Source organism: Paramormyrops kingsleyae, chromosome 12 (assembly GCF_048594095.1).
Source record: "Paramormyrops kingsleyae isolate MSU_618 chromosome 12, PKINGS_0.4, whole genome shotgun sequence".
Taxonomy (NCBI): domain Eukaryota; kingdom Metazoa; phylum Chordata; class Actinopteri; order Osteoglossiformes; family Mormyridae; genus Paramormyrops; species Paramormyrops kingsleyae.
Window position 1 is genome coordinate 11,752,589 of NC_132808.1, and position 108,917 is coordinate 11,861,505.

At 42.5% G+C, this 108,917-nt stretch overlaps 4 protein-coding genes, 2 long non-coding RNA genes and 1 other non-coding gene across 17 annotated transcripts; 4 read left to right on the forward strand and 3 right to left on the reverse strand.

Annotated features, from left to right (window-relative positions):
* Window positions 1-4,960: 4,960 nt before the first annotated feature.
* Window positions 4,961-84,048, reverse strand: LOC111859303 (uncharacterized). 3 transcript variants are annotated; one of them, XM_023841841.2, is made up of 21 exons: window positions 83,848-84,048; window positions 39,616-39,960; window positions 38,446-38,799; window positions 36,359-36,460; window positions 33,124-33,219; window positions 32,683-32,772; window positions 31,249-31,320; window positions 30,291-30,404; window positions 27,541-27,645; window positions 26,816-26,926; window positions 26,332-26,424; window positions 25,623-25,703; window positions 23,143-23,247; window positions 18,056-18,148; window positions 17,653-17,742; window positions 17,281-17,373; window positions 16,996-17,091; window positions 16,553-16,571; window positions 13,364-13,418; window positions 8,151-8,217; window positions 4,961-7,679 (listed from the first exon to the last, which is right to left on the reverse strand). In XM_023841841.2, exons 1-21 carry the CDS (start codon window positions 83,921-83,923, stop codon window positions 7,669-7,671), a joined length of 2,268 nt encoding a protein of 755 aa, XP_023697609.2. In that variant the 5' UTR covers window positions 83,924-84,048; the 3' UTR covers window positions 4,961-7,668. The 3 variants fall into 3 exon arrangements, 2 of the variants coding, with proteins under 2 accessions (XP_023697609.2, XP_072574801.1); XM_072718700.1 differs by lacking the exon at window positions 83,848-84,048 and adding an exon at window positions 40,178-40,469; XR_011994060.1 differs by lacking the exon at window positions 4,961-7,679 and having other exon boundaries at window positions 16,457-16,571.
* Window positions 35,490-38,759, forward strand: LOC111859317 (uncharacterized). The gene is made up of 3 exons (XR_002841800.2): window positions 35,490-35,646; window positions 37,784-37,851; window positions 38,641-38,759. It is a non-coding gene; the product is annotated as an uncharacterized lncRNA (long non-coding RNA).
* Window positions 40,581-41,440, forward strand: LOC140593504 (uncharacterized). The gene is made up of 2 exons (XR_011993903.1): window positions 40,581-41,174; window positions 41,333-41,440. It is a non-coding gene; the product is annotated as an uncharacterized lncRNA (long non-coding RNA).
* Window positions 46,124-81,343, reverse strand: LOC111859309 (uncharacterized). Of its 8 annotated transcripts, none has more exons than XM_072718696.1 (21): window positions 81,247-81,343; window positions 80,866-80,961; window positions 75,340-75,429; window positions 71,084-71,155; window positions 65,681-65,794; window positions 65,315-65,413; window positions 63,336-63,446; window positions 62,863-62,955; window positions 61,803-61,883; window positions 59,243-59,329; window positions 58,539-58,631; window positions 57,933-58,019; window positions 57,600-57,692; window positions 57,315-57,410; window positions 56,554-56,572; window positions 56,032-56,077; window positions 52,772-52,937; window positions 52,506-52,618; window positions 50,682-50,762; window positions 47,457-47,525; window positions 46,124-46,490 (listed from the first exon to the last, which is right to left on the reverse strand). In XM_072718696.1, the coding sequence occupies exons 1-21, from the start codon at window positions 81,251-81,253 to the stop codon at window positions 46,452-46,454; spliced, it is 1,752 nt and encodes a 583-aa protein (XP_072574797.1). In that variant the 5' UTR covers window positions 81,254-81,343; the 3' UTR covers window positions 46,124-46,451. The 8 variants fall into 8 exon arrangements, 5 of the variants coding, with proteins under 5 accessions (XP_072574797.1, XP_072574796.1, XP_072574799.1 ...); XM_072718695.1 differs by having other exon boundaries at window positions 52,772-52,940; XR_011994059.1 differs by lacking the exon at window positions 46,124-46,490 and adding an exon at window positions 51,070-51,141 and having other exon boundaries at window positions 47,471-47,525; window positions 52,772-52,940.
* On the forward strand, window positions 57,076-57,239 carry LOC111859319 (U1 spliceosomal RNA). The gene has a single exon (XR_002841802.1). It is a non-coding gene; the product is annotated as a U1 spliceosomal RNA (small nuclear RNA).
* Window positions 82,297-83,746, reverse strand: LOC140577722 (matrix remodeling-associated protein 8-like). Its single transcript, XM_072698010.1, has 3 exons — window positions 83,737-83,746; window positions 83,274-83,618; window positions 82,297-82,727 (listed from the first exon to the last, which is right to left on the reverse strand). The coding sequence occupies exons 1-3, from the start codon at window positions 83,744-83,746 to the stop codon at window positions 82,297-82,299; spliced, it is 786 nt and encodes a 261-aa protein (XP_072554111.1).
* Window positions 84,049-89,639: 5,591 nt separating the features above from the next.
* On the forward strand, window positions 89,640-98,499 carry LOC140593645 (polymeric immunoglobulin receptor-like). Of its 2 annotated transcripts, XM_072718701.1 has the most exons (7): window positions 89,640-89,752; window positions 91,442-91,774; window positions 92,396-92,707; window positions 93,040-93,357; window positions 93,759-93,885; window positions 97,154-97,248; window positions 97,886-98,499. In XM_072718701.1, the coding sequence occupies exons 1-7, from the start codon at window positions 89,710-89,712 to the stop codon at window positions 97,900-97,902; spliced, it is 1,245 nt and encodes a 414-aa protein (XP_072574802.1). In that variant the 5' UTR covers window positions 89,640-89,709; the 3' UTR covers window positions 97,903-98,499. The 2 variants fall into 2 exon arrangements, 1 of the variants encoding a protein (XP_072574802.1); XR_011994061.1 differs by lacking the exon at window positions 93,759-93,885.
* The last annotated feature ends 10,418 nt before the right edge of the window (window positions 98,500-108,917 follow it).

Genomic DNA, 108,917 nt, shown 5'->3' on the forward strand with positions numbered 1-108,917 from the left:
ATTATGTGCATCTGCTGTACTGACGCAGTGATCCAGTGAAACAGACCATTATCAGAGCAGCACTGCAACAAATGATTTGAAAATAAGGAGTTGCCATCGGATACATCCGCATTCATATCACCCACAATAAAAACACATGTGGAAGCATTGTCCTGAATAAAGGTCATAACATAAGCCAGTCTGTTGAGATATACATCTTCATTCTGGGGACAATCATAAGGAGTGTAGATATTGAGGATGATGACGTTTTTATCTTCGCCAAAAAATCCAATTCCTATAGCCCAGTCAACATTCAGTCTGACCACCTTAACCAGCTGATCATACTTTTTATGCCAAAAAACTGCAACACCACCAGGTATTCTGCCACTAACTATTCTGGAGCTCAGATCAGTGGTAGATTCACCTACTCCATGGAAGACTTTATGCGGAAAGTTCAGATTTTCTAGATCTTGTTTTGGTAAAAATGTCTCTTGACCACACAGAATATCACACGACTCCAAGAGTTTATTCACAATTAAACGGCGTGATTTATCAGCTCCACTCTGCCCTACAGGGAGTCCTCACACATTATACGAGCTAATTTTGATATTCAATTATTTTTGCTTGCCTCCAACAACCATCTGGTAGCTGCTCCCCTGCAGGGCGACAAGTGTGTGAGATTCCAAACACTGCCGTTACGTATCAGTCCTACCTCTAGGAGTGCCGACCCCGCTGCCACTGCCTTCTCTAGGCCCGTGGGCCTCAAAGTATCGGCGAAAATAGATCCCCGCTGGCCAGAGTTGAGGATTATACATATAAATTACTCCTTCACATTCCGCAGTGACGTGAAACGATCCATATTTTGCTGCTTGTGACAATCCTCCGACATGTCACTTATCCAGTTTCTCACTCAAGTATGAGCTTAAGATTTCCGCATCAAGATCAGGAGAAAATCTCGTTGCAAAAACACTCACCAACTTGGTTTTCACCACCGGAATATTGTTGTCAGAGCCGGTACCAATTACACCAAATTTCCTTTGTTGATCACATTGTAGACGGGATGGGAGAACTCCGTCACTGGGCTGAGCCGCTACATTATGAAGTTTCTGGGGTTTACGCTTTCCTTTCCTCTCTATAAGGTCTCCACACTGGGCACTGCGGCAAGTTATCCAAGCCCTGTTCGTGTGACTGATGAGCAGGTTCCATTGGCTCCCGAGCGTCCTCCTTCTGCAGCAGGTGTTCCGCAGAGCCTCTCCACTGCCGTGATCCAACGATCCTGGACACCTCTAAACTCAGCTGCTCCATTCTGCTGAGTAAGGCAGAGGCATTCATGTTGCCAAACTCCACAGGTGGAAGTTCATCCAGGTAATGCGACACAAATCTACGAATATTTTCGACGCACTCATTAAGCACCCTGAGACAGTCTTTGATGTTGTTCACATCCTTTTGAGGACCTTTATGTTTAACGCAACGTATGGAAGTCATGCACATCTCGAACAACAGCCGCTTGGACTCCTCAATCCATTCGGAAGAGAAATTGTTTGAGGCCAGTAAAACAACCTCGTCCTCAGACAGGGTTCTCATCTTCACAACAATAAAGTTCAAGAACTCATCCTTCACTATCACTTTGCCATCTGTCGTTTTGTAGCTAAAAATCGCAGATTTAGTTTGGGTATTTGCAGCACTTCCAGCACGCACTGCCGCACCCACGGCCATCTTAGTTATTTTAAATAAAACACCCTAAGCATTTCTACAACAAGAATCTTGTTTTGTTATTTTTGATTTACGCGATCACTGTTTTTTGTTATTGCTTGTCAAGACTCCACACAGTTGTACCAATGAAGAAGAACGTCTGCGGAGAAGAAGAATGCAGAGAAAAATAAACGTGGTTGCATAGGTGAGTCGGAAAGAGGAGGGAGAGGGAGATGGAAAAAAATCGAGACAGTGTGGGAGCACTACACCGAAAAAGAAAAAAAAGTTGAACGCAGATTATGCTTTCTTTTCACGGCAGCTCCACCATGACGCATCTGAGACTCAAGCATCCTGGAGCTGTGATGCCACCATCTCTTGAGAGGTAAGTTTTAGCGACTAAAGTTAGTGTCACGTGTTAACATCAATGTTTGTACTATAATGTGTATATCAAGGTTTCGACAATGATAATTAAGTGAATATAATTTCAGTTATGTATGCTAACGTGTTTGGAGCTATAGTAAACGAGTGAATAGGAGTATCTGAGCCGTCCTAGTTTTTTTTCCTTCTTTTTTCGTGTAATATTTGGGTTCATATGATCAGATGGATTCCATAAGAAATGTAACGTAATCTGAATACTTTGGGATTAATTCAAAATCATTTACTGAAAATGATGCACATCATACTAAAGAAATTAACTCAACCAAAAATATATATTTAACAAATACATAAAATTACACAAGAAAGTGTTTCAAAACATCTTTTAAATTAGACGTTGATGTCTTTGCGGTTGAAAGTTTGCTGTATTTTTGGTCTGCGCAAAATTGCAATTGACATTAATATTTTTGTCCTGTATGTTTATAAACTTGAAATGATGGTGATATTGCCAGGAATGGTAGGCTGTTTTTCCAACGGGCACTGAACTGCTGCGGCTGCTTGAGTTTTTCATCTTCATCTTCTATGTCCTCCAACCATTGCAGTTTGATTCATAAAAAAACAGTGAAATTGGCTGAAGATTTACCTCTAGTAGCTACTAGTTCGCTTCAAGTTGATAAAGTAAATATCATTGGAATATTGAAAAAATAACCATTTTTTAAATAATCAAAATGTAATCAAGTAATCCTTGACAATGTAACTGTAATCTGAATACACATTTTTGCCATGTAATCTGGTCTGATTATAGTTACATTACTCTTACATTTTGCAATCTGATTACATAATCCAGATTACAGTACATGTAGTCAGATACTACCGAACTCTGAATATAATATATATACAGTACTGTATATAAAATATATATATTTATAAATGTATATAATATATATCACATATGTAAAATGTATATACGCTCACCTAAAGGATTATTAGGAACACCTGTTCAATTTCTCATTAATGCAATTATCTAATCAACCAATCACATGGCAGTTGCTTCAATGCATTTAGGGGTGTGGTCCTGGTCAAGACAATCTCCTGAACTCCAAACTGAATGTCAGAATGGGAAAGAAAGGTGATTTAATCAATTTTGAGCGTGGCATGGTTGTTGGTGCCAGACGGGCCGGTCTTAGTATTTCACAATCTGCTCAGTTACTGGGATTTTCACGCACAACCATTTCTAGGGTTTACAAAGAATGGTGTGAAAAGGGAAAAACATCCAGTATGCGGCAGTCCTGTGGGCGAAAATGCCTTGTTGATGCTAGAGGTCAGAGGAGAATGGGCTGACTGATTCAAGCTGATAGAAGAGCAACTTTGACTGAAATAACCACTCGTTACAACCGAGGTTTAATAAAAAAGCAATAAAAAAGGCCAATAGGATGTTGGGGTATATCTCCAGGTGTGTGGAGTTTAAGTCAAGGGAGGTAATGCTAAGATTATACAATTCCTTGGTGAGACCTCACCTAGAATATTGTGTACAGGTTTGGTCACCATATCTTAAAAAGGACATAGCGGCCTTAGAAAAGGTGCAGCGTAGGGCCACAAGAATGATTCCAGGTCTTAGAGGAATGTCATACGAGGAAAGGTTATTTGAGCTAAATCTGTTCAGCCTCAAGCAAAGGAGACTGAGGGGGGACATGATCCAGGTCTATAAGATTCTAACAGGTTTGGATGCTGTTCAACCGAATAGTTACTTCAGCATTAGTTCAAATACAAGAACTCATGGCCATAGGTGGAAATTAGCGGGAGAACATTTCAAACTGGATTTAAGGAAGCACTTCTTTACACAGCATGTAGTCAGAGTATGGAATAGTCTTCCTGATAACGTAGTGCAAGCTGAATCCTTGGGTTCCTTTAAATCAGAGCTAGATAAGATTTTAACAACTCTGAGCTATTAGTTAAGTTCTCCCCAAGCGAGCTCGATGGGCCGAATGGCCTCCTCTCGTTTGTATAGTTCTTATGTTCTTATGTTCTTATGAGGTATGCAGCAAAGCATTTGTGAAGCCACAACACGCACAACCTTGAGGCGGATGGGCTACAACAACAGAAGACCCCACCGGGTACCACTCATCTCCACTACAAATAGGAAAAAGAGGCTACAATTTGCACGAGCTAACCAAAATTGGACAGTTGAAGACTGGAAAAATGTTGCCTGGTCTGATGAGTCTCGATTTCTGTTGAGACATTCAAATGGTAGAGTCAGAATTTGGCATAAACAGAATGAGAACATGGATCCATCATGCCTTGTTACCACTGTGCAGGCTGGTGGTGGTGGTGTAATGGTGTGGGGGATGTTTTCTTGGCACACTTTAGGCCCCTTAGTGCCAATTGGGCATCGTTTAAATGCCACGGCCTACCTGAGCATTGTTTCTGACCATGTCCATCCCTTTATGACCACCATGTACCCATCCTCTGATGGCTACTTCCAGCAGGATAATGCACCATGTCACAAAGCTCGAATCATTTCAAATTGGTTTCTTGAACATGACAATGAGTTCACTGTACTAAAATGGTCCCCACAGTCACCAGATCTCAACCCAATAGAGCATCTTTGGGATGTGGTGGAACGGGAGCTTCGTGCCCTGGATGTGCATCCCACAAATCTCCATCAACTGCAAGATGCTATCCTATCAATATGGGCCAACATTTCTAAAGAATGCTTTCAGCACCTTGTTGAATCAATGCCACGTAGAATTAAGGCAGTTCTGAAGGCGAAAAGGGGTCAAACACCGTATTAGTATGGTGTTCCTAATAATCCTTTAGGTGAGTGTATACTGTATACATACATACAAAAATACACATACACATTACAGACATGCGCGCACACACACACACGCACAGAAAGAGAGAGAAATACACATTATGCATTATGTATAATTTTTGAATTTTATTTTTAGTCAAAGAAATTAAAAAAAGAGCACCAACAGTAACTACAGTACAGTACAGTTACTCAGTAACAGTTTCAGAATCAAAAACCAAACCAGAAGACAAACTTCAGCTCAGGAGTCTGTATGCTTAATGTCTGTTGTATTAATTCATGCAAAGAAATTAATTGTGTATTAACAAATAAACAAAAATATCAAATTAAAAACAGCTAAAATTATATTAATTTAAATACACAATACCTTGTAACACAACAGGCACTTAAATTTGGAAACTGACCTAAGCAGGGCTTTACAGTGCAACATTTTTTAAAATAGAATTTGCCATTCTGTGCGAAGCTTAATAATAATGCTTTTGAGCGGTTGCGAGCCCTATACTGTAAATAACCATCTGAATGAATCTAAGGCAGGGTTCTTCAACTCTGGACCTCGATTCCAAATCCAAACCGTGTTTTCAGTTCTCCCAGGTAGTTGTTTAATAATTACTGATTCTGATTGGTCAGAGGCTTCACACCTGACTGACAGGTAAAGGAAGGCTGATAAACCAGCAGTACTCAGACCTTGAGGACCGTGAGTTGAATAACCCTGATCTAAGGAAATTCAACGTGTGGTAATAATATCTTATAGGCAAAAGCTTTTTTGCAATGGTGAGAGTCAGTACTTGCAGATCTGGGGACGCAGCCTCTCTCACAACTGGCTGATTGATACCGCTTTTACCATCAGTGGCCGAAAGAGTTACCATTTTGTTTCAAACGTTAAGCTCATGGAACCGACTTGAAATTGCAGTGGCCGCAAATTGCATTGATCTGTGGGAGGAGTCAAAGACAGACAATACTTCTTATAAAACTTAAACCGAAAGGCTAAACTAGCACCCCTATGAAAATACGGAAAAATTGATAGGCCTACTTTAAAAAACAAACTGAACACAATGATTTAACAACCGCTGCACACCAATGTGTACTGAGACGTACATTAACTAGCAATCTAATCTGATAACTTTCTGACAGGAAATTTTAAACTGTCAAGAATTTTTTACTGGTAAGATAAATAATATGTTAAAATACATGTAAATAGCAAATAACCAGCAACAGCAACAGGCAAATAACTAGCAAATAACCAGCAACAGGAGCATCAAAAAAAACATCAAAAAAAGAATTACCTTCTGACAATTCACGCCTGCCTGCCAAAACTCCCTCACAAATTCCCTCAAAAACTACCTCCATGGCGTGAGGTAAAAAAACATTATAGCATGGGATACATAAAGGCATATGCGCTTTTCGAAAACTATATTATATTAAATTAAAAAATAAAATAAGAAAAATAAAAAATATTTTAACTGAAATTAATTAATGAATTATAATTGTTTAATGCTCACTTTTAAAATCAGGGCAGTCATTACATTGGCCCAGAACTACCAATCTAACACTGGGCCAATGAGGGACCTCCTGACTTCTGACTGAAATCGGGCTGCCTTCAATTAACCCACTGTGGGCCACTGCTGTAATATTTATGTGGGCCCCTACTAGCAACTGCCACATGGGGCCACTGTGGTATCTAAATGGGTTGCCCAAGCCCACGTTGCCCTTAGTCTGCCCACATGGGGCCAATGTCTGCATGTTTGCTGGGTATGAAAACACATTAGAATTTAATAACTGTAGGCTGAGTTTTAACATTTTTTTTGACATTTTAGCTATATTTGAATCTGGGTGTTCACTGAGTATGAAGTGAGGATCTATTCTTACCCATTGTTTAAAATCATTATTAGGCCTATATGGTATGTATGGTATGTTTGGTATCTTTATTAAATTGATCAATTATAATGTTAATTCATGTATTGAAAGGAGTTTGCTGTAAGGTAAACACTGCCAGGTTACAAAATTTCACAATGGTTAACAGATGAGAATATTCATTCATAATTTAGAAAAGTAATCAAAAAGCAATCAAATGTAATTAGTTACATTACTTTCATATAGTAATTGAAATAGTTACACTACTATTACATTTTAAATAGAGTAACTTGTAATTGTAACGAATTACATTTCCAAAGTAATCTTCCCAACACTGGCCCTTGAGCAAGGCAATTAACCTGCAATCACTTCATCTTGGGTATGATGTTAATCCACATCCAGCCCTATGAGGAGGTCCTCCAACTTACAGGGAATTACTTGGGGGTTGGTGGCAGGATCGGCACTCCAGCCTCCAGAAAAACTCACATTGTTACATTTGGACTAGTGTGGTGCTGAGGTATCACCCGCCACATGGCTGCACTCAGGTTCTCATCCCTGAGGTGGTTTGTGGTGTGGTGGGTGCAGCAATGCACTGCTCTCCTCTCTTTCTGCAAAAGTGTTAGTTGCCACATTTTATATTCCTTTTCTGTCAAATAAGTAATGTAGTCACCATGAAATGGAATTTACCTATCAGGTTACAGGACTGGATTTAATGTGACTAAGCATTTAAAAATGGTTTACATTCCAACAATCATAGCAGCAAATGAAATACATCGACTCTCATACATATTTTAAGAAAATATCTTCCTTATTCCTTTAAAGTAAACTGCAAAATCAGGTAACAGTGTCCTTGGATCCGAAGTGGTATAAATGTCAGGAACCCTGAGAATCACAGAGTTCTTGTTCCTCTGTGTTTGGTCCATTGGGATCAGGGGAACAATGCTTCAGTCTCCTCATTGTCATGTGATCCCTGCAGAAGGTCCACATTAATGTGCTTCATCAAATACATGCAGTGGCCATGAAGCGATATTTACCGTTCAGATGACATTATATTAGTGTTAATGTAACCAAACATTGATGAAATGTTGGAATTACCAACAGTCTACAACCCAGCAGCTACAGCACCTACTTAAGAATTGAAACTTAAAACATTCACAGCGCTTATTATTGATACAGCTGGGGAGAAGCCAGCTTCCTACTTCAGAATTGAAACTTAAAACATTCACAGCGCTTATTATTGATACAGCTGGGGAGAAGCCAGCTTCCTACTTCAGAATTGAAACTTAAAACATTCACAGCGCTTATTATTGATACAGCTGGGGAGAAGCCAGCTTCCTACTTCAGAATCGCACTGACATGAAATGACAGGTATCAGCATGGGAAGATTCAGGGATTCTGTCCATTATAACAAATCACAGAATAACAGAGTCTTTTCTCTTACCTGCTGTGTTCAGTTCTTTGGGATCAGTGGGTGACAGGACTTCCATCTCATGACTGTCATGTAATCGCTACAAAAGTATTAAGAGAGTCAGTTAACACATTTCACACTGGCAGATTTCACCAACACCTAAGCCTATGACCCTGATAGTATGTACTATTACACTGACCACAAAGAACCACCTGTGCTTAACAACAAGGGCCCGTGACCATGGAGAATGTACTGACATGTTCCTATGTGCTGGAGTCATAATAAGGGCTCTTCCTCTACCTCAACAGACTCCATTCAAACTCTTTACCCAGACCAATCATGGATAATAATGTTGACATGCTGTTTCTCACCGAAACCCAGCAGCCATCCATGTGATTTTTATGCCCTGGATCAATCCACTCCCCCTAATTTTAGCTACACCTCACATGTAAACCTCATCCTACAATCTCAAAATCACTGAAGTTAATCTCACTACAGTTAAATCTTTTGAATATCTTGCATTTAAATTACCCTGCTCTGTTACAGCACTGCTGAATAACCGTACACCAAAACACTGCCCTACATTTCTCTCTGAACTCCTTACCACTTCATTCTCTCTCTCCTTGTGTCTGCTGCGTTGTGGTGAGGTTAATATTCATGCTAATCAACCTGACTATAAGACTTCAGATGATTTCCTTCCACTGCTTAACTGCCACCATATTACACAGCATGTGTCATTCCCTGCCCACTGTAAAGGCCACACATTTGACTTAGTGTGTCCATCTCCAACCTGCACTGCTCTGTTTTTTTCTTTCTCTGACCACATGTCCATCTGGATTTCTTTCACACTACTTTTTGCTCATCAGCCTGGTAAAGGGCGTATTTCATTCTGTAACACAAACTCTGTCGACTCTTCCATCTTGTCCCAAGTTATTTCTGCAGCTGTGTCCACCAAATACAACAGGAAAAATAAGTATTGAACGTGAAACATTTTTTCAATAAATATATTTCTTATGGGGTTATTGACATAAAATTTACACCAGATGTCAGTAACAACCCAAGTAATCCACAATTACAAAGTGCATAAATTAAGTTATGTGTAATAAAGTGAAAGGTCACAGGAAATAAGTATTGCATGCTTACTGAAATTTATTTAATACTTAGTAGAAAAGCCTTTGTTGGTAATGACAGCTTCAAGACGCCTCCTGTATGGAAACTAGTTGCATGCATTGCTCAGGTGTGATTTTGGCCCATTCTTCCACACAAACTGTCTTTAAATCTTGAAGGTTCCGGGGCCTCTCCTATGAACTCTGATCTTCAGTTCTTTCCATAGATTTTCAATTGGATTCAAGTGAGGTGATTGGCTGGGTCATTCTACCAGTTTTATTTTCTTTCTCTGAAACCAGCTGAGAGTTTCCTTGGCTGTGTGTTTGGGATCATTGTCTTGCTGAAATGTCCACCCTCATTTCATCTTCAGCACCCTGGTAGATGGCAGCAGATTCTCATAAAGAATGCCTCAGTATATTTCTCAATTCATCCTTCCTTGAATTATTTGAAGTCTGCCAGTGCTTTATGCTGAAAAGCAGCCCCACACCATGATGTTCCCACCCCCAAACTTCACTGTTGGTATGGTGTTTTTGGGGTGATGTGCAGTGCCGTTTCTCCTCCAAACATGGTGTGTGCTACGAGATCCAAAGAGTTCAATTTTGTTCTCATCTGAGCAGACTATATTTTGGACCTGAAATCTCCACCTCTGCTTTCCACTTCCGGACTACGGCCCCAACAGTGCTCACTGGAACATTCAGAAGTTTAGAAATACGTCTGTAACCAATGCCATCAGTATGTTTTGCAACAATCAGGTTGCGAAGGTCTTTGCTTTTACGTATCATGAAATGCTTCTTTTGTGACACCTTGGTAATGAGAAACCTTTTCATAAGCCGTCATTTAGGACTAAACCAGATGATATTAATTTGCACTGATAGGGGGCAGGATTGCTTTCTAAATACTGACAGATTTCAGCTGGTTTCTTGACTTTCCGTGCCTTTTGCACCCCCTTTTTCTTCATGTGTTAAATACTTATCCCCTGTGTCATTTCACTTTATTACACATAACTTCATTGTTTGGACTTATTTGTTTTGGTTTCTTTGTATGTATGGATTACTTGAGTTGTTACAGACATCTAGTGTAAATTTCATGTCAATAGCCCCATTAGAAATATATTTACTGTGAACAATGTTGACGCGTTCCATACTTATTTTCCCCACTGTAAACCCCTTCCTCCCCTGATGAATTCGCCTCCATTCTCAACACAGTGCTATCTGACTTGAGATTCTGTTGCCCCCTTGAAAACCAAACTGGTGCCATTTTCTGCCCCTGCCCCTTGGTATACTCCTGAGCTTTGTTCCATGAAACAGAAAGGCCATAGACTTGAGCAACTACTCAAGAAAACCCACCTTGCTGCCCATGTTGAGGACTATAAAGAACACAGGACTTGCTATAAGGATGCCTTACATACTGCTAAACCTGTCTACTACTCCAATCTCATAAACAGCAATTAAAGTAACCCACGTCGTCTGTTTCCTAATGTGAAGAGACTCTGCAAAGCCCTTGATAAATATTTCTGCTACCCTGGAAATCTGTAATGCTTTCCTTGAATTTTTCAACTTAAAAATTACTGCTATCTATGCCTCTCTTGACACAAACCACTCAAATGCTGACTCAGTTTTTTTAGTTTTCACTCAGTGTGATAGCTCCACCTAGCTGTCTAATCAACATATCTTCTGTTATTATCTCTGAGGTTTGTGACAACATAATCAATGTTGCAAATTTTGCCACTTGCTCTCTTGACCTTCCTCCTACACCCCTAATTAAGAAATGTCTCCCGGTGCTCGATCCCTTCCTCACCACCCTTTAATCTATCCCTAAACCCATGTAATGTCTGTCACCCATATCCATAAAAAGCCTGGTCTTGACCCAACTAACCTTGCCAACTACTGCCCCATTTCTAATCTCCCTTTCTTTTCAAAATCTTTGGAACATATAGCCTACTCACAGCTTCTTGCCTATCTTCAAAAAAATAGCCTCCTTGAACCACTTTAGTCCGGTTTCCGCCAGATTCACAGTACAGAAATTGCTTTAGTTAAAGTCTAAAATAACCTACTTGTTGCAACAGACATTTGTGCCATAAGCCTTCTACTTCTGCTTGACTTAAGCGTGGCTTTCGACACAGTCTCTCACCCTATTTTAACCCTCTGGGTAGGGAACACACTTTCACTGACTGGGGCATGGTCACACATTTCATTCAATATCATAAACTTAATTCATGACAAATAAATTATTTCTAATATATTTGTTTTAGCATTACACTCATCTTAATTTTAATGTATATTGTAAATATGTCAGATTCATGTTACGTTTGCAATCTGACATCAAAGTATACACATTGCAAAATGCAGTTTGGAACACTTGCAGAAACACTATAAAAAGTACATAGTAAGCAATGCTGGCAGTGTTTTGATCCCAGATATCTGATCAGCAAAGTCTTGGCTACATGAAGATGACTAAATGGTGTAGTTGCAACATTCAGTTAAATAGATAAATAAATAAGGAAAACCTAACTCATGTCACTATTTCTGGCCTCCTTCCATTGAATATTTAGGAGCTCTCATGTGTATGAATGAGCCATTCACTCCTGGTCACATCCCTCCCCCCTTTTATGGCGCTGATGGGGATGTATCTGGATCGCGTTTCACCGTTGCGCTGTTCATCAAATTACCATGTGAATTCTATATGAATACATGGTTATGCAGTTATTTAGAATGTGACCTTCAAAGTGAGGGCGCTACTACACGCCCCCGATGCAGGTAAAACAAAGTACGGTGACATGGTTTATTTTTTTTGCTGATTTAACCTAATTTAAAAAACTTTAATATTTCTGACAATGGACGTTTTGAAAAGAAGACAGATTACGGATTTAGTCAGCGTTTTTTCATGATTCTACATAAAGATTTCAACGAGATATAAACTGAAATAGACGTGAAAAATACGCTGCATTGCCGACAATGTGCTCATCCCCAGACGGTTAATACACAGACTCCACAAGCAAGGAGTTTGTGGGGCAGTGCTTGATTGATTTATCTCCAATCGCACTGACAGGAAACATTTACTTACCCTATCAGGTCATAAATCAGACACATGAGTGATCACACCTTGCGTCCCCCAGGGCTCTGTCCTGCTCTTCATTGTTTACATTCGACCCCTGGGTCAGATCATTCACTGCATTAACCTAAATTTCCATATCTATGCCGACGACACCCAGGTCTACTTCAGTACCAGCTCCACAAACAACCTGCCACTTGCACACATTGAATCATGTGTTTCTGAAATGAAACAATGGATGAGCCAAAATTTTCTAAAACTCAACAGTTATAAGACGGAATTGTCATTGGAACAAAATCCATACCTAAGAAAATCAGGCCGATTACCCTCCAATTGGACCACACCAGTTTCCCCCTCTCCTCTGGATCATAACCTTGGTGTTACCTTTGACCCAACCCTCTCATTTGATGCACACGTGTTCCATAGTAAAAACAGCTTACTTCCATCTTCACATCATCACCCAGCTTATGCCTTTCCTTTCCAACTCTCCGGCTGAGTCCCTTATTCATGCCTTTATCTCAAGTCATCTAGATTGCTGCTCATTACTCGCTGGTATTACTGGTAAATCAATCCGTAAACTCCAAATAGTTCAGAACTTTGCTGCCCGCCTCCTCACCCACATTCACTCCTACAAACACATCACTCCCATACTTCAGAGCTTTCAGTGGCTCCCTATGAAATAATGCATCCACTTCAAAATACTTTTGACATTCAAAGTTCTCAACAACCAAGCCCCATCTTATCTGTCTGAACTGCTTCTCCCCTATCAGCCTCCCTGCACTCTTAGATCCTCCTCCTCTGTCTCTCTCCTCATGCCCTCCTTCCAAACTCCATAGCTATGGTGACCACGCATTTTCCTGTCTAGCTCTCCAACGATGGAACTCCCTCCCTACTGCTATTAGTCTGTTGATCTTGGTCTCAGATTTCAAACACAAGTTAAAAACCTGTCTCTTTGCTCAAGCCTATGACGTTCCTTATCCATAATACGGTTTGCTGTTTTATCTGTTTCCTTTATTCTATGTAAGCATCTCTGAGATCCTGAAAAGCACTAGATAAATCAAATGTATTATTATTATTATTATTATTACCTGTTCTGGCTCAAGATCTTTGTGTATCTGAAGAAGGGCGAACACTTTTGTTAATCTAAGGAAAAGATAATATAGTTATTGCAGCAGAGATTTGTCAGTATTTCATATGTCAATATGTTTATCTTATGTATGCCCAATATCACCTTAAATTTAGGTAATTCTATCAAATATAATTAGTAACAGGATTTCAATTAAGGGTATGGTCCCCGTACAAAAGCTGGATAAAGGAGCTGAACTGTGATCAATGAAATATCTACAACATCAAATATGATGCAATAAGTATAACTAAACAAAACCCTGTAATATGGCACCCGGTAAGTCTGCCAAAAATGTAGCATGTTAACACATAAGGAGACGATGCAGTGGATGTCTTTGTAGTTTACGTGGTGACTCAGTGGGTAACACTGGCACCTCACACCCCCCGGCTTGAGCTCTGTGTAGTTTACGTGGTGACTCAGTGGGTAACACTGGCACCTCACACCTCCGGGCTTGGGCTCTGTGTAGTTTACGTGGTGACTCAGTGGGTAACACTGGCACCTCACACCCCCCGGCTTGGGCTCTGTGTAGTTTGCCTGGTGACTCAGTGGGTAACACTGGCACCTCACACCTCCCGGCTTGGGCTCTGTGTAGTTTACGTGGTGACTCAGTGGGTAACACTGGCACCTCACACCCCCCGGCTTGGGCTCTGTGTAGTTTACGTGGTGACTCAGTGGGTAACACTGGCACCTCACACCTCCCGGCTTGGGCTCTGTGTAGTTTACGTGGTGACTCAGTGGGTAACACTGGCACCTCACACCCCCCGGCTTGGGCTCTGTGTAGTTTACGTGGTGACTCAGCGGGTAACACTGGCACCTCACACCCCCCGGCTTGGGCTCTGTGTAGTTTGCGTGGTGACTCAGCGGGTAACACTGGCACCTCACACCCCCCGGCTTGGGCTCTGTGTAGTTTACGTGGTGACTCAGCGGGTAACACTGGCACCTCACACCCCCCGGCTTGGGCTCTGTGTAGTTTACGTGGTGACTCAGCGGGTAACACTGGCACCTCACACCCCCCGGCTTGGGCTCTGTGTAGTTTACGTGGTGACTCAGTGGGTAACACTGGCACCTCACACCCCCCGGCTTGGGCTCTGTGTAGTTTACGTGGTGACTCAGTGGGTAACACTGGCACCTCACACCCCCCGGCTTGGGCTCTGTGTAGTTTACGTGGTGACTCAGTGGGTAACACTGGCACCTCACACCCCCCGGCTTGGGCTCTGTGTAGTTTACGTGGTGACTCAGTGGGTAACACTGGCACCTCACACCCCCCGGCTTGAGCTCTGTGTAGTTTACGTGGTGACTCAGTGGGTAACACTGGCACCTCACACCTCCGGGCTTGGGCTCTGTGTAGTTTACGTGGTGACTCAGTGGGTAACACTGGCACCTCACACCCCCCGGCTTGGGCTCTGTGTAGTTTACGTGGTGACTCAGTGGGTAACACTGGCACCTCACACCCCCCGGCTTGGGCTCTGTGTAGTTTACGTGGTGACTCAGTGGGTAACACTGGCACCTCACACCCCCCGGCTTGGGCTCTGTGTAGTTTACGTGGTGACTCAGTGGGTAACACTGGCACCTCACACCCCCCGGCTTGGGCTCTGTGTAGTTTACGTGGTGACTCAGTGGGTAACACTGGCACCTCACACCCCCCGGCTTGGGCTCTGTGTAGTTTACGTGGTGACTCAGTGGGTAACACTGGCACCTCACACCCCCCGGCTTGGGCTCTGTGTAGTTTACGTGGTGACTCAGTGGGTAACACTGGCACCTCACACCCCCCGGCTTGGGCTCTGTGTAGTTTACGTGGTGACTCAGTGGGTAACACTGACACCTCACGCCCCCCGGCTTGGGCTCTGTGTAGTTTACGTGGTGACTCAGTGGGTAACAATGGCACCTCACACCCCCCGGCTTGGGCTCTGTGTAGTTTACGTGGTGACTCAGTGGGTAACACTGGCACTTCACGCCCCCAGGCTTGGGCTCTGTGTAGTTTGCGTGGTGACTCAGTGGGTAACACTGGCACTTCACGCCCCCAGGCTTGGGCTCTGTGTAGTTTGCGTGGTGACTCAGTGGGTAACACTGGCACTTCACGCCCCCAGGCTTGGGCTCTGTGTAGTTTGCGTGGTGACTCAGTGGGTAACACTGGCACTTCACGCCCCCAGGCTTGGGCTCTGTGTAGTTTGCGTGGTGACTCAGTGGGTAACACTGGCACCTCACGCCCCCCGGCTTGGGCTCTGTGTAGTTTACGTGGTGACTCAGTGGGTAACACTGGCACCTCACGCCCCCCGGCTTGGGCTCTGTGTAGTTTACGTGGTGACTCAGTGGGTAACACTGGCACCTCACTCCTCCCGGCTTGGGCTCTGTGTAGTTTACGTGGTGACTCAGTGGGTAACACTGACACCTCACGCCCCCCGGCTTGGGCTCTGTGTAGTTTACGTGGTGACTCAGTGGGTAACACTGGCACTTCACGCCCCCAGGCTTGGGCTCTGTGTAGTTTGCGTGGTGACTCAGTGGGTAACACTGGCACCTCACACCTCCCCACTTGGGCTCTGTGTAGTTTGCGTGGTGACTCAGTGGGTAACACTGGCACCTCACACCCCCCGGCTTGGGCTCTGTGTAGTTTACGTGGTGACTCAGTGGGTAACACTGGCACCTCACACCTCCCGGCTTGGGCTCTGTGTAGTTTGCGTGGTGACTCAGTGGGTAACACTGGCACCTCACACCTCCCGGCTTGGGCTCTGTGTAGTTTACGTGGTGACTCAGTGGGTCACACTGGCACCTCACACCTCCCGGCTTGGGCTCTGTGTAGTTTACGTGGTGACTCAGTGGGTCACACTGGCACCTCACGCCCCCCCGCTTGGGCTCTGTGTAGTTTACTTTCTCTCCCCATGTTTCCCCAGATACTCCGGTTTCCTCCCAGTCCCAAAACATGAGGTTAGGCCAACTGGCATCTCTAAATGTCCCATCATATGTGAATGTGTGTGTTTGCTCTGTGACGGACTGGCATCCTGCCCAGGGTGTCCCCTGCCTTGTGCCCTGTGCTTCCTGTGACAGGTGACAGGCTCACCATGATGGATGGATGAATGGATGAATGGAAGGATTGATTGATGGATGGATGGATGGATGGATGGATGGAGTGATTTAATCAAAAATGTCTACTCACTTTTTTTTTTGGGCCAAACCTGTAATTAAATTAAAAAAGAAACTATTAACTATGCAGGAGCTCAAAATAGTAAGACATCAATATGGAATTCTTTGATGCCACGCTTCTATGCCATACAGTGTGGCGAATAAATAATATAATGTGGTTACAAATTATATACAATTCATCCATGATAGATACAGGAAACACAGGTCAGATAAAGTGTCACTCTGAGTACTCATTTTTAAATTCAATATCGTTATTCATTAATTACTGAGTGATCACTCAGTTTTCTGTATGATTAGTGTTTATACTGGTTTACTGCCTTTCTTGCTCCTGTCTCTCTGACTTGAACATGGGGAGATGTAAACAATTAATGGAAAGCTGTCAACATGCTGGAAAAGTCCCAGTTCACATATTCAGCCTTTATGGTAAGTTATGCATCATATCTCTGTTATACTTACAGTATGCAGACATCTGAATAACAAGCCAGCCAAAGAGGAAGACAGACCCAGAAATCAGGACAATCAGCCGCAGGTCCAATGGCTGTTTTCCTGTGTCTGAAATGACATGATCACAAAAATCACTGAGAGCTGAGGTCAGTAAATCAGCAGTAAGTGACAGATATTAAAATATAGGAATCCACGTAGTATTTCCTAAAGGGTTTGTACAATTTAGTTGCATTGTTTAGAGGATGTTTACACAGTAAAAAGTAAATTATAAGGAGGAAAAATTTCTAGAGTATTTACCTGCTTTGAGTATTAATACTACAGCCAGGGCAACAGAATTCACGAGAGGGAGACCAAATGCCCCTGAGAAATATGCATATTTACGGGGTTTGGCTGAAAGGTAGAGAGAGAAGCATTAGTCATACAGCTACATATATACATTCAAACAGCCAAACATCTGTGAATGTATATTTAATAACAATATACAATCAGAAATAATTCAAACATTAATTCTCTTTTCAAAAAATAAAAAAAAACTGTTTGGTAGCTAATGTGAAGAAAATGCATAACTGATTTTACAAGCACATTCATGAAACACAAATGGATTTAAAAGTGTAACTAATAAAAATAGCAAAATATTAAAAAATTTAAAAATGAAAAAATTATTTGTACCAAGTGATTCATCCTGAAGCCAGTCTTTAAAACTTGATACGACAGTCAGGATGTAGATGAACACAAACTCACACATCTTTACAGGTAGACCTGTAGTCAAAATTAATTTCAATTTTTAATACAACAAAGGTTATTATTATACATCTATACATACAAACAAAATGTTTGCCTTAAAGCACAGTCAGAAACAGTTTCATATGGAATACATTATAATGAGCATTTTTATTTAAAGCAAAATGCAATTTAATAAGTATGCATACCAGAAATAACTACAATACTGTAATGTTTGCATCACATAGAAACAATTTTAATTTGCAGTTTTTACAAACACCATTTACTGAAAACGACTGATAGTTAAAGCTCTGTTACAGTGATATGGTTTGTATACAGCTAAAGCTTTTACCTTTGTCATTTTCCAGAATCACACTTAGATTCAGGAAACTTAATATTAGGTGAAGCATGAAGAAAATCCCCAGAAGTATTTTCTGAGCCAGATCTAAAAAAACATCAAAATGTGAACGACAACAGATTAAATAAACATAACATACAACAGACCTTCATAGTCCCTCTGTTTGCTTTTTGGCGTGATATTTTTGAAGGGTGGACACTTGAAGGGGGTGGGCAAAATAAAGCAAATATCAATATATGAATATTAAAGGCCTAATAAAGAGAACAGCTTCAATCTTCCTTGGACACCCCCTGACCTGTGTGCAGTGGGATACTGGGCCATTCATAAAGAAAAGCCCCCAGCTCTTTGGAGCATTAAGGAGGTGGGAATCGACTTCACACACTGTGCTCCAGAACCTCCCATAAAGCTTTAATGGTGTTTAGATCTGGTGGCTGGGAGGCCAAGGAAGGCATCTGACTTCATCCTGGTGCTCATGAAACCTCTCCTGAATCTGTTTAGCAGTGTGTATGGGGGCATTATCATCTTGGGATAAGGGAACATCATGAGGGAACAGTGTCTGAGCCACAGGAAGCAGCTGCTCTTGTGAAAAGCCCTCATGTTCCTTGGCTGTTATAGGACCATGCAGAGCATCATCAGACCTAATACCCTGTCTGTGAGCTTAGACTTGTGACCACTGTTCCTCTTTGCCAATACGATTTGTTTGTGTGTTTTTTCAGACTGTACCCCTTGATGTATTAATTTTCCTATTTTTGTGGCCGATGCACCAGCTATTTGGCCCCTTTGGAATTCTGCTAGTTGCCTCATTTTACTTTGAAAACTCACATATCTAGTGCTGATTGGGTCCTCTGGGGCTCAAACTGGTTCTTTTTCTGTTATTCTATCCACACCGTATATGTTATAACTGAAAATTTCAATAAAAATTGGGGAACATGAATCAAATCATTAAAATTTACTCAATCAACTGATACTCAAAGCTAATCAATTGGGCAGGCTAATACAGTAGTTGATACAACTACTAATTTTGACACCATTCTTATTATATATATTTCTTGTCCTCATTTTACTTTTTTGACATACAAAGAGAATGATTGCTTATGATATGAAGCTATTCCTACTACAATGCACCTAATGCGTTTCTGAAAAAACTCGCGTACACTAAAACTGTATACTAAAGTTCACATATCCAAGGGGAAAAATATGGTTAGGGAAATGTGACTCCAAAACTTAGTAACTTACGGCAAACAAAATTAACTAAATAATAAAAACAGTGAACAGTGTTGGGGAGTAGATAACTACAATTAGCGACACTACTAACTTAACTACTTTTTTCAGTAGCTTATTAGTAGCACAGTTACTTTTAAAACGCTGTAGCTTTTCCAGTAAATCACTTTTTTTTTAACAAATAAACTATATTGCCAAAAGTATTGGGACACCTGCCTTTACACACACATTAAATTTAATGACATCCCATTCTTAATACATAGGCTTTAATATGGAGTTGGCCCACTCTTTGCAGCTATAACAGCTTCAACTCTTCTGGGAAGGCTGTCCACAAGGTTTAGGAGTGTGATTATGGGAATTTTTGACCATTCTTCCAGGAGAGCATTTGTGAGGTCAGGCACTGATGTTGGATAAGAAGGCCTGGCTCTCAGTCTCCGCTCTAATACATCCCAAAGGTGTTCTACTGCCAGTTGTAGTTGTAGCCAGTCAAGTTCCACCACACCAGACTCGCTCATCTATGTCCTTGTGGACCTTGCTTTGTGCACAGGTGCACAGTCATGTTGGAACAGGAAGGATCCATCCCAAAATTGTTCCCACAAAGTTGGGAGCATGAAATTGTCCAAAATGGCTTCGAATGCTACAGCATTAAGAGTTCCTTTCACTGGAACTAAGGGGTCAAGCCCAACCCCTGAAAAACAACCCCACACCACAATCCCCCCTCCACCAAACTTTACATTTGGTACAATGCAGTCAGGCAAGTACTGATCTCCTGGCAACTGCCAAACCCAGACTCGTCCACCGGATTACCAGACAGAGAAGCGTGATTCGTCAATCCAGAGAACAAGTCTCCACTGCTCTAGAGTCCAGTGGTGGCATGCTTTACACCACTGCATCCGATGCCTTGATTTGCTCTTGGTGATGTAAGGCTTGGATGTATTTGCTTGGCCATGGAAACCCATCTCATGAAGTTCTCTATGCACTGTTCTTGAGCTAATCTGAAGGTCATACGAAGTTTGGAGATCTGTAGCTATTGACTCTGCAGACAGTTGGCGACTTCTGCACACTGTGCGCCTCAGCATGCACTGTCCCTGCTCTGTGATTTTACGTGACCTACCACTTTGTGGCTAAGTTGATGTTGCTTCCACTTTGTTATAATACCACTAACAGTTAACCGTAGAATATTTAGTAGCGAGGAAATTTCACAAATGGACTTATTGCACAGGTGACATCCTATCATGGTACCATGCTTCACTGAGCTCCTGAGAGTGACCCATTCTTTCGCAAATGTTTGTAGAAGTAGTCTGTATGCCTAGGTGCTTGATTTTATACATCTGTGGCTATGGATGTGATTGGAACAAATTGGAGGGGTGTCCCAATACTTTTGGCAAAACACTACATCGTTAAAAAAATATTACAGGTACTCATCGACTTATGACCTATGCAACTTACAACCAAATCAACTTACAACTCGTCAGTTGGAAGAGATCGCGGTCGTAAGTAAATTTTTGTTTTATAACGTCTTTCTGATTCATACTTTAATAATGTTCTCAATTTTCTCTCTTTACAAAGATGGGTATTTTCAGCTACCAGGTGTTTCTGATTGACGTTGTTTGCCTAAATATTCTGGGGATGGATGTTAAAGGGATGAAGAATACTTCACAGTAAACAATATTTAAGACACTTTCATTAAAATCCATAGGAGAACTCTGGTTCTTGGACAGATTATCAACATTTCTTTTTTGTTATAACCCTTCTAATTTTCACACAGCAATTGTGAAGCACTCTTGGTTTACATCAAAGAATTTTTTTTGAAACGTTGTTATGATTTGACATTACACTATTAAAAAATATTACTTTTAACAACATTTCACATTTTTTAATTTAATTTGCTTTAAGAGTATCCTACAGCACAAAAAATTAAGTATTATCAGATGAAATAGCTTTGATGTGATTAGCTACTTTTTCTCTGTAGTTAACTGCTATATTAAAACAGTAATTTGGCTGTAGCTTAACTACTTTTAATCATAATTAGCTTGAAGCTTGAATAGCTACCATTTAAAAGGAGCTTCCCCAACACTGGAAGCGAATAATGTAATTATATGTATTTTAAATAAAAAGAAATAGTACTACATCAATAAATGAGATCATAAACATTTCCTACGGGTCTTATGAGTCTCACAAAAATCAGCTAGTAACACCTTCAGCCAAACGTGCCGAACTTGCTAACTTGTTGATTGCCGAGTCAGGAGTAGTGAGCTGTAGCTGGGCATGCACACAGTACAAACACAATGGATTACACACACTGCACAAACACAATGGATTACGCACACAGTACAAACACAATGGATGACAGTATGTGGAGGGGCACTGAAGGCAATATAGGGAGTCTATGAAAAGCAAATGTAAATGAATTTTAAAAAGTTTCTGTCTGTTTTATATAATAATTTGCCAAATATTTTAAGATTTTTAGAATCCAAGGCTTTAACCTGTGCAATGTGTGGATGTACAAAAAGTTTGACTCTTTTAGAGCCTAGTTTAGAGCTTGGCCGATTCACTGATAAGAACTGGTTCAAAAGAACAATACATTCATGAACTGGACATCACTACCATTCACTTGGATATCTGTTTCTGCATGGAAGCAGTGTTTCTTGCTAAGACCACATCGTGTTGTAGTTCGCGAGGTGCTTTTCTCTCCGACTGTTGAGGTTTGCTGTTTTTATACTTGTAGTATATACCTTTTTTTGTCCAAAATACACACACGGGCTGCGTGAGCTAGAAATTTGAATGTATTTACTATTGTATTATCTTACATAGCTTATTGTTGTAAGGCAGTTGGCCACATAGGACTCTATGACCCTAGACTTCTTCTATATAAGATTGTAACAGGTCTGCATGCTGTTTAGCCAAATGGCTACTTCAATATTAGTTTAAATACTAGAACTCGTGGCCATAGGTAGAAGTTAGCGGGAGAACATTTTCAAATGGATTTGAGGAAGCACTTCTTTACACAGCGTGTAGTTTATAAATTACACATTAGTGTATTTAGTGTAGCGGAAGCTAAAACCTTGGGTTCCTTTAAATCAGAGCTAGATAAAAAAATTTAACAACTCAGAGCTATTAGTTAAGTTCTCCCCAAACAAGCTTGATGGGCCAAATATCCTCCTCTCATTTGTAAATTTCTTATGTTCTTGAGTCAGAAGTGTTATTTTGTTGCCAATTGAAATGTAATGGGACTAGTCCACTAGATTTTTTGCCGGCCCTTCCATGCAATTATTTCTGGCTCATAAATGTGTATCTGTACTTTCTAGGATGTAGCAGAATGACTGAGGCTCTGGCCTTTGTCAGGGTCACTCAGGAAGCCCGGCTCTGTGACCCCCAGAAGGTTTGGTGTATAATGTTATATGGTTTATCATTCAGAGCTGTACTTTCCCACCATTTTATACTGAATCTGACTAGAATGCTAACAATTAGCAATGGAATGATAACAATAGGACAGCCTATAGAAGAGTTTCCCAACCTTTAGATCTTGTTGGACTGGTTTACGCTGTACAAAAATTTCACAGATTATTTTTGGAAATTGACCAACCCCTCCGCAGAACCCCCAGCGTTCTGTAACCCCATGGGATACTGGCCAAGTTTTTAATAGTACTTTTAAATACTTAAATTATACATACTGCCATTAAATATTAGCATCATTATATAAACTACTGCAGTTTTAAACTACATACATAAACTACTACATACATTTTGTGAACTGTATGGATTTTAATTACACTCTGATAGCTCATTTTAAAGTGTGACATTTTAATTACGCACATGAAAAGTCCTGCTAATGGTTTAGTACAAAATTTCATACTTACAGTAAAATCCCTCCAAGGGCTTATCAAGATAATGCAATAAAAAATCCCTGACAAATAAGCAGGCACAGATTCCCACAGCAGCTACTGCAACTGCAATTGAATATCCTGAAAAGAGAAAGACCACATTAGTCTGTCAGGTATAATTATCAGTAGTCCCACATCCTATCACTAATATAACTATATTTAAGAACATGACTGTGTTTCATTAATAAAAGTTTTGTTCATTTAAACAATTGTTGTCTGCCCTTCTAGTCTCATTACAAAAGTATAATTCACACAATCGAACCCTTATCACTGGAGGTCTGAAGCTACAGCTGTGCCCACTGACTCGCCGTACCACAATACACAGAAGTTACTACAACCCGGTTTCCAAATGTTAAAGCTGATAAATCTTATTGTTTTATGACAAATATATGCCCAATTTGAATTTGATGTTAGCAACAAAAAAAAGCTGTGACAGGGGCATGTTTACCACTGTGTCGCAACACCTCTTCTTTTAACAACACTGTGAGCGTTTGGGAAGTTGCTGGAGTGTCGAAAGTGAAATGTTGTCGCGTCAAAGACAAGACGCGCAAATTAGTTTTCCAAAGGCCATGAATTTAACATAAGAAGATAAATATTTATAAATATAATAGTAAATCACTCAACTCATAACCCTTTTTGATCCAGACATATTTGTGTTGTAAACTGTTAAATTTAAAATGTCCCAATTAAAATTGTAATGACAGAAGTGTTTTTAAAATGTAAAAATTCTTACTAAATATATAAATAAACACTCACAGCTTAATTGTGCTAGTGATTGCAACAATATATAGAATAATGGGCCACAAACTGTATCTAAAAACATTTTGAAATGTGAATAACTTTTGTCCTAACTTTTGCCCTTCATCAATGTCATTCAGTATAACAAAGATAAAAAGTAATTTAAAGCAAATTGTCATGATGGTAATCATGTGGCATTTTAACTATTTTATGGTATTTTAAGGCATGTTATCTTCATACTGCAGATGCCATTGTCTAATAAGCAGAGGGCTGCATAGCACAGACAGAAGATCACCTCAGATCCAGCTGCTAGGCAGGAAAGACTAACCAGAAGAAGGGAAAGATGCAGTTGTCATGGTTTCATGTGGCTGTCAGCAACAGAATAGGATACAATAGGATAATACAATAGCTGGGTGGGTAACACTTCATATTAAGTTGCACAACTACACTGTAGTTAAAGTTTTATTGCACTGCATTTATGGTATAACTGACGGATTATATTATTATTATTATAATAAAATATTACAGGGGTGGCATGGTGGTGCAGTGCTTAGTGCTGCTGCCTCACAGCAAGAAGGTCTTGGGTTCGATCCCAGATCTGTTCAGCGTGGAGTTTGCAGACTGTTCATGTGGGTTTTCACTGGGGGCTCTGGTTTCCACCCACAGCCCAAAAGGGTGCAAGGTAGGCTGATTGGTGTGTCTAAATTGGCCCTGAAGTTGGGTGAGTGTTGGTTCCCACTTGCACCTGTTGTTCCTAGGATAGGTTCTGCCCTCCACAACCCCAGTGAGGTTTAAGCAGTTACAATAATGGATGGATAAAATATTACATAGTTCAACTATGTTGCACAGTAAAACCCATGTTTTTTAAGTTTAAGTTCAGCTAGTCTGCACATTTCAATTTTTTTTAAGTTTATGACTTAAACACCTAAAATAAAAATAATTTAATTGATAATATTTTCTGCGCTGGAATGATTTATGTTATTCAAGGCAACAAAATATTGTCATTCAGTATAACACCAGTATGTCATATAAATGCATTTTTTTCAGTGTAAAGTAGAAATGTTTTGATAAATATCTTCTACAGCATTTGAGATGTACCTGTGACACATCAAAGATGGTGCATTTAAAATAAAATAATGTATTTTTTTCTGGGTAGTAACATTTCTGCCAGTCTGAGCATGGATTAATAAAAACATTGCCAGTCTAACACCAGGACTCTTCTTTAAATGTGCTTCATATACAAAATACATTTTGTAATTGTATTTATTAAAATAATCAGCAGGGTGGCATGGTAGCGTGGTGGTTAGTGCTGCTGCCTCACAGCAAGAAGGTCCTGGGTTAGGTCCTGGGTTAGGTCCTGGGTTTGGTCCTGGGTTTGGTCCTGGGTTTGGTCCTGGGTTAGGTCCTGGGTCCTCTCTGTGCAGTGTTCGCACGCTCTCCCCGTGTTTGTGTGAGTTTTCACTGGGGCTCCGATTTCCTCCCAAAGTCAAGCATTCAGGGCAGGCTGATTGGTGAGTCTAAAGTGTGCATGTTGGCGACTGCCCATGGTTGGTTCCCGCCTGTGCCCCTTGTTCCCAGGATAGGCTCTGGGCCTCCCCACAACCCCAGTTGGGATGAAATGGTTATGGGGATGTATGGATGGAAAATAATCAGTGTAAATCTGCCTCAATTGACAAACACAAGACTGATACCAAGTATGAAAACTGCAGGAAACTCACCCAATATCAATGTGTTTTGCATCCAAGCAAAGAGTTGGGAGTAAATAGCAAGGAACAGGATGTTAGACAGTGTGGGATCATCTGTAAGGCAAACAGAGCAAATCAGACACCCTCATTCTCTCATCAGTCTGTACAGATATAACATGATATTAAATAACAAAGTGTCCTTGGGCTTTTCCTCCCCTGAGATAAATCCTGCCGTCCCCAGGGCCCGACTGCACTGTGATGTCCACTTGTTATTCAGTGTCAGGTGCTGGTATTCCTCTTGTTATTTAGGTCCCAAGTGTTGATACTCCCCTTGATATCCAATACCTTGTTATTCAGCACTAGGGCCGGTACTCCCCTTGTTAATCCGTACAAGGTGCCAGCGATCCGCTTGTTATTCAGTACCAGGTGCCGGGACTCCCCTTGTTATTTAGGTCCCAGGTATTGGTACTGCCTTTGTTTTTCAGTTCCTGGTCTAGGTACGCCCCTCATTATTTAGCACCAGGTGCCAGTACTGCCCTTGTTACTTAGATATCAGGCGCCGGTAGTCCTCTTGTTATTCAGCACCACAATTACAATGTTTTCCTTTTAGAGACGCCCACAGTTACTATCCCTGTTCCTGGGATATTTTTACCCAAATAAATGCAGTCTCTCCAGGATGCTGCTCATTCACCCACCACAGGCAGTATGTATTTGTCTAGCATAATTCTGCCACAGTACTTACACATGAAATACAGCCAGATTAAACAAATTTCTTCAAGATCTACTTTCCCAGTTGTCCTTCGGGAGTGTATTATCCAAAACACACTGAAGCCAACTGAAATAAGTAAAGAATAGAGTCAGTCACCATGAAATTCATGTCAGACAGAGTGAGTAACAGATGTCCTGTGTTAAAAAACCCTGAACTGCATAGCCCTGATACTTGGAGGGTTCTGGGTTTGAATCCCATGTTGGCACCTCCAGTTTAAAAGGCAGCTTTTACTGGGGTATGAAAGGTTAAATGGGGTGGTTCAGTTGGGTATTGCGTCATAGTACCCTAATTAGCTACACATTAATTATGGAAAATACACTTTCAGTGCATGAACATGCTCAAGTTCAATGTTTGTGTTTCCCACAATGTAGCAAATAAATATCTCTATACATAATTATGCTCCAATATCCCTGAAATTTAAAATCAACACATTTACAAAACCTGAAATCATACTTACCTGGGAATAAAATCAAGAGGACTGGAATCATTAGCATAGATAACATTGTTCCAAGTTGTTCTTTCCAAGCTGCATCTGAGTGATATTTTGCCAGATAAACACTGACAGCAACTGAAATAATGTAACAATAGAGTTCGTCACCATGAAATTCATGTCTATCAGAAAGTAAAAACAGACACACTCTGTGGCCCTGTGTTTAAATCCCTGCACAGCAAAGCCCTGTTGCCTGAGGGTTCTGAGTTTAAATCCCATGTTCGACACTGAGGTACTAAAAGCATCTAGATAGATGTAGACCGATAGAAAGATATGAAGCAGGTTAAGATGCATTATGGAAAAGGAACTGTCATTTGGACACTGTATCATCCATCCCATAATGTACCTATCGACAGCGAAATAAAGACACATTGTAACCATCCATGTTGCATATTTCTGAAATCTCAGTTCCCTAAACAAACATTGAAAATAACAAACACATTTATCCATCTGTACATCCTTATGAAGTACAGTGCCATGGTGGTCTATCCCAGTTAGCACCGGGCACGAGGCAGGGTACACCCTGGTGGGGTGCCAGTCCATAACAGGGCACATCCACTCACACACAATGGGCCGTTTTAGTCTCCATTTTACCTAAATGCGTGTTTCTAGGGTGTAGGGGGCAAATAGATAATAAACTGGGAGAACATGCAAACAGCACACATGTGAACTTATACTGTACATGGACTTACTTATGGATGAAACCATGATGAAGAGAAGTATAATCCCAGTTATTCCTGCTATGTAGGCAAGTAGTTTCACTGAGGAATATTTTACCCAAACCACAAACCGAAGAACTGAAAGGAGGTGAGAACAGAGTCAGTTACCACAAAATCCATGGCAGGCACATAGCAACTAAACAGATGTGTTCACAAGTCCTTTGTTTAAGACTGCACAGAACCCTGTCGCCTAGACATTCTGGGTTTGAATCCCATGTTGGACACAGCGGTACTAAAAGTATGTCCCATTTTAATTTGTTGATGGAATTATAAGGGTTATTAAAAGGTAACCAGGATGATTGGGGGAGAGGTTGTGTCACACATCCTATAATACACACATATCCATCTACCCATCCTGGACAGGATCACTGGGGGCCTGGAGCCTCTCCCAAGCAGCACAGGGCAGAGGTACAGCTTGGATGGGAGGCCATACACACACAGTCACATGCTATGGGCAACTTACAGACACCAATTACCCTGAGAGGGAGACTTTGGAGGAAGCAGGAGTAGCTGGTAGAAATTGACATGACATGGGGAGGACATGCAGACTGTACACAGACACAGAGGAGGGGGACTCAAACCCATATGACATGGGGAGCACATGCAGCCTGTACACAGACACAGGGGAGGGGGACTCAAACCCACATGACACGGGGAGCACATGCAGACTGTACACAGACACAGAGGAGGGGGACTCAAACCCATATGACATGGGGAGCACATGCAGACTGTACACAGACACAGAGGAGGGGGACTCAAACCCATATGACATGGGGAGCACATGCAGACTGTACACAGACACAGAGGATGGGGACTCAAACCCATATGACATGGGGAGCACATGCAGACTGTACACAGACACAGAGGAGGGGGACTCAAACCCATATGACATGGGGAGCACATGCAGCCTGTACACAGACACAGGGGAGGGGGACTCAAACCCACATGACACGGGGAGGACATGCAGACTGTACACAGACACAGAGGAGGGGGACTCAAACCCATATGACACGGGGAGCACATGCAGCCTGTACACAGATACAGGGGAGGGGGACTCAAACCCACATGTCACGGGGAGCACATGCAGACTGTACACAGACACAGAGGAGGGGGACTCAAACCCACGCGACATGGGGAGCACATGCAGACTGCACACAGACACAGAGGAGGGGGACTCAAACCCACATGACATGGGGAGCACCTGCAGACTGTACACAGACACAGAGGAGGGGGACTCAAACCCACGCGACATGGGGAGCACATGCAGACTGTACACAGACACAGGGGAGGGGGGACTCAAACCCACATGACATGGGGAGCACATGCAGACTGTACACAGACACAGAGGAGGGGGACTCAAACCCACGCGACATGGGGAGCACATGCAGACTGTACACAGACACAGGGGAGGGGGGACTCAAACCCACATGACACGGGGAGCACATGCAGACTGTACACAGACACAGGGGAGGGGGACTCAAACCCACATGACACGGGGAGCACATGCAGACTGTACACAGACACAGAGGAGGGGGACTCAAACCCACATGACATGGGGAGCACATGCAGACTGTACACAGACACAGAGGAGGGGGACTCAAACCCACATGACATGGGGAGCACCTGCAGACTGTACACAGACACAGAGGAGGGGGACTCAAACCCACATGACATGGGGAGCACATGCAGACTGTACACAGACACAGAGGAGGGGGACTCAAACCCACGCGACATGGGGAGCACATGCAGACTGTACACAGACACAGGGGAGGGGGGACTCAAACCCACGTGACATGGGGAGCACATGCAGACTGCACACAGACACAGGGGAGGGGGACTCAAACCCACATGACATGGGGAGCACATGCAGACTGTACACAGACACAGAGGAGGGGGACTCAAACCCATATGACATGGGGAGCACATGCAGACTGTACACAGACACAGAGGAGGGGGACTCAAACCCATATGACATGGGGAGCACATGCAGACTGTACACAGACACAGGGGAGGGGGACTCAAACCCACATGACACGGGGAGCACATGCAGACTGTACACAGACACAGAGGAGGGGGACTCAAACCCATATGACATGGGGAGCACATGCAGACTGTACACAGACACAGAGGAGGGGGACTCAAACCCACGCGACATGGGGAGCACATGCAGACTGTACACAGACACAGGGGAGGGGGGACTCAAACCCACATGACATGGGGAGCACATGCAGACTGTACACAGACACAGAGGAGGGGGACTCAAACCCACGCGACATGGGGAGCACATGCAGACTGTACACAGACACAGAGGATGGGGACTCAAACCCACATGATATGGGGAGCACATGCAGACTGTACACACACAGAGGAGAGGGACTCAAACCCACATGATATGGGGAGCACATGCAGACTGCACACAGACACAGGGGAGGGGGACTCAAACCCACATGATATGGGGAGCACATGCAGACTGCACACAGACACAGGGGAGGGGGACTCAAACCCACATGATATGGGGAGCACATGCAGACTGTACACACACAGAGGAGGGGGCCCACCATGCTGCCCCACATGGAAATAGACTAACAGTTAACAAAACAGATATTATACAAATTTAAATGGTGTAAATCATCATTCTGTGTTTAAATACAATATAGAAAAGAACTATGAAAATGACTAATTGTGGTCCAATATTCCTAAAATCCATGTATAAAGTTACTTACTTCGGAATATAGCAATACAGATGAACGTAAATGTGATTCCACCAAAAATGCCTCCATAGAGTGATTTCTCAGATTGAGTTGGGGAAAATTTTGCTGAAAATTCAATGAAAGAACCTGTGATGAGGAAAGAATAGTCAGTCATCATGTAATCAATGACAGACTGGAAAACAGACAAATGTGTTCAGTGCTTTTGTTCAGTAAAGTGAGGATCAAACAGCAGGTCAGCCTGCGGTTAAGGTGATCAGATCACTCTGCCAGCCACATAACTTAAACCAGCAACGTATGGACACATACTGTACATATCAGCCTGAAAGCACACACTCATGGCACGAGGGAAGTACTGGGTTAGAGAATTTTAATTTAGGAGGGATTATGTTTACATATTGGTTAATGTTGCTAGTTTTGCTGTGTTGGAGATATGTTACACTAAATTAGTGTAGTACCACTACTCTAGTTTAATTATTTAGTTATTTATTACTTTATTTAGTTAAATGTGGTCCTTGTCAGGTCCTTGTCAGGTCCTTGTCATACCCACCCTGCTAAGGACCGTCCCTCTTAGCTGGGTTACTGCATGGGGGAGTAAGCTGGGGATTCAGGGGGGAATCGAGCTCTGATTTAAAGATGTATTTTAAAACCTGCAACTCTGTGACTGACAGATGAAAAATTAATGGTACATAATAAAACACTGAAGATGTTTGGCATCTTCAAAGATGCACCACAGCGTGTTTAATATTTTACCAGGAGCTTTTGTCCAAAACATAATACAATTAGGCATCAGAGATGAGGATCAGCCAGTGTTCCTGAAGCAGCTGGGATTAAGGGTCTTGCTTAAAGGCCTAACACTGATAATGTTACTCTGCAAAGCAATAGGATTTGAACCCACAACCTTCCAGACATGGGCACAGAGCCTTAACCTGCTGAGATGCACACTTCCCCACATTGCTACACTTAAACTTACCTGTGCATACAACTGTGATAATGATGGTGCTTCCTAAGGACAGGGTCATGAATTTAATCTCACCCACTTTTCCTGTAAAAGTGAAAAGTGTTATTTTATCAAATACAACTCAACATAACTATAGCACATCTCAAATCACAACAGGTATCCCTAATAACTGGAACTGCAAAAAAGGCAACGGTAACTAATAATGCGACTCTCACTCAGCCATCCATTACAGACATTCTGAAAACACACGAACTGTACACACCAGACAGCAAGAAAGCTAAGGATATAACCGCGAAGATAATGGAATTTATATGCATTGACCACCAGCCTCTGTCAGTCACAGAAGACATTGGATTTAAAAATTAAATCATTTAAAAAATTATTTTAATGAAATTATCTTTTTGATTTCTAAAACTCTTCAATTCATTATATACATAATTATGAGAGTAGTTCCAATTATCACCAAAACAAATAAGTGGTTTATACTAGCAATGCACGGCATACCAGTATTGATAAAGTACCATGGCACCGCACTTTTGAAAGCTGTTCGGCATCATATTTCTCTAGAACTAGTACTATTTACAGTATTACAGACATTGCTAACGTCAACCATAGAATCAGAACCATGGTCCACCGCAGAAACTCCATTATACTCTATGTCAAAATTACACACATCATGCTTTAACCTCCTGAGACCCGACCTATTCATTTATGTCCATTGTAGTGGACATTGTATTTTTGCATTTATTTTTTCACTGATGTTGGGAAACGTATTTATTCTTGTTGTGCACTAAAGAGGACTTGCTGTGAAATTAAAATAAGAATAAGTTTGAAAAAATCTAAATTGTAAGATGTCTTATTTCCTCCAAAGACAAATAACCTACAATTGAAGGACACTTTTTTCCTTGGGTCTCAGGAGGATATGGCATATAGTTCTAGCAAACCAGCAAATTAGATTTATCAAGTCTAAGTGCTCCACATAAAAAGACTACTAAAATATCCATTTAAATTTGATCTCCATAGATTCAAGTCACTGATTTATGTAAGGGGTCTTATAATATAGCAAAAAGGCTATACAGTATAAACATCACCAAAATAGCATCTGTACCTACAGGTTATGCTACGCTGTGCTTTAAACAGCTAAATCATCAGGTGCACAACAATCGGAGGTGGATATACTTTTTATGAATTTAACAGATTCTGTGTGTGTGTGTGTGTGTGTGTGTGTGGCTTTTTGGCGATTTCTTTCCACTTTACAAAAACAAGCAACTTAAGTGAACTAGGGTGCCTAAATTGACCCCATGTGTGACTGAGTATGTACCCTGCAATGCTTGGTTGATTCCTGCCTTGCGCCAATTGCAATGTTTATATTATATTATATTATATAATTGATAGTGACAGCCCTATTGGAAACAGAAGGAATAATATGAAAATAGGGAAACATACCTCTGGAATCCACATATGGAGCCATATTAAATAAGAGCAGGATACTCAGCAGACTGATGACAGTACAAATAAAAGCCTCTCCTGCGGATCCTGAAAAACACCAGTCACACAAGATAACATTGAGGAAACATTTGGCAGTACAGTATTTAGATGTTCTGCAGATTGTTCCTATCACACTCTTCTACGGCTGTTAATCAGGGACTTTCATGCACAGCACCTTCAACATTTTTTTCTTATTTATACAGACATTACTCACACATATAAACATTTACTACTGAAATTCCTGATCTCACCTGGATCTTTAGCCAATAAACTTCATAAATCCACTTAATTTTCTACTACTGCTGTCCATAACACCTTTTTAAATCGTAAAACTCACAAGACGCAAGTAATGAAAATCTGTCAGCTTTCAAAGCACTCTTTAAAATTCAATGGGCTCACCTTCAGTTACACCCCACAGGATGAAGGCTGCGGACACCATGACTGATGGAATTGTGACATGTGACCAGTGACTCAACACAGCCTCTCTGCTTTTACCTATAGAAAAAAAAGCAGTACCAAATTTTGTGGTTAACATGTTCTCTATCATTAGATAATGGTTCATGCAATGTTTAACCATCTACAGCCATCCTCAGATGGTCATTCTGCTGCATGCTCACCTACATACACCCAGTACAGTGTCAGTAGATACAGTTCCCAGACATGTGCTCTTGTTTAAGGAGTTTTCACATGTTTTCTCGACCCAGTAACAACCAAGGGATTATCGTTTCCTTATCATATGAAAAGTGCTACTTGCAAATGGGTGGGTGAACAGTGCGGCTTCGAGACTCAACACTCGACTCAGTCACTTTCATTCTCCTTACAAAGCTCTAAAAATATAGTTTATTCCTAAATATATTTGAAAAGTAGACTGTGCAAAGTTTCTGGGGGTTTCTATGACAAAAACTCATGGAGTGTTTTAGATGAGGCGAGATTTCTTTATGATCCCACGGGGGGAATCACCGATTACAGAGGGTTAAGCTTAAATTACAGTTTTTAGATGCACCTGTAAAGCAAAGTGATATAGCTAATGTGAAATGCCCAAGTGCGGTTACACTGTGATAGCGGCATTCCAAGAACACTTCTTGTCCAGTCAGATTTCTTGGTCAGAACTCTTTAACCTTTTTGGACATAGTACTGCAGCAGTTGAAAAGTTGTTCACAGTGACAATTGTCACTACCTGATCTGTACCATCTGCCCAATTTGTACCTTGCAAATCTGCACATGTGCAGCATTTTAGAGCATGGGCATGTGCTTCACAATGCTTGTGTCTGAATTCAGGGGCTGCATTCATAACCTGAATGCGTCACAGCGATCCGACAAGGCTGTCCCATTTCGAAGGCTTCTTTCAAATGCGGTCTAGAAATGCATCCTTCTTTTCCCGCTCCATGAAGAATGCACCCAATGGAGCCCAACATTTCCCAAAATTCATTGTGCAGCAGTTCAGTGGGTGTGTCCCAGCTAGGCGATAGGAGAGCCACTTCGTAACTCCAGGGTAAGGGCAAGAACAGCTAGAGAAGCAAATAGGAAATTATCCGTAGATCAGGCCGTCCCTTTTGATGCTATCTGTTTGACATTCGAAGAATGCAGCCACGTCCTTTGAAATATGCAGCCCCTAAATTTGGACACAGCCATTTTCTTGCACTGCCTGATCTGTTCATCTTGTCACTTTAAAGCAAGGGTGCCCAACTCCAGTCCTGGGGGGCCGGAGCCCTGTGTAGCCCTGTGTAGCTTAGTTCTTTCCCTGTTCCACCATAAATGATTCAGCTCAAGAGCTGTGTGGTAATTAGCACAAGGAGTTGAATCAGTTGTGTTAAATGAAGGGAAACCCAAAAATGTGCAGGGCTCAGGCCTGGAGTTAGGCACCCCTGCTTTAAAGCAAACCATGTCGTCTACATTAACAGCAAACTACATTGGTCACTTGATTGTTTAGTAAGAACTTGTTTCAATTATTCCACTGAAAAAAATGTACTTTAACAAGAAACATAATCATGTTTAGTTTGCTAGGTCTTAGCTGTGTTATTAGATGGATATGCTTACTGCTGAACTGCAAGGAAAAAGGTTCTCGTGTGCGTTTTTTAATCTGTTAACAGAGTTCAACCCACAGAAAACAATGAAATAACCAACAATGAAAAATTTACACATATATTTTTCTAGGATAACGGGGAAATCTAATGCAGCCTCTGCTTGAAACATACACTTTGAAATCCTTTTTAGTTACTGACATGTGGCACTGCGCTTAAAGTGAAAAATGCCACACTTAGTCAGTTAGTAAGTACAGTGTACAAGCACTAGAAGTGAAACACATTGCAAAATCAGAATGCAGAAGAGAGTGTGCATATGGCAGATTATGGGTTGGTGGAAATTGCTCACAAGCAGTCCATAAAATAAACCTGATGTTGTGAAAAGCAGTATCAACAGGCTCAAAAGCAGAGTTACCCAAAATGATCATTCGAACTAAATGAGGTCATTAGCTTAAAGTAACGTACATCAGATTGGGTTGTAAAAATGGTGGTAAGAGCCCAAGACAACATTGGGGGGCACGAATAAGTTAGGAAACAGATCAACCGACAGGCAGTACCATTCACCCTGACCAACTGGGGAAATGAACAAAGGCAGGCACTTAAATACACTGATAATGATGACTAACAAAAGGCAGGTGTGAATCATCAAAAACAACCAATCAACAACAGCACAGGGTAACTAACAGCAATAAACACAGACCTAAGGAATTTACAAGACCTGAAACTAAGGAAACACAGGGAAAAACTACACTAAGAAGATAAAAAAGAAAACAGAAGTACTAAATAAAACTGGAACAGAAACTCAAATACAGCCTTGAACCCATGACTGGGGAATTTACTACTCTGAGCCACATGCTCAACTCAGTGTGGCAGTCCAGGAAACAAGCAGGACGCGCTACAGGTAAGGGACTACAAGACGGAGGCAGGAACAGGGTGGCCAGCTACACCTGTATCATTTAAATAATAAATAAATAAAAACATCAGAAACAATCGGAAAATAAGCGTAAAGTGTATTGAAGCACGTGCTCCTATGTGCAAGGTACAAATCAGGCAGCTGGCCCGGCTGATTTACTGACACATGACTTAACAAGCGAATGGCTTGCTGTGTAAAATGCTCTGCGGTGCATTTAACAGCTATTTACAACGTTACAGTATTTGTTTAATTCTATGAAAGGGACAAGAAAAAAAGGTATTTGTAAAGTACTCTGTAAATGAAATTCAATACTTTTAAGGCCTTTATTTTCAGAATATAAAATTCAATGTTTTTTTAAATACTTTTTAGACCCTACGGGTACCATGATCAGCTTTGGTTCATTGTTTAAGTTTCTTGTGGTTTAGTGATAAGACTGAAATGATTAATAAACATACATAAGTGTATGATACCGAAGGCACAGAATCAAAGTTAAGCCCTGCAATGGACAGGCACCCGGTGTGGATACAGTCCTGCCTGATGCCCCATGTCTGCTATGATGCCCTCTACAGGATAAGCGGGTTCAACCATAGATCAACTGAAATGACTAGAAATAACAGAGCAGATACGTCACAGTAATTCACATTAGCTTCAATAAACACAAAGGCTGGATTAAAACTGAAAATGCTTAAAAATTACTTACTTTCCTTGATAAAATGCCAGACAAAGAAAGCACCAATAATTAGGACTACAAGTGTGACAGTGATGCAGAGCCCCAGAATCAGCCAATGCAGGGATGAATAACCTAAAAAAAATTAAGAAATATGTTACAAAAATTTATTTTTCCAAACAGCCTTGATATACTAGAATAAAATCATCATCTCTAATCCACTAATTAGTCTTTAAAACTGGAGCACAAATTTGTTTATGTGCATGATTACTAATTGGTAACTAATTTATAATGTTATTAAGTGGAAAAAACATAGATTGTACTGCATTGTTTTAGTAGAATACATCTTATCTAGAGCTGAAAACTGCAATAAAGGGGAAGTCTGAAGAAAATCTACAGTACATTCGTTTAATTTGTATATAAAACTGACCAAACCCAGTTAGACTATGGATGTGCATAAAGATCAGTCTACAGCACAACCACTGACCCTGATGAGAATGAAAACTATGTTGAGATGCATGTTAAAAACCAGGCCTTCTAGTGACTCAACCGGTCTTATGTTAATCTGATTTTTAACACCATGCCAGCAAGTGGGGCTATATTCATGGTAAGAGTGTCAGGATATTAAAACAGACCGAACAACCAAAAAGATAAAAACTAAATAATTATAAAATGTTACAAACAATCTAAATAAGATGCTTAGGTAACAATTTATAATAATGTTCAGTTATATGACATATATAAACTCCTGCCTTTATATAAACATTAACTAATCATTTGCAAAACCTCAAGACATTTAGAAGCCTGCAGTTAATGATGAACTAATCATTTACAAATTCTTAAGACATTTACAAGCAATAAGCATGTAGTTAAGGGTTGCCTTATTTAAAACAAATCACTACTTAAAGCTGACAGCTAGTATGCATCACAGATACCTTCATAATTTCATGGTATTTCTCCTGCTGATAAGCCAGTTAAAAAGCTAGCTAACGCTAATGCTAGTGTTTCATTAGCTAGGTAACCCGGTGATTTATTCATGGTTTTTTATGCATATGAGCAGTACTGCTGCAGCTTCTGCTAGCAGTGAGGCATAGGTCTTTGCGCCCTTAAGAAGAGCGGGTATCGCACCGTGAACGCAAGGCCATGTAAGCGCCATATTTAGGCTGCGTTGAAGGGTGCGAGATTTGGTGTAACATGCATATCCATGTAATATTTGTATGCAGAGTGCTCAGAATAATTCCTGTGTTACATGGGTATGTTTGAACCAAAAGTATTGCTGTGGGTTAGCGTGTTTGTGTCGGTCATTGCACAAGGGTTCCTTGCTGGTCAATTTTCCCCATTGTATTTTAGGGCAGCCTTAAATCGGTAAAAAGGAGCAACACTGTTTAAAGCCAAATATTTTTTCTTTACTGCTATAAGCTGCTAAGGCAATTAATGTGCTTCTTTCCTTTGTTACAGTGTGGGTAAATGGAGTTCTATTTCTGTGAATTGCTCACGTCTTTTGCAGATTGATCTATGTATGTAAAGTGAGTAATAATATATTAATCCCATTTCATGCATTTGCTAACAAAGGGTTGGTGGTGTTCTGTTTGTTTCTATCTTATAGTATCCTATAGTGCTTTATAATTTTATTGTATGTTTGACTTTGTATTGTGCACACACTGAGGAGGGTAAAGCACAAGATTTATTGTAAAATTTATTTTGCTTTTGTATTGCATAAACATTGAAAAGCATGGATTCACTGGATTTGTTCCTTTCCTGGAAAAGCCTTTCATTTTGGCTATTTAAATATCTAACATAGATACAGGGAATAAAAGACCTGAATTTGTATTTGTGTCTGGAGTGTTAAAGTGTTACTGATGCTTACGATTAGCTTTCGATAAGAAATCTAAAAAAAGCCTCTGGCTTGACTTTACTGAAACCCTCTTTTAAACAGTCAGTAATATGGTAACCAAGCATGAGGGAGTTAAAATAAGGACAATACAATAAAGGTGTTTAACAGTTAAAGGAGTTTAACATGTAGATCATACAGGTGGATCTTCACCTGTAAGTAAAAACATGAGAGTCGGCCTGGTTTGTCCTACAGTGTGACACCTTGTGTAGGTGACCTGGTGACTCACCCAGTGCTGCTATCCTGGCTGTTGTACTGTTAGAATCAGTATCTGAGTGGACTTCACACATGAACTCTCCTTTGTCTTCAGTCCTGACTTTCTTCAGTTTCACTGAGAAGTTTCCTTTGGGAATTTCCTCAATGTAGAATTCAGCTCTTCCAGAGTATCTCTCATGTTGAGAATCTGGTCTGCTCTCTCCACCAGAGTAAAGAAGAACCAAGATGTCATCGTCATCATCTGTCTTTCTCCATTCCACCTGAAGCTCTCTCACATTAACATGGGTGTCCACAGAGCAGCTGAGAGTCACATCCTCTCCAGCATGTGCATAGACAGGCTCATCTGCACCCGTCACCACCAGCCGCTCTGGAATAAGAACAGGAAGATTCACACAACCTGGCAACCTGACATTTGTGTGTTTTCCCCTCCTGTTTAGGGATGAACTGAAGATAGTTTGGGCTATTTCCATTTTTACATTTCATTTCTCACTTTTTAAATTTTGCCACTTAGGAACCTGGAAGATGAAAAATTTTTGTTTAAAAATTACATGTAAGAAAGAACTCCAAAGGTAAATGGCACGTCCTGCCTGTAATGCCCATCGTGTATACCTTGCCCCGCCCATTTCCTCGCTGGCGTGGCCGTAACAAGCCACACCCTGGGTGGGTTTGCCTTATCTCTTGTTTCTGCCCCTCTGAGTAATTGCTCCAGCTGTCTCCTATTTTCCGCTTGTCTCCTTTGTATTTCAGTGCTTCATAATAGTCTAGTCCAAGGGTGGCCAATCTTATCCGCAAAGGGTCAATGTGTATGCAGGTTTTTGGGATAACCTGTAGGTCAGCTGTTCAAACCCAGATGTGAGGACTCTTCAGCCAGTCAGTCCTCTAATTAGTAATCTAATTAGGGAGTTGCAGCGAAAACCTGCATACACACCGGCCCTTTGCAGATAAGATTGGCCACCCCTGGTCTAGTCCTTAGATCTGTGATTGAGTCATTTACGTTCCTGTCTGCTTCCCTACATGTCGAATAAACACCCCACAAAGGAGTTTTCCACCACAAGCTGCATTCTGAGTCGTGCTTCTCCTCGCTGACATGACAAATGTACAATATTCAACATACACCAACGGCATAATCAACTCAAGAAATAATTGATAATAATTAGGCCATAAAACAGAAAGGCTCACTTGCCTAATTCCTGTATTTCCACCCGTGTTTCATGGTGCTCCTGCTCTGTATAAACCACACACTCGTACACTCCTGCATCTGCAGTCCTCACACCGTCAAGCAGCAGAGAGAAGTTGCCTTTGGGGATTTCCTGAGAGAAGAAGTGGGCTCTGTCCCTGTAGGCATCCCCCTGTGATTCAGGTCTGCTCTGACCATCCTGGAATAGGTGCACGATGGTGTCTGAATCAGTCCTTCTCCAGTCCACCTGTAGTTCCTTCAAAGGCAGGGGTCTGTCCACAAAACAGGGCAGTAGTACAGCTCCTCCCAGCCAGGCTGTTAGAGGACCAGCAGAGCCGTGTAGCAGGAAACCTACCACAGGGATAAGAGATAAAAAATCACTTTATGCCTTAAAATGATTAAATAAGAAATGCAAAACATAGATAGGAATTACTTATGGATATATTATGAAAATATTGCTTTAGCAGTTAGTACACCAAAACTCCTGTTCTTAGGCTCATCTTAATATTTAAAAGAGTTGCACATAAAACTGCCTTCGAAATGTAGGACTTTTTGTTGGGATACATACCATCAGAGTTAATGACGAACTCGAACAAAATCAAAACAACGCTGAAACTTTTGATCAGCATTTCCACCTATTAAGTCCTGATCGCCCCTTTTCTTACACAATGAACCATTTGTATAAGAAAGCAAAATTTCTCTACGTACTATATATACGTATATATATATAGTATATATACACTCGCTTTGATTAATACGGTTATACCTCTACGCTAAACGTCTTCCTGACCATACTTTCACTTTCGGTTTAGCTAAAACGGGGTCTGGGTAAAACGCGGAATTCCGTCGGACGTAACTAAGGAGATTTCGAGGAACTCAGCAAGGCGTAGCAAATGCGTAGTCAGCCAGCGCAATAGGTCGCTTCCGCGTGACGTCACCTTGCAACGTCGCCAAGGCGCGAAATTCAGATGGAGATCAGGAAGTGAAGTAGTAGTGAGGATCTATGCCGTCTGAAAAAATGCTCATGTTTTGTGTAGTTTACGGTTGCTCCAATCGTTATAACCGAGAAAAGGAAAAGCGGTATTTTAGAGTACCAAAGACTGTAGTTCACAAAGGTGAGAAATGTAAAAAACACAGAACAACGCCGTAAAAAGTGGATTTAAAACCTACGTCTGCGGTCGGGAGGAGCAGAGTCTGCTAACAGGCTGAACAAGCTGATTAAAAAGGCTGGTTCGGTCCTGGGTGTCAGACTGGAGAACCTGGCGGAGGTGTCTGAGAGGAGAATGCTGAAAAAGCTATCATGGACAACCCCTCTCACCCCATGCACGCCTCCATGATGATGATGGGTCATCAGGGCACACACAGCAAAAGACTCGTTGCCTGCAAATGCAGAACCGAACGCCACAGGAAATCCTTTCTACCTGTGGCAATAAGAGCATATAACTCTTCCCCCTTCTGTAGGTGATCTTTTTCACCTTTTTCAACATTTATGTCATTAGGTTCTAATTCGGGTTGTACAATATTACTCGTCTGCTTTTTATTTACTCATCGGTATGCTACTGAGGGTGAGTACAATACGGTTGTCCGAAATCGTATTGTTCTTAATGTTAACATTAATTTCATTGTTGATTTGTTAAACATGTGAAAATGTTCTATATATTATCTGTTGAGCGTTCTCTGGTCGAGGATAATCTGCATTTTTTCCTCTCTGTTGTCCCGACAGAAGACAGATGTGGATGTCCAGCTACCAACGTTACTGTTTATGGATGCCTGTTTCTGACGAATAAAATAAATCATAATAAATCAATAAATAAAAATGTTTTTCACCAAACATGTTAGTATTTTATTGTAATTCTGAAGTATTTCTGTAGATCTCATATCCAAGCACTATTGAACTGTTTTTGTGTTATCTAATTAAATTTTCTCATATAAGTAAAGCTACTGTACACCTTGCAAGCACTCCTGTGAAATATCTACACTATTGTAGAAACATGGTTGCCACTCTACAAGCCATTTTATCAGAATTAATGCACGAAAGAAATAAAAGAAAAAGGATATTGCAATTAAGCATCTGTTACATTGAAACATATGGAAGTGGCATGTAGAAATCCTGCCCCAGGACATGTGATATACTGCCAGAAAGCTCGCAATTTGTACTTTACGAAAATGCATGAAAGTGCCTGGGGCAGGATTTCTAATTATGCATTTCGCCCTGTACACTGTAACAATGGGGAAGCTGCGCTACATAATCTATTAGTTAAAGTCCACGGAAGTGGCATGTAGAAATGAGTCCCCAGGACATGTCATATATTGCTAGAAAGGGAAGAATTTGTACTTAATGAAAATGCATCAATGTGTCTGGGGCAGGATTTCTAAATATCCATTTTGCCCTGAATACTGTAACCATGCATATCAAAACTGCGCTATATCATCTAAAACTAAAAGTCCATGGAAATGACATGTAGAAATGAGTCCCCAGGGTAAGTCATATATCATTTTAAAGGGCAGAATTTCTTCTTAAGAAACTATAAGGCAATGTCTGGGGAATAATTTAAAATATTAATTTTGGCCAATATACTGTAAAAAATACCTATTCTTGGCTACATAGTATAAATATAAAAGTCCATGGATGTGACATATAGAAATGAGTCCCCAGGGTGAGTCATATATTGTTAGAAAGGGCTGAATTTCTTCTTTAAGATACTATAGTACACATGTAGCCGATCCTTTAATATGCAGCCCTTTAATAACGTACAATCTCTGAACGAGAGTAAACAAAAATAACGTGAGTGCTTGCTGGTTTAAACTGGCCAACTTTATGTTCTTTTCTAACTTTCCTGAATCAATTACCATTTTATTATTAATGGGTATTTTCAAAGGAAAACTCAAAGTAGAAGTGTACCATGGCGCCGCCCGCCACCCATCCAGTTTGTTCCCGGTTGGATATTGAGATAAAATAATTCCCTGTCAATCCAATAAATTCTATAGAACTTGTTGTTCTCTGTGAGGCTGGGTTTGAGCAGGCTACTTTGTGATTACAGGCACACAGGTTTAGCCCACTGAGCCACACACTGCCCCATATCCTCAATATGAGAAAATATAAATATTAATTATTTCAACCATTTTCCCAGTAGCATGTCTGTTGACGCTGAAAATGGAGGCTATATACATGTGTAATATAAAGTCAGAGCAGTAAGCACAGTGTAGCCTGTAATTAAGTTGACAGAACGTTAAGTGAAGCGTAGTAGTTCTTAAATGCAATCTTCCTCTGAACGAGGGCAGAAAAAATCACGAAAAAGATAGAGATTGCTATATATTATTTATAATAATTTTATTTTTATTATTACAATTACTACTACTACTACAATTGAGCACACACTTCGTAACCTTTCTCTAAACTAAACATAACTTTAAAATGAACTGAAATCAGGCATTGTGTTATTCATGACAATTATCAAAGGTAAACTCAATGTAGAAACACAGGGCTTGTAGTAAAAGCGCAGTAGCAGCAACGAGGTCGGACTGGATAAACATGCGGATCCACACCGTAGCAGTTCTGCGACGTCATGGATCCAGTGTGTTCCACAGTAGAATCCAGGTGAAGTGGGACACTTTTGATTTCTATTGCACATTGAAATGTTAACTCAGTGTAATTAGCCTACATATGATACCTTTCTGCTATCCCTAAGATGTCTGCTTATGACATCACAAGAATAAAAATAAAATTTCTTGCTTATAGAAGACGTGACACAGGACTATAGGGGAGACCAGGGACAGTTGCAACACTTCTGGGCATTTTTCGATTATTTCAAAATCCATTTACACTGGAATTGCCAATTTACTATATTACAAGCATTAGCATGTCAGGTACTTGAACAATATATTTAAGTGGTTTTATAAAATATGTACAGGTTGCAAAATTAATTTAAATTTAGTTACTCCACTGTTACAACTGTCCCTGGGCACAGGGACATTTGTAGCACATGCCTGGGACAGTTGTAACATGTCTAAAACAGCCTCCCTAATTAATGTATCAAATCCTCAAAATTGATAAAGCCTATTTGTCATTCATATTATGGATAGTGAGTATCCATTTTTTTAAATAATTAAGAGGGTGAGCCAAGAAGACAGTCTAACTGAGCATGTGCAGGTTGAGTGTAGTCACTCTAGCTTGTTTCTGATTGGAGGAATTCATCGTTTTACAGCTGTCCCATGTTACCCCTGTCCCTGGTCTCTCTCATGGGAAACCCCCTTTTTGCCAAGGTTTTGATTGCATTTGCCAGCTTCTCCTCTTCCTCCTTTGTACATACAGGATTTCCCCCTTTTGAATGCCCATGACCCTGAACCTTGCCCTTCACTCTGCGCTGAAGTGTAGATTTTGGCACATTCCTTGCTAAAAGTCTCAGCTTTGGTGTCTGTTTTTCCTGCCCCAGTTGCCTGAACTCACTTATTACTCCTGCCATCCCTCCTTCCCTCTCTCCATGTACTAAGCCGTCTCCATCCCTTCACCTTTCTAGCTTTCTTTCTGCCTCTCTCACCCTTGGCGCCAATGTACACTAAAATAATTGAATAAATTTCAATTAGGAGAAACCAATTTTTTCCTGATTGATAAATAAATAAATATTATTATTTATATATTATATATTATGCATATGGGGCGACAGAGTGGTACAGTGGTTAGCACTGTTGTCTCACACCTCTAGAACCCGGGTTTGAGTCTCTGCCATGGCTCCATGTGTGTGGAGTTTGCATGTTCTCCCCATGTTGTCGTGGAGTTCTCTGGTTCCTCCTAAAGCCCGAAACACGTTGAGGTTAATTGGAGTTATCAAATGGTGAATGGTATGTAACTGTGCCCTGGGATGGGCTGCCCCCCCCCCCCCATCCTGGGTTGTTCCCTGCCGTGTACCTGTAGCTTTTGCGATAGGCTCCAGGCCCCCCACAGCCCTGAATAGCACAAGCTGGTACAGAAAATGGATGGATTCTTCGGGGGGGAGTCTGAAAAGCTTCGTAGCGGATTATGTGTTTTAAATTGTGGGTTCTAGTTGGAGCAGGGGGTGTTATTAGATTGATTAGGAAACATCTGCAATTCAAATTTCTCAAACAAATTAAAGTTAACTTGGGAAGAGTTATAACTGTGTTGGCTGAAGTACAGGGGCAAAGGCTTATTCTGTTTAATATTTATGCTCCAAACAGGGATGTTCAGACGTTCGATACAGACCTTGAAGAGATGTTACAAGCTGCCTGCAGCCATATTGTGTTGGGGGAGTGATTTGTTGATGGGTCCAGTTCTTGACTGTAGTCTCAAACACGCAAGCTCATCCAAAGTACATCATACTCACAATTAACTAAAAACAAGGTTCCGTCGTACATGAAAATACATACTAATTATATCACATACAATACAACAATTACCCTGTGCGCCTCTTGGGCCACATGCAGAATCAGATTCTTTTCAGTGCTGCCCAACTTCTTCTTCAACAATGTTGGCCTTTTCCCACAGTGCAACAGCACCAAACCGTGTCAAACTTTTAGTCATGTGACCCATTACGCTTTGCATCAGACAAATTTACATAAAATTGTAAATTATTCAATAAACATTATTTTATCACAGTGTATTTTAAACAGTTTTGCATTTTATCAGCATTAACCCTTTTGATATTTTAATGAATACATTTCAAATCAATTTTAAAGAATCCAATGAACTTAGGTAAATTCAATTTATAACTAAAATGAACTTTTAGAATACACTGTCATTGGGACAGTTACAGCACCTGTTGTTCACAAACATGCACATGTTGCCACAGCTTGATTTACCCCAAAGCAATCTGCATGGAGTAGTTGGCATTCAGCCATCTGCACAACACTGTCCTGTATGTCTGGTTTAAGCCACATTTCCACAAAGCAGAATACAGGTAGGAGGCAGTGCCCCCTGCAGGCTGGTTATCCTCCCTTTTCCACCTGCATGTGCACTTCCTTGTCCATGTCCCTTTCTGCATAAGATTGCCCACCCCTGTCCTTCCCTCATTCTCCTCCAGCTTCCTCCCAGCCTAACCTCTAAGCCCGGCCAGGGACGCTGTTCCAGCTCCTGACTGGAGTCCTAATGACTGTGTCCCCTTAGCACCGATGGAGGCCAGCGGTGAGGAATCCATGGTTACAGTGGGGCTGGGTGGCATGGAGTAGCATCACACCAATTACAGAGAAGACATTCAGGTCAAGAGTCAACAGCCTTACAGAAATACTCAGTGTGGCAGCACCAAATACATTAAGGTGCTTTTAAACACAATATAACAGTGAACGCCCTGAATTTCTTTGGATGTATCACTTCCCAGATTTATATAGTTACTTAGGGTTCATAAAACCCAAAAAAAACAATGCAGGACCCACAAAGTGATGCCCCCTCCTTGTTTGCTTGCTCCACTTTCTGAGTGAAGATCTGCTATCAATATTCAGAGAGAAAAACAGAGTAATTAAAGGAATCAAGTGTCAGAATGAGAATAATGGAGCCACAGGCAAATACAAAACAGTGAGGATTTATTCAGAATAATTACAGATAGCTATAATGTACATTTTAACACTGTAAACACAGCAAAGGTGAGATAATGACATACACATATTTACAAAAGCCTGTTCCTGGAAGGTTATCCTGGGTTACTGGTCCTTCCCAGTATGTCTGCTACATGCAAATGTTTCTGCTACCCAGAAAAATCTTTCAAGTTCATTAAAAAAAAAAAAGAACTGTAACAGATCACTGATAATCCAGTGACTGATTATCTGTCCAGTTTGTTTATGCAACAGACGTGGAAGCTTGAGACTGTAGACAATCTAAAAACTGCAAACTCTGATTAGGATCCTTCAGATTTCAGTGCTTCTTTCCCTGTAACCTGTGAACAGCAGAAGGCAAAGCTGAATTACAAGGGAATGTGTGTCCATCCATCCAATTTCTGAAACCACTTATCCTGTTCAGGGTCACAGGGGGTCCAGAACCTATTCCAGAAGCTACAAGTGCCAAACAGGGAACAACCCTGGACGGGGCACCAACCCATCCCAAGGCACACTCACACACCAGTCACTGACACATGCATACTTACGGGCAATTCAATAACTCCAATTAACCTCTGAGGAACCCAGAGGAAACCCCACAACAACATGGGAAAAACATGCAAACTCCACACATGGAATCCCGGTCCCATAGGTGTGAAGCAACAGTGCTAACCACTGCACCACCATGCCACCCCTGGTGATGTTTGTGACACCTCAAGATGTATTAAGTCAGTAAAAGTGTGGCCCAGGTGTGGATTCAAGGGTGTAAGGACTGGAAGTCACCATGAGAGAGTCTGGGTACTTTATCTAAAGCCCTGGATGCAAGTTCAAAACCTCACATATGAATTACTTTTCTTTACACAAAAACACTACAATATCCCTACTGAAGCTCAGGCCAAAACTGGCTAATTAACAATATAGTTGTGTTAAACTGACATATGTTCAGGGATTGACATAACTGGTACGCAAGTACGCATTCACCTTTAAAAACAATACGTGCGGCAATCAGTTGTAACAGCGTGAATGCGTATGTATTTTATGTGCATTTGCACCGAAATTATCATGCATTTTAACCTTTATATGCTAATTCGTACTTAATTTGGTAGAGGTTAAAATGCACAGTAATTTCTTGCCATTTTGGCGAAAATGCCCATAAAATGTATACGTACGTATTTGCGCTGTTGCATTAATCGATTGCTGCACGTACTGCTTTTAAAGGTGAATGCCTACTTGCGTACCAGTTATGTCAATTTCTGCATATGTTCTTATAATTAAACATGTGTAACTGCCTTATAGTGCATATTTACCTCCTCAGTCTTTGGTTCATTGTGATCAGCAGGTGATGATGCCTCCATCTCCTGATTGTCATGTGATCCCTGCAAGTGCAACTGTCAGCTGATACATTTTATATTAACAGGTTTTGTCAAAGTAGTAAAGTAGGAGCTATTAAGTGGTATTTACCTTTATGTTTGCAAAACTAGTTTTAATTAAACAAGTAACTAAACAATAAAGAACTGTTTACATCCCAACAAATATATCATCTTTGATACTTAACCTTACTTAATCTCCATTGCATGGAGACATTTCTAAGAAGCCAGCCTCCTTGTTCAGTAGAAATACTATGGAGTTAATTTAGTGCCAAAAGTATCAATCAAAATTTTGAAAACCACAAGCAAATCATTAAGTATCAGAATGAAAATTTGTATTCCAAATATCAAAAAAGTCAAATAAAATAATTTTATCCTTCTTCTTCTCTAATTTGTTTTGCTTTTGGAATTTTTTTTTTGCTTTTGGAATATATTTCTTTGCTTTTGGATTTTTTTTTTGCTTTTGGATTTTTTTTTTGCTTTTGACTTTTGGCACTGTTTTAACGGGTGGGCGGGCCTTAGCAGCTTCACGTCTATTGGTCAGCTGGAATTTGGAGTGAACACGCCTTTAACCATCTGAGCACGCCCACTCCATGACGCATCAGAACATCGCAACATAGCGGGAAGCTCCGGAGTCAGTTTACAGCATGGAATTGCATCTTTGTAGTTGTATAATAGTGTACTTTTATTAGGAATCGGTGTATGCAACACATATTTCGCGTTCATAAAATGTCACCAACCCATCCAATTCAGTAACTTTCGCTATTCCACCAACGCGCTGACCAGGGAAGTTTCTAGCTATTGAAAAGATGAGAGGCTAAGTCAAGTTTACGTGGGGCACCGCAGTTAAGTTAGCTTCATATTCGAAATTCAGTTTTCAGGCTTTAATAACATTTAACGGAAGTAAGGTGGGGTATTTTTAATGTCAGAATCTTGATGTCCAGTACACAGACAACGATGCACACCGATTATTTTTGCGCTTCAAACCATTTCGTGATTTGTGCAAAATCGTGTTAATAGCTAATATAATAGGCCCTGTCAGCTATAATGACATGGTGGTTTAGCATTTTGGGCTCATGGTGACTGTTGCACACCCCTTTCTTTCCCAGATTGCTTTACATACGATTTTTAATTAATTTTTGAATGTTCGAAGGTATCCGTATAATGTGCAATGGGATAATACATGAATGGGTTAATAACTTTAAAACTAGATAAGACAGGCACACATCTAGTGAAGTGTGCTTTGATCAGTGGACTACAGGGAACAATGCACACCCCTTGGATTTTCAGATTATTTTTGTCTGTAATAGTTACTAATTATTATATTGCATCCATTTAAAGTGCAATGGAGCAACACACTATAAGGGGTTAACAGCTCTGAAACAATTTTAAAATGGGACAGCCATGTCCTATGAAGTGTGCCTTGATCAGTGTACTCTGGTGGACAATGCACACCTCTTGCATTTTCAGAATAACTTTCTAAGTTATTAATTAGTACGCTGTATCCATATTATATATGGTCGATACCCGATATAATCATGGGCGTCGCCGCCATTAAATCTCAAGGGGACGTGTCCCCCTCACATTCCATAATTATTCGTTTGGACCCCCCCCACATTTAACATAAAATATTAGTTTTATGCCAGTGCGTCCCCCTCCCCCCCTCACATTCAAAATGCTTCTGACGCCCATGGATATAATAGAGATAACACATATTAATCAATAAATAAGTTGTAAAGTGTGATTAAGGCAGTGCACCGTGGGACAAAGCAAATGTACCGCAGCTGAATTGCTTGTTTATGTGTTTCGTCACATTTAATACATTAGCATTAAGCTTTAGTGTGTTGCCTCAATGACATGTAATATGGATACAGCGCACTAATTAATACCTGTTAGAGAGAAAGTTATTCTGAAAATGTAAGGGGTGTGCATTGTCCCCCAGGTTCACCTGATCAAGGCAAACTTCAGCTGGAAGCTAGAAGCTTTAGCTAGAAACTTCCCTGGTCAGCGCGTTGGTGGAATAGCGAAAGTTACTGAATTGGATGGGTTGGTGACATTTTATGAACGCGAAATATGTGTTGCATACACCGATTCCTAATAAAAGTACACTATTATACAACTACAAAGATGCAATTCCATGCTGTAAACTGACTCCGGAGCTTCCCGCTATGTTGCGATGTTCTGATGCGTCATGGAGTGGGCGTGCTCAGATGGTTAAAGGCGTGTTCACTCCAAATTCCAGCTGACCAATAGACGTGAAGCTGCTAAGGCCCGCCCACCCGTTAAAACAGTGCCAAAAGTCAAAAGCAAAAAAAAAATCCAAAAGCAAAAAAAAAATCCAAAAGCAAAGAAATATATTCCAAAAGCAAAAAAAAAATTCCAAAAGCAAAACAAATTAGAGAAGAAGAAGGATAAAATTATTTTATTTGACTTTTTTGATATTTGGAATACAAATTTTCATTCTGATACTTAATGATTTGCTTGTGGTTTTCAAAATTTTGATTGATACTTTTGGCACTAAATTAACTCCATAAAATACACTGTTAAAAACGTACAAGTAACAGTGTCCATGGATCCAGAGTGAGGATCCGTTAGGGGTGCAACGGCATTGCGGTATTTTATGATAAAAATAAAACCTAGTTATATTATTAGTGCTCTTCTATATCGAGGTTTAAATGATGACATCACTGCACATTAATATCCGTGACACACACAAACACGCTATTATTATTACATGAAATATCTATTTAATGTTCCCAATTCACATTAATTCAGATTTTATTCCTGAATCTGTGACAATTTGCTATAATCCTCATAATGCTTGTTCAGTGGCACTTCCTATTTAAAAATAATAGCCGGAATTCCCATCACTAAACTAGACGGTTGTTCATTCACTGTAGGCCTATACATTCATTCCCAGATTTACTTTGCAGCCAATCGGATGCTCGCTTACAGCGCGCCCTTACATGCCTTGCTGGCCATAATTGAGAAGGGAAGCAGCACCCACATCATATTTCTGAGGACTAGCGTAAGAACAAAGGGAATAAATCTTTGCAGGGAACCTTGTGAGACACACTATTTAAAAATGACCGCTGCCAGTGTTTAAAGATGAAGGGCATGGTGTACAGTAAAACCATCCTGGATTATAGGAAGACCTTTGCTTACCTCCACTGGGATTGATTCAAATAAAGATGACCATTCTGCCATCTCCTGATTACCATGTGATCCCCAAAACGGTGAAAACATCTGTTGATAAATTTCGACATGTTCAGTCAAACAAGTAATTTCATTACCATGACCATGGTATTTACCATTCAGCTTATGAATAGTTTTAATGTAACAAAATAAAATTAAGGCCAATCAAAATATATGTAAAATACAACTTTCCTGCATGTACAATGTAAGACATTAGCTTGCTTTGACAGATATAACGACCATGACAATGTAACACATGGGAAAGATCACATTCCTTAATAGTGCTCCTGCCAATCGCAGGAAGGCACGTGTATTGGGCTGTGTGTTGCCAGGGTTTGAGCAGGAGGAAGGGGCTGACCTGGATGCAAAGAGGGGCGATTTTGGCTTTGGTTCGGGGTTATGAATGATATGCGTTAGTCCTACCCGGCCCCTAGATGGATAGATAACAAGCTTCAGTTGCAGAGTTTTGGAAAGTTTTCCCAGTGGTGCTGCTGTTCATGGAGCATGGAGAGCATTTGCGAGACAAGGGTGTGGGAGAGGAAGAGCTGCGGCAGGAGCTGTAGCGTGTTCTCCATATGCGAGGTCTCACATGGGGGAGGGCATGACCCCCCCTCACAAAGCCTCCCACATTGCCTCAGCTGCAGCGTCTATGAAAACTCACTTTTACCTCATGGGGGGTCATGGTAGGAGCTGGTCATGTGCCTCTCAGCCCTGGGGACAGACACAGCTATGCTGCACTAGTGGGGGCGCCGAGGAGCCAGTTTGGTTGATCAACCGGACCTCCTGAAAAGTGACCTGGGGGGTCGCCGTAGACAACTGGGTGAGCCTCTTTGGGCAGCTAACGATACAGAGAACCTGGTGCGGCGGCCTATGTACACATGCCCCCCCACTGTACAGAGCGAGCTGCTAAGGACCAGCTCATCAGGACTCTCTCCCCTAAGCAGCTGGTCCATGTTCAGCCAGAGCCACCCTGGGGCTGGCAGTGGAGGGCGAGAGAGTGGGCTGCCCCCCCCCCCCCCCATGCTGTACCCATTCTAAGGATAGGCAAGCAAAGGTGCCAGGGTGATGACAGCCCTCCCCAGAAGCTCAGAGTCCTGCACTATCCAGCAGCTTGTAGTCCAGAGGGAGTCTAACCCCAGGATGCAGGGGACCCGCACTGCTGCTATCCACACTGGGTGATGCAACCTGCCACCTTGGCCGGGCTGATGGACATGGTGCTGGTGGGTTTCTCCAGGCAGGAGTGTCTGGTCTACATTCTGGTATACGGTGCCTCTTTGGACTCCTGCGACTCGTGCTGGAGAGGGTGGTGGCAGCAGGCCTGAAGCTCCACCCGGAGAAGTGCCACTTCATGCAGTGAGAGGTGGTGCTCCTGGGGCACCTTGGGAGAGGGAGGGGCATCGATACCATGCAGGACAAAGTGCAGGTGATACCTGGGGGGGTTTGCCTGCATGACCGCCCCCCTGTTCCAGTTGTTACTGAGGGACAGGGAGTTTGTCTGCTCACCACAGTGCCAGGAGGGGCTGCTTAGAGAGAACTACTGCGTCCCCTGTAGGGAGCTTATGGCAGGGCTGCCTTCCATCAGGCACTGGAAGTCCTGCCTGTGTGACCAAATGTCCCCACAATGTGATAAAAACCTGTTTTTTGTGGGGAGCATTTTGTTGTTCACCACAAGGGGAAATTCAATTTTATAATAATCTGTGACTGCAATCAAAAAACTAAAAATGCCAGAAGACTTGTATTTTGTTTGGTTACTTATGGTCACTTACTAAGGTTATGGCTGCGTAGGGGACTTACGTTGTAGCGCCACAAGTAGCCCTCGTTTTGCAGTGGCAAGCAAATGGGACAATCATCCTGCGTGCAGTTCTCCCAGTGTGAGATGATCTGGCAGGAGGAAGCGCAGTGCTTCACTGCAAGTGTAGAAAGATTGATTCAGGCTGTTAGGTGACAGAAACCGACCAGGCACTGGAGCGAAGGTGAATGCGAGAGCCAAAGGAAAATGAATCCTCCCCCATCCTGAATCCACCCAGAATAGTGTAACAGAAGTGCGGTCCTGCACTCACCCTGGCAGGATGTGCCGGCCTGGCAGTTATCCATGTGCTTCACGACCCTCCTCATGGTGCGGCACTGGGGCCTGGAGCACAACCACGATTCCCTGTAGCCCTGCTTGAGCTGCTGGCACTCGTCAGCGTGTTGCAGGAGCCACAGCCGATCCTGTATCAGCTCGGCCTTCTCCGGGTCGGTCAAGGAGCCCAATAGTGGGGGGGGGGCAAAACAATGATCTCATCAGCAGGGGTCACTGTATGTTTGTTACAGTCACCAAAACAGCCTTCATGCTCTCTATGCTGTGCAATGTGGGCTTGGGCCTGTAAACCTCAGCTGTGTTTCTCCATCATAATCAGACCGGTTTCTGTGCGGCTGGAAAAGCTCGATATCTGAAGCGCCACTCAAAGCCCTTTCCCTCGAGTCCCCATCTGAACGTGGTCTGGGGCCCCTGCTGGTTTGGGGGGGCAGCTCTCACCAGGTTTGCCACCTTGGCGGCACCCAGGAGGTCAGCTGGGAGGGGGGACAATCTGTTAGGGAGGGGGGACTTGGTCTGGAGCTGGGTGCCAACCCCTCCCACACCAGTGACCCCTGTACCCCCAAGCTGCTGTCCTGTGCCCTGTACATAGGGCTGCCTAAAGGGGGCACTGTTCCTTGTTGCTTTTCTTTAGAAAGACACAAAGACTCCCATTACTGGATGTTCCTGGGGGGTTTTGTCTGCACGGCCACCCCTCTGTTCCAGCTTCTGCCAAGGGACAGGGAGTATGTCTGGTCACTGCAGTGCCAGGAGGCCTTCTGCAGCATGTCTTGTGGTACAGATGGGGGCCTCTACTGTGAGTGCAGAGACACTCCAGATCCAGGACTGGGAGCTCCTCCTAGAGGGGGAGGCCTGTGTAGCATCATGCCAGGGAGAGGTGCTCACCCGCCCTAAGCTGCAGGCTGTCTTGGTGTCGGACTGGAGGCAGCGACAGGAGCAGGACACTGACCTGGCATCAGTGCTACAGGAGGTGGGGGTCCAGGATGGGGCAGCTTCCTCCCAGGAGACCGAGGGGGTGTGGTCCAAAGTCGAGACCCTGTGTCTGCTATGATGTGCTGCAGAGGGGTCTACAGGGGGCAGCACAGGGACGCCAAGGACTTCTGCCATTGCTGTGACCTCTGCACAGCACAGAAGGTCCCTACGGGCAGGTCACTCGTCCAGCTGCAGTAGCTCCCAGTGGGGCCATAATGGAATGAATGGCAGTGGACGTTTTGGGCCCATTTCCCTGTTCTGACAGGGGTAACGTTCATGGGGATGGATTACTTTACCTGGTGGCCGGAAACCTATGCCATCCCTGACCAGGAGGGGGAGACAGTCACAGATGCCCTGGTGGACGGCATATTTAACCAATTCGGGGAGCCAGAGACCAGTGACCAGGGGAGGAATTCTAAGTCTACTGTGTTCCTCTCCCTGTGCAGCCGGCTGCGCATACACAAGACCCGCACCTCCCCCCTGCGGCCTCAGAGTGACGGCCTGGTGGAGAGACACACAGCTGCCCCTAGTGCTCATGGCCTGTCGCTCCTCAGGGCAGGACTCCACATCCTGCACTCTGCTCTCCTCATATTAGGGAGAGAGCTCTGTACCCCAGCTCAGTTGGCCTTTGATCGCCCCCCTGACTCCCCAACTGAACCTTCCCCTGAGCCCTGGTCCCCAGTTGTCACACCCCCAGAGACAGAGGTCTCTGAGCATGCTCAGGAATTTGTTGCGGGGATGTGCTGTGCTTGCCTTAGCTAGAGAGGGGCTTTTCTTGGGGCAGAATAATCCCAGCCCACTCGAGGTTGGGGGAAATCCACTCCCCTGCATTAGTTCTTTTTGTTTGACGATTGTCCTTCTCTTGGGGATGAGGAACTTTGTAGTGGGTAGGTAGGGTAGCGTCGTCATACACGGAATGCAGTTGCCAATGACGCTGCTGCTGCTGGAAATGTTTTATTTTCTTAATATCTTGGAATACCCTTTCAAGGAAATAGTTTGTTTATTAAGGAGGTATCACACAGTTTTGTTTTAAATATATTTTATAAATGTGCGTGAATAATGATGGCACCCGCTGTCACGATCGCTGGGCGAGTGGGGAACGGGGAATCAGGGTGCAGGAAATGGAGAGTTGGGAACGAGGGGATTATTCCATAGAACAAGCAGAACGAGGTACAAACCGGGCAAAAGACCTCAATGACGGAACTGGGGATACATACTCTGATGTGGACTTAAATACAGCGGACTTAATGAAACAAGAAACAGCTGGTAACATCGGGGTTTCACATGAGGTTAACAAGGGGGGTGTGGCACACGGAAGGATCAGACGATCGGGAGAGACACCTGCTGTTCAGATCATTGAATCGGCTGATGCAAGGTTGTCAGGTGATCAAAGTAACTTCGACAAATGTGCACATGTGTTGGGGGGCCAGAAGGAGCTGTGTTTGGAGTGAAGCAGTTTCACTAAGAAGAGTGTTTGTGAAATATTAAACAGCGTACCATCTCCCAAATATCTGGGCAGAAGGCGCATGAGGTATGTTGTTTTTGTTGTGCATTCTAACTGTATGTAATATATTTATTGCTTCGACATTAATGTAAATATGATAATGGACCTCTGAAGATTTATGTGTACGGATAATATTATTATTTTTTTTTAAATCACAATATTTATTTAATTCCAGTTTTTTATGGTCTCAGAGGTAAGAAGGAAGATAATAAATACTCTATGAAAATTAGCTGAAGTGTGGAACCAGCTGAAAAATCTTGGGAGCATTTACACCGGCGCCCTGCCAGTCACGGGATGGCATGTGTATTAGGCTGTGTTACCTTGATTGGTGTGTTGGGGGGAGGGGGTGTAACTGACCTGGATGTGATGAGGGTCTGTTCAGTTCTAGCTTTGGGTTCAGGTTTCTGGATGGCATGTGTACCGGAGTGTATTTCCAGATTATTCAAGCTGGTCATTGCCAGTAAATATTTCTTTTGTTAAATCAACATTTGTCAGTCTTATGGTATTATATGACGGCCTTCCATACCGTGTTTAACAACAGGGACCCATGACCATGGAGAATTTACTGACATGTACCTGTGTGCTGGAGTCATAATAAGGGCTCTTCCTCTACCTCAGACTCCATACTTACAGGGAAGGAGGAAGAGCACAAGGGCCACAGATTTGCTACAGACACAATTATATATAATAATCTGAGGGAAGGACTGATGTAGAGAAACAGGTCCCAGGACAGCAGCCAGAGGGGCAGATGTATCTTGGACACCTACCTCGTTTGGCTCAAGATCTTTGATCTGGGTGAACGCTTCTTTTATTCTAAGGAAAAGATAATACAGTTGAGAGCTGTCACCATTTCTCGATCATACTCGATTACTCAATTATTAAAAAGCATTGATTCAAACTTTCCTTCTTGATTACTCTGCAATATGGAGGAAGGAAGATGCCATATAGCAGATGGGGATACAAATAAAGAGCAAAAGCATCAACTGTACGGAAGCCCTTCAGATTAAAAGTGAATGAAAATGCAGCGTCTGTCAGTATTGCAAAGCAGAACGCAAATATCTTAATTTTCTTTGCATGACCAGTTCTTGTTCACTTTCCCCCTCTACATTCACACATAACAATATATATAATTTAATTTCTGACAAACGCACCCAGAGGCGGATTTTTACTTTCTGGACCTGAAATGTCCGCCTCTGAACGTGCCACACAGTCTATCAGTGAATCCAACAAGCAGGCAACACAGTGGGTAACAATGGCACCTCATACCCCCTGGCTTGGGCTCTACTCACATTCCTTTTCTGGACAAATCTGTAATTAAAAAGAAGAACAGTGATACAATTAACTGTTCTCTAAATGGTAAGACATCAATGTGTTTGTTAATGTAATAATATCGAATAATGATTACTAGTATTTATGTAATTATCATACAATGATGAGAGCTTCAGCCTTTTGTATTACATAGACACATGTGCTGTATCACTGAGGATGTGTTTATATCATCTCCCTTTGTAATAATCAAGGCTCCTCATTACAGCATCAGTGCCCCCTACTGGCCAGGAGGCCATTACAGTCCTACACCACTGAAACAGCATCATAAAGGCACACCAAAAAAGCTCAAAAGAATTTAAGCAGCAGTGTTATCCTGAGCCATACAATGTGGTGATTAAACAGCATAATTCAGTTACAAATGATGTATTCATCTAGGTTAAATCTAGGTTAAAATATATATTGTACAGTAGACAATGACTTGAAAGCTGCCAGCACATTTGAAAAGTCCTAGTACAAATATATACAGTAAGTACTTCAGGTACTTACTGACCTGGCAGGGCAGATACCATGATCACAAAGGTGGTTCACCCAGGGTGAGGCCCAGCCATTGCCCTGTGGCTGTGCTGACCCCTGCAAATTCCCCAAATGTGGGAATCTACACCGCATAATTTCTGGTGGTGGGGGACTGCGTTCACGCTCTCCCCGATTGATTTTTTTTTGTGTCAACACTGATCACTTAATTCTAAAGGTAAGTTATGCATAATTTGGCTGTTATACTTACAGTATGCAGACATCTGTGCAACAAACCAGCCAAAGAGGAAGACAGACCCAGAAATCAGGACCATCAGCCGTAGATCCAGTGGCTGTTTTCCTGTGTCTGAAATGACATCATCACAACAATCACTGAAAACGGAGGTCAGTAAATGAGCAATAAGTGAAAGAGATTAAACCATGAGGACCCATATAGTCTTTCCTAAAGGGTTTGTGTAATTTAGCTGCATTGTTAAGTCTACTTAGGAAAAAGTAAAATTGCAGAAGAAACATCTCAAATTTATAGTGTATTTACCTGCTTTGAGTTTTAATGCTACAGCCAGAACAACAGAATTCAGGAGAGGGAGACCAAAAGCCCCAGAGAAATATACATATTTACGGGGTTTAGCTGAAAGGTAGAGAGAAAAGCATTAGTCATACAGCTACATATACATTCAAATAACCATACATTTTTATTTGGTTTTTCATTATTTAAACATTAAAATGCTCATTTTATTCAATTAAAAAATTCATATAAATACAAAACTTCATTAAATACAAAAAAATACATTTATTTTACAAGAGCATTTCAGACATTTCAGATCTGTGAATTTAAGCTTAAAAAAAGTGTCAAAAAAATGTTTTGTACCACAGTGTTCATCCCGATTCCAGTCATCATTGTTTGTGACAGTCAGTATATAGAGGAATACAAACTCGCACATTTTTTCAGGTCGTCCTGTGGTCAGGGTTACAGAACAACAGAGGTTATTAATGATGGCAACAAATTGCTGTTCCTGTAACATCAGTAAACACATGAAGAAGCATTCATAACAAAACCACTTCATCATTGGAATCATATGTGCTTTTTACAACTTGACAAAAGGTATGACTTTAAAGAACATTTTTACTGTCTGTTCCTTAACCATTAATAAACTAATCATTACTAATCATTTGATAACATAATAATGCATAGAAAAATTAATTCACAAATTTAGAAATGCATTGCAATCATATCTTGCTCCTGGTTGTAACAAAACAGCTAGTAAATCACAAATATGAAACAGTGACACAGAGCAGGGAGCTGCACTTGTAGAGTGTCACCATGAGAGGGCGCCGTCTTCAGAGATATAATACATTTCTGAATCTGATTGTAAGTGAATCTTCTTATTTACTAGCATATTATCAAATGATTAGCAACAGTTTATTAATGTTTAAGGAGCAGACCTTAAACTAAATTGATACCAGTTTTTCTTACCTTTGTCATGTTCCAGAATCACACTTAGATACAGGAAACTTAATATTAGGTGAAGTGTGATAAAAATCCCCAAAAGGATTTTCTGGGCCAAATCTAAAATACATCAAAATGTTAAAAACAAGAGATTAAATACATATAAAAACAGGGCCTTTATTAAATATTTTTTTGCTATTTTTTTGCTAAAAATCCTAGAGTTGGGATTTTAGAGCAGGTGGACAAAATAATGGAAATATCAACATATTAATATTAAGGTCCTAATAAGCAGCGTAACCCAATGTTATCTAATGTAACCCAAACGATTTCTTTCGAATGTGGACCAACCAAAATGCCAAGCAGATACTCAGGATAAAACTGGATGAAAAGCTGGCTGACACCACAGCTTGTGTTTGTGTTACTGGGTACAATAGAATTCTTTTACTGTGATTAAAATACATAACAAGCACAGTGATTGTGACAGAAATGATCAGCTCATGTTACTTTTATTTAGGCTGCTTCCTAAAAGAACAAATTGTTAAAAAAAAACACTTGAAAAACCAAAATGATAAAATCATATGATTAACAAGATATAATAAATCTCCACTGAAAGCCAGTTAAAGGCAGACAAGCAGATAAGCATAAGACTGATGGGAATATAATGAATTCTGATCATTTTTAGTGTTTGTGCAGAATTACTGCATTATTGCATTTCAATATGAAATACTTACAGAAATGTCTGAATGAGCGCAGAAATACTTTGGCAAAAATACATGCACACATTCCCAAAGAAGCTACTGTAATCGGGATGAAATATCCTGAAATCAGGAAGGAAATGTTACTATACATTAGTTGTGCACAAATTCCCCACCCTGATTCTACATTCACACATTCAGTTATAGCTATGAATATAAACTTAAACATGGTCAATGTCTAAGTTTCATGTGTTTGGTCTTATGCATTTAAACACTCCACACATCATATGTCCACACAATCCCAGTCACATGACCCTCACAATTACATACACTAGTAACAATAAAGGAAATACTGTCAGACAGCCGTTTCTACTATGAACACAAGCATTTATTATTCATCCATCCTCCTGCAGGACCCACACATAAATGAGATTTAAAGGGTTTGGGCCAATCAGGGATCAGTTCCCATCCTCCACAGGTGCCACATACATAAACAGGGAAGAATCCTCAGATAAACAGTCATTCAATGAGCTCCACCTGCACAAAGCGCGACACAAATTGGCTTCGCTAGTTTCCTACCGGCTCATTTTCACGGCATGCACGCACGTACTCAAAATAGCTAATGATTTTGCCCGCATTTTCCACTTGTAGGAGTGGTGTTTTTTAAATGAGGCGTGGCTGGGTGCATTGTTGGCGTGCTGCTTTTTTAAGGCAGCAAAATGGCATAGCCCTTTTAACCAAAAAAACCACGTCTAAAGGCAGTGGCGCACAGTATTTAAGCAATGCTTCGTTACGGACACAGGTTACATCCTCGAGGTGCACTATTTTATTTAATGTTTTAATTTATTATAGAGTACAATATTCATATTAATTTAATGAATCATATTATTTAATGAAACGCCAAAAGGAAAACAATATATATTGAGTATCATAACTGTATCATTAAACAATCTTTCGAGTTCATTATCAGAATTAAGCACATACTGAAACTGAAAGGGCATTTGGATTGCCAAAAATGCGTTTCAGATACAGTATTTAGATACATCAGGTGGAACATTACAGCCCCCAAAAGGTCACGGCATTCTTTGTGGCATGTTGTGTGTTGCATAACATTGCATGCTTGATGGATGGCTGCTGAACATAAATGAGGTCACATTATAAGATTTTAGAAAGTGTGCTGCTGAACCTAAGGCGCCCATGCCAACAAAGGAGTGCATGTCTACAGCAGCTGGGCAAGGAGGGATCCGCTGGTAGGAAAGCTGAATCTTCTTTAGCCTGATAAAGAATCTAAATTGTGATATTTAGAAAAACAGCCCTATTGCCTTTTATTTGAACATTTTAAAATAATGTTCAATGTTCAAAATAATTTGAAATAAGGCTGTAACATTACAAAATGTGGAAAAAGTGATGCGCTGTGAATACTTTCCGGATGCACTGTATGGGTGCAATGATGTTAATGGTACTGCAGGCGGATCAAGGGATTATGGTTAGGATTAGGGTTAGGATTATGGTTAGGATTAGGGTTAGGATTATGGTTAGGATTAGGGTTAGGATTATGGTTAAGATTAGGGTTATGGTTACAATATGTTTGTAGACATTCTGTTACTTAGACTAGTAAACACTAAGATCCTTCAGCTCTTAATTACCCTGACACGACAGACTAAACCACAAATGCACATCCGGCATCTTTACACCTTGTATCCTTATATGGTAATTGTGTGGCATCGTACTCCGCCCATAACTTGCTCCACCCCTGGCTGCAGCGAGGCAAGCATGCCTTTGTAATAGCAATCCGCAGCTGCGATTTACACTTTGTGTCAGAGCCTTAAAATATAGCCCACTGGTTTTCCTTTTCCTTCTTTCTTTTTGTTCTTCCATCCAAAAATAATTTGAAATAAGGCTGTAACATTACAAAATGTGGAAAAAGTGATGCGCTGTGAATACTTTCTGGATGCACTGTATGGGTGCAATGATGTTAATGGTACTGCAGGCGGATCAAGGGATTATGGTTAGGATTAGGGTTAGGATTATGGTTAGGATTAGGGTTAGGATTATGGTTAAGATTAGGGTTATGGTTACAATATGTTTGTAGACATTCTGTTACTTAGACTAGTAAACACTAAGATCCTTCAGCTCTTAATTACCCTGACACGACAGACTAAACCACAAATGCACATCCGGCATCTTTACACCTTGTATCCTTATATGGTAATTGTGTGGCATCGTACTCCGCCCATAACTTGCTCCACCCCTGGCTGCAGCGAGGCAAGCATGCCTTTGTAATAGCAATCCGCAGCTGCGCTTTACACTTTGTGTTAGAGCCTTAAAATATAGCCCACTGGTTTTCCTTTTCCTTCTTTCTTTTTGTTCTTCCATCTGGCACATTATGTATTCTGGTTGCTTAGAAATAAAAGCATATACAGTATATGTTCCATGTACTGTACTACGATCTTTTTACCAATTGTAAATGTATAAGTATTATAGAATATTAAGAATTAATTACATATATTTACTGAAAGTATCACAAAACCTTTAATTTAATTATAAAACATTTAATTATACATTTATAACTATAACATTTAATTAGAAAACTCACCCAGTAAAAATGTGCGTTGCATCGAGGCATTAAGATGGACATAAAGAGTAAGTATCAGTATGTTAAACATCACGTTTAAACCTGTAAGTGTAAAACAAACCAAATTAGACACAGCACAGAGCTCCTGGGCTAATCAGAATTGAATGGCTCAAGTCCAAAGAAAATCTGGCTGTTGGTCCTGAACCACTTCAATAAAAACATCCTACTGACTCAATGGGCAAATTTGTATTAGTTCAAGATTAACAAAAATCTACTAGGGATTCAAAATTCCTATGATGTAATTAAACGAAATATACATATTTAAAGAATTGAATTTTTTTGTGCCTTTATATGTCATTCTGTCATGTCCTGCCCTGCCTGACCCTCCTGTTTCCTCCCTGGTGTGGCTCTAACAAGCCACGCCTGGTGCTCAGTAGCCTCCCCTCTCGTTCCTGCCCTGCTGCTGATCACACCCAGCTGTCTGTCTGCTCGGATTTTACTGCAGTGTTAAGGTATTCCCAGTCTAGTGATCTCCAGTTCTGTCATTGAAGTCATATTGTTCTGTTGTCTATGCCCTTGCCTCTCCATTTGATCCCCTATGAGGCAGCATTGCTTATGGTTAGGTTCAGTTTGTTTAACTGCCTTTGTTTGCCTTGATTCCTGCTCCCATGTCCTCCATTCCACCCACTCACAACAGATATGTAAGGGCTGTGTAACAGATATGTAAGGGCTGTGTAACAGATATGTAAGGGCTGTGTAACAGATATGTAAGGGCTGTTTCACTAGGCCAACATTTCCTTCTAATGCAAAACCAATAAACCAAGAACTAATGTTAAGAAAATCCATGCGATTCACTGGGATTCCCCTGGCTGTGCTTCCCGGCGGAGGCTCCAAGAATCTCGATTGGATAAGCCAAAAGATTATGGGATGTTAGGAAAATGATCGGGGCTCAGACATTTGATTTAATACATTTTAAAAAGAAATACCTGTATAACTAATTCTGGTTCAGCGTTCCAGAAATAACTGGGATGTAAACAGCAAAAGAAGTACAGTATGTGTAGTACCAAAAGAACATACTTACTTCGGAATAAATTAAAGAAGCTAAAAAATTTTCGCATTCTTGCTTCTTCAGCGCTCCTTAAGTAATGAATCAGCAATATCCCGAACCCAACAACTGAAATGAGATAAAAACATAGTCACGAAATTTGTCAGAGGCATAAATAAGATGTGCTCAGTGGTCCTGTGTTTAAAGCCCTGCACAGTACTGTCTTCTGGTGGATGTGGGTTTGAATCACATTGGGGTACTGAAAGAATGTGATGTGTATGGGCAAAACATCATGTAATACATCCCATAAAATTTATTCATCAGTAATGAGAAATATTTATAAAATGGTCAAGCTTCTCACCAGGTGCCATTTAATTACTTACAACATGAAATGAACTGGCTCTATACTGAGTTCTGACCCTCTATCAATACATCAATGCCCAAAGTAACTAAATAAAACTAAAATAAACCAAAAAAAGTACATTATAAAAATATGCTAATATACTTACATGGGATTAAGAACACGATCGTCGGAACTATAAAGATAGTTAGAAAAGCTCCAATTTCTGCTACTCCTTCTCTTCCAGAGAAATATATTGCAAGAAACACACCAAGACCAACTGAAATGAGGTAAGAATACTGAGTCATTATGAAATTCATGACAGACACACTCAGCGATCCTGTGATTAAAAGAGCACAGCCCTGTCACCTGGGGGTTCTGGGGTTGAGTCCCATGTTGGACACTGAGGTACTGAAAGTACATCCCAGGTTAAGAACACTGTTTAACACTGTTTATGCAAAGATAACGATGGTTCAGTGGGACATTATGCCATAATATACAATCATGGCCAAACGTTTTGAGAATGACACAAGTATTGATTTTTACAAAGTCTGCTGTCTCAGTTTTTATGATGGCAATTTGCATATACTCCTGAATCTTATGAAGAGTGATCAGATGAATTGCAATTAATTGCAAAGTCCCTTTTTGCCATGAAAATGAACTTAATCCCAAAAAACCCATTTCAGTGCATTTCAACCCTGCCACAAAAGGACCTGCTGACATCATTTCAGTGATTCTCTCATTAACATAGGTGAGAGTATTGATGAGGACAAGGCTGGAGATCACTCTGATTGAGTTAGAATAGCAGACTGGATGCTTTAAAATGAGGGTGGTGCTTGAAATCATTGTTCTTCCTCTGTTAACCATGGTCACCTGCAAGGAAACATGAGCAGTCATCATTGCGTTGCACAAAAAAGGACTTTAAAGGATATTGCGGCTAGTAAAATTGCCTCTAAATCAACCATTTATCGGATCATCAAGAACTTCAAGGAGAGACGTTATATTGTTGTGAAGAAGGCTTCAGGGTGCCTAAGAAAGTCCAGCAAACACCAGGACCATCTCCTAAAAGTTGATTCAGCTGCGTGATCAGGGCACCACCAGTGCAGAGCTCTCTCAGGAATGGTAGCAGGCAGGTGTGAGTGCATCTGCACACACAGTGAGGCGAAGACTTTTGGAGGATGGCCTGGTGTCAAGAAGGGCAGCAAAGAAGCCACTTCTCTCCAAGAAAAACATCGGGACAGGCTGATATTCTGCAAAAGCTACAGGGATTGGACTGCTGAGGACTGGGGTAAAGTCATTTTCTCTGATGAATCCCCTTTCAGATTGTTTGGGGCATCTGGAAAAAAGATTGTCAGGAGAAGAAAAGGTGAGCGCTACCATCAGCCCTGTGTCATGCCAACAGTAAAGCACCCTGAGACTACTCATGTGTGGAGTTGCTTCTCAAATAAGGGAGTGGGCTCACTCACAATTTTGCCTAAGAACACAAACATGAATAAAGAATGACCTCCGAGAGCAACTTCTCCCAACCATCCAAGAACAGTTTGGTGATGAACATGCCGTTTCCAGCATGATGGAGCACCGTGCCATAAGGCAAAAGTGATAACTAAGTGGCTCAGTGAACAAAACATTGACATTTTGGGTCCATGGCCAGGAAACTCCCAAGACCTTAATCCCATTGAGAACTTGTTATCAATCCTCTATAGTGGCGAGTGGACAAACAAAAACCCACAAATTCTGACAAACTGCAAGCACTGATTATGCAAGAATGGGCTGCTGTCAGTCAGGATTTGGCCCAGAAGTTGATTGACAGCATGCCGGGGCGAATTGCAGAGGTCTTGAAAAAGGGCCAACACTGCATATATTGACTGTTTGCATAAGAGTATACCATTGAAACATCTGACGAAAAGATCTACAAACACTGAAGCAGCAAACTTTGTGAAAACCAATACTTGTGTCATTCTCAAAACTTTTGGCCACTGTATACATAATGGTGGGTTGTGTTTTTAATTCATGTAAAGCAAAATATTAAGATTCAAGCTCTGATTCATACATGTATTTTGTGCATGAAAAATGTACAAAATAAATACCCCGACACATAAACCTGGCCCAGAATTCCCAAAACATAAGGTAAAATACATACAGACTTACTTGCGACTAAAATCATGATTATCAGAAATAAAGATGCGGCCCATAGTATTTTCTTCAGTCTCTCTAGTGTTAAGTGAAACCAAAACCAAAACTCAAAAACTGAAAAGAGGTAAGAACAGGGTCAGTCTGCGTCACATTCATGTCAGGAACATCACAGGTAACAAGAGTCAAACATCCTATAATGTACTAAACATCCTATCATGTTAAAGATTTAAGAATACATTAAATCAAATTTAAAGGTTCCTGTAAATCTTCATAATGTAAAAAACACTTCAGTAGCTAATTATGGTCCAGTATTCCTGAAATCACCAATTACTAAAAATGTATAAATATACTAGATTATTTTACACTTGTGAAAGTACTTACATTGCATAGAAGCCATAAAGATCATCATAAGTACAAATCCACCTACAAAGACTCCTAGTGTTACTTTGCCAGTTGTGCTTGCAGAATATTTTGCCAAAAATTTAATGACAGGAACTGAAATGAGGTAAAAGCAGAGGTAGTCATCATAGGATTCATGTCAGACACACAGGACATAAACAGATGGGCTCAGTGCTCCTGTTTAAAATAGGTTATGAAAAGGTACCAAGGCTGCTGGAGGGACACTATCCTAATGCAGGCCCCAAATCATACTTCCACACAGCTACAGAGCGACCATAAGCAGGAACAAATGCCACTCAGCCAAAATAAAAGCAGTTTCCTCTCTCACTTCAGCCTCCTTCCCTCCATCACTGCCTTTTATTTGGTTCTGGTCCAGGGGTCGGAAACTCGAGTCCTGCAGAGCTGTAGGTGATGCTAGTTTCTGCTCTACCGCAGATGGAGGTATTTTAATAGCAGGTGATACTTCACTGCTTATAATTGTACCTTTTATACAGTAACCTGGTAATTCAGATGTGAATCAGATGCTGATTTGAAGGTATTTTATAACCTGCAGCCCTGAGAGTGAGAAAATCATCTGTACAGAAATTAAATGAAAAATGAGCAGTACATGTTAAAACACTGAAGTGTGTTTGGCATCTTTAAAGATGCACCACATTGCAAGGCTGCCAGCTCTCCCACACTGACCGTCAGACTCCCACAATTGGGTCCAATCTCACAGTCTCATGCTAAGCTTGTAATTTCTCCTGCAAATTTCACAATTCTACTCATCTGTAACATTAACCTCCTTGAAATGCTGGTTATGCTGGTTTAGAGTGTTGTGTGTCTTACCATGCGACTAGGGCTGCCCACATGATGTTGTTGTTGGGTGTCTTCAGCCTAGACCACTAGAACCTGTCATTACTCCAAAGATGCAGGATACAGTTCGGAGGTGAAGAGGTATGTGGTACAATAAGCAAAACTCTAACAAGGTAATGTCAGCTAACAAGATACAGCAGCTAACTAAGATTAGCAAAGGAATAGTTCCAGTGAGTGATGTGTGTGCCCTGTGATGCGTTGGTGCCCCATCCTGGGTTGTTCCTTGCCCTGTGCCCATAGGCTTCAGACCCCATAGAACCCTGAATAGGATTAAGCGACTACAGAGTAGGTGAAAAATATAAAGGCTATTTTTAATCTTACAAAACATGAAATTGATTCATCTGTCACTCTTCAAGTCCATCAGGTACAGCCCTGTTGGTCCCCAAGCTGATGTCGCAGTCCCACCTATCCCATTTGAGCCATTCTAGACTCCAGAAGGCGTTGGGAGCAGCTCCAGTATTTAATGGATTGGGAGGGCTACAGCCCCGATGATTCTGGAGTCTTGGATTCCTGCCAGGGGCATGACCCGAACCTAGTCTCAGCATTCCATCGGGACCACCCATCGAAGCCTGATCCCCAGCCTTGAGGAGGGCCCCCACATCCCGTTCGGCCTCCAGGAGGCAGCCGTCAGAGAGGGGGTTCTGTCACGCTCATATGAAGCCCAAACACGTCCACATTACCAGTCCAAAGTTTTGTTGCCATATGTGCCTTGCTGAGTGGCTGATTAACCTTGTTTTCTATTCTGCCCTGCCTGATCCTGCCCTGCCCAAACCTGCAACCCTCGTACCCATGCCACCTGTTCCTGTCCCACTCGCCTGCTTCTCATGCCCTGGACTCCTGCCCCCAGTTTTCTGTGTGCGTGTAGGACTGATCTCCCCAGTCTTCAACTCCTTCTGCACCATGACCTTGACATCGCCCCTAGCCTGCTGATGGTTTTGGGCCTGGAACCCTCAATAAATCCTCAGTCTCCTGAACCAGGGTCTCCTATCACCTTTACCTTTGAAGTCCTGACAACCATGGTGTGGTATATTGTACTTATGTCCCTGAAATGAGCAGGTTCCCCAGATCATCAGCAACAGTCAAACTTGCTCACACCCTACCACACTCCTACGCAGGTGCTGAGCACATTTTTTTCACTCAATGGTGTAAGTTAAACCAAAATAAGAAACAATCTGCATCCATTATGACAGTCAAAGTGGGTGACAGTAAACCTGTTTGTCACAGGTGGGAGCCACCAAATGAGTGTCATTAGGGCAGCAAAAAGTGCAGCGACCTGACACTTAAAATGTACTGAACCATGTAAGCATGTAATGTACAGAGAACCAGCATTTAAAGACAAACAAGGGCTGTAATATAGACCATTTTTGGTTGATAAATCTAAGTGGTTAATTTTCCTCCCAAACATCAAATTTATCATTTAAGTTAATTTTACATTGAGCACAACAAACTGTATATCATTGCAGGGCACTATACAGACATTACTGTATTTTCATCCAGAATTCAATAAGCTGATTAGTATTATGTCTAAAATATTAATGAGATGCGTATTGTGATACCCAAAAGTTAGTAATCTGTATAAATTCAGCATATCTTTATGGCTATTAAATTCAGTAAGGGGAGCGCCACATAGTACTGTTTTAGTAAATCATGGAAGCAAAAAGCAATGAAGTGGTGTTGAAGAAAGCGACGGCACAGCAGCCACTACGTCTTTTAAAAGAGGAGCTGTTATGGATAAATAAAGTAAAAAGACGGTGTTGGTGTTATAGTACTTTTGCTGATTAAAGTCCAACACATTTTTTTGGTAAATATAGTTTTCATTTTTATTTCAGTTTAATAATTATTTTCTTTTATTTAGTTTTTGTTTCAATTTTAGTTTATAATAATACCACTGGTCCCAACAACCCCAGCTTGCACAAACACACATTTGCACCGTCAACCAACATAGAATAAGCTCAGATTCTAGCCTAAATGTTTTCTCAAAAATTTATTCAATGGAGATTCTAAGGTAACAGGCAGACAACTTCATGGCTTTAATAATGTGTTAGGGTCAGCACCCGTCTGTCCGAGTCTTTCGTATCTTTTTGTATTTTCTCCCCTTTTGGCCAGCAGGTGTCGCTGGCCATCCTGTCCTCCCCATTGTCAAAGTCCTTAGTGTGTTTCCCCTGTTCCCCTAACCGCTGAGTGTGTAGCTGCTAAACCTCTCTGCTGTGTGTTCAACAGAGCATGTGAGCGGAGCGGAGCGTGAGCGAGGAGCGGAGCGGGCGGAATTTGGTCAGAGCGCGGAGCGGGTTTTCTAATTAAGGCTGGAGCGGTCGCTTTGTCTCGCTCCAATTTCGTTCCGATACCGCTCACACTACAATTCTGAGGCGTGCCCAAATCTACCCAGAATTCATCTGTACAATTATCAAGACTTTTACACAGATTGGCCAAGATGGAATTCGCAAAGTATTTCACAAAGAAAACTGATAAATCATACAAGTGTACTATTCTTATCAAACGTATAGATGACAAGAATGTACAGCAAGAACAACAATGTGGTGAAACTGTTTCAGTGAGTAAAGATTCACTTTGGAATCACTTTTCTCAGAAACATGAGTGTGCTACGCGAACAAGCGGAAGCCAGAGCAAAACGCGTGCAAGTTTTATATGGTTGTAGCATATCAAGTCTATAGTAAATTAAAGTATAAAAGCCTATAAAGTAAATATTGGTAATCAAATAAATTCGTTTTGTCATTCAAAGTAGGTCTAATAAGATTTTTTTTAATTTCATGTAACGTAAAATTTTATTTTAGAGACGTGCTGCATCAACAGAAAAAAATTGAGGAATTTAAAATGTGTCTGTATATTCTTTAGGCTATTAAACCCACTGATTCCTTTATTTTTAAGCCTATTTTTGTGTGGAATGCCATTGCCAAACGTGTCCGTTGTTGCCGATAGGTTGCTTAAAAATAAATATTTTCTGTTCTGACTGGCAATGTTGCCTTTGCTCATATTTCTTTATGACATAAGGCTTCTGTTTAAGGTGACATTTGTTAGGCATGCAGATTATTTGTCCCTCTTTTAAATTGGAGCGAGCGTGGAGCGATTTGACTGGAGCGGGAGGACATTTTAGTGGAGCGAGGAGCGGTGTTGAGCGGAGCGGCATAGTGCGAATTAGAGCGGAGGAGCGGGCGGAGCCAACAGCCTCGTGAGCGAGGAGCGGAAATTCTCACCGCTCCGCTCCGCTCACATGCTCTGGTGTTCAAATTCCACCTCCTCTTTTTTTTGTATTTTTGTAGATTTTGATCCCTAGTGTTTAATTTGTGTCAGTTTTCTAGTTCCTGTGTTTTGTAACTTGTATTTGGTTTTGGTTTTTTGCTTTGTGGTCATGGTTGTGTTTTACCTGTCTTTGTTATTCCTCTAGTGTTAGATTCTGTTTCTTAGTTTCTCTAAGTTTCAGTTCTTTGATTTAATTAGTAGTTTCACCTGTTGCCTGTTTTCTTTTGGCAGTCCTTGTGTGTTCTACCTTGATTGGTTAATTGTTTAATTTCTCACAACTGCTGTATCATTACCCAGTTCAGTTTCTGTATCTATGTTCCTGCCTTAGTTCAGTTCCCTAGTAGGTCGTTGTTGTATGTCATGGAATTTCACTGGGTGTATTTCATGTGTATTCAGAGTCTTAGAAGTTACCTTGTGTTGTGTTATTTGTACTTTGCCTGCCTGCCTGCTCCCTATTGCCCTGACCCTTGTAGTTAGTCTTTGTTTTTTAGTCTATTTGCCTTTAGACCCCTCATGGTCCATTTTGTAGTGATCCCCGTGTTATCAGTTTCTGTCCTTGCATCGTGCTCCGTCCCCGTGCCAGAACTTCCCAAGCTCATGACAAAATAAGTATATTTATCAGCTATAATGACAAAAGATATTTTATTTCTCTCTATATTATTGGTAATTTAATAAACATGAATAGACAACATGGGGGTTCTGCCTACTCTGTGGTTCATCATCCAGAATAGCGCCTGTGTGTTTCCTCTCCAGGTGCTCGTGGATAACACTAGTGCCACTGTGGAATGCCATTGAAACTTTGCAAAGTGTAAAACCAGCCTTTTGTTTAATGATAATTTGAACTACTCCCATAATTATGCAGTGATAATAAAAGAAAACAATTGCTATAATGAATTGTAGTGTTTTAGAAATCATAAAGATAATTTCATTAAAATAATTTCTAAAAAGATGCATTGATTTAAAATATTAATGTCTACGCATTTCAGCGTTGACGTCATCGACTATGTTGACTAATCATGGCGGTGCTACAGACAAAGTCGTGTATAATGTTTGTAAATACAAATAAAGATCTAGAGGCAGCTCCTTATTATTTTATGTTTTTAACCTAATGCCCCCCCACCCCCCAGCTGAAATCCACCTGACTCCAAATCTCACTCCAACAAATTCCTCAAAGTTGGCAGCCCTGAAAGTGTCTTTAATATATTACGAGGAACTGCTGCTTTCTCATGTCACTGCTCTTGTTTCATTTCCGATAATGATATTTAAACTTACCAAGGCATAAAGCTATGATCATGATGTTGCTTCCTACTGTCCGAGCCAGATGCTTAATTCTCCATGATATTTCTGTAAAAACAGTATTTTTTATGATAAAACACAGGATATATGAATATCAGCTTCTGCCTGTAGCCATCACAGGTCACCTCAGTGACCCCTAATTATTGGGAAACATCGCAGCTGAGGAACTGCAGATGGTTACAAAGTATCATTGTGGCTCCTCTGTTCTCTCTCACTTTGTGTTTGTAACTCTGTGCACATTGAGGATTTGCTCACCCTGTGCTTCTCTCTCACTTTGTGTCTGTAACTCTGTGCACATTGAGGATTTGCTCGCCCTGTGCTTCTCTCTCCCTTTGTGTCTGTAACTCTGTGCACATTGAGGATTTGCTCGCCCTGTGCTTCTCTCTCACTTTGTGTCTGTAACTCTGTGCACATTGAGGATTTGCTCGCCCTGTGCTTCTCTCTCACTTTGTGTCTGTAACTCTGTGCACATTGAGGATTTTCTCGCCCTGCGCTTCTCTCTCGCTTTGTGTCTGTAACTCTGTGCACATTGAGGATTTGCTCACCCTGCGCTTCTCTCTCGCTTTGGGTCTGTAACTCTGTGCACATTGAGGATTTGCTCGCCCTGCGCTTCTCTCTCCCTTTGTGTCTGTAACTCTGTGCACATTGAGGATTTGCTCGCCCTGCGCTTCTCTCTCACTTTGTGTCTGTAACTCTGTGCACATTGAGGATATGCTCGCCCTGCGCTTCTCTCTCCCTTTGTGTCTGTAACTCTGTGCACATTGAGGATTTTCTCGCCCTGCGCTTCTCTCTCGCTTTGTGTCTGTAACTCTGTGCACATTGAGGATTTGCTCACCCTGCGCTTCTCTCTCGCTTTGTGTCTGTAACTCTGTGCACATTGAGGATTTGCTCACCCTGCGCTTCTCTCTCGCTTTGGGTCTGTAACTCTGTACACATTGAGGATTTGCTCGCCCTGCGCTTCTCTCTCACTTTGTGTCTGTAACTCTGTGCACATTGAGGATATGCTCGCCCTGCGCTTCTCTCTCCCTTTGTGTCTGTAACTCTGTGCACATTGAGGATTTTCTCGCCCTGCGCTTCTCTCTCGCTTTGTGTCTGTAACTCTGTGCACATTGAGGATTTGCTCACCCTGCGCTTCTCTCTCGCTTTGTGTCTGTAACTCTGTGCACATTGAGGATTTGCTCACCCTGCGCTTCTCTCTCGCTTTGTGTCTGTAACTCTGTGCACATTGAGGATTTGCTCGCCCTGTGCTTCTCTCTCGCTTTGTGTCTGTAACTCTGTGCACATTGAGGATTTGCTCGCCCTGTGCTTCTCTCTCACTTTGTGTCTGTAACTCTGTGCACATTGAGGATTTGCTCACCCTGCGCTTCTCTCTCGCTTTGTGTCTGTAACTCTGTGCACATTGAGGATATGCTCGCCCTGCGCTTCTCTCTCCCTTTGTGTCTGTAACTCTGTGCACATTGAGGATTTTCTCGCCCTGCGCTTCTCTCTCGCTTTGTGTCTGTAACTCTGTGCACATTGAGGATTTGCTCGCCCTGCGCTTCTCTCTCGCTTTGTGTCTGTAACTCTGTGCACATTGAGGATTTGCTCACCCTGCGCTTCTCTCTCGCTTTGTGTCTGTAACTCTGTGCACATTGAGGATTTGCTCGCCCTGTGCTTCTCTCTCGCTTTGTGTCTGTAACTCTGTGCACATTGAGGATTTGCTCGCCCTGTGCTTCTCTCTCACTTTGTGTCTGTAACTCTGTGCACATTGAGGATTTGCTCACCCTGCGCTTCTCTCTCGCTTTGTGTCTGTAACTCTGTGCACATTGAGGATATGCTCGCCCTGCGCTTCTCTCTCCCTTTGTGTCTGTAACTCTGTGCACATTGAGGATTTTCTCGCCCTGCGCTTCTCTCTCGCTTTGTGTCTGTAACTCTGTGCACATTGAGGATTTGCTCGCCCTGCGCTTCTCTCTCGCTTTGTGTCTGTAACTCTGTGCACATTGAGGATTTGCTCACCCTGCGCTTCTCTCTCGCTTTGTGTCTGTAACTCTGTGCACATTGAGGATTTGCTCGCCCTGTGCTTCTCTCTCGCTTTGTGTCTGTAACTCTGTGCACATTGAGGATTTGCTCGCCCTGTGCTTCTCTCTCACTTTGTGTCTGTAACTCTGTGCACATTGAGGATTTGCTCACCCTGTGCTTCTCTCTCGCTTTGGGTCTGTAACTCTGTGCACATTGAGGATTTGCTCGCCCTGTGCTTCTCTCTCCCTTTGTGTCTGTAACTCTGTGCACATTGAGGATTTGCTCGCCCTGCGCTTCTCTCTCACTTTGTGTCTGTAACTGTGCACATTGAGGATTTGCTCGCCCTGCGCTTCTCTCTCACTTTGTGTCTGTAACTCTGTGCACATTGAGGATATGCTCGCCCTGCGCTTCTCTCTCCCTTTGTGTCTGTAACTCTGTGCACATTGAGGATTTTCTCGCCCTGCGCTTCTCTCTCGCTTTGTGTCTGTAACTCTGTGCACATTGAGGATTTGCTCGCCCTGCGCTTCTCTCTCGCTTTGTGTCTGTAACTCTGTGCACATTGAGGATTTGCTCACCCTGCGCTTCTCTCTCGCTTTGTGTCTGTAACTCTGTGCACATTGAGGATTTGCTCGCCCTGTGCTTCTCTCTCGCTTTGTGTCTGTAACTCTGTGCACATTGAGGATTTGCTCGCCCTGCGCTTCTCTCTCACTTTGTGTCTGTAACTGTGCACATTGAGGATTTGCTCGCCCTGCGCTTCTCTCTCACTTTGTGTCTGTAACTCTGTGCACATTGAGGATTTGCTCGCCCTGCGCTTCTCTCTCCCTTTGTGTCTGTAACTCTGTGCACATTGAGGATATGCTCGCCCTGCGCTTCTCTCTCCCTTTGTGTCTGTAACTCTGTGCACATTGAGGATTTTCTCGCCCTGCGCTTCTCTCTCGCTTTGTGTCTGTAACTCTGTGCACATTGAGGATTTGCTCACCCTGCGCTTCTCTCTCGCTTTGGGTCTGTAACTCTGTGCACATTGAGGATTTGCTCACCCTGCGCTTCTCTCTCGCTTTGGGTCTGTAACTCTGTGCACATTGAGGATTTTCTCACCCTGCGCTTCTCTCTCGCTTTGTGTCTGTAACTCTGTGCACATTGAGGATTTGCTCACTCTGCGCTTCTCTCTCGCTTTGTGTCTGTAACTCTGTGCACATTGAGGATTTGCTCACTCTGCGCTTCTCTCTCGCTTTGTGTCTGTAACTCTGTGCACATTGAGGATTTGCTCGCCCTGTGCTTCTCTCTCCCTTTGTGTCTGTAACTCTGTGCACATTGAGGATTTGCTCACTCTGCGCTTCTCTCTCACTTTGTGTCTGTAACTCTGTGCACATTGAGGATTTGCTCACCCTGCGCTTCTCTCTCACTTTGTGTCTGTAATTCTGTGCACATTGAGGATTTGCTCACCCTGCGCTTCTCTCTCGCTTTGTGTCTGTAACTCTGTGCACATTGAGGATTTGCTCACCCTGCGCTTCTCTCTCGCTTTGTGTTTGTAACTCTGTGCACATTGAGGATTTGCTCACCTTGCACTTCTCTCTTTTTTACCACCTGTTTATCACCAGTAAACCCTAGTTGTTTTTGGAACATTTTGGTGTCCTGTGTCTTTATATTACGGTGCAAACAAGCCATCATACAGTTACTGTATTCAAATTTTAAATATAAACTTATCAGAAGTGAACAGCACAAATAAGTAGTGAATTTAAAAATAAAACATGTTTTGAAAATGGATGGATTGTATCTGATTTTATCTGCGGCAATTGTTTTAAATTAAAATTAGAAGAAAAAAATACTTAAAGTATGATAACATACTGCCATATCCAAACCAGATTGATACAAGTGAAAAACAAGTTTAAACTTGCACTAATTTCAAATTAAAATATATACTCCCTAAATTGTCTTTCACAAACTTTAATGCAAGATCACAAGTGGGACCCTTGATATTTTTCTCATACTCTCAGACACAAACATAAAAGAGCTGGACAGTGCAGTGTTAGAAGCCTGAATACATCAGCCACTGGGCTGAACTGGTAACCAGCAATCATATGGAAACATCTCAAGAAAAATATGCCACGCATTAATTTATTATAAGAATTTTATAATAATCATTTTACAATATTTTATACTTTTTTCAAACTGTCACCTTCTTTCACTGTGTATATTGGAAACAAAAGGAAGCATATGAAAATAACTAAACATACCTGGATATAATCGATCTGGATCCATTTTAAATAACACCAAGATGTTTAGCAGACTGACGACAGCACAAGTAACAGCCTCTTCAGTGGATCCTGAGAAACACCAGTAACACAAGATAACAATGAGGGAATGTTTACAGTATTTAGATGCAGTTCTGCAGATTGGATCCTAGTTTTTATGTCACGACTTCCTCGCGCTTTGCTTAACTTACCCTGTGGATCTTGCATTAATGCTGACATGAGTGACTGTTTGCATTTGGAATTTTATAATTAGTCACCAGGTTCCTATGCTGTTATAATTTTTTTTAAGACGGTTTGTTTATTGCTCTCTTTATATTTTCAAGTAATCAAGAAAAGCTAGAGTTACCCTATTTGGTGAGACGAAAAAGAGAACATGTCTCGGGATGAAAGTATTGACGTTTTTTCATGTCCACTGCAATCAGGTAGCGCTTCTGAATTCATATTTATGAATATTAATGAGATATCCCTAACCACCCTGTAAAACGAAAATCTGTATCTGGGGAAACCTGGACATATGGTAACCTTACAGTTAACTCTCATTTTACAGTCTGCACGTAATTGACACAATATATGCATCTACAAGTGTTTTTCGACAAAAGTTAGAAAATGCTAAGCTAAAGTTTATTAAACTACAAACAAATGATGCAAATCACTGTTCACATGAAAGCAAAAAAATGAAGTATCAAAGTGCCATTGGCTGACGTTATGACGTTGCTCATGACCAGCGTGACACATAGGGATGAGTACAGACACTCCTCTACTTACGAACTTTCAACTTACGAACTTTCATACACACAAACGAAGAGGACTATAAGTCTAAATTGTGTTCATTGGGCTCCCGTTTCCTGTCCGCAACATAATTTTTTTTATCTGCACGCCAGTTCCGCATAGTATGACTTCTGGCCTCTACTCGAACTCCCAGAATCCTAGTTCTTAGTACTTGTGTATACCGTTAAAATGACGTTGAATAACGACTTACGAACATTTCAAGTTACGAACGGCCGTTCAGAACGTATCTTGTTCACAAGTAGAGGAGTGTCTGTATATCGTTTAATCTTTACAGCGAATGTGTGCGTGAGCCTTGCAAACACTGCGTGATGATACTGATACTCAATGGCTGCTGTATATTGAAAACTGGTGCCTTTTCTTTCACTTGGTACTGCACCGATTTTTGAAAAACCGTCAAGCCATCAGAACAGGGGACGAAAAATAATACGTTTCCAGGGAAACCTGGACTTATGGTAACGTTAAGAAAAGCAGATGCTCATTTTAAATAAGTATAAAATAAAACCTGCACAAAATATTTACATATTGCCAATATTAAAATCCTTTGTGGGATTCAGACCAAGATGTTACATTCATTGATAAATAATTTACAGATGCCCATCAATCTTAAAGATAAATAAAAAACAAACAGCCAATTACAGTAATTCTTCCCATTTATATTATATCCATGAATGTTTCCTAGGTGAATTTGGTCTTGTTTTGTTACCCTACTAACTAGTTTAGATAATACATTATTAAATTTGCTTTCATGTATATAGATTATTCAACACTTCCAACAAAAATTGTTATGCATGAAATAGTTTTTGGGTTGGCAAGTCATATTCTAAAAAGTATGATTAGTGGGGTGCACCTGTCAGCCAACCAGAAAAAAGCTCAGAATATTTCATTCAGCCTGTTGATTGGTTCACCACCTTTGGCTAGGCTGTCCCATCTTACAGTTACATAAAATCAAGAAATGATAGTTAATCAAGAAATGAAAGGAAACTGTCACGCCCCGCTCCGTCCGCTCCCGATGTGTGCCACGCCCACCTCGTTACCTCGTGTTCAGCCCTAATTGTGATCGCCTGTGTCCTGTTAAGTCTAGCTTGTCTTGTGTATTTAGTCCTCGTCTGAGTCAGTCTTCCCCAGACTTGTCATTGTAGTGTCCGTCGATGTCCGTACCTGTCCGTCTGTCTCCGAATAAACCCCGTTTCCCTAACTCCTGGCTGCTACTCGCCTGCTTCCTTGCTCGCCTCCCCACCGAACGTGACAGAATGACAAGTCTCCGTAACAACACGACGCGGGAGACCGAGCACCACCGGCTCGGTCTCCTGCAAGACTTTGTGTATTGGCAATCCCAGCCCGAGGTCCTGGAGGACCGGGTAGCCCTGGAGCTGGCTAGCCGGGGCCGGGACCTGCTCCAGGAGGAGCGCCCGCCCGGACAACAGTACCCGCTGCAGAGGGCACGTAAGTGCCTTCGCCGCCTGAGCCAGCGCTTGATTAGCAGCCGGGAGAAGCGGAGCAGAGAGCTGGCGGAAGCAGCTCCAACGCTCTACCTAGGAGCCTGCTCTCTGCTCCCCGTCTGGGAGGACACCGCCGCAACCAGCCTGGCCAGCTTCCCGCCGGAGAAGCCGCCTCCACTAGAAGCGTACTTCTACCGGCCGGAGCGTCTGGGCCTCGGCGGTATCCGCGCTGTGCGGGACGGCATTCCCCGGGTCCCGAGAGCCCTTAAAGGGACAGCGCCGACGTGCTCGGCATCCCTCCTGCCGGCTCCGGACCTGCCCGCGGCACCGCCAGCTGCTGCTGCTACCGCCTCTCCGCCCGCGGCACAGCCTGCTGCTGCCGCCGCTTTGCCCGCGGCACCGCCCGCTGCTGCCGCCGACCTGCCTGCAGCACTGCCTGCTGCTGCTGCCGCTGATCTGCCCGCGGCTGCACTACCTGTTGCTGCTGCCGCCGATCTGCCTGCAGCACCGCCTGTTGCTGCTGCCGCCGATCTGCCTGCAGCACCGCCTATTGCGACTGCCGCCGATCTGCCCGCGGCTGCGCTGTCTGCTGCCTCCGCCGATCTGCCCGCGGCTGCGCTGCCTGCAGCTGCCGCCGATCTGCCCGCGGCACCGCCTGCTGCAGCTGCCGCCTCTCTGTCCGCGGCACCGCCTGCTGCAGCTGCCGCCACACTGCCCGCGGCACAGCCTGATGCAGCTGCCGCCACACTGCCCGCGGCACAGCCTGACCCGCCTGTCCAGCCTGACCTGCCGATCCAGCCTGACCCGCTTGTCCTGCCTGCTGCAGCTGCCGCCACTCTGCCCGCGGCACCGCCTGCTGCAGCTTCCGCCGCTTTGCCAGCGGCACCGCCTGACCCGCTTGTCCTGCCTGTCCTGCTTGACCCACCTGACCCGCCTGTCCTGCCTGCTCTTCCTACAGTCCCTACAGCTGCCACCACTCTGGCTGCGGCACCCGCTGCGGCGCCCCCTGCTGGCCGCGTGATGGCGGCGCCCCCTGCTGGCCGCGTGATGGCAGCGCCCGCTGCGACGCCCCCTGCTGGCCGCGTGATGGCGGCGCCAGCTGCGACGCCCCCTGCTGGCCGTGTGATGGCGGCGCCCGCTGCGACGCCCCCTGCCGGCCGCGTGATGGCGGCACCCCCTGCTGGCCAAGTGACGGCGGCGCCCGCCGAGGCGCCCCCTGCTGGCCAAGTGACTGCAGCGCCCGACGAGGCGGCCCCTGCTGGCCGCACGCCCAAGGTGCCCTCCAAGGTGCCCCTTGCTGGCCACGTGACGGCGGCGCCCGTCCTGCTGGCACCTGAACTGCCTGTCTCGCCTGTCCTGCCGGCTCCTGAACTGCCTGTCTCGCCGGTCCTGCCGGCACCCGAACTGCCTGAGGTGGCTGCGGTTGCGCCCCCTGTTGGCCGTGTGATGGCGGCGCCCGCTGTGGCGCTCCCTGCTGGTCGCGTGCTGGCGGCGCCCGCCGAGGCGCCCCCTGCTGACCGGACGCCCGAGGCGCCTGTCCAGGCGGCCCCTGCTGGCTACACGCCCGCGGCCCCGTCCGAGGCCGCCTCTCCCGTCCTGCCCGCGGCCCCATCCGAGGCCGCCTCTCCCGTCCTGCCCGCGGCCCCGTCCGAGGCCGCCTCTCCCGTCCTGCCCGCGGCCCTGGCTGCCCCGACTGCGGCCACGCCCGCGGCTCTGGCTGCATCGCCTGCGGCCACGCCCCCTGCTCTGCCCGAACCTACTCCCTCGGGCACCTCCCTCCTGACTCCCTCGCCCTTGCCCCGACGAGGCCAACGCCACCTGGGACCCCGCCTTTCAGTGTCCCGTAAGGGACGGGGACACATTCGTTGGGTCCGGGTCCCGCCCTCCCTGCCCCCTGGCTCGCCCGTTCGGCCCCTGGCTGTGGCTCGGTGGCTGCCTGCGGGTCCTCCGGCTCGGGGTCGGCGGTCTCCGCCGGGTCCCCCCCTGGATCCGCGGTGCCGGTCCTCGGTCGCGCCTCCGGGTCCATGTTGGTCGCCTCCGGGGCCCCCTGCTCCGGCTGGGCGTCGGACGGCGCCTTCCCCGGCTTCGGCTGCGCCTCCGCCTGCCGCGGCTTCCCCCTCCTGCCTGCCTTCACTGGTGTTCCCTCCTGCTCCCTCGTCCCGTTCCCTTGGCCCCTGGGTGGTCCCCTCCTGCTCCCTCCTCCCTCTCCCCTGTGGCCCCTCCGGCCGCTGCCCGTCGCCCGCCTGGGCTCCCTCGTGCTCCCCTTTTTCCTCCTCCCTTTCCCTTTGTCCCGCCTGTCTCTGCTCCTCGTCCCTTTGTTCCTCCTCCGTTCACTCCTGGCCCTTTTGTTCCGCCTTTCTCCCCTTCTGTGTCTCCCTTCCAGGTCTGTCTGTCCGCTTTCCCTGTTCTTTGTCGGATTCTGTCCTTCGTCTCGTCCCTGTTCCTGTTTTGTGTCTCTGTCTTGTTCCCTGTTTTTGGTTGGTGTTTTGCTTTGTCTTCCAGGTCCTGTTCCCCGGTTCCGTCTCGTCCGTCGCCTCCTCTCGGGTGCGCCCGGTGTGCACGCCTTTGGGGGGGGGTTATGTCACGCCCTGCTCCGTCCGCTCCCGATGTGTGCCACGCCCACCTCGTTACCTCGTGTTCAGCCCTAATTGTGATCGCCTGTGTCCTGTTAAGTCTAGCTTGTCTTGTGTATTTAGTCCTCGTCTGAGTCAGTCTTCCCCAGACTTGTCATTGTAGTGTCCGTCGATGTCCGTACCTGTCCGTCTGTCTCCGAATAAACCCCGTTTCCCTAACTCCTGGCTGCTACTCGCCTGCTTCCTTGCTCGCCTCCCCACCGAACGTGACAGAAACAGCCTAGTATAGGTACTTTAATGCACATTTAAGCTAATGCCTGTTTTTCTTGATGTTTATTTAAACAGACATTATTCACAAATACAAACATTTTCTAGTGAAATTCATATCTTCTAGATCTTTAGCCACCTGACCTTCATAAACCCATTTAAACTGAGTACTGTTGCTCTGTTGTCTATGAAACATTTTTAAAATGTGAAACCCACAAGACACAAATAATTTAAATCTGGCAGATTTTAAAGAATTCTTTAATCAAAATAAAGTGGATATAAAAAGTGTACACACACCTGTTAAAATGCCAGGTATTTGTAAAAAAATGAGACCATGATAAGTCATTTCAAAACTTTTCCCACCTTTAATGTGGTGTACACAATGATGTTAAACACTTTTTATATCAATTGTGCATATTAACCATATTTAACAGGCTCACCTTCAGTTACACCCCACAGGATGAATGCTGAGGAAACCACGATTGGTGGAACGGTGACATGTGACCAGTGACTCAACAGAGCCTGTCTGCTTTCACCTACAGACAGAAAGGTTAACCACATGCTCTAGAACATTAGATGATTCATGCAAAGTTGCTAATTAAGCCCTGTGATGGACAGGCACCCTGTGTAGATACAGTCCTGTCTGATGCCCCATGTCTGCTGAGATGCCCTCTACAGGATAAGTGGTTTCAAACATGGATCCACTGATGTCATCAAAATTACTAGAAGTAACAGAGCAGATACTTCACAATAATTCACCTTGTCTTACTCGTGCTTTAAAAAGATTCGATTGAAACTGAATATGTTTCAAAATGACTTACTTTGCATTATAAAATGCCTGACAGATAAAGCACCAGTAAGTAGGACTGCAGGTGTGACAGCGATGCACAGCCCCAGAATCAGCCAATGCAGGGAGGAATAACCTAAAAAAATATAAAATTAAGACATAGGTTCCAGAATTTATTTTTGCAAACAGGCTTGACATACTAGAGTATAATCAGCATGTCTAATCCAACAAGTAGTCTCCAAAACTGGAGAACAAATTTGTTTTATGTGCATGATTCCTAATTGTTAATTGACTTACATAAATATTAAGTGAAAATAAAATCATCGATTGTGCGGCATTGCTCTAATCTTCTATCTTATGTAGAGCTGAAAACTGCACTCAAGTAGAAGCGTAAAGCAAATATACATTCAGTAATTTTGTCTATAAAGCTAACTAACCCCAATTAGACTATGGATGTGCATAAAGATCAGTGTACAACAGAACCACTGAATCTCAGGAGAATGAAAATGTGATTTAATCACAAAAAAACTATGTTGAGATGTTAAAACGAGTCCTTTTAGTGACTAGTCATTGTGATCGTCAATGGATATTGACTGTAAAAGAGTTTCAAGTGTTCCCTGACACCCAATCTTACACGGACCTTCGCTGTTGTAGGGGTATGATTCTCATCTATGGTGCAGGATGTCCTGCATTCAACTAGGGCTATATTCATAGTGAGAGTATATGAATATGATGGGACAACTTAATAAAGAATTATAATATGGTTAAAGCAATCTTAAAAAGATGCTTAATATTAGCTTTCGATGAAAACAATCTAAATAAGCCTCTGGCTTGACTTTACTAAAAACCTTTAAGGGTCATTTACTGTATAGTTGCGGTGCCTTTTAATGTCATACCAGTAACCAGGGCCATGCTCATGGTGAGCAAATGGACAGTAAAGGAAAGTGAACAAAAAGAAAGGTTAAAACATCATAAATAATTAGAAATTGTTAGGAAGACAGTGTAGTCAGTAAAGTGGTAACTATGCAAAAGGCAGTTAAAAGAAGGACAATACATTAAAGGAGTAGGACATACAGGTGGATCTTCACCGATAAGTAAAAACATGAGAGTCATTCTGGTTTGCCCTATGTGACACCTTGTGTAGGTGACCTGGTGACTCACCCACTGCTGCTATCCTGGCTGTTGTATTGGCAGAATCAGTATCTGAGTGGACTTCACACCTGAACTCTCCTTTGTCTTCAGTCCTGACTTTCCTCAGTTTCATTGAGAAGTTTCCTTTGGGAATTTCCTCAGTGAAGAATTCAGCTCTTCTAGAGTATCTCTCATCCTGTGATTCTGGTCTGTTCTCTCCATCAGCATACAGCAGCACCAAGATGTCACCATCATCGTCTGTCTTTCTCCATTCCACCTGAAGCTCTGTCATATTAACATGAGTGTCCACAGAGCAGCTGAGAGTCACATCCTCTCCAGCATGTGCATAGACAGGCTCATCTGCACCCGTCACCACCAGCCGCTCTGGAACAAGAACAGGAAGATTGACACAACCTGGCAACCTGACATCTCTGTGTTTTTCCTTCCTGTTTAGGGATGAAACTCAGATAATTTGGACTGTTTCCATTTTAATATTTAATTTATCACATTTAAAATCAGGGACCTGTAAGATGAAAGATTTTTGTGATTTTTGTTTGCTGGTAAAAAATTGCAGGTACAGTAATAGAAAAACTTCACATCAGTGATAAAATTTAAGATAAAACAATGTCAATTAAGCTGTCTCCAAGAGTGATTACACTGTACTATACATGTAACAACATAATGACCAGAGGGGTATTCCATGAAGGAGGATTTCTTGCTTAGCCAGATAACTGATATTTAAGATTTAAGGTAGTCAGGGCGAAATGGACTTTATTTTCATTCCCTTATATTTAGCCAAGATTACCTTAAATCCGAGAAGTTATCCGGCTAAGCAAGAAATCCTGTTTCGTGAAACAGCCCACCGGTTCAATAATAAATAATAATACAAGTCCATGTGTCTTAAGCCATAAAACAGAAAGGCTCACTTGCCTAATTCCTGTATTTCCACCCGTGTTTCATGGTGCTCCTGCTCTGTATAAACCACACACTCGTACACTCCTGCATCTGCAGTCCTCACACCCTCAAGCAGCAGAGAGAAGTTGCCTTTGGGGATTTCCTGAGCGAAGAAGTGGGCTCTGCCCCTGTAGGCATCCCCCTGTGATTCAGGTCTGCTCTGACCCCCCTGGAATAGGTGCACGATGGTGTCTGAATCAGTCCTTCTCCAGTCCACCTCCAGCTCCTCCAAAGGCAGGGGTCTGTCCACAAAGCAGGGCAGTAGTACAGCTCCTCCCAGCCGGGCTGTTAGAGGACCAGCAGAGCTGTGCAGCAGGAAACCTACCACAGGGATAAGAGATATAAAATCTCTTCATGACAAAAAGCATTAAATAATAAGCACAATCATCAGTTACAAATCATTTACTTGAGTGTAAGCAGTTATTTCTGTAATAATTACAGTAGTACATCAAAAATTCCTTTTCTTAAGATCATGTTAATCATACTCGTTAAACGAGTTAGACATAAAACTGGCTTTAAAATGTAGGACTTATTTTTGTGGGATACATACCATCGGTGTTAATGACGAACATTAACAAGATCAAAATAACGCTGAAACTTTCGGTCTTCATCTCCATATGAAACATACATAAAGATTAGTTTCTATTTGATTCTAAATTTCAATACATTCTGAAAACATACAGTATATGCAGTGTGATTAGCACAGTTAAATTTCTATATAAGATGAGTTTCTCGCTGTAATTTCACATTCAGATTAAAATGTGACAGTGAAACAACAGATCCCAACACCCCTGAACTGATATAAAGGGGCCAATAAACATGGAGTACAAATGTGGACTTTGAAACTGAAGCGAAATTGTTTTATTGGTTTCTTTGCAGAAACCTTTGCACTGCAGTTTCAGTAGGTCTCGGTCTACTCAGTATACAGTGAAACTGGTTCTGTGAGCAGAACAAACAAACCAGAACCTAAGAAGTGTATTCTTGTGTCGTGAGACAATGAGAGAAAGAGAGAGAGTGAGACTTGACTTTTAACTCCCCTTTATTTATACATCATTAATAACACAAGCTGAAAGAGCAGTGAGAAGCAATGAGCAGTGCTGAAAGAGCAGTGAGAAGCAATGAGCAGTGCTGAAAGAGCAGTGAGAAGCAATGAGCAGTGCTGAAAGAGCAGTGAGGAGTGGCACTCGTTTTCGCCAGCCCATCACTTCCAAACGAACTGAACGCATTCTATGCACGCTTTGAGCTCGCTAACTCTCACCCTCCAGAGCGGGCTCCGGCAGATCTGCATGACGTCACTCCCACCGTGTCCGTTGCGGACGTGAAGAACAGCTTTAACAGAGTGAACATCCGCAAAGCTGCCGGTCCAGATGGAATTTCAGGTCGTGTACTGAAGGTGTGCAGTGAGCAGCTGTCTGCCGTCTTTACAGACATTTTTAACACCTCTCTGCAGAGCTCAACCGTCCCCATCTGCTTCAAAAACACCACCATTGCCCCAGTTCCCAAGAAGAACAAAGCCAGCTGCCTTAATGACTTTCGGCCTATTGCACTAACCTCCATTACAATGAAGTGCTTTGAAAGGCTGGTAATGGGGCACATATTGAGCTCCATTCTGACCGGTCTGGACCCCCTTCAATTTGCATATCGTCACAATAGATCCACTGATGACGCCATTTCACACACCATCCACACCACCCTGGCTCACCTGGACAACAAGAACTGCTATGCCAGACTGCTGTTTGTGGATTTCAGCTCTGCATTCAACACAGTTATCCCCTCCAAGCTGATCCAGAAGCTGTGGGCGCTGGGACTCAGTGCTACTCTGTGCAACTGGGTTCTGGACTTTCTCACCAACAGACCACAGCATGTGAGGATCAGCAAAAACACCTCCACCACAATGATCCTCAACACTGGTACCCCACAGGGAAGCGTTCTGAGCCCAATGCTGTACTCCCTGTTTACACATACGACTGTGTGTCCAGGCACAGCTCCAACACAATCATCAAGTGTGCTGATGATACCACCGTTGTGGGCCTGATCAGCAACAACGACGAGATGGCCTTCAGAGAGGAGGTGAGACTCTTGGCAGAGTGGTGTCAGGAGAACAACCTCTCTCTCAACGTCAGCAAAACCAAGGAGATGGTTTTGGATTTTAGGAGGCAGGATGCAGCTCATCCCCCTGTCCACATCGGAGGAGGTGCTGTGGAAAGGGTCAGCAGCTTCAGGCTCCTTGGGGTCACCCTCAGTGCCAACCTCAAGTCCTCAGAACATACAGCAGCGGTCACCAAAAAAGCCCAACAACGACTTCACTTCCTCAGACGCCTAAAGAAGGCTGGGGTTTCCACCTCTGTCCTCACCAGCTTCTACAGGTGCGCTGTGGAGCCCATCCTCACAGGGAGTGTTGCGTCTTGGTACGGCAGCTGCACTACTCAGGACAAGAAAGCTCTGCAGAGGGTGGTGAAAACGGCTCAGAGGATCACAGGCACACCACTCCCTGCAATAACGGACATTTATAACACGCGTTGTCTCAGGAAAACTAAGAGCATCCTGAAAGACCCCAGCCACCCTGCACTGGCACTTTTTACTTTCCTGCCATCAGGCAAGAGACTCAGGACAATTCACTCACGCACAACTCGATTCAGGAACAGTTTTTACCCCAGTGCCATCAGGCTATTCAACACACAGTAACAGCAACTTAATTACTCCACACTATGCACTGACACCACACAGTAACAGCAACTTACTCACTCCACACTATGCACTGACACCACACAGTAACAGCAACTTACTCCACACTATGCACTGACACCACACAGTAACAGCAACTTACTCCACACTATGCACTGACACCACACAGTAACAGCAACTTACTCCACACTATGCACTGACACCACACAGTAACAGCAACTTACTCCACACTATGCACTGACACCACACAGTAACTGCAACTTACTCCACACTATGCACTGACACTTTACCTATTTATTATTTATTGCTGCTGCACTACTTTGTCTTCTGTGTATTATGTCTTATGTTTTGTCTGTGAGGGAGGGGTTTTCAAGTAAGAATTTCATTGTGCTCTGTACGCTGTACTTTGTACATATGACAATAAACTTCAAACTCAAACTCAGAAGTGACAATATTAATTTAAAAAAAGTTTAATCAAACACATAAAGCAGTGGCCATGAAGTGATATTTACCTTTCAGTTTACATTATTTTAGTTTACATGTAACCAAACAGTAATGAAAAGTTGGAATTACCAACCAACAACCCAACAACTACAGCACCTACTTAAGAATTCAAACTTTTAAAATATTCACAGTGATTAAGCATGGAGACTGTTGGTAAGAAGCCAGCTTCCTACTTCTGAATCACACTGTGACTTTCATGTGACCTTTACAAAAATAATAGTGCCAGTTGATTTAATATTTTCATGTTACACTAAACAACAAGTTACTGACCATGAAGTGGTGTTTACTTTTCATTTTACACCAAACACTGGAGGTCACCATGAGAGGATTTAGATACGTTATCTTTGAAAAACCCAGGATACAATTTACAGTCCTCTGCCATAGAAATCAAAGAATACAAACAGTTACATACATGTATATCATGCAAGGACAATGTAAGAAACTAGATACTGTCAGAACAACAACAATGTATTTCTTGAATGGCCCCGTCACCTTCTCCCTCCTCCTAATGCTTAGTCCCCCCACACCCCCAACCACTACAATTTCTAGCCCCCCGATGACACTCCAAAAAAGTCTTCATTAAAAGCCCAACGTTACGTGTCTCAATGCAATCAGGTTCACCGGATCTGTGTCTGATCTTTCATATGCTACACTGTTTATATTTTGGTGCGATCTGTATCAAAATGAAAAAGGCTTCAGAATATCACCTATACAATGTTCTGGGGAAGTTTCAAAAAGATCCATCAAACACTTTTAAAGTTAGACTGTTCACAATTGAAATATCTTCTGTCCCTTTGTTACTACTAAGCATTGTGGTTTCAATTTTAGTTACATTCGATTTCTCTTATTGTCATCTTATCGTGCACTTTCGTACAATCAAAAATTAAGTTCAGTTTCTCCTAGACCAACAGCGTAAATAGAAAAATTTGACACACGATACACATACAACCCATATCCATGGTGACCCATGGTGCATTTGGAGAGGTTAGCAACATGAAAATCTGTTTTAGCAGCATATCTTTCATAACATGTTATAAGGATGTAGCAGCATGCACTGTTAAATAAACTATTTTTTTATCTAAATGTCTTATTGAGGTTTTGTAAATGATTAGTTAATATTTAACTAAAGGCTTATGTATGTGGTATAACTGAACAAAAGATGTTGACCAAAACATAGACAATATAGGGTAGGTTAGCACAGAACTGCATTTTTTCCCTTTCTGTGTATTTTTATTTTTTATACTGTAATCTTTTTCTGTATTTTACTTTCATAATTTTGAACCATATTGGATATTGCGTTGATCATTAGCAGGGTCGGCTGAACTTGACAGGCTCGTCCATCCCTGTCCTATGTGTTTGTTCCCCGTTTGGCCAGCAGGTGTTGCTGGCCATCCTGTTCCCTCTTCTGTCTTAGTCCTAAGTCACTGTTTTTTTCCCCTGTACCACCACATAACTCAATTGTCTGAGCAGGTGGCCCAGAGACGTAATCCTCTGGTCATACGTTTGAGGCTGGCTTTACCTTAAACTTATCTGTTTTGCATTTATTGAATTTTATGTTCCCCGGTGTTTTCTATTTGTTTCTTTGTCATATGTTTGCCCTGCTTCTGTCTTGTTCACTTTTGGTCCTGTATGTCTTTTTCTTCCTTGTTACTTATCCTAGTGTAGCATTCCAGGTTTGTGGTTTCTATAGTTCTGTGCTTGTTATTATCAGTTACTCCATCTATTACCTGTTTCCCAGTGCTAGTGTTTGTTAATTGTTCCATCTGTTGCTCATTGTCCTGTGCCCTCGGTGATTGGTTGTCTTATGTTCCACACCTGCCCTCTCGTTAGCCCAGTTGTTTATGTGTATTTAAGTGCCTGTTTCTGCTCTGTTCTCTAGTTTGTCATTGTTCATAGTACTATGTGATACTTCTGATTGAGAACACATAGTACTATGAACAATGACAAACTAGAGAACAGAGCAGGAACAGGCTGAATAGAGGAAAAGGACAATATAGCTTAAAGCAGGGCATGATGAAAAGGGGGGGGGGGGTTCATTCTAAAAAATGCAGTTAACTGAAACGAGAACTGACTGGTGCCGGCAGGGCAAGGTTACCTCATCGAGACAGATAGAGGGAGCCGACAGAGAACGTCAGCAGCCCTTACTTATCTGTAGCCTTCCAGAAGGACAAGTACTAACCGAGTAACTACAGCAAATGTCAAACATGTAGTTGTCATGTAGACGGAAGGTACCGAGAGAGGGGGGGGGGATGCCCAAAGGGCTTTAAAAGGGATACAGCTGATACATATGGCAGAGGCTCCTCCTGTACATGCTGAATGTATGTCAGATGGTCGCTCCCTGATTATAATCAGTCAAGAGAATAAACCGGTGATTTGCAACTTCTCCCCGTGTCAGCTGTGAATCTCTTCTCATCCACGGACCCGGTGGAGACGGCGTACTCCAACAATGCTTAGTTTCTTTCCCATTCGTGGATTACTATTAGTTTCTTCATTTAGTTCTTTCGTTTGTCCTGTTTGTTTGACCCCTCATGGTCCTTTTGTTTTTTCCCCTGATGTCTCTGATCCAATAATCTCCTTTCTGTCTCAAAAGCCATACAGTGGACTGTCACCCTCATTTCCCTGCCTTCACTATGCCGTGCCCTGACGGGCAACAATATCACATTGCTACAGTAATAAAAACCTTGCAGATGACTCATTTTTACATACATGGTATGCGGCCAATGCCACCATCTGACACCAAGAAAAAGTAATGCAGTTTTTTTTTTATGCCATCAGATATTAGTCACTGTGTTATGATTGACTACATGTTTCTCTTGGACAGAAAATATGTGCTAGTGTTTTGAAAGACTGATTTGATTTTGAGTCGTTTGCTGTGTTTGGATGAAATTAGAGCATGTTGAGAAAGGTATTTTGCACTTTGAAATGTAGAGTTAGTATCTAACAAAATTTTTTTGAGCAAAAAATTAACTATTTGGCTAATTGTGCTGCTGTGTTTAAAGTTTACAGAAAGTGTTTTAAGTATAGAGAAACGCTTGTTCGTGGTTATTTAAAAAACTGTTGTGTCCCACTTGATGCCGTGTCTGTTTACACATGCGTATGTGTGACCTCCTTCCTTCCCTCTCTGCCAGGCCCACTTTAATGACACATTCAGAATGAGGACAGACAGCTTACTGTAGATGGATAGAAACAGATACAGCTAAAGGCTGCAATCGACACCCCAGACATGCCTCCTCTCCTCCTCCTCTTTGTTTTCATGGTGCTACCAGGTAAAGATTGATACTTTTTTCCGCTTTATGTTTAAATGATCCAAACAACACAAAAATGGTGGCAAGTATTTTGTTCTTAATCAATTACTTTCTATTGATAAAAGAACTAGGTATTTGTGTCACATTGAGATATCTTCTATCGTAGCTTTTTCTAGGAAAATAACATAACGCCATATTATCTTGAGTGAGTGAAGCTTTCAGCCACTGAACATAACTGAGAAAACTAAAGATAAAGCTGTTATCAGAGTGTAACCCACCACATTTGCTGGTTCTACTCAAATTCCTACATTTTTGTGCATGAAACAACAAATTCATTATGATTATAAACAAAAAATGACATGAAAATGTCTGGTATTACTATGTCAGACTAGTGTGGGTCACATTTCCCAGGGTGGAAATTCTCCTTTCAGATTATTTTACCGAAATGGCTTATTTAGAATCTCTCTGGCTGATTTGTATATTTTTACTCAATGCTCATACAGTATGTAATACTGTCCTCTAGTGTCTTCTGGCTTTCATTCTTTCCCTCTCCTCTTTTCATGCTCCATTTTGTAAAAATGATGAAATACTGCATTGTCAAGTGCTTGGGGTAACTGTATTATATGTGCTATATGAAAATGAATGGAATTGAATTATCCCCTGTACTGCAGGACAGCTGGACCTCCCAGTCATGTATACAGATCAGCAGGTTACTGTTATTAAGTCTGTTTCTAAGCCTGTATATTGATATTCTGGGCGTCCCTCATGTCACTTAATCTCATATTCAGCTTGGCTCCATTATCACTGATAGTGTTACAGTATCATACACATAATACACTAAGTTTGAGTTTAATTATTATAAGAGTTTTAAGAAGGAAAAACTGTAATAAAGAATATGTGATTTGGTATATTAATCTACGGAACAGGATTAGGGCCACCATGAAAATATTATTTGAATTCTAACTATAATCTCAGAATTCTGATTCAATTATTTCTGTTTGATTTTATTATTTTAGTTCCTTCCCTGTGTTTTAGGGGTGCATGTTTCGGAGGGGGTTTGACTTTTTTGGGGGGACGTGCAGATTAGATGAAAAGGTCCGCGTATGAGATTTGAGGGTGGCTGCTTAGGCGAGTTAATTAAGTTCAGCTGATGGTGATTGGAGTTATTCCACCCATAGTGAATATTATCACTTACAATACTGTAGAAAGGACCAGGTTCGACTGCAGAGGCATTCTGACTGTGGAGATGTAGACTGTACAACATCGGCTGATCTGTGAGCTTTTGTTTGTCATTAGCAGGAATGTTATTCAGGTCCTGCAGAATCATCAGATCATTATCTATTACAGGGATGTGGATAATAAATGAAATGTTAACTTATCATTATACTGGAGAAAAAATGTAAAAAACAGTGAAACTGACATCTTGTCTGAGGTTTCAAAGCACATTCAGTGAGTTTAATAGATTGTAATCTGATCTAACAGGAAAGAAACAGAAGTCTAAGAATTGTGGTTCAATATACTGGCCAAGGTCAGAAACAATGTAGGATATGATGTTTACCAAATACAGACCACAATCCATAAGCAGGCTGAGAAGACAGGCCAGGTTTTATAAACCAGCAGTAGCCACACGGTTATCTATCGGTCTAACTATAAAATTGCTTTTCCAAAGGCCATGACACATTACTGACTGGTTAGTTGTTTTTCTTGTAGCCATCGTCCCTGTAAGAAGTATCAGACAGACGACATTATCAGGATCAGTAGGTGGATCCATTAGCATCCCGTGTTTCTATAGTCGGGAGCATAAAGACAGCGTGAAATCCTGGTGTAAAGGGAGTCACGGATCATCCTGCAGCCCAGTGACACGCAGTGACTCCTCGCCGGACAAGACCACGGTGTCCATCACTGATGATCCCCATAACTTAGTCTTCATTGTGACCATGAGGAACCTGCAGCTGTCAGATGAAGGCAGTTACTGGTGCAGTGTAGTGGCTAATTTTATACATAAGACAGTCTCTGATGAAGAATACATGCTGACTACTACAGGTATGTATAATCATCTTCCTAAAAGTACCTTAATTCGTAGTACCTTATAAAAAAGCGATTGCATTATGAACAGCATAACCATTATATAGAAATGTGTCCTTCACACAGTGCTGGCTAAAGTAAGATCAAATACAGCAGCGGGATACATGAGATGTACAGACAGAAACACAAAAGGCAATAAAGTGCAAAGACAGTGTGAACAATACTGATCAGAAAATAAATAAACAAATGAAAATGAATGAACATATGGTGCATGTGCAGTTCACCTAAAGATTGGTGCTCCCTGTTTTTACAATGAAACGCCGTCCTGACGTGTCCTGGCTGGGGGTGACAGTTGGTGCATCAGCAGGATTCACGCCTCCTTATAAAAAAGCGATTGCATTATGAACAACATACTAATTATATAAAAAAAGTTTGCTTCTCACAGTCTTGGCTTCATCAACAGGATTCACCCCTCCTGTTTTATTTGAAATATTCCTACAGGAGCCTGAGTACCTGAATATTTACACACGGCCCCAATAGTACATGTGCAAAAGTTTATATAATAAGCAGATGGAAGGTGGGTGATTCATATAGTTTTCCAATGATAATTCTATGACTGACTGACTGTTTTTCTACAAGCTAAAGAAAGAAGTTCCAACCTGAAGACATTCAGTTATTTAAGAGGACAAACGGGAGGATCCATCACCATCCCGTGTTTCTATGGTCAGGAGCATAAAAACCATGTGAAATACTGGTGTAAATCAGGAAATAAGCCCCCCTGCACATCAACTACTAAAGCGACACAGACCATCACTGATGATCCCGATAACTTAGTCTTCCGAGTTACCATGACGAACCTGCAGCAGTCGAATTCAGGAAATTATTGGTGTTCTGTGGGTGAAGGAAACACTAAGGAAACGTCTGACAATCTGATCCTCCTGGTTACTCCAAGTAAGCTAATATAATCTCTGTCTTATTAATGTCATTGTAATGTCATCCCTGCTTCACTTCATTGGTGTTAATAATGAGGGTTCAAAAGCATTTATCTAAATTTGATTAAATTCAAGTTTTAAATCATCTCCTACATCTTTCTTCAGCATTCCTTCCTTCTGTTTTAAACAGACCCCAGTCTCTGCATAAAACTCAGGCCCTTTAACCCTTTATTGCCCAGGACATTTCATCTCACTTGGTTGTTCCTCTGTCTCTACAGTCATAAGTTATCTGCATGTTCATTCTGTATTATATGTTTCTGATGCTCCGTCATTCATGTTCTCTCCCCATAGCTGCTCAGAGTGTGTGGACTGAGAGCTGGGTTTCTGCAAGGAGAGGAGGACCTCTCACCATCTTATGTCACTATGATGAAACGTATAAAGATAAAACCAAATACTTGTGTAGAGGATATGAACGGGATTCCTGCTCCAGAATAAGACAGTCAGACGGGGAACAGAGTAAAGTGTCAGTCTCTGTTGACCGTGACCAAATGGTGTTTAATGTGACCATAAGTGACATGCAGGAGAAGGACTTTGACTATTACTGGTGTGCTGTGGAGGCGTCTGCAGCCCAAAATGATCGTGCCTTTGTGCCCCTGATAGTCCGGGAAGGTAAGATGTCAGTTCCTGAGCTGTGATTCACACTAAATGAGTCCATGGTGACCATGTGCTTCTGCCTGTCATACTGTGATAAAGTCAGAGGGTGTTTGTCCATACAGTGTCAACCAATCAGAACCAGAGTTTAATGCTGCGACTCAAAGACAGATATCAAAATGAATGCAGGTGTAATATTAACACAGCCTATGGCTGCAATGCAGTGTCTTTGTATATATATTTATGTAAAAAGCAGCTGAGGTCTAGACCAATAGCAGACTGTAGTGAATCAGACGCTGGCTGTTTAAAATGCATCCCTGCACTATGTGTTTGTGTATTTACATTTGGTGCTGGTGCCACATTCTCAGTCTTCATTGATGTTGAACTAATCCAGTGGTCTTTCACATCACCCTTGACAGTAACCCCTGTGTCAACTAAACAACAGACAGAACGGACCCATCACACAACACTGGGAACTACTGTTTCTTCTCCTTTTCCTTTGACATCCAATTCAACAAGACAGAACACCACAAATTCAATTTTAGGGTAAGACATACAAACATGATATTTGGTAAATAATAAAATAAGATACACCGGATGTCACGCCCACGCAGGCGGGACCAAGCAGGAGCGCAGCCGATTGACTAATCAGTGGCCTTACTAAAGAAACCAGCACACCAGAACACACTGCGAAGTATCGTGCCAATGACTTTGAGCCATACCAAGCGTTTCTTTGTCTCTCGTCTACCCGAGTTCCCTTACCTGCTCTGCTTGCCTAGTGTGTGTTCCTTACCCTGTTTCCTTCCCTTCCCCAGACCTGCTCCCGTACCTGACCCCCTTCCCTCACCAAACCCTGCTCGTCACGTCTCCCCTTCCCTGTGTGGTCGTGTCCCCTGTCTACCTGTAGGACGGATTCCCTGGCATCAGACCCTTGCTCTCCTTCAACGACCTAGCTTTTGGATTTCCCTTGTTTGTACCTTTGCCAAGCCTGGCATTTTAAAGACTGCATTTACCCGCATATCTGTATCCGTGTCTCTCTGCCCCGGAACATCTTACATTTCGGTCTTTTCTCTAACGGCTCTGCTGTGCTTATTTTGAATTATCTGCTGTAGGAAATTAGTCAGATTTGCTGAATTTACTGTCACTACAGGAGGTACAAATATCCTGTGTTCACCTCAGTCTGAAACGTAAAGCAACATAATCTTAGATGTTTAAGGGCTTCCCATATTAGAAGGAGTTATATAATCAATTTGGTAACACTTTATAAAAATGATCAGGTACAGTACATATATTAAGCCTTTAGTTAAACATTGACTAACCATTTACAATACCTCCATAAGACTGTCAGACACCTGTAGTTAATGATGAGCAAATCATTTAAAATTCTTACTAAGACATTAATGTAGTTATTAAAGTAGTTATATATAGTTAATGGTTAACTAACCATGTACAAACCCATAATAAACATTTATAAATTATTCAAAAGAGGAAATGTTCATTACTTAGTAATCATTACTAAATGTTTACTAAGTAATTAGTAAATATATGATGAATCAATTGTAAGTCACTTCCAAGATTTGATAGTGGTTGATAACACTTTCTGTGAATGCCATGTCTAAAAAAATCTATGAACATGCTCATAATACATTATAGCCATGTTTATTATGTATTATGACTACTCTATGAAGCTCTCATTTATAATTCACTGTAGAAACCTTCACATTGCAGTACAAAGTAGGGGTGCACCGATCGATCGGCGCACCGATCGATCGGCCTCGATCACGTTAATTTGAGGGGATCAGAAATCGACCATATTCCCATGAGATCCACCGATCTTAGTTATATGCTTTTAACTCTTTGGGGTCGAGTATGTCGTCGACGACATCGCGTACTTTTCGCGTCTATTTCAGTTTATAAATATCTCGCTGAAATCTTAATGTATAATCATGAAAAAAACGCTGGCTAAATCCGTAATCTGTCTTCTTTTCAAAACGTCCATTGTCGGAAGTATTAAAGTTTTTTTAATTAGGTTAAATCGAAAAAAAAGTAAACCATGTCATCTTACTTTGTTTTACCTGCATCGGGGGCGTGTAGTACCGCTCTCACCCGAAGATCGCTATTCACATTCTAAATAGCCGCATTAGCGCGTATTCAAATCGCATTCGCATGGTAATTTGATTAACAGCGCAACGGTGAAACGCGATCCAGCTACATCCCCTTCAGCGCCATAAAAGGGGGTTGGAGACGTGGCCAGGTGACAATGGCTCATTCATACACATGAAAGTTGCTACATATTCAATGAAAGGAGCCAGAAATAGTTACATGAGTTAGGTTTTTCTTATTTATTTATCCAAATTAATGTTGCATCTACACCATTTAGTCATCTTCATGTAGCCAAGACTTTGGTGATCAGATATCTGGGATCAAAACAAACTGCCAGCATTGCTTACTATGTACTTTTATAATGTTTCTGCAAGTGTTCCAAACTGCATTTTGCAATGTCTATACTTTGATGTCAAATTTCAAACTTAACAAAAATCTGACATATTTACAATATATATTAAAATAAAGATGAGTGTAATGGCAAAACAAATATATAAGAAATAATTTATTTGCCATGAATTAAGTGTGATGAAATGTGTGATCATGCCCCAGTCAGTGAAAGTGTGTTTCCTACCCCTAGGCCCCAGAGGGTTAAATCAGCCTTTTCTCCCATTCCCGAGAGAGGTGCAGTGCAGGCTGCCTCCCTCCCTATTTTTTGGACAAGTGTGTCATAACAGCTATATATATATATTTTTTTTTTACAAAATTAGAGAAATTAAAGTCTGGAAGAAAAAATATGATTTTGTAGTTCAAACAGCAATGCTCATTTATATGTTCGTTTATATTTGAGGACACTACCTCATGTTTTGTGAGTATTCATATCAATTTACTCAATAAAAATGGAAACATTGAAGTAACTGTCTTTTAGTTATGAAAGAAACAAGATCGGCAAAAAAAAATCGAGATCGGCAGGTAAGGTTGCCTAAGGATCGGTGATCGTTGATGGGCCAGAAAACTGCAATCGGTGCACCCCTAGTACAAAGCATCCTTAATGCTTTTACTGACCATTATAATGAGCTTCAATGGAGCTTACAAAGTATTTTAATTAATACTATAAAGCAGGGTTCTTCAACTCTGAATCTCGATTCCAAATCCAGGCCGTGTTTTCAGTTCTCCCAGGTAGTTGTTTAATAATTACTGATTCTGATTGGTCAGAGGCTTCACACCTGACTGAGAGGTAAAGAAAGGCTGGAAAACCAGCAGTGCTCGGACCTCGAGGACCGTGAGTTGAATAACCCTGCTATAAAGTCTTATGATTGCTAATGGAAGATTCTGTAATGCTTTATTAATCCTTATACTTACCGTTACAATGCATCAAGAAGGTATCTATAGTCCTTTATAGATGAGAGCTTCAACAGAGCTTACAGTATACTGTATTATAATTGACACTGTAATGCCTTATGATGTCAATAGATGTCTATGCTTTATTAATTCATATATCGACCATTATAATAATACATTATGAAGGTATCTATGATGCATTTTAGATCGCAGCTTTAAGTGTTACCATGATTTCCCCTTTTATTCATTTTAAAAAGTTTATTAAGGTTTTGTGAATAATTAGATAAGCCTTGACTACATGCTTATTGCTTATAAATGCCTATACGTAATGTTAAAATGATTCCTTGTTTCACAGGATTGTGTTCTGATAGGAGGCTTATTGTGATAGACTGATTCTGGTTAGACTGAGCTTCCTGATTGTGTCCACTAGGGGGCGAGCTCTGCATATCACTCTGCACACTGCTGTAGGCCTCGTCTACTTTATCTGCACCATTGTGGCTGTGATGACAATCTGGAGCTACTGCAGTAAGTACCTGAATTGTGGCCTTTTATCTCAGACTAAATCCGAATGATAAAACCAATCATGTTGAGACTGGAATATATGTCATGTTTAGTCATGCTGTTTTAATTGTGATTTGACCAACTGTGATGTCATCAGTAGAGACTATTTCAGTAGAGACTATTTTACAGACTGTGTGTCGGGAACAAAAATAAAAAGATAGAGACCTTACAGTGTTTATACATGAAACAAAGAGAAAAACATCTAATATTGGCATCAGAAAACAAAGGAATCATATTCAATTAAGATATCAGTGAAACTAAGCTCACTTTTTCACCAAACTGTGAGTAAGGGATCATCCACACACTCTGTAGTAACTGGGCATGGTTTGGGTCACATTGTCTGTTCCCCAATAGCAGTTACCCAGTGCAGAGTCAGGAGGAACCTGGAGCAGAGGGCAGGGGATGGAGAGTGACCTAGAGACACTCACAGACACAGCAGGGAGTGTGGAGAGAGAGCAGCTCAGCTAAGCTGCAGGTCTTTGGGAGAAACAGAGAGAGAGAAAATACAAATGACACGTGCAGACAGGAAGTGAGGTAGCATGGTGCTCACTGTGTTACTGCACCTTCTGTTTTTCAGCCAGATTAATGTGTCCTTTTTTAGGGCAAAAAGGGCAGTGAGGCCAGAAGATGTAATTATGCCAAGTTTGCATCGGCGAGGAGGAGGAAGTGACACGAGCAAGAACTTCCACTTTATTACATTCTGTTGATACAGTTTCTTTCTTTTACCTGCTTAAAATGCCCTTGTCACTGTTGAATGGTGTCAGTCAACACATTAGGCAGCATAGGGGGCTGCCTAGGGCATCATCTTCTGAGGGGGTGCAACTTAGTGCCACCCTGCCCCCCCCACCCAGCACAAGAAGCATGTACAAAACCGGCCAAGAAAAAGTAACATGCAGCGCTAAAGTCTGAAGCTCATCTAGGGCTTCGACCAGCACAGCTGCTGGATATTGTACATTGGTTACTGCAAAATTTTATTTTCAAAATCTAAGATGAAAATTCACACTAAGCATGTGATGGAAAATGTACAGCATGTTTTACTGTATTGATGTATTGATGGAGGTGTCACTAGAGGCCGGGTGGGAAAATTGACACTTTGTCACTGCTGGCTTTGGCAGTTTTTCTCTCCCCCGTGAAGCTGGTGACCCACACTCACCAACACGGCTCTCTGTACAGTTTAGCAGAAGTGAAACACTGTGAAGAGGCTGCTCAGCTGAAAGCGATGCAACTTAAGAATGATCTGTGGTAATAAAACAGCCTATTTTTAAGGTGTGTGTCTGCGTCATTTTGTCACCTCTCTGCCACAGTCATGTCACTCCACACTCAAAGATAAACATCTCAAACCCTTTAGACATCTGGTCATATAAATAAGACTAATCCTGTGCTGCATGACAATGAAGATGAAGCGTATCGTGTACGACCCCCTGCTGGGCCAAAGCTCACCTCAGCTTGTTTTCTAAGCTCTTAAGTTCAATTTGTGATTTAAGTTTGATACTGAAGGTCCCCCAACACCAGCAGATTGTTAAAATGATCAGGGGAGACATATAAACTCTTACAGGAGCTTTTTTATAATGACACCCCAGTAACTTCCTAATGTAAACTGCACTGTCAACAGTAATTAGCCAAACTAAAGGTGTATATGAAATGCCTGCATCTGATTTTGCAGCCTCATCATAACCAGCTAATTAGTTGCGGTGAATGAAGTCAGGATGATTTAGGATTATTTGCTTGAACAGTTAAATATGCTATTTATTATTGATTTACTTTTCATCAATAGAAAATGTCTTGGGATAATGAGACATCATTAATCTTGGGATGCACTGTGACATCATTTATCAACGTTTCCCCAAAACTAACTGACAAAATAGTCTGTTTTATTTCCGCAAAACAATCATGGTGATGACTCATATGAAAGATGCAGAAACTGTAAATAATTGCAGCTGATTTGGAGTGTGTGTGTGTGTGTGGATTATATTTATATCCCAAATGTTCCCCACAATGTAATGAAAACCTGTTACTTTGATGTTGTGGGGACCATTTTTCAGTCAATTAAAAAACTAAAAACTCTTGTATTTTGTTTGGTTCGTTATGTTTAAGGTTAGGGCTGGGTAGGGGTGAAGGTTGGGATTAGAGCTTTTCCCATAGAAATGAATGGAGAGTCCTGTCAAAGATATAATTACAAACTGACTCGCCTCCCCAGAAATGTAACTATGCAGATTATTATCGGCTGTTCATGCTCATGTTCATGCTGAGGCCCTGCAGCCGCCATGTGCCTCACAGACGACGCTGTCCTGCCTCCCACTGCTCAGCCCTGGGGACAGACACAGCTATGCTGCACTGGTGGGGGCGCCAAAGAGCCGGTTTGGGTGATCAACCAGACCTCCTGAAAAGTGACCTGGGGGGGTCGCTGCAGACAGTGCTGCAGATGTTTGCGTCTGCACTTCACGTTCAGTAACCTGGCTGTCTTGCTTACAGTTACTGACGTTGAATGGACGCAGTGTGATTATTAATAAATACATATAAAAACACATAATATGAAAGTTACATGGTGCATTGTCCCCCATAGTTTATGCTTAAAGCAACTTAAATGGATATGTCTGTATCGTTTCGGTTTATAAATATTAGTCCGTTAATTCTGTCTTTTTTACTTTAAAAGGAAACAGTACAGTTATTTTTAGTAATGGGAAAGTATTGCAGGACATCATTAAAGTCCATGTTTTTTTATTTTTTCAACCACCTTTTTTTCTTTTCTCCTCTGTGTCCCATCCAGCTCTGTACAAACGACAAGCATGTAATGTCACATGTCTGTCACAATACTTTTTCTGACATATTTGAATCGTGCCTTTGACAAATGTTTTAAATTACTAAAAACTAAAACTAACACAAAAACTATTAAAAACTAGGATATTCAAAAAACTGAAACTTAACTAAACTAGCAACTCCACTTTAAAAACTAAACTGAAATTAAAAACAAAAAGTGAAAATGAAATAAAAATGAAAACTACTGATAAATTGAAACCTATTATAACCTTGCTGCTGAGTCTGCTGGGGGTGTGGCCAGCCTGCTGGGGATGTGGCCAGCCTGGCACCTCATCAGGGAACGCCCCCTGCAGAGCCAAAAAAGGGGCGGGGTCCACATGGCCCCCCCCACCACACCCGACACTCAGGCAGTCGGCGCGACTTCCGACTCGGAGAGAGAGAACCGAACGCAGAATAAGTCTCCTGTCCTGCACCTCATACCCACCTCCATACCCACCCCCCCGTGCCACAGATGGACGAGGAGGCCTTTGTGGCTCATGCTGAGAGGGTGAGAGCAGCGGCCCCAAGCTGGAGAAGTGTCACTGCATGCAGTGAGACCCTGGGGGGGCATCAGTACTGTGGAGGACTAAGTGCGGCCCGTTGTGAGCTGGCCCACTCCCCCCACCCAGAAGCAGCTCCAGAGCTCCCTGGGCCTGGCCTCCTATTACAGGAAGTTCCTGGGGGGTTTTACCTGCACAGCTGCCCCTCTGTTCCAGCTGCTGCAGAGAGACAGGGAGTTTGTCTGGTCACTGCAGTGCCAGGAGGCCTTCTGTAGTCTGCAAAAGGCCCTGAGTGAGGCCGCAGTGCTGCCCCCCCTCCCACACTGACCCCTCGCTGTCCTGTATCCTAGACACTGATGTCAGCGGGGTAGGGGCGGGGGGGGCTTGATGGAGAAAGGGGGGTCGCGTCCTACAGCCACATGTTCATCAAAGCAGAGTGGTACTACTGCGCCACCTATAGGGAGCTACTGGCAGTGCTGCTTTCCATCCGGCACTGTAATCCCGCCTGTGTGGCTGCCTTTCACTGTCAGGACAGACCACTGACTTGCAGCAGCCATCTAATATATTTGTGTATTTTTTTACCACTTGCACACCTCATATGGCTAATCAACACCTAATACTAATTTAGTTAATTTGGTATGTATGCTGGTGGTGACATTTAACAAATACAGTCAAATCTCCCTTATCCGTACCTCCAATATACGGGCACCTCCCTCTACCGGGCAGCTCTAGGCACGGGCACGCGCAAATTAATTTTTCACAACCAGCAGCTGTTGTTAGGAGCTCAAACAGCATACAACATAAGCTCGCAAAACAAAAATGGGAGTCACTCCCTATGCACCTGACACACACAGAGCATACACAGAGATGAAAGCGTCAAAGTCCCTGGGGCGCGAAGACGTTAACCAAAAACCGGGCGAGAGAACGAAACCAAATAGCAAGCAAACCCAAGCGAAAGTACAGACAAGGGCAAAGCGAAAATCAGAAATCCAACAAACCAAACAAATCATACACAGTAATATCCATCAAAGAAAATGATCAATAAATGAGCAGAGCTCCCGAGACGTCTTGCGGCCGGCTTTTCACTTAGGAAGACGGAAGTGACGAATGCCGCATACAGAATGTTGTGGGCGGAGTCTGCACGTGGAGGCGGAGCGAACGTCGAATGAAGAGCGAGCTAGAGGACGAGGCTGTGTGTCGAGCTGAACTTACAGCGGCACGTAACACTGCAAAATCCATGGCTTCAAAAAGGAAGCGTAGTGTCATGTCCCTCCAAAAGAAGGTCAATATCATTACAGAGATGCGAAAAAGAAAATCACACAGAGTTGTTGCAGACCATTTTGGAGTGGTTAAGTCTACGGTAGGTGATATTTGGAAAAGTAAAGAAAAAAATCATTCAGCTCACTTGATGCTGGTTAGAAACTGGATGACCACTGCAAGAATAAAACAGGATGATTCGCTATCTCAGACTGAAATAACATCCTATTATAAGCCTTGCACCTCCACAGTACAAAATATTTATCTCTTAAAGAGATCAACATAGATAAGTTCATAAGGTCATGTTGCTTTGCTCTCCATTCCGACCAGACTGTCTAAACAGACTCACACCAGAGAGGCCATGGAGGCTCACCGCTGCTCCGTCAGCTCGCCGCCCTGCAGGTCAGCCAGCAGCGGGGGTGGGACCCTGGGACAGTCCAGTAGGGGTGTCAAATCGGGAACAGAGACGTCACCACTTGGACCTCTGCAGCTCCACCACCTGCAGCTCTTCCCCTCTCCAGCCAGGACCTACCAGACTACGGTGAGTCTTCAAGGACTGTAGCTCAGACTCTCTAGGACTCGGGATGTGGACAGGGCCTGATTGGAGACGGGACAGGGGACACTATAAACCTGTCAGGTACAGTGTGAGCAGGGGGATATGCTGCAGTATCCTGATCATCTTGATAACACAGCTGAGTGTTGAGGAGCAGCTGGGACGTGTTATTCCAGGTGAGTCACTCTAACCTGATGGCAGGACACCTTGGGGGAACCAGAGCACTGAGAAGGATAATAGTCTGATTCTAGTAGCCTGGTATTCATACAGATACATGTAAATGTGCAAACTACAGGGAATGACAGGCTGGGGATAAAGCTGCCATTTCTATGGCTACACAAGGCAAAGTCAGGTGACAAATATACAATCATTTTACTGCCACCTTAGTGATTTTCTATTCATATGTAATTAGCAGTGGGGAAATTACAGAAACAGGCAGTCAAGCTTAAACACAACATGTTACAATAAACACAAACGAGCTGAAGACTGTGAGCAGTGAGGATTTCAAGTCAAGTCAAGTGGCTTTTTATTGTCATTTCAACCATATACAGTAATACAGTACATAGTTAAATGAGACAGCGTTCCTCCAGGACCATGGTGCTATATATACAGTAACACTACATCAACACAGGTAATACAACTAGTGTTGTATGGGCCAATAGTGGGGATACGGCATAGGACACCATCATTGGAGATGGCTGCACACATGGTTATGTTGGCGCCCCTCTGTCCTGGAACTGTGCAAGTGGCCCTGTACCCAATGGGCTTCCTTCCACGTCTCCTCACTTTACAGATATTGAAGCGGCTTCATCAACATGAATGAAGACATGATGTGCCCCCTCAGCTTCCAGCTCCATTATTTTCTTAGTAAAAAAAGGCAAAATTACAATGAAAAGTGACTCAAGTTGACTCTAACTGGCATCTGGCCTCCTTCACAACATCAGAGCTCCTTTGAAGTAGAACTCTGTAGAGCTGCTTCATGGCCATATGGTTGCTTTTTAGGACGCGGTCAATGGTGGTCAGGCTCACATTGTTGATGTTCCTAAATATGCCCTGATCTGCGAGCACTGCTGCCCTGATTTCACCCTAAATATGCCCTGATCGCGAGCACTGCTGCCCTGATTTCACCCTAAATATGCCCTGATCGCGAGCACTGCTGCCCTGATTTCACCCTAAATATGCCCTGATCGCGAGCACTGCTGCCCTGATTTCACCCTAAATATGCCCTGATCTGCGAGCACTGCTGCCCTGATTTCCCACAGCCTTATGGCATTGTTTGGCACAGCCGTGTTCACAATGGCTGCCTCCTGCTCAGCACTAAAAATTTTCCCTCTACCGCCAGAGAATGGCAGCCTTTGGACTCTATAAAGAATACATGTAATGGGAATGAGGAAACAATTACATAAAGTATATCGCTAAAGATATTTCTGTATATGCTGTACAGCAGCGTTACCTGTTCTCCTGTCGAAAAATCCTGACAATGGCTGCAACAGTGTTTCTGTTTAGAACAGGTTGTACTCTTTGTCCAGCCTCTCTAAGTGAAAGGCCATGATTGATAACGTGATCAATAACAGTTTCCTGAATTTCTTCTGAAACTCGAACCCTTCAAACTACACCTCCACCTCACACATGGACTCCTCTTCCTCGGATCCATCTACCTCTTACTCTCCTCTGCCTTAGACCTCCTCCATCCATGCTGGTAAAGAACAACAGAGACGTGGCACCTTTTAAGGCCTGCAGACTGATTGCTAATTGAGGATTTGTGTCAAGAAGAGGTGTCAAACAGGTGCTTCAGTGATTTGAGTGCACTTTGAGATCTTCTTTGTAAAATGTAAAGTGCATTATAAATTAAATTTATTATTATTATTATTTCATACTGATCTAGATAGTTTCTAATAATTAGGAATAGGAGATTTCTGTTTGGTTACCATAGCTAAAACAATGGAGTTTGGACTGCTTGAAAACTGAACAATGCTTCTTGCAGACAGAGGGGTTCCGGAGCCTTAAAGCCTGATAGAAAATGCTGGTCTGCAGGGTCATGACTTTAACGTAAGCTCATTCATGTTCCTAAACTGATTCCACATTCATATTAAAATAATCGCACAACACCACAAGTTTTTTCTGAGTTTTGTGTATAACAAACTGAAGCTTTCACGCATCAGAGGGCAAATGTCATGCTCATTGTCATGTTGAAGTTTTCGCGTCTGCCTGGCGTGCCAAATGCGAATAAGCAGGATCTTCCATTTACCCCGATGGATGGGCTTCAGCTGTCAGAGGGCGGTGTACCGTAACCAGTTCTACTGGTTCCTGGAGCCGACGGGAAGTGAGCAGTCCGGCTGCTGCTACACTCCCTTCTCAGGAAACCCCAAGGGTGTAAAAGGAAAGCCCTGCATGACATCAAAGGGGCTTCCTCGGAGCGGTCCATGACACAGCCAAGGAACTTGAAAGCCCTTTTCCAAGGAACTTGAAAGCCCACCTATCTCTGCGTACCCATCTATGTGATATATGTCTACCCTTACCTCGCCCCCTGCAGGGCATGGTGGATGTCGATGTTATTCATGCACATGAGGAATTCTAACCACTGGATTGTTACGTTCAAATAACTTTTGTATTAGCATCTGTAATCCCATACATCTGGGATGTCTATTGTATATCTCGGTAGGAAATTTGTCCTGTAAAGCAACAATACTGTACTACTGAAGCATTGGTGGCCTTGGAGAAGGGACCGTACCCCCTGAGCATTTTAAAATCCTCTAAGAAGCATAAATAGCCTTCTCTCAGAATCTCCACATTGTTTTTACAGTAATTGATCATTTCTTTGTGAAAATTAAGTCCCGTGTTTTGCATCTTCGTACCATTGATAAAAAATCTTTCATTTTTTGATTGGCATTTGAAGGAGGCCGATTTGAAGGGGTCCTTATCTCATTCTGATCAGTGATGGCACAGATGTATTCTGGGATAGGCGTACCTGCAGTCTTAGATGTCAAAAAACCCATAATTGGTCACATTTTTTCTACCATCTCATTTCTCTCCATTTTTATCATCAGGCCTATCAGCGGCTTGCTCCCAACTTTTTTTACTGTTCTCCGCTTTAGGCAGATTTAATGTTGTTTAATGTTGCTATTCATGATTTCATTTAATAAGGCTTCCAGTATAGGTGGGGGAGATGCTCCATCCATACCTGCTGATTCAGGTGTTATACAGATTGTCTCTTGATGGTGCCCCTCCATGCTGTGTCTCGATCCGCTCCTAATCTGCAGCGCCCTCGCTCTCTCTCCCTCTCTCCCTCGGTCTCAGGCTTTCGCAAAGAACATTGGTTGCAATTCTCTAGCAATAAAAAAGAAACAATTGCATTTTAAATAAATAATCATTATTTTTAATGCATGGCATTTATCATAAAACATGTATATAAAAAATATACTAATTTGAGAGTAGATCCATGTAGTTTTCTGTAGGTAGGCCGCATGTGACCCTCAGCCTCGTCTTTTTTTTTTTTTTTTTTACGTGTCCTGTCCGGCAGCTTTCGCAAGCAGAATAATGCACTGCTGTGTCAGACATATTTGCTTTACCATGAGGGGCTCTGTATAGGCCCTTCATGTTGGTCAATTTCTTTTTATTCGTATATTTATTGTATTTTATTTAATACATGTAAAATATTCCAGTTGCCGTGCTGCCCGGAAGGGAGTGATAGATTAGGAAAATGAGTGAAGAAAAGGGGTAGGGAGAGAGATTAAAGAGAAGGAAGGAAAGAGAGAGAGAGAGAGGGAAAAAAAAAAACCACGAACAAAGGCGGAGCCAACAGTGGGACAGAGAGGGGTAAAAAGCACATAAGGCAAGAAAAGGAAAGAAAGACAAAAAACGCATTTGAAATACAACCAAAAAAGCATAAATACAAAGACACAACCAGAAATAAAGAAAATAAAACAGATATACAGACATACAAAATTGTTGCGTGTGCTTGGAAGGGAGCGTGGAGGTGTATTTGCATGTGTGTTCATCTGTTTGAGGGAGGTGTTTGAACATGTATGCGTGTGTTGGGTGCGAGTGAATTTCTCCATGGAATGCACTTGATAGCGAGGGTGGGGGGCCGCGACCACACCCCACAAGAACCAGAGGCCGGCGGAGAAAGGGCCAGGAGACCCAAGGGATCCGCAGCCCCCCAAGAGCACGGAAGAGCCAAGGCCCCACGCCCCCACGACAGCCGGGTCCCCACCCCAGCAGGAGGAGGAGGGAGGTCCCAGGCGCAGCCCCCGCAGCCAAAAGGGCACGAGCCCCAGAGAACCAGTGGCAACAGGCAGCCGACCCAGCGAGGGTGACGGCCGCTCCCGCACGGGCCAGGGCCAGAGCCCTACCCGCGCCGGACAGGCCCGAGCCCCCCCCAGGCCACCACCCGGGGAGGAGGGACAGCAACCATGCCAAGGATGCAGCCGCGCCCAGGAAGGAGCAGCTAGCCCCGGACCCAGGCCCACCCTGCCCACACAGACACCTCGCAGACACACCTCTCAGCCATACACATAGACCATACACCCACTCACACAACATACACGGACACATACACAGAGACAAAAAGACATAAGCCCATCCAATCCGGACCACCCTCCGCCATGCGGGGGAACGGACACCACCCCCCAGCGCCAGCCGCAACCCCAGGGTGCCGCCAGCTGGACGACTACCCGAGTGCCCCCCCACCATCGCGGGCAGGGAGCAGGGGTGTAGGAAGACCCCTCAGCCTCGTCTTTAAAGACAGAACAGCTTCTTTAGACAGGAAAACCGCTATGCTTGGCCTGATGCCCACTGACCCTAATACATGTCTGTGACTGGGTATGTTACTTTTTATGGAGGTTATGCACAAAAAGACAAAATGTCATTTTGATGTGGTAAACAGGTGTGTTTATCCTTGTTTTTGCGGGGAAGTTTTATGCAAAGACAAAATCTGATGTTGCTTGTGCGTGTGGTTGTTTATCTTGTTTTTGTGGGGAAGTTTTATTAGTAGACAAAGTGTCAATTTCAGAAATACATGCAGACACGGTGGCAAAGCATTTTATAGGAGGAGACAGGTGCCTTCCTGTCACATACTCCACAGTCAGAGACTTGGTGCAGATCATGTCAATAATCACCATGGGACAATCATAATCAGGTACCGTCACGCTCATCAACAGCCGCACACTGATCGCATGGGCTCTGCTTCTACCCCCGTCAGACAAATCCCACACGTATTCATACTTACAGATAAATACTGACATTTTTTGGTTCCTCTTAGTCTCTCCCCCCACTGAAGCAAATATTTTTTTAAATTGCGCCATTTCTTACAGCTGATCATTTTGTGGCCCCGAGCGGATCGCAGATCGCAGCCGCAGAAACAGACATGGAGACTTGCTTGCTGGGGAAAACATGCCCTTTATTAGCAGTTCTGAAAAGAACTACAACAGTCACCGAACAAGCACCTAACCAAAGACATGATGGGAAACACAAGGTTGTCATACGCCGAACTGAAAGATACACACACGGTGGGAGATTTACACAAGCTAAATACATGCGAGGATCTGACCAGGTACACACAGGACACGGGCAAACACACATGCGACAATAGGGAAATGCAACCATTAACATTAACAATACAAGGGCTATTTACAATTCCACACAGGGCATGCTGGGACATGAGCCCCGCCGATGCTACACTGCCCCCTCCTCAGAGGTCGACCATCCCAGCGACTACCACCCCCAGTCCCCACCTCTGTTCTGACATGAGTCCCAGGGGTCTGCTGGCAGCCCATGGTGTATCGCCTCTGATGACGGAGCAGGTCGCTCCTCAAGCGCTTGCATGGCTAGCTGCTGGCCGGTGCTGGCATGTCAGATCCCTGCCAGTGCCGACTAGAGGTCGACCGATATGGGTTTTTCAATAGCCGATGCCGATGACGATATTTAGGAGTCAGGGTCAGCCGATGGCCGATATATGCTGCCGATATTTTTTGGCCGAAAATTGGACGTTTTCCCCTCTATTTGCATGATAAAATATCACATTAATAATAACAAACGATACACAAAATTTCTCAACTTAGCATTTATTGAATATTGACTTGTGTAAATTTAAATATAAACTTAAATAACAAAAACACAATACAACTTATAAACAACTTAAACTTATAAACAATAAAGATAGCAGCATCAGAATCTCTTTAGCAGCAAACTCATTCTTCAGCTCCCAAGCTCACCAGTCTGCTGCAGATATTGCACCTGAATTTTCCTGGTGTTGGCTTTGTGAAATGCTGCCATACAGGATTAGATTTTTGTTCAGCCATCAGACAGCAATTACTAAAACAGAAGAATAATGCAAGGTTAGAATTTTTATTACAGTACCTTCATCTTCAATTCATTCTACAATTCCAGTATTCCATGCACATTAAAACAATTACACTCTAATACATTTTGAAGAAAAAAAAAACACTAAGTGCATCATGGTATGATGAGTAGTGTACACTAACATAATGTTGTTTCTGTTGTTAGCAGACAGATAGCTTAAAGCCAAA

Bases quoted from the DNA above. Each gene is read 5' to 3' on its own strand.
- LOC111859309 (XM_072718695.1), bottom strand. The intron at 75,430-80,865 runs GTGAGCCTGTTA...GGTGTTTCTCAG, and splicing joins CCTGTGGGGTGTAACTGAAG to GATCCACTGAAGAGGCTGTT. The intron at 58,632-59,242 runs GTAAGTATTTCA...GATGTATTTTAG, and splicing joins GCGCTCATTCAGACATTTCT to ATTTGGCCCAGAAAATCCTT.
- LOC140577722 (XM_072698010.1), bottom strand. The intron at 82,728-83,273 runs GCAAGTGAGCCT...TTCTTGTTCCAG, and splicing joins GGTGGAAATACAGGAATTAG to AGCGGCTGGTGGTGACGGGT.
- LOC111859303 (XM_023841841.2), bottom strand. From the start codon at position 83,923: ATGTTTCATATGGAGATGAAGACCGAAAGTTTCAGCGTTATTTTGATC. The intron at 17,092-17,280 runs GTAAATACTCTA...ATGTCATTTCAG, and splicing joins AGTATTAATACTCAAAGCAG to ACACAGGAAAACAGCCATTG. The intron at 8,218-13,363 runs GTAATAATAATA...ATACTTTTGTAG, and splicing joins AAGATCTTGAGCCAGAACAG to CGATTACATGACAGTCATGA.
- LOC140593645 (XM_072718701.1), top strand. From the start codon at position 89,710: ATGCCTCCTCTCCTCCTCCTCTTTGTTTTCATGGTGCTACCAG. The intron at 89,753-91,441 runs GTAAAGATTGAT...TTTTTCTTGTAG, and splicing joins TGTTTTCATGGTGCTACCAG to CCATCGTCCCTGTAAGAAGT. The intron at 92,708-93,039 runs GTAAGCTAATAT...CTCTCCCCATAG, and splicing joins GATCCTCCTGGTTACTCCAA to CTGCTCAGAGTGTGTGGACT.